Source organism: Pyrgilauda ruficollis, unplaced genomic scaffold (genome assembly GCF_017590135.1).
Source record: "Pyrgilauda ruficollis isolate IOZ18807 unplaced genomic scaffold, ASM1759013v1 scaffold24, whole genome shotgun sequence".
NCBI lineage: Eukaryota > Metazoa > Chordata > Aves > Passeriformes > Passeridae > Pyrgilauda > Pyrgilauda ruficollis.
The window spans coordinates 4,056,282-4,200,460 of NW_024523648.1; the positions used below are offsets into that span (position 1 = coordinate 4,056,282).

Sequence of the window (144,179 nt, forward strand, 5' to 3'; positions counted from 1 at the left end):
AAAATTTGAGCTTGCATGAAGTGCTGTGAGATTTATTACTGTACACTGCTAATACTTATACATGCATGTAAAATTTGAAGTTTCTCTTTTCAGTCATTTCAATGTCAAACTCTGTGGGAAGCATCAGGACTGGCAGATTAATCTGAGATTTGATTTTGGATTTTAGGGAGGTTCAAGTAGGAATTAAAATAAACCAAAAGTCTGAATTTGAAGACTCAGCTCCTCTCTGATTTCGATATATTCCTGACACAGTTCAAATTTGACCTCTGTGTGCCAAGTGAATGGACTGGATCCAATCTTCCTGAATTGGAGAAATCTTCACTGTTAATCAAAGTCCTTTTGATGCCTTGAGAGGCTATCTAAAAAAAGGCTAGACAGAGTCAAATGAATAAAGTAGGTATTTATTAAAAGGCCTTCAAAGGATACACCTTGGGCAGTAGAAGAGGCTGGCCAAGGCTATACCCGAGATGGATGACTGGTCACGAGTTTTCACACTTTTGTAAGTTTTGGTCCATTTACATATTGGAGTTAATTGTCCAATTACAGCTTCAGATTATGGGGTCCCATCCTCCCAGTTTGCTCTCTTCAATTTGCTGTTGTTTACACTTTTTGGGCCCGAAGCTGCAATGGTGTCCTTGATTCTCGCTGGAAAAGGATTTTGTCTAACTAAGCTGTGAAGAGAACTTGCTACCACTTTATATGAAGTTCAGAGTTATGTACTAATTCAGTACAGAATCTGAAAAATATGAAAGCTAAAACTTAAGGCATCACTTTATCTACAGCCTGTCTTTCTTCAAACCACAGGACAATGTAGGTAGGGGGAAAAAAAAAAAAAATAAATAAATAAATATATATATATTCACACTAGTCCTGTAAAGACAGATGCAAACTTATAATATTTGAACAAAATATCACGAGAAAGGATTAGGACTGCTTTAGCTGAAAGAAATGATAAATTACTTGGTTCAACTTCCTACCCTGAAATGTCACAACACTTCCTTTCATTGGGATTTTGGTTGGGATCCCAAGTCCAGCATAACACCCTTGATTGTTCCATTTTAGCTAAGACTGACTATAAGACTATGTACAGGCCCCACTCTTGTTTCCATACCATGCAAAAACAAGAAGGAGGCAAAAAAAAAATTGATCAGTGTATATATCCATGATGTGTACATACCTGTGTGTATAGAGACATAAAAGGAAAGCAGACATTTGGAATTAGTGAGCTCTGATTTCCTCAAATGTTTCTTGAATGATGACAGAGGTGATGGCCCCAGCATTACATGAGCCTCGGTCTCCCAGACATACCTAAATGTATACAACCTATGAGACAGCAGTCTAGGCCAAAATACATGAAGGCTGGCACTAAATGGCATTCTAGGAAAAACAGAATATCTGACACATAACTCATAGGAGGCTTTGCAAGCAGCATAATGCTACTTAAATCATCAGACCACTGTTATCTTCATTTCTGAATGTTGCAAATTACTTTCATCATCCACTCTCCACTCACTACAGGAGAAAGAAGTTGGAGCCAAGCTTAAAGAGACAGTTCACTTCTAAAAACCTTGGTGGGGTGACTGCAGATCACTTTGGCAAGAGATTTTTAAACAGTTTTAAATTTGTCTTGGCCCTTTGTACATCTAGTTCAGCTTTTGGCCAACTTCCAATAGTAAATGAGGAATTCTTCACTTTCTGTCCCAACTGCCGTGAAATTTTGCTGTAAAATGAACCAAAATTGCAGAAATCCATCCAAAAGGTGGTTGAAAGGAATACAGACTCCTGCACAGAAAAGGAAAAAGCTTTTTCCATACTACAGAAGAAAAAAGGACACATGAAGCTATTCAGCCCCAAACTGGCTTATGCAGTGCCTGCTGCAGAAAGATAACTAAAGCCATCTTTCTGTTTTCTCTCATCTGGTCTGTAGAAACATCATGTGCTTTGCAGCTCTGGAGGGCTGTGGAAGAGAAGCTGGAAAGTGAAAAGAACCCTCCATAGAACTATTTTTACCAGGCCTATTTCTCTTCTAAGGTGGTCGAATGGTCCCCTTCTGATGGAAAGAGAGGGAAGGAAGGAGTAAAACTGCAGAGGAGAAATGGAAGATCTTTGCATGGAAAACACTGTTAATCTTAAACTGACAAAGTCTCATCCATGTACAGGGAGACCAGTACAGCCATTTTTCTGTGCCTAAGCTTGAGAATTGTTCTTATTTTCTCTATTTTCAGTTCCTTTGTTTCTTTTTTTCCCCTGCAGTACAAGAGGCAAAATCATGATCAGAGCTGTAAGGTAGGCTTATAATATTTTGAAGGAAAAGAGGACATGCATAAGCACATTTCTTTCATTAAAAGATTTGATTGCATTTGCTTACATGAAATTGGGCTTTCAGAAACTGCTGGATTCCATTAAGTCACACGCTATTTTTATGTAAAGATTTCAGTACCACTCTTTGGGAGGATTCTCTTTACATACAATATTAGACATCATTTTTCTGTATGTACTATGTATCTGACTGTGGTGCTCATATATGCAGTAAAGTGTCTTACAGCAAAAAACAGCTTCCCTGGACACTGTGGGACTTTCTGGAAGAAAAGTTCCTAAGATGTGCGTGCGTGTGCAAGTGTTTGTGTGTGTGTGTACACAAAGATGTAAGAGTGTATGAGCCAGTTTGTGAACGGGCTTGTTCAACTTGCATCTCACCGTCTTACCTCCTTTGGTAGCCAGCTACTCTCTGAGTAGATATTTTGGCTTCAGAAGAACTTCTATGAAACTTACCAGCAACAGCATGGGTAGGTCAAGTGTCTTCAGCTGAATTTGGAAAAAAAAAATCCCAAACTCCCAAAACAATCAGAATAATTTCGTGGAAACTAGAAAGATTCTGCAAAGAAACAAGCACACCATATGTACATACATATCTGGCTGTGGTGTTCTTCCAACAACATCTTAAGCAGCTCTACATCACATATGGTACCAGAACAGCTGACCTGCTGCAGATATCTTGTGATACAGAAGAAAAATTCAGTATGATTTTCTGTGTCACCATGCCAGCTGGCAGTGTCATGTTTGCAGAGTTCACATATGACTGCAATTTTCTTTAATGACAGTCCTTTCCTACCATGAATATGATTTAGAAATTATTCTAGCTGCAGCAAACGCATTTAGGGAATTTTGAGGGGCACTGGCAGAAGTGCAGGCACATCTGCCACAGCCAATGGCCTCCCTCCATGTGGAGGGGCAATCAAAATCAGATTCCTCAGCATTACACTCCCTGCGATACATTAGCAGGTTAGTAGAAGTCTATGCATTCACTGAGATCTAATATTAAAGAACTCCTGGCTTTAATGAGTTGACTAGTCAAGAGATTTTAACTCACCCAATAATATCAGCCAGCAAAGCTTGCTTACTTGTGTGACATACCTTAGACATACCTGTGCAGGGCCTGCTCTCTTCCCACTGTTCATTTTGGAATTGCATCTACTCCACAGTAAAGGGAAAAATTATCTCATGTGATAGACCACTATATTTTGGGCTCACACATTAGATAATCTGATTTTAAGATATAACATGTATGGACTCCCCTACAGTGTCATTTTTCAGTGAATCTTGGCCATACATACACACAAACATGCACCATTAGGAGGAAACAAATTCCAGACCCTTTAACAGAAACATTGCTGACAGGAGGTACTAGAGAAAAGGCATTAACAACACATTCACTTTGATCATGTTGATGGTTCAGTCTCTCGTATCCATGGAAATTCTAGTACAATTCTTTCTAGAGCAACACAGTTAGCAAGGCACCCTTAGGTATGAGCTGCCATGGCCACGCAGCAACTGGAACAACTGGACACATCAGAAACACGTCTCTACTGATACAAGAACTTTGCCAACAGAAGAGGTCTGAGGGAGAGGGGTAGAACCAAAGTGCAAAAGCAGATGAATAGTCATTTCAAAAAGCAAAAGCTCAAATTCTGTATAATGTATGCCATTAACAGTGAAGAAAGTGCATTTTCAGTGATGCAAAACAATAGATCAAGATCTAATGTATTCGTGAATGGCAATAGCAATATCAGCACGTTTTAGAACAGCCTGTCCAAAAAACATATTTTTGCTGCAGTACAGATAGAAAGGCCTATGGTATGGCACATACATACAGACCAACAGCACTAAACCACATAGAAGTACACACTGCGAATCAAAGAGAGGTGGGAAGGCCAGAAGCAACAAGGGGCTTTGATTTAGTGCATTTACAGCACCTTCCAGTGTAAAGACATGTACACAACTAAAGACACCATTACAAATGAGAATACCATTACTGAGAATATCAGCATGAAATGGCTAGACTTGTACATTACAGATCTTAAAGCCGAAGAAATTCTTTGCGTAGCAGCATGGTGAGAATTGTGTAAGTTCTTGGGCCTGCCTTCTGGATTACTGTAGATCTTTGCTAAAATGCTGTTGAAGACATTTGGATACAAAATCCCTATTTAAAACCCCAATTTTTTAAATAGACAACTGGAGAAATAAATTGGTGTTCTGAATGCTCTGGAAAATTCTATTACACTGATTGCCAATCCTTTCCTACATATAACAGCCTTACAGTGTGTGTAATAGTGAGGGACAATTGTGTTGTTGCTAGAAAATAAAGTTCGTTCCTTCAGCAACATTTTATTTTAAAGTATTTTAAAGATACATGAGTCTGTCACTTTTACATAGTAAAGAAAAATCACCTAATGGAAGGGTACTCTTTGGAGTTTGAGGAACAGTGGAGTTTGAGGAATGATAGCGGTTTTGAAGGGAATTATTGTCCTCTACTCCTTCTGCCTCCGGCAGAGGGTCCGAATCAGGCCAATTTTCTAGCTTCCAGGTGGCCTGCTCTGTTACATATGCAAGTAAGATCTGAGTGATTCTTCTCTGTATGCTTCTACCCTGCCATGCTCCTCCATAAAAAGGTCTGGTAAGATTATGGCTGTATGTCCTGGCATGAGGGAGAATGATGCTTTTTGCCAACTATATGCCAGACATCTGATTCCTAGTGACATCCCCATTTCAATGGGCAGCTGACTCTCTGTCTGCAGGGAGTTACTAAGACATGCAATAAGGAGAGACTAATTCAGAGTGCAAGTAAGAATAACATATATCTGCATTAAGACTTCAGACAGGGTATGGAGGAGTAAAATTATTGAAACCTATTTCAGAAACAGGCTTACAAAGCTCACCACTTCCACTGGTGACACTAAGATTAATAGGAAGATCAAGTTATGCTTAGATCTTTTGTGTTTCTTGCACAAGCATGTGTATATGTGTAGATTTCCTTGTCAGAAACAACAGAGGGGAACTTGAAAGTCCAAAGAAGCTTTTCCCCCTACAGCAAATAAGTGAATAAAGCCTTTACTGTGGTTCAATAACCACTGTTATGGGAACTAGAAAAATCACCACAGTCAACTGGCCCTGTTAAAAGTGCAGTTGAAAAGGATATTTAAACAGTGACAGTGGCAATTTTCTAAAGTTAGGCCTTCCAACTAGCTGTCTGCAGACCAAAATCACCAGTTTTGGTACTTTTAGGCATCAGAACCCATGTCTAAAATTAGACAGACACAGAAAATCTTGACAAAATGGACTCATCCTTGACCTGTTAGTTTATTTCAAAAACCTTCTGTTCATTTAACTTACATACATCAGGGAATGTTGTTGGTATTTGATCCTTTCTCTGTGATTCAACAATGTGGTCTATGTCAAAGGCAACCAAAGAAACTGAAGGGAACTAAAGAAACACCTTCACTGACTAATCAAGGGAAATGCTTTTGGAGTTACATACTTCAAACAAAACTGCATCACAATTTCTCAGAACAAAAGTGCTTAACTTCACCATGAAAGTAATTTAAAGAAGTGTTTTTGCAGTCAACAGTGACTGAAGTTAAGAACCACATTTTTTTACAATTCTCTCGCATTACTCTTTCCTCAGCATTAGGCATGCAAAGCTGGTCAGCTACTTAGGCGTTTAAAAGGTCAATTTGCAAGGTATTTTGGTTTGTTAATTTCCACAGTTAGATAGAATATTAAACCATGTTCCAAATTTAGCATGAATCATGTCTAATTTTTCTAATGCTGAGGAAGCTAATGGAGTGCAATTTCTAAATTAGGGCAAACAGTCAAATTTATAGAACGCTTGATTTTTCACTTGAGCAGACAGATTTTTTTGTCTCTATCTAAACTGTATGAATTTTCTTCAAGATTTTCTGTCCTTGTATCTATTCCAGCAATAACTTTGCAATAATGTCTGAGTAAGTTTTGATGAATTGTTGATTTGCTTGAAGTCTTCATGTGTTGTGGGATAGACCTAGAAAGGACCAGAAGTTTAGATAGAGCAAATTATTCTGAGTGTATTTTTGGCCAAGCAGACAGCCACAATGGCATGATAAATTGGGATTTATGGCTCTAATGCCTGCTCACTGCAGTATTTGCAAGCCTGAACTGTTACCAATACTACCACACAGGCTATTGCTCAGAACACAGGGCCTCCTGTTTTCTCTCTCTTCAAAATCAAAATTGTGCAGAGGAAAGAAGAATAAGGTCCTTAAAGGAAGAAAAAAAGTGTGAATTCTCAACATGACTGGAATAGAACAACAGATCACTACCAAATTAAGCACATTAAATTTTCCCTATACTGCCACATATACAATTCACTAGGACAAAAGCCTATACTCTCTCTGAAATCCTTTTTACATTCACATAAGAAGATGTGCACATTAATGGATCCTGGGATGATTTTTGAAATTCCTTTGAACACACTATGTTTCTCCAGAAGAAGAAAAGTTGCCAGACAAGATCAGGCTGATGTTGAAGAAGTACCTTTTTACTCCTTCTGACCTAGACATGTTGTTTAAAGGTAACATTTGTCATCATTACTGCACTGTGTATCCAGCAACAGCCTAACGAAAGGTACAAAAATTCCAGGATGAAGGACACTGTCTTTCTGAAAGTTCAGAGCCTGGGCAGCATCCATACTTCTTTCACTCTGTGAGAAGGAACAAGCCAGGCTCTGTGCATGTCATTCAGACGGCAAACAATACCAAGTCAAGTGATAGCAACAGCAGAGTCGCAATGCCATGTGTCAGGATTTCGGGCACCATTGTGATCATATCTCGATGCAGTATTTCCCTACTAGATGCAGCTTGTTGTCAGAGTGCAAGTAAACTTCATAACTGACTGCCACGAGTCAGTCCAGGAGCAGGGAATTAGCAAGTGGCTCAGGCACTCTAGTCTAGGAGAAGAGTAAAAAAGGAGTGTGGCTGCAGCACTGGGAGCAACGATGCTTGTTCTCCTGCCTTGAGTGAAAGTAAACAAGTCCATTGTTATCTGACTTTGCCAAACCTCAAAGTATAATGCTAGAAGGAAAAATAAGCTTTACAGAATTGAGCATATACAACTCTTTTCTTCCCTTCATAAATTGTATGTTAGAGTAGCTGAATCTACCAAAGTGTTTACAGTATGCTATACATATAATGGCACATTTAAGCTTTGTAAAGGGTTTGGAACATTTCAGAAATGTCTCTGGTGCTGAAAAAGGCTAATGTATTACAAATCATATAATATTTTAATTCGGAAAAAATATGTTTGGGAATTTTGACCTAGCATTAGGGTTAGGAAATTGAACAAGGATGCCAAGAAGCATGACTGACAAATCAGTCAAGCTAGTCTGCTTCAGATACATATTGTGCAAGGCATTATCACTGCGATCAGTCACAAAAAATGCATATTTAGTTTTTTTACATTAAATACTACACCTGTGAACCTATGTAAAAGATATACAAAATATAAATGTCATCGGGACTGTATATTTCAAACTTTTTAAAATAAACACAAAGTATATATATATATATATATATGTAGGCATATAGGTTGTAATTTCAATGTCAACACTAGCACAGTTTGTCTCTTCTAAATACAGGCCAGTATACTTCCTAGTCCAACACATGCACCTACAAACACATGATCATGCATACAGCTTTACATTCTGCTGTTTGCAGAAAAGTCAGAATATACAGCACTATACATTGTTTCAACTCAAAATTGATCAAAAAATTGAGAAAGATGCCATTCAAAAGAAATTCCTTGTGAACTATTTAAAAACAAACCCAAAAAACAGAGAAAACCAGGGATATCTCTATTTCGTCTCAATAAAAACACTGAAGACCATGGTGATGATGACCTAAGATTCAGAATGCTTTGTCCGGCATGTGGTGGGGGTCACTCTTGGACAAAACACAACAGTGTGGAACTGGTTGCTACGACACATACCAAACACAGTTATAGTGAGGCATAGAGCTTTCACAACACCATCCAACCCAGCTCTGGGTTCAGACTACTGAGGCCGAAAGGAGACAGAGTTGTACACTGCTCTTCTCACAGCAGGCGGTGCTGAAGGGGATCTGGATGCCCATCTGGAAGGTAGGCGTCGATTTGCTGGCCGAGCGGGACGGGAGAAGCCCTTCTCACTTGAACATTTCACTGGCACGCATATCTAGAACACAAAGGCAAGTCCTTGCTTTAACAAGTTACAGCTTTTGTGGAATGCAGTGGGAATGCAGGAAGACATTTGCGGTGACCTCAGAACAGGTGGCTGGAAGCTATTAAAAGGAGCGCAGCAATGCACAGAATGCAAAAGAACAGCTATTTCTATGTACAGGGATTCTCACATCAGTTGTGGTTTAAAATACATGAAGACAAGTGTCAGACACAAGGAAACGTATAAAATGATAGCGCAAGGCAAAATTGACATTTCCTCTTATCTTTTAGTTTCTGTAAGTTTTTTTGTCAATGAATGCTGTAAAATATTCCAAGTGTAGTACTCAGAATACCATCTGATATTGCTGGAGTAGGATCTACATACTTCTCAGGTATTTTTTGATAGATCCTATTTCAGGAAACTCTGTTTCCATTAGTTCAGTGTGAAGCTGTTTAACTTGGTAACTAATTCAGAATGGTTATGTGTTAATACAATGTCATGTCTACCAGCCGAGCCATAGAGATGCAGAGGAAACTCAACAGATTTTGATCATAGCTACATTGATGTAAATTTGAAATAATGAAAATAAACCTGGTGCCTCAAGCCACATGTAGTTCTTTACATCTCTGAGACATTAATTCTGCTGGACATAAAATGGTAACTCCTGGTCAGGCAGTATTCTACACTTAGTTTCTACAGACAGAAATGGCAATATAAAATGTGAGCCTGTGAAAAAATAATTATTCCTTTCCTCCATTTCAATTGATGAAAATTTGTTTGCCTCTCAAAAGTTTATTGGATGAAAAAGAAATCAGAAGCTTCATGGCTTTTTTATTTCTGTGCTGAAGGAAAGATGTGCCTGCTAAGCAAGACATTGCATCACAGCAAGGCTGTCAGAAAGACATGCAGAAGAAAATCTGCATGGTCAGATTCTCAGCTGCTTAAATCTATATAGCTCCACTGAAGTCTGTGAATTTGTGCCAGTTTAAGGCATACCAGCTGACAGCCTGAACCCATTTAAGTTTCCCAGCTCAAAACACACCTGCCTTATCTTTATTGAGATTCCAAGAGGCATATCTCTTTGTGTTCTTTGTGGACTTTTACAGAACCTGCAACTTACAGAGTGTTTTCCAAACCATCTGCTTGTCTTTTCATTAAGAAAGAATGTTGGCAAAGGCAGTATTTCTAAACTTCTGAAAATAAACTTCAGCCAAATATAAATTAATTATTCACGCCATGCTCTTCTGTTTCTGTGAGCCTATGCTTGAATATATAGGAGAAGCTGGAACTGAGACATGAGTAAGAGAAGGTTACTTTATCACTGGAAACTTTATGGAGTCACAATACTCTTTGTCATAGGCAGTTCCAAGGTAATCCTGATCCAAGCAGCACCCTGGATACTGAAAAATGTTATCTAAGACCTCTAGGGTTTGGGGCATGGCCAAGTCTTCTTAAGCCCCACGGGAAGTCATGACATAACACATCAGCTAAAGGAAGGAGAGAGGGTGTTAAAACCTGGTTGAAGCTCTCACTAGCTCAATCTTAGTATAACTGCACTGTAGTAAAAAAAATAGTTTTGCAGAACACCAGCAGGGATAAGAATCTGGCAAGTCTTCACTGCTCATTCGTACTTACATGCTCCTGCCCTCCCACAACTCTTAATCTGCAGAGGAAATGCTCTTGATTCATCCAGATCCTGGCCTAAAGTATCTATTTTTACATAATTAGTTACAATATAATGTTAGTCTGCCCCATTTTAAAGTCTGAGGATTGTTATGAAATGGAATTGTTTTGCTTTTGTCATTCTTATGAACTTTACCTCTGGTAACTTCTGTCTCTCTTTTCCTTGCTTGAGTTGCTGCCCAATATGCCTGGCTGAATTCCTTGGAAATTCTTGTTTTTCTTGCTCAATCTGGAGCATTTCTAAATACTGACTCAGTGTCTCGCAACCCCCATTGGTGAATTCAGAATTTGCCTGTGTCCTCTTATCTTTGCAGCATTTTGCATTACACGGAGAAGTCGCAGTTGATTTTTCATAGGTTTTCAAAAGCTTTTCAACAACACCATAGTTGGACCTTGAGTCAGCTGAACGCGGGCGGCCGGATAAATTACTTGGTCTCCAGTCATGCTCGTGAAGCATGTGCCTGTAACCACTAGTATTTGGAAGTCCATTCATGTGTTTTTGTTGCCCTGCTGTCCTGACAGCTTTGCTGGGGTTGTTAGTTTCTTGCTCCTTTGTTGCAGACAGCTTGGGATTTGAAGCACAAGATGTATTCACAGTTTCTGCCCTGCTAGTAGCAGAGTCACACAGAGTCACACAGGGCTTGTGATCTTCTGATGCTGTTGGAGGCACCTGATTTTCCTGCAGAGCATTGTTACGTTTATCTGTGTGAAATACAGTCCGATTAAACTCATCAATCTTTGCTGCTAGCGTTTCATTCCTTTGGGTCTTTCCCAAAGGATGCCTGGTGTCTTCCAAAAGATCATTGTGCGAGGTAGCAGGGGCATAAAAGTCATTACTGTAAAAAGGGCTGCTGTGAGACTTGGTGTTTTGTTTCTGATGCATCTTGTTGCTTTGGGCCATATTTCCATCTGAACAACTCTTTTGGGCTGACAGTGGGGAAGGCTCATTTTTGTTGTCTTTTCCAAGCTTGCCCATATCATATGCCCATGTGTTGTGGCAGAAATTTGTTGGAACATTGCACTCATTTTTGGTTACAGGTATTGCAGCAGTTACCATTACAGGGACTTTCACAGCCTGCCCTTCATTTGCAGAGGCTACTGCAGATTTATTTTTGTTTACAGGTGAAGGATTCCTCAGTTTCCCCCCATTCCAACAACCCTGAGCCTTGCAATTGCTTTTGATGTCCGGATCTCTTATGGGTGCTTCTGAAAGCTGTATGACTGCAGAAAGTGAGTTAGTTAGGTGCCGAGAAGTGCTCCGTGGAGGAACTGGTGGAGCTTCTTTCTTTTGCCAGGGACTGAAATCTGTTCCTATGCCACCAGTAAGACTACCATAAGAAATGTCCTTCAAAGCCTTGGTGGAGCTCATCAGATTCTTCCTATTATTATGTTCCTCTGTTTCAAAAGCAACTGAAGTTTGTGATTCATTGCTGGACACATGGTTCATCTCAGGCAGAATAACTGTGTTTTGGGTTTCCTCAAATTCCCCCAGGAAAGGAAGTGACTTCATTCTGGAAATAACAGAAGAGGTGTTTTAGGGATGAGCAATAAGGAACATTACAGAGGATCTCAGCATGGATTAATTCTCCCCAGGAGCAGGTGTTTTAACACTGGCTACTTAAAAAGGTTTGGGAGCAGTTTTGCTGCAGCTGATGTACCCACAACAACGGAAACACACACAAAAATTTTGAGGAAAGGTCAACAAAAGAAATTTGCATTCCTTTCCTTTGCCACTAAAATTCTTCTTCTGAGTTTTTTAGATGATGACTCTTCTTATCTCTGCTACAGTAAGTACAGTAGGATCTTGTTTTAATGACTTGTACGAGTCTACCTGACTATGAACTAAATGAAGAAAGCTGTAGGACACAGTGTATCCCTCATTTAGGTTCATAACCTTACACATGAGATCTGCCTTTTGATATATGATAAAAAAGCATCTATAAAAGTTATGCATCAGCTATGAATCCCTTTGCTCTAAAGATACAAAGAGTAGCCCAGCTAAAATAATGAATTAGTGACAGACTTTTAACTGATCACATGGTGGAGTCTGAGAAATCCTCTGACCTTTGGGAGCATCTGAGAAGGTTCAGTTTTACCTGAGCATTTCTGCAAACTCAAGAGGCAGTCTGGTGTGTAGCTTGCTAGAGAAGACAATGAACATTGAATTTTTAACAGATGATGGAATGTTCATTTGCCATACTTTCAGGGTCTGACTTGCCATCTTTCCATTAGTACAAAGGTATGGTGGTTCTTCCCTCTCTTGCTTTCTTTCTGGTCTTGGATCATCAGCTCCTGACACAACCCCCATGTGTCCCTTAAGACTAGATGTGGGCTTTAAGTAAGAAATTCCCAGCCTGACAAACCCATATAGTAATGTATAAAACTACATGGCAATGGGGCCAGAGTAGACAGAAATATCTGTTTACTTTCCCAATCCTCTGTACAGCCATCAAAAACAAATACAATTTTATCTCATATAAACACTAATCTGAATTTGTATGTTCTGTATATAAAATCCATTTTGCTGGTAAAACCTGCCTTTGTATCATATTTCAACCTATTTCATTTGAATATTTTATGCAGAACACTGAAACGCTAGGAGGGCAGGAACTGCCCAACTAATAAACCCAACAGCAAACCTGCCTTCAAAGCGAAAAGCATAAGGAGAATTATTCATTTCCTTCCTCTAACATAAGAAGTCCAAAGATGTTTTTACCTTCTGTGATTTGACTTCTTTCGAATTTCCTCTTGGTAGCTGCATAATTCTTCACTGACTCTGGCAAGTTCTTTAAGAGCCTTTATAAATACAAAAATAGGCCTTTAATATATACATTTAAAATTATATCTCCAAAATTAATTTGAAACTTGTGGTCATTTGCCTTTAAGATTCACAGCAGAGGGAGGTAGTACGAGAAAAGATACAAAAATGCCCCCATCTTATGAAGACAGGTAAAGAGCATGCTGTTAACACATTCAAACAGTGAGAAGACACTCATTGATAGCAAACCTAGGAGCAAGTAGAGACAGTGACTTGTGGAAAGCTAAAATCAGGGAGATCAGTTCTTTAGCTTAACCTGGCAGGCCAAAGTCCTCAGTGTTTTCCTCCCCCTTGCAACTGAAACATGCTCATACTTTACTTACTACATTGAGATCACCTATATAATTCTTGGTATTCTGCTCCGAAGTTTTAATGGTGAGGCTGTCTTCAGGTTTTTTGTGGTTCTCAAAGGCCAGATTGTCCACTAACAGAATATTGTTTCTGCTGGTGTCTCTGGGCTCCTTCCATTCGTGTCCTGTTATACCAAGCAGACTCCCTTTCTCCATTCTGTCGTTTGCCACATTGTGTTGATGGTGCAGCTTCGCTGTGTCAGTCTCTTGCAAGGTAGGGGAATGCATGGACAGCTGCAGCTTGCTCTGAATGGCCTTGCTATCATGGACAGTCATATTGCTCTCCCTTCTAAGTTTTACCTCCTGGTAAAGCTGAAAAGACAATAGAACCTTCTATTAAATCATGGTATTGTAATGAGCTTTATGGCAAAGCCCACATATTTATCTTCTGTTTTGAATGATGCATGACTCAGCAGCACTGATTAGAAAGATTCTAGATGTGTTAGTAGGAAAGAGCTGAGTCACCTAGTGTGACAACTCAAACACCAGGATTGCCACAGGATAAGGCTGATACCATTCTCAAACTCTCTGCCACAATTTTAATGTATGGCTCCCACCCATGGTTGGGATTGGAAGAGAGCTCACGAGATAACTGGCCCTGCCTTGGGCCAAAAGATGCATGGTAGTTTTCCAAGTAATATCAGCACACTCTGTGGTGGACATAACTGTTATGTGATGGATAGGGAATGTAGGGGAATGTGACAGAGAGAGAGTGTTCTGGCTATGTTACAGCCTATTAAAACATATTATTTGAAGGAGAGGAAGTGAATTCTCATAAAATACAGTGCCATCTGCACTAGAGCACACTCTTTCAGTTCTCAGACAAGTGGAATTCTTCCCTATGACTGGAGTGATAAATCAGTATTGAAGAATGGTATTATTTGGCAATGTGCTGTTACCTTCTTCTTTCATGCTATCTGCTGAGTTCCAGTGGCTTCATTAGTAAATGGTGTTAATTCTTGTCACCCAGCAAATTCAAACTAGGAACTGCGGTAAATTATAAATTAGAAAAAATGGCAACATCATAAATATCTGTTCTGCTTACAGTATAATTTCCAGTGCCAAGAATCCAACAGCTCTGTATAAACATTCATTCTTAACTTGCTCTCGCGAAGAAAGCACACAGGCACCTCTGAACAGCCATCTGCCTGCCCTCTCACAGTGCACAAGGCCATCACAACAGCTTTTGGAAGGACAGTGGAAAAGAATAACAACATGCAGAACATGTGGCCATTTCATGGGTAGTGCTGTGGATTAGAAGTATTCTCACGTTCAGAGACTTAACACTTGACCTCATCCTGGGTTTTCAGATTTCACTCCCAAAGCCCAGCTGCTCATGGAAACTGAGAGCTGAACTTTGCCATTTCCAAGAAATAAGAGCCTCATATGGATTCAGTATACCTGTAAGAAGGAAAGCTACCACCCCATAATATCTCCTAAACCCCACAAGTCTTTCTGGAGGAATTAAGTTAGGTTTGGTGGGCTAGAGAAAACTGTCAGATTAAAATACAAGCTGATAAGTAAGCACAAGTTTTATTGAGAAATCCTTCTACAGATAATGGCATTTAAAAGGTATCTATCTCCCCTTTTCTCCAGACATGTGGCTTGTGGAGAAGACATGTCAGGCATCTGAAATCAGCAGCAGCTATAGTCACAGCTTAAGAGGGGACCTTAGGATTCCAATAACCTTGAGGTATAATCTGTAGTTTTGTTTGGTCCTGCAGTAGCCAGCAAATTGCTTCATTCTCTTCCCCTTAGCCCCATTCCATTCTTTATCTCTTTTTCTGTCTCTGTCATGCTTTCCTAATCTCTGTGCTAATAAAGCACATGATGAAAACAGTCCTTGCTGACATTGTCAGGTCTGCTAATAGCCAGAATACCTTTTTATTCCAAATCAGCTCTTATACCTAAGAAAATTAAATTTAACTACATATACAGATCACATTACTAACTTTTGAAGCATTCTCAGCTTGGCAGTGAAATTAGGGAAGACTGCACAGAAAAGTCCTAATACAAAAGACAAAATGTGGCAAAGACTATCATACCAAAGTCTGCAAGAATTGTGGGTAAAATATAAGAGAGTTGACATTATGGAGGTCTGCTGCAGGCTGGTTTAATGGGCAGTGTATGGCTGCCATTCCTTTGGCCCTGACCATTTTCCTTCTCAGTTTCATGTGAGAAGTCTCTGCCATACATTCCTGGGCTGCTCAGCCACACGACAGTGCTGGCAGAGAGCAAGTGAAACTACTCCATATGTATATTAGATGAAAAATGTGGAAAGCTCACTAGTGAAAAAACTTGCCTCTACAGGCTGCCAAGCAGACTCAGTTAATGCATTAGAGAGTGTCAGAGGGTTTGGCTGCAGGGACAATTTGAGGATAAAAGAATAATAAATAATTGCTGTGACTATTTCTGGAAGGAGATGCACTGCAAATAGCAGGGTCTGTTTGCTAGTATGTGTAAACACAAGTGGTTTCAGAACTTTCATGCTATTTACTGTACCTGTTTTCTCTCCCAAGAGTCATCCATAAAAGGAACAAGTTCTAGCCTGAATAATTCTGTGTCATGCAGCATTTCTCATATATATTACTTTTAATATTACCATTTGCCCTGGCAGACCTGTGCCATCTAAGCCTCTTTGCTAGAGAATTATGATACCTAATTTTTTTGTTACAAAATATGCACTTTCTAAACCCCATATTGTTCAGTATTTACTTGAAAAAAGCATGTGTAATATAGGCAACATGGCTCATGCCCATGACTGAATTGTCAGCAGTACATACAGCCAATAATCTCAGAGCTCACAAAGCCACATTCACCTCCTACCTTGTATTCATGACTATTAAATGTGCAATTGCAAATACTGCTTAATCCCAGGATTTTCATCCTTCCATCAGCTGTTAGAAACTTCCAGTGACACATAAGAATTAGGATAAAACATAGAAAAAAATTTGAAGTGACTCAATGTCACTTCACTCCAGTGAAAATGGTAGTTTTCAGATTTTTGTTTAAAAGTACCTCTTCTATTTTCTTCTGCATGACCTTCCATTGACATTCCCATTCTTTCCTTTCGTTGTCAAATCTCTCCAGCAATTCCATTTTTTCTTTATTCCAGCTCCTCTCCGTATTCTCCAGTTGTCCACGCAGGTCCATGGCTAAAGTCTGCACAACAGCAAAGACAGCTCTCCTTTTTTTCTTTCTTCCGTGAATGTTTCCTGGAAGTTTAAGAGAATAAGTCTTACTTATATTTTATTTTAGCTTTCAGGGAACAAAGATAATCAAGAAAATTCCCAAAATTAATAACTGAAATGAGCTTGCAGGAGACAGTATTATTCATATTTGTCTAGAGTGTGACTCAAATATGGATGAACTAAGCATTATAGAACATAAACCCAAAGGTAGAGATGCCCAGTCTGGAGAGGGCAGGTGGAACACATTCAGCATCACAGCATTCAGTAACATCTGCCACAGCAGGCTTTGTACCATGATCACTTTGTATCTTTGCTGTTCCTCTTCACTATAAATGTGTTTTCAATGAACTTGGGTCTGTACAATATTGAATGGCACTTCAGGACCTTGGGATCCTGCACTATCTGCCCTTGGGGGTGAAAGCTATTTTTATATTTGTTCAAAAGACAACTGTAAAAGTATCATGTTTGCTCACGCACTCCCTGCATGCATGCAAGGAGCACGACAAGGACTGGTACATTCTTTTGGCAATTGAGGACTGCAAACTTGATACACTCAGGGAATTCCCGTGGCTACATGAATGCTCTGGAATTCATGAAGAAAGACAGGACAGGAAAGTTAATAACAGGTACAAACACATAAACAGTAGAAATTGTTTATATAGAAGGGACAGAAGGTCACCAAAAAGGGTTCAAGAATTTTGGATTTACAGATCTAGGTCTATAAATGTTAGTTTCAGGATCAGCATAGGGAAAACGAGAAAATATTTTTCAACAGCACTAACTCCAGTCTAGTTCAAAACCTTTCTTAGAATATGTGACTAATTAGTGCTTCACTTTCTTCTTCCCCTTTAGAAGTCTTTAGCATCTTAGTGTTTGCAAATGAAAAAATATTAATTGAACCACTAAACTGGCAAGTTTTAAGGGAAATATTTTAGATCTGCTTATGTGACTGGAGCAAAGCAGTTACAAATCTTATGGGCCTGGTGATCCTCTTGCTTCTTCTTGCTTTCTTAGGCTTTACACTAGAAACCCCATTACCATCAGCACATTTACTAAGCCAGCAAGTCTGAAATAACACTCATTCATTCCACTATGATGGCTCCTGTGATATAATGCCTGGTACAGAGGCATTGGTGCTTGAGTTTGTTAACTTCAGCTCTCAAAGCCAGTTGTTGTGCTACATAGGTGGTCATGGAATCTAGTTCTAGTAATAAAATGCCTTTGCATTGCTTTCTGCTCCTGGCAGAAATCAAATAGGTAGGCAATTGAATTATCAGAGAGTCACCTAGGAGTAAGCCCAGTTTATGTTTCTGCAATTTGTTCATTTGCCTGACTGATGATCAATGATTGTCAACTCATAGGAACTGATGATTTTACTGTCCACATTTTCTATGATATAGTAAAAATTCATTCCTGAGCAAAGTTCTTCCCCAACCCTTATGTTACCAGCACGTCTTGTTGATTTAGCTGTGGTTACCATGTAATCACCATTTACTGTGTCTGCTTTATTTCAGCTGACTGGGAAGACAATGTCAAACTTAAGAGTCAGCTTCTTTCATGTACAAGTAAGCAGAAGAGCTCAGATGAAACCCAACAGGTTACTTAGGTCTTTGGGTCATAGAAGTCCTCCCACAGGATCTCCCAAGCCACCACAGACCCAGCCCTAACTCAGGGCTTGCAGTACAGTTTACCCCAAGTGCCTGCCTTGGAGCTCTGAAATGACAATCTGTCCCTCAACTACCTACAAACAGATTTCAAACCCTTCTTCTTTCCCCTGCCTAAAAACAGACAGAGCAACTCCATAAAACCATAAAACACCTTGAAACTAGGAGCTGCTGAAAGACAGCACAGAATTCTCATCAAAAAAGAAGCCAAGTACTGGTTTGCTCACGGCCTCTTAGGGAATGCAGCCAGGCTGCAGAGACTGCACCTCTCCAGGCCAGTGTTTCAGCTTTGTGCCAGACTCCAGTAAGCACTGACCAAAAACAACTTGCAAAAAAATTCTGTAACACTTAAGATCCATTGCAATCTAAACATCTATTGCTAATGAACTTTAGGAATATTGCAGTACTTTCTCACCTTGCCAATTCAAAGGTTGCAGTTTTTAGCACTGCCATTGATTTTTTTTTTTGTACATTTATGTCTTTATAACCTTTCAGAATACCTCTGAGAAATAAACAGAAGTCAACTCTCTGCTCCACTATAATCCTTATACAAATACACATCAGAAAAAAAAATTAAAAACCCCCATGTGTAAATGTAGTACAGTCATGAACAAGACAGGCAGACATAATCTGTCAACAACTTGCACAAATGGTGATTTTGCTAGTGCACTATTAGTAATAATGACCATGCTTTACTCAGCCACATATTACTAGAAAGGTCAATACTGCATAGCCTATTTGTTTTTACACACGTAAGAACAGATATAATATGTACTCCTTTCAAGCATGAATATAGCATTGAAAAGGCCTCTGGTGTTCCCTTAGTGCTGGAAACTACTATTGCCGTGTTGGCATTCATCTTAACAATTTTCAAATTGTTTCATATGGAACTCTGATTATAAAAAAGACTCAAGACAGTCAGAAAGAAATCAAGTCTCGAAAGAGGATAATTACAGAAGTTACAGATGGTCACTTGTAGCTCTAAGTTTCACAAAAGGCTTGTATTGTTTCTTAGGCTTCTCTGATTTCCTCTTGACATAAATTCTGAGAAGAAAACTCATGTTTATTGATGTTAGCAGCTGGATGACTATACAGCTTTGCTGCTATTGTACAGTGGATCAGTTCCTCAGAGACTTTGACTCCCATTTCTACTTCTCTTTGCCCCCACTTTTTCTTGGTGTTTTCTTTGAGTTTGTTTGGGGTTATTTTGGTGGAGTACAATGTGCAGTCCTGGTAATAAACCCTCTGTGTGTATAGTGCATTGAGATTTCCCCATGGTATTTCACATGGCTAAAGCAACCCAAGGCATGCAAAATGTCACATTATCATTTGCTCTGCGGATCAGAACAATATCTGTGCTCTTGCAGTATTGGCAATTTCTCCATGTCCTAGACAAGGTCAGAAGCTCATTATAGCAATCAAATTAAGCAAATAATCAATTTTGTCTGCATCAGCTGCATTATGCTTTAACTTTTCCTTTAACCCTTCCTCTTCTCAAGCAAAAAAATGTTTTAAGCCACTATTTGATGTTAGTCATTATTCCCCCATATCTTACCCTTTCTAGCCAGATATTAAAAATGCAAGACACTTTGCAAACAACCTCTAGCAACTTCTGAAAATAATCAGCTTGACATCAGCTGAGAAATTATTTCTCACCAGAGTTTAATCAGATTGGATGTGCATAATCATTCAGATACACAAATCTACCCTTTTTTTTTACAGAAGAAAATGCAATCAAATTATATTTCCAAATAAGTGCTGTATTTTGGATGACTAAGAAAATTGTAAACATATGTATTTGCTCAATTATAAATGTGTGCCATGTGTCACAATAACATGCACTTTATACATTAAAAGAAAGTACAGCTGAGTGAGAGAAGGGAAAGAAAACAGGAAGAAATGAGAAAGTGAAAAAAAAGAGAAAGAAAAAAGAAAAGGGAAAAAGAAAAGGGAAAAAGAAAAAAGCAAGGAAAGAGAAAGAAAGAAAGAAAGAAAGAAAGAAAGAAAGAAAGAAAGAAAGAAAGAAAGAAAGAAAGAAAGGATTCAAGTGCATATGCTGTCATCTCTGTTCTGTTAATATATCTCTGCCTGCACTGAAAAAACTAACTGAACTTTAAGAATAAAGACCATATATAACACATATGAACTTCACATTACATATAGATAACATTAAAAAGGATATTTAAATAACTGTTTGCCACATCAGAAATTTGCCTTCTTTTTTAATCTTAACTGTTCAAAAACATTGATTTAAAATAAACTGCAACCATACCTTTCATGGAATAAGAAATCCTTTAGGAGTTTTTCAGTCCATTTCCAGGCAGCAGAGAAAGCAATGAAACACACAGCTAGCAGGGATCCTGTTCTGTGAATCTTGATCTTTAAAAGAAGTAAGAAAGCTAAGCAAGACACAACCTTTCAACTGGGGCAGCATTTGCAAGTCTCTTTGAATAAATGCTCAACTTTTGCAAACTGGAAAACAGTTCCGTTCAGCATCATCCCCGCAGCTGGCTTCCACGTGACGTCAGTGCACGGAGGATGGTTTTAAAGCCATCTCTTCCAACCCCCAGCTTTGTAACTTTATATCTCCTCATATTTTGTGTAAACAACTCCAAGTCCGGGACATTTTTAGGTTTTATAGTTCAGTCCAGTCTTTAAAGCTTGCCGAAGCAGCTAGTGTTAATATCAAAGCTGTGACAATAGGCAATTTTAGGTTTCTTTTATTGTTGTCTATGCTGTAAAGGAAGATTTTTTTGCTGTCTTCAGACCCAGTTTTCAGGGTTATATTTTTTAGTATGATCATTTTGAGCTTTGCAACTTGATCCTGCTTAACTGCTTTGTAAAAGGAGTTTTGTTTAAAGCAGTGATTTTGTTGGTTAACAGCTATCTTAAAGAGCTAAAAGCAGACCACTCCTCCCTAAAATCCCCTTCTGTACTCTAAATATGCTCTCAGTTATGAAATGCAGAATTATTGGGCACTGTGTAATCCTACTGTCTTGACTGTCTTGCATTCTGGGAATGGCAGTAACGGTTTCTTTGGGATATACCCAAATATTCCTGATACTTTATAATGTTTCTGGATCAGATTCCACAGTCTGTTAATTCACTTTGTATCTCAGCAAAGCAAAACACTTGAAATTGGACGAAGAATCTCCCTTGAACAGGGAAAATCATCTCTGGCACAAGGCTGGTAAAGAAGGTCCAAAAACACCTTGGGCTGGATATAAATCCCTAGGAGTGTCCACAGCAAGTGTTGGCATGGGATGAGGGAAGGGAGCGTGACAAAAGCAATCCAGCAAGCGAAAGTCCACAGGAGACCCTGAAGCCAGAGCAGCAAAAGTCAGCTGCTCCCCCTGCTGAGCCGCAGGCAGGAGGAGCCCAGCTCGCTCCTCAGGTCTCTGACCACCACAGTAACTCTCCTGCTGCACCGAGAGTTAAACTGCTCCCATTTTTTGGCAGCCCGAGAGAGACCCTGGGGGAAAGCTTCGCACACACTGTCCTGCTGGTACTCGTGCTTGGGTGTGTCTGCAGACAGCAGCTGAGACAGGTGGCAAATTTACCTTTCAGGGAACATTTTGCCCCATGTGTGCCTGGAGAAGGGCCACAAAATACTTCACTGAGGCAGCATAAAACTGGACAAATCCTGCTGTCAGATGGATGACTTGGAATGCCCTAAGCAGGAACATATTTCTATGGGCAGTGCAGCTGATGACAAGAGGATCAGTGAGAAAAAGAGCACGATATGAGGATTCACACAGCCTTTGCTTAGTCAGCACCCTCCTCATTAGAACAGTAAGTTTTTACCTGACAAAATCCATTATACAATCCAGTATAAAGATTTGAACTCTGGGTGCATTTTATAGTAAATACCAAACCCGGTTACAGGGAAAACACATTTTTTCTCCTTATATGGTCTAGCTGTAAGTCTCAGCAAATACATTAATTGGGTGCTTATTCTGCTCCCATGTAACTTAAATAATGGGACTTGGGCTATTTGTGAAAATTGTAAAGATTATCTAAAAATTGAACAAATGTGCCCCAAGTACACAACTGAACGTTCCTGAAGAAAATCCCCAGACTCTAAACTCTGAGTATTTAAATCTAAAGAAACAGTATGACTTTCTTTTGTGAGGTTAGGTCTCAAGGGCCAGCTGACATGGCTGGGAGAGAAGCCGGAGTGCTTGGGGGCAGAACTGAGCCCACAGCTGGAGGCCAGGCATCAGCGCACTGCCTCCTCCCTGAAGCCAGCACAGCTGCACTACTGCACATGTAGGCAGACTCTTCAGACATGTTTTTTTACTCTTATCCATCAACAGGGGCTATCATTCTTGTGTCTTTAATATTGCTAACTCGATGCCTCTTGTCTTGCTACGTGGACTCTTTGAAGTAAAACTAGTAAAAATAAATAAAACAATGGGCTAAATCCCAGGCTTGAGTTCTCAGTCAGGAAAACGCCTACATTTCTGTCAGTGTGAGGAATTAGAAATGTGTGAGACTCAGGGGCTCACTGGGAGATAAGCACTGGACACACCCCATAGGTCAAAGGAACACATTAAATTCATCCTTATATGGAAAAGGTGAGATAAAGAAAACATGAAGTGAGTTGTAAAAACATGGTGTCATTGTTCTATATACCCTTAAGTGTAGCAGTAGAGAATTCTGCTTTTGAGGATAAGAAATTATTCAATAGAGACTGCCCCTCCTCCAGCATCAGTAGACAAAGCAGCAAATGTAGCTTCTTGGTATCTGGCACAGATGAAATACACAGGAAGACTACTGTAGGCTTATTACATCCAACATATTGCTTCCACAGGAAAAATATATTTTGTCCATGTCTGGTACCAGCACTGCTTGGGTCAAAAGTCAGAACCTCAAGAAAAAAAAAAAAGGTGCAAAGGCATTTTAAGCAAGACCGCTAAATTTCTCTTCATCATGCAAGACTGGAGACAAAGCAGCATGAGTTTTAGCATGAGTTATAATCTGATCATATACTCAAGGCAGTGGCTAATAAAATCTACTGAAGACTACTTCAGGGCATCTTTGGCTGCAACAGCTTGGTTATAGCACACCCATTCTGCCACGGCCACAAAAGCTATTGACAAGAAGGAAGAAGAGGACTGACACCACTGCAATCCACCCAACCTCACCATTAAGATTCCTGAATGATGTACACCTTGATAATCCTGGTATATATACCTTGGGAGTGGCTATATACAACAGGAAACAGGCAGAAGGGAATACAAACTCTGTCTCCTCTTACTGGTGTGTGCTTCTGCAATAGGATATACCTCAGAGGAGAAACAGAGCCAGCTAAGTGTTATGTCATGTCACTGCTCCAAGGTTACATTGGAAATCGGTGGCAGATACTTTAGATGTTTACTTTAAATAGAGCCACCGTAATTTTCCCCATAGGCAACTGCATGTGTAATGGCAAAAGCTGGATTTGAATATCACTTCCCCTGGCATTAAATCAGAGACAGAAATGTAAGCCAATGGCAACTACGTCCCTGATACTGATGCCTTTAGAAGTCTCCTACTCACCTATCAGATTCTGAGGTGACTAAGGAGAAGGGCATGTAGTACCCTGCAGCTCTGCTTGTTTTTGTAAACAAGTCCTGAAGTTCATGTGCAGTTCATCTCTTTTTATAACACATATCTAGACAGCCATGTTTTTGGCAATTTTCTATTTTCCGACTGCCAGGCATAGCTCTGCACTATAGCACCTGCTCTCTTCTAGTTTTGATTCTGTTGCACTGGTGACATGTGTCAGCAGACACTTATTCTATCTCTCAACTGGAGCTTCAGGCATGGATATTTTTGGTTGAAAGAAGTATTTCTGAGCCTGGAGAAAATGGTCATTCTAATGGAATGGGAATTTTTCAGTAGCAGTAAAAGAGAATATCTGTAGAGGGATTTTGTCAGGGCATTCAGAGCCAGCTCTAAACAGGAAACAAATTTAATTGAATTTTTCTGGTACCATTAAAGGAAAAAATGCACCTATTCCCTAAATTACATAAAAATTCACTGGAGATATTGCCAATTTCTACAAGTGAAAAAATATCATAATTAGATCTACAGAAGGAAGATCTTTTCCTTTTGAAAGAATACAGAATAAATCCCCTGGGAACATAGGAAACAGAAATTTAATATTTCAGGGAAGTGCTAAATGAAGGCAATTTCACGGTTCAAATTCAATAGCTTTTTTCCCCTGGAACATTAATACTTCACCAGAATATTCCAAAATGGGAACGGTGAATCTGCTAAATGAGATTTCAACTGATAGGTAACCTGGCGTATCCAGCTCCTTGCCACATGCAAACAAAATCTGTATTCTTCTTACTGTTTGTCTTCAGAACTCTGAGCTGTGCAGCAGGCAGAATCAGTGAATCAGCAGTGTTCTGGCTGTCTCTGCCCTGCCTGACTCCAATGCACTCCTGCTCAAGGATGCTGATGTATTGAGCTGCATTTGCTCACTCACCTGTGAGATGGTCTTCACCCACCAGGCCAGTTACTGAGTGGGGAGAATCTGCTTTCTTTCTTGGCAAGTATAATTACTGCATTTCGTAATATCAAGTTATTTCAATTTAGCAAGACATAGAACACTTATTTTTTTGGCTAGATCTTATCATCTGGCTATGGATAAATGGCCATACTCATTCTATTAGCTTTCTCAGCATCTTTTAAAGTTGTGCAATATCTGGCATGAAACAGATCAGCAGCTCAAATCACTCCCTTCAACCTCAATGCAAAAGGACAAGAAATACACATCTCATTTCTCATTAAGATTTCCCTGTGAGGCTCCTCACCATTCTCCTTGCTCATGAGAGATTCAAAGACTGTGTGGAGCTTCTAAAATAATTTTGTATGCTTTAGTGTGCTTTAATTTCAGACTGCTGCTTGTGCAATAGCTTCCTAAATGTCCCAAAAGGTCTCAGCTTTGATTTTGCTTTGTTGATGCCTGATGGAGAGCTCCAGCTTTTATGCAAGAAAAAACACAGTGAGAAATCAATTGGATTGTAATTGCCTGTGCTGTGCAGAGATTATCTCCACCTTTCATCTCAGTAATTCATTCTTTTCTGATTTCTGAGAAAGAAACAAATATTTCCCAATTAATTTCCAAGATTTATTCAATGTATGAATTCAGTGTATTACTATGTTAAGAATGTTACTGATACACTCTGTAAATCAAGCCCTCTGTACTCATTTTTATTGCATACAACACCAAGAAAGGTATTAGCAAGTGTAGGTTAAAAACTAGAAGCCCAGAACTTCAGATCTTAGATTAAGTATGACTTTTTCTCTCTAATGGAAATTGAGTCAGTAACATTTAAGAAAACACAAACGATTGGTTTTTCCTCCACAGGAGATACTAAAGCAGAAAGAAACTGAAAAAGTCAGTTTTGTGCTAAGATTTGGTATACCAAGTTTAAGCCTCAAATTGTATTTTTAATGTCCAAATTGCAAATCCATTGGGAAAAAAAACCCTCCTAGTGTTTGCAGCAGCTGCTGAAAAACAAAAGGCCTTTTCCAGTTACAGAAATTCACTGTGAATTGATCATATCTTGCCATAATAGTTTTTAATATGTGGAACTTAATTTTAGGTAACTGCATAAATTAGAGCATCTTAGAAATTTCTCAGAATTACTTTGGGCCTGGCTTTATCCTTAACTGGGAAACCAGTCAAAGCTATCAATTAATCTCCCATATATTGATTATAATTTCCTTCAGACATCTCACTAACTATAAAATGGATAATGATGAAAACACCCCCTGGTAGAAGTAAGTATTTGGATTAAATCAAGGAGTTGAATGATTTAGCTGATCAAGGTCACTGCACCTGCAGAGTGTGTCGAGGGAAAGCTAGACAAAGAGAAAAATACTGTATTTTTAAATAATGAATATTTTTACTATTTTTTCATTCTCATAACAAAAATTTTATTGCACCATCTCTTGCCGCTCTCTGAGGATTTTCCCTCAAAATGGTGTCTCAGCTATTTCAGGTAGCAGAGCAAAACCTAGGCATGGAGATGAACTGTTCTCACTGGGGAATGAATTAAGTGAACAGAGAGCTAACAGGATAAATCAAAGAGAATCCTTACCACTAGCTAGAAAAACAGCTGCTTTATTTATTACCACTCTTTACTACTACATTATTCAACATGGAAACTGCAGAAAAAGAAGTGTCATTAATACACATACTTGTTCACCCTTCGAGAATTCATATTTGTGGGACTCAGTGGTTTCAGAATGGGTCAAGTAAAACAGAAAAGTGAGCTCCATCAGGCATTTCAGATGAGGTTTTCATAGTGGGAGATTTACTGCTTGTAGGAACTGCTATGTAAGTATGAAAGAAAGAAAGAAGTCACCTGTACTCTTACTTCAGCCTCTCCCAGGCAAGAAAGGAATATTCAGTGACTGTTGATGCACACGCTTGTACAGAAGCTTTCCTCACTACGGTCACTGGCTACCAATGGCACGGTTAGACAGGGGTCACTCAGCAAACCAAGAGTTACTATGTCCATTCAAAACTCCTGCTCAAATCTGGGGAGAGAACGTAGACCTGTGGTGACCACAGACTGGGAAATGTTACCTGACAAACTTGACACCAGCCAAGGTGACTTACACCACTCCCAATCATCATCAGTTCAATCAATCATCAGTTCTACATCAATCAGTTCAAGTCAGACAGTAGCACGGCCATTTTTCTAGAGCACACAGAGAATGCATCCAGCCTATATCTCTCAGAAGACTCCTCAGCTACTCTGATACCTTCTCCTCATGCTTCTCATTCTCAGAGGCTCCAGCTCCTGGCCACCCTTCCAGATATAGTGCTCTATATAACAACTATTTTGACTGGGGCCTAATGCACATAATACAGTGCTGAAAAACATTATCATCACAGTTATGCAAAATATACATACAAGCTCTGATATAAAACTGCAGAATACACACAGAATGTGGCTTTACTATTCATGTGGCTAAAACACAAATTATTTTTCTAGGAGTGGGGAGAGGAAAGTAACAGAATCCTCACACCCACTCTGCATTTTTCTGTTTTGTTTCTGCTTTGGTGCAAATTAAGGAATATTAAATTGGTTCCAGTCCTCAGGAAATTTTTATTCAAAAATTACAACACCAGACAAAGTGAAAAACTCAATTTTCTGTTTGCTTACCTGGAATACCACAGTGAGCAGGTTTCCTATTCAACTGGGTGACTTTTTGGTATGTTTTTTTGCAGTTCTTTTGGTTTGGATTTGGTTTTGGCAAACAAGTAGTCTTCAGTGTTTTTACAGCAGTGGCTATTACAGAAACTATGTCTCTTGCACTTCTTATCTTGGAGGGTGGACAAAATAAACAAACTGAAAATAACACTACAATGAACAGTAAATGATGAATGACTTACAGTACAAAAAACAGTGTAAAAAGGAAGACAAGTTTAAATATTGTTGTGTATGAAAGGGATGAAAATAATACAAGGATGAGAATAAGTAAAATGATAGGCTGGAACATCTGGGAAAGTAAATACAAAGACAAAGAGAACAGTCAATTAATGGAATAGCAAGTCCAAAGTTTCAACAAAATAAATAGTGAATCAGAATATGCTTGTGGAGGGACCAAGTGCCCATCTCCCATTTACTTCAGTAGGAGTTCTGCATGGTCAAGCACCGAAATGTCCAATTGTTAAATATTCAATTGTTGTTATTTTTTTAGAGAAAATACTAATTAGCTTGTTTGGAATTTGTGTAGGTCCATGCAGTGCTCTGCCTTTAAGCTAATGGGAGCTCTACAAGCTCAGAACTACTGCTAGATCAGAAAGTGAGCATGCTAAATGCCGTCTCTGTTTGATTTCATGCAATACATGTATAGTAATTGATTAGCTTTAAACTCACTGCGTCTGTGACTTTCTGATACAAGGAAACAAAAGACTAATTAGTCAGCATAGGAATAAGAATAGCTTTCAGCTTCACCTGGCAACTACTTCGACTGTAAACTAGCAAGACAGCACAAAGTAAATTAACACAGCAAGAGACTTACAAAACATTGGATAACTTCATTAGCAATAACAAGATATGCCAACTATAGGATTGCATGATAAGATAAGGGTAGGTAATTTTCATTTTTCATGGCAAAAGATCTTGAGTCAGCAAGGAGTTTCCTCCCCAAAATCTCTCTGAAACAATTCTGCACAAAAACAAACCACAACAAAGATGCTTATTACTGCTGCATGCAAGCAGTGATCAACAGGCCTTCCACAAGATGCAATCTACTACAACAATTACAATATCCACATTACTGAGTGGCTTTGTGACTCCATAAAGTAGATTTGCATGGTTTCTTTTAATCTATGGTTTGCCATATTCTCTACAGTTTTTGAAATTTAGTATTTCCTCCTGTTTAAAATTTATAAAATTTTCCTTTTAATCATTTAATAGGAACCTATCCACTAAGAAAACAATAATGACCATTTATGAATCATGTTCATATGTACCAAAAATACTGTTTGCACTGCCTTTAGTGGCAATGAAGGCCCAACTCCATCAAATGCAATTGCAAAGCCAAAAAGGAGTAAAACGTTCTATCTCCTAGAACATAACTTTAATTTTCAGGAGACCAGATTTATTCACTGTTCACAAACAACCCTATTGGCAGAGTATGTTTTCATATGGCCAAATAAGAATTTCAAGTAATATAAGAAACAGTGATTTTTGTCCACTGCCTAGAATTAAGAATTTTCTTTTTGTGCCATAGATCGAATTTGAGGATTAATTTGCTTGGCAGAGCCTTTTTACCTGTAGGCCGTAATAAGTAAAAGTCTACCTGACTCACTGACAAAGGTTCATCGGCACTTCGATCGTCTGAAGACTTTGGAACTTCGAGCCTGTCGATGAAAGCCTGGAGCTCTTTCCTGAAGGCCTTCATCTGCGCATTGATCCGGTACAGGAGCTCGTGCTCACGTATTCTGCTGCCATCATCTTCCTCGTCCATCAGTCCAAAGAGGTCCCCGTTAGCCACATAAATTCTTGCCTCTGTGATGATGGTGCTCGTGTCGGAAATTAGGCGATCTATTGTCTTGCCGAGCCGCTCGGCTTCAGAGCGAATGTCCTTCATCTGCTGCCTGTCAGTGAAGCTTTTCTGCCACCCTGATGGTGTTGGATAAAAAGACCTCGTGGGTGTCAGGCACCGAATGTTGCGCACCTCTTCGGAGTCACTTTCCCCACCGATGGGACCTTCCCTTTTGCGGTGAGGGGGGCGGGAATCATCATCACTCTCCTTTTTTCCCGCATCACTTTCCGCATCACTGTCTCTCGGGCTGCCACGGATTCCCAGATGAGAGGCCAAGTCGTAGCGCTGCATGTTGGACATTAGGACTCTGTTCTCATACTGGAGCTGCATGACTTTGCCACTCAGCTCATTGATCTGCATTCGTGCAGCTTTTAGCTCCTCCTGTAATGCTTCTGTCTTGGCATTGTCATGGTGCCTAGAGCTCTCATGGGCCCCAGACTTGTACTTGTATTTGTTCAGCTCAGCTGTTATGCGTTTGTTTTGTTCTTCTAAATCAGCTACATTTCTCCTCAGCAATTCTGTTTCATCTTCTACTAGCTGCAAATGCTGTCGTAATTCTGACAGGGATTCATTCTGCTCTCCCAGGAGTGGGTTAGTGGTCCCTGAGAAATCATCTCCTCTTAAATCATCAAGCTCGGCTTTCAGTCCTCTATTTTCTACTTCTAGTTCCACTATTTTCCTCCCAAGGATGTTAGCTTCCTCCTCCACAAGCCTCAATCGAAGCTTTAGTTCAGCTTCTCTTGTGGTAGGTGGCCCACCTGCTTCACCTTTTGGCAAGGGACTGTCCAAATCCCCATAAAATGATCTGTATTTTTGCAGCTCATGTTCAAATCTGTCTTTCTCTTTATCAATTTTAGCCATTTTCTTCCTCATCAAGGCTGCTTCTTCTTTGACAAACTGTAGCTGGCATTTCAGGTCTTCATTGTCATCCTTGGGAAAAAAAAAGCAGTATCTGAAGAAACTTGAAATCAAACAGGAGACCTCCAGTGGGATTGTCTTAATTTACAAGATTATCACAGGTACATGGCTTTAGATACTAAGATATTTTCCTGCAATACTTTTTCACTGGTTAATAAATTAGAAAGAGGGGGAAATACTTTTTTACTTGTGACTAAAATTTGCACAGTCTCCAGAAGTACCTTGGGGGGTGGGAAAAGGGGGGCTTGTAAAAAACCTTATATTTTCTATGCTTGCAACATTATCATACTTCACAGTGTTCAAAAATCATGAAGCCAGCACAAATAGAGCCTAGAAATCTTGTTTCACTGCTGCTGCCATTTACTTTGCCTAAAATACAGAGCAGGGGAAAGCTGGTGGGTTCTGTTGCAGCACCAAGTTTGTTTAGGTGGTCCTTGAGATTAGTGGTGTCTGACTGCAGATCTGGGGTAAGAGCTCTTCCATTTCACAGCATACAGGAAAACAAAGGGCAAAGCAAAAAGCAAGGCAAGAGCAAATATGTAAACCATGTACCCCATTTCCATAGTTCCCTGAAGTCTCCACATAGGAATCAAGGCTACAGTTACTTGCAACATACCTCTGTTGGTGTCTGCTGTGACTTTTTTTCTAATTTTGGTGGGTCTTTGCTTCCTCTCCTTTTCAGTGATTGCTGCAATTATAACAAAAGGACATGCACTGAATTTTTTCTAAAGGTAAACTAAAGATGTATATAATTTGTATATCATTAATTTTAAAATAGAGCAAATCCAATGCCACTATAAAGGAATTAATTTCTTGTAATTTTTGAGATACCAAGTACAGAGGAAAGATGCCATAGTCCAGAAATGAAACACCGATGGCGCACAAATAAGGTTTTAGTTTAATCAGTCTGTTACCTTTTTTATTCAACACATTTTGAGACCAGTGCATTATGAATGTTTAACACATGACAAGAGTGGTAAGAAAACAGTCATCCCAAGTGGTAACTTACAGATAGGAAAGCTGAGACAAGCAGTGAAACCCAGCTCCCCATTTGATATTAACCCTGGTGGGGCCAGGGCACTTCAAAAAAGCCTTAGTCTTAGACTTCATGGCAGGACAGCTACACTAAACAGTGTCACTGAGATCTGTGGGCACCTACAAGCACACCTTTCTCTGTGTCCCACCCTCAGGCTTCAAGCTGGCAGTGTACTGCAGTCACACCTCCCTAAGTGCACACTAGGGACAAACTCACACATAGCTCTGGTCACTAGGTTTGTTCTGTTTTCAGATCATATTGAAGGAAATGCCATTTAAAACTGCTTGGACTACAAAATTCTAAAGAGAAACAAATCATACCAGCTCAAGAACAGAAACACACAAAACACACAAACACAGGTCTCCACCACCATATGCGTGAGATTCCTTGGTGCCCTGTCATCTGCTATGTAGCCCAAGAGAGTAGAAAAGGAACTCCTGCTTTCAGAGCAGGATGCACTGGGATTGAAGCCAGCTAGTGTATCCAGCAAAAATCTTGTAGCTGCTAACAGCAGAAACTTCATTATGGAAAAGCCGCAGCAGTGGAAAACAACTGCCACCATCCCACTGGCAACACTCAATACTGATCATCAAGGGAACAGCAGGAGAGAGGCGAGCAAATGAGAGAATATGTTAACACACAACACCCCACTTGCAGCTGTTCCCAGTTTTTGTGCTCCCCAGGTAAACTGTAGGCCCCAAGGCAGACAGTGATAACCAACACCCTCTCCTTCTGAGACTGTGCTCTGGTAGAAACATCCTGTAAGAAACATACTCTTCCCTGCACCAGCCAGGGAAGAATCCATCTCCATGTAAAAGTTGTCCAGTTCCACAGACTGGGAGTTAAAATATGTTCATAATTCTCAAGAAACAGAGTACAGTGGGTATGCTGCAAATAACAATCCTGTGCACTATTTGCCTGCTTGTACTAATCATCCTCTTCCTTCTGCAGATCAACTCTATTAAAAATTCCTACACTCATGGAATGCTCACTAAAAAGGAAAAGTTAATGGCATAGAAAGACTCACACGTAAATCAAATTTTTATGTCTCTTGCGGAAACATTGAATGCTCTGAAAACAAATCAGATCATAGATCTGATAGATCATAGCTAGATAGCTAGATAGCTGTAAAACACAGGCTTCTAATGGAATCCAGAAAAGACATGAAAATAGTTCAATTAACTAATTTATCCCTTTAAGTATAAACCCAGCAACTTTGGAATTCAGTCTACAAATAAAATGTCTCTTTTCCAGAGTCGCCCACGAGTTATCCTGTTATAGAAATGGTACATGGATTTTTGAAAGGGTTGTTTTGTTGTTTTCTTTTAGAATTGGCAAGTTTATAAAGCCCTAAACTTTCAAAGGAGTAGGTTCCTCTTCTGTGTTACCATTACTTATACCACTATGTATCACCACTTTGAAAAAATCCTTTTCAAATCAGTTTACACTAAAAACTTTTCCTTGCCCTGTATTTATGCCAATACCACCCACTGACAATAATAGTATTAAACAAATTAATAAATAAATAAGCTATAGCTAAACTATATTTCTGCTTTATTACCTAAGTGCCTTTTGCTCACCTCGTTGAGCTCAGCATCTCTCCAGAAATAATGAAGTTCTGGAATGCTGGACAGAAACTTCTTTTGTATCCTATGACTTTGCAGAAGATAAGAGATATAACAAAAAGTACTTTTCTAGGTTTGATGTGAAACAAAACCCCCCTGTTTTTCTCCTTTCTTGCTCTACTTTTTTGCTGTTCCTTTTAGTAGTCAGGATAGCAACATTCAAATTACAACAGTAGTTGTGCTATGTAATGATTAGGCACTACTTTCTATTCTGCTCTACTTGAACTACAACCAACTCTCCAGAGCTTGTATTGTTCACCCACAAAATCTCAGCATTTATCAAAAATTTTATAGCAGAAAGCAATGAAGAACATGCACAATTCAATTAGCAGGATGATGTGGGCAAGCAGATTAGGTCCAGCTGGAACTGGTATGATCTCTTTTCATATGAAAAACACCATGAGACAATTTCTGATCACTGGAGGTTAAGATCTCACACATCTCAGCTGACAGAAAATATCCTCACAATCAATATTCTACAACACCACGTCAGGGTACTGAGGCAATGGCAACATCATACTAAAAAAAGAATGCCACATATCAAGAAGTATATTCTGCTATAAATATTAAAATTTTGCCCTAAATACTAAATTTTTGAGCGTTTCTTCCAGATGTGCATTTCACAATTTACAGTGGCTACTCCTTCTATCAATTCTCTCAAGCCTGCAGTACTACTGCAGTCTTCCAGTTCCATTTTCAACATGAAATAAATTATTGCTGCTAATGAAATAAGCAATGGTATTCATCACAGCAAAATGGAAAAAAAGAAAAAAATGTTCAAACTAACATATGGTAGAATGAAAAAATAGCAACTCAGACTCCTGCTCACAAATCTTCATACTAAACTGAGACTGGACATTACTAAAATTGTCTGCACATTGCTTGTCACTAAAAGCCACCTCTGCTGCTTTCTCAGTTGTAGCAAAAAATCTGCCCTTCATATGCTAAAATTGGTTTTGAGTTTGTTGTGAAGGAGAGTTTGTGGGCTCAGATAATTTTTTTTCCATATAATTAAAAAAATCCTATTCAGAAGTGTCCACAGCCAGGATAAGACTGCAGATGAGGTTTGTATTAGATGCAAACCAGATCACATGCAAAGCGCAATTCTGCTGCGGTGCTCAGCAGCATCAATTCTCCAGTGGCCTTCACTGGAATTTATCCAGTGTCTTGCTGGAGATGCTAAGCACTTCTCAAGATGGCATAATCCTTCTCTTGCCAGCCCTAAATTGCAAGCCAAATGTGCAGCCCTCATGTCACCTGTCATGCTCAGTGCTTCTCAGGTAGAAAGAGACCTGAAATCCATTCTGAGAATAACACAATACAGAGATAATTTCATCACACTCTACTGAGTAGTAAAGCTGTAAAATGAACTCAAATTCTTCCTGCCTTTTTCTAAGCTAAAATAAATTTCTCAGCAATTCTCTAGTGAAGTAGTAAACATTGTTTTCATTTTGTACTGCTCCTCAGCAGTGTTTTTGAAATAAGCCAGTTAAAATATAAAGAGAGTGTTGGTACAGCTAATAGGGATATGCTTATTGTTTGCTTTGTGGACAGGTAGGCTGTGCTTTTTTGCATCTCAGTTATCCTCTGCTTTTTCATTTGTGGTTTAATTTTGCAAGCAAGTAGAACACAGAAATATTCAAGACTTCTGCTATTGAATGGTGGTAGAAGGAGTAAAGTATTGTATCACTCTGTGTACTTGTGCTAATGTCAGACAAAACCAGGATCCTGAGCTGGCAAATTGCACTAAGACTTGCAGAATAAGGAAGACATTTTAAAAACAAAGATTTTTGTTGTTGTTGTTGTTGGCAAATATAACATCTCAATTTGCCAACATAGATAGTGTCAATTTAGTTTTTACTACTTTAGACCCAGTGGCAGAAAACTAAAAAATCTGTCTTGTGTCTGATTTGATCCAGCTCTATGAGTTACACAGCCATATTGATCAAAGGGAAAATGCAGAGAGAGGCTTAGTGCAAATTTGCATTTCCCTGGTCATAGTCTGCCACAAAGAGGCAAGTTTGTGCAGCCCAAAAACTGTTCAATATTCATTGACTTTTCAAGACTGTAAAGTGTTGGGTTTATTCTGATTTTTAAAAGCAGTGCAGATGTGTTAGAGCAGTTGGGAGTCAGCTAAACAGAGCCAAATACAGCACAGTTTTGTGCAAATGAGAAGGTTTGTGGTAGCTGTGGAGATTCAAGGAGCTGCACACCCTTTGCCCTGTTCTGTGAGGAGGGATAAAGACTGTTATGGGGCCTCTGTGCATGCATAAATCCCTTGATGTGTCAGGAATTCCTCCCATGGTTACCTACCATGACTTTTAGATAATGCACCCCTAGATCAAGGCTTGAACCTAAGCATCTTGAAAAATCTTGTTAGGTTTTTCTTAAGGATTCTTTATTAATTGCTGAGATATTTATTGTAGCTTAGAATAAGGCAGGAAGAATTTGAGTTCATTTTACAGCTTTACTACTCAGTAGAGTGTGATGAAATAATCTCCGCATTGTGTTATTCTCAGAGCAGATTTCAGGTCTCTTTCCACCTGAGAAGCACTGAGCATGACAGGTGACATGAGGGCTGCACATTTGGCTTGCAATTTAAAATAAAAATTGAAAAAAATAAACCATGGAGAGTAAGAGCTGAAATAGAAGGAAGGTATTTTATAAGTTTAGACAGCCCCACACCTACTTTTCTCACTCTGGTACCAGTCTGATTTGATATAATCTAAACCCGCATCTAATACTTTTGTTGGTATTTCAACAATGGATGGAGATGAGGGGAAGGAGGACATTGCAGTGCTGGCTAGAGCAGGGTGTCCAGCTGCTTCACAAACTTCTAGAAGCTCATAAGACCCGTCACTTGATCCCCATGTCCTGTCCTCCAAAATAATGACTCTTCCCCCTAACTGAAACTTGCACAGGTTCTTATGAGAAATGCTTATTCCCAGCAAGGGAATGGGCTGTGACTCTTAGGCTAACATAAAACCTTAATGTTTATGTTAGCCTAAAACTATTATTTAAATGTTCCCTTTGCTAGAAATGTGAAAATCTCATTCTGAAAAGAAGCTTGACAGTCTTCCACTCATTATAAATATTTGATCACTGGAATGTATTTCTAATTAGCTATCATGAACAAATATTTGAGTCTTCAGCATTTATCATAAATGTCACTGAACCAGCAAATCACCTGCAAATTAATACCACAGCAGCCTTAATGGGGTAATGCAAGAATCAATTCTAGGTCCTACTCAAATTAACATTTTTTCTTACTAACTGGAAGGAAAACCCATAAAATAACATTGGATAAAGGCTGCAGGGTAGAGGTTGGAGAAACACTAAATATTGAAAAGGAAGGTCACAGATACAAATCTTTGTGCAATCAAATAAAAATCAGTTTCAGTATAACTAAATATGAAGATACAGATGTAAGAACAAGGAATAAAAGCTATGCTAAGACAACAGGAGAACTGCCTAGAGAAGACAGTAAATCTGTGAATTTAAAATAATTTAGACCAGCCTGTAATTTAAAAGACTGCTGGTAATCAGGGCAGTTGGATGTCATCATCAGTCGTGGTTTGCAGGGAGATAAGAGTCCTCTCATTACGGACAACACTGATGGAAACAGATGCATGGCAAAGACCTTCTAAGTGCAAGTACTCATCTGTGATCTAAGCAAAGGGCTTTGCTGTTATCCTAACCTGGATTCATTGGTAAGCCAGCCAAAGTCAATTAAAACAATCATGCAACCAGGATCAAGCAAAGCAAAACAGACTTGACACCTGCAGGTTTTATTCTACACATCTTGATATATTCACATCTTGTTAATACTAGCAATGAGGGGGAAAGGGGGGAAATCACATCATATGTCAAAAAAATCTAAGCAGAAACAAACGCTTCAAAAAACTATACCTGCACATCTAAGAGGTTAATCCAGTCCCTTTTACTTCAAAATAAGAAAGCAATACTTGGAACTCTCAGCCATGGAACATTATCAAAATCTGAATTTTTCTAATGCCAGGAGGTTTCATTTCTTGATACTATGAACAGTGAAGTAAGTGGAAAAAAAACCCAAAAAACAAACAGACCCAAAACATCAAAAGCCTGGTGCTCTTGTTCCTGGTTAGCATTAATTCCACATGATTCAGAAGAGATGCTGAGCTGATGCCAGAACCCAGCACACCTATAGCTGGGTGTTCCCCTGTCAAGTGACACATATTACAGCATACAGCTACAAATGTGTGCAAATGAGAGGGTCTGAAAGATGACAGTGTCTAAAAGAAGGGGGTCAGAACACGCCATTCTGCTCCCTGAAGTGCCATATTCTTCAGGGCAGTTCAGAGGTAAAGCACAACCAGCACACCGCCAGCTTCTGAAGAATCAGCTGGCTGCCTTGAACAATGGCACACAGAAGCCATTTGCTGGGCAGCGTTCCCCACCCCTGCATGTGTACAATGCTTCCCTTGTCACACTTTGCTCTGCCTCGCTCGCTCCCGCACTGCACGTGAGCTGTGTGCCCGAGGGAGACTTCAGTGCTTTGCACACAGACACACACATGCACAGCTGTATGACACAGAACACAAGCAGAGGCACAGACAATGTGCAATATCACTGTCACAGGGAAAATGCCCTTCTTGGTAGCATGTAGCTGCTTCAGATCTCCTGTTCATTTGCTGTGTTTTGCCTTGGGAAAAATGTCAGCTTGGACAGACCTTGAGCTCTCCTGTTTGGCAGAAGTAACCTGGAAACTATTTCCTTTCTCTCTATCCAGAAATGACCTTTTCTACCCCTCGTATGCTCCACTGCAAAATGGGAAAATAGATTTCACTTGTTATTAACAAGAACAGATCAGAACAGTTGGGGCTGAAAGAGACCTCTGTTATGACCAGCCCCCTCAGCAAAGCACCCAGGCACCTCCACAAATGGACAAATGTTTTGAGTCATTAATCATTTAATAGTCCAGTCTCCCACAACATCTGAAGAGCTAGTCCAGTATCCCCTGCTCAGAGTACAGACAGCTGAAGCAGGCTTCTCAGAGCCATGTCCTGTGCAGTCTTGACTTTCTCCAGAGGTGGAATCTCCTTCCCCTATAGGCAATGAGTTCAGCGTTTGAACACTTTCACACAAAAGTTTGTTCTTGTCCTGTCACTGAACACCACTGAAAAGAGACTGCCTCCTTCCTCTTTCCATCCTATCAGATATTTCATGGACACAGACCTGGGACCTCCCCAGACACCCTTCCCCCAGGCCCAGGAGCCCCATTTCAGCTCAGCCCACGCTTCAGGTCCTGCTTGAGCTGTGTGAGGTGCAGTGAGTGCATTAGCTCACCACAGTTGCTCCTGTCACAGTCATACACCTGTGACAGGAGCACACAGGTGTAGTTATTGATACACCTGTGAGCTGGTTTTCCAGCTAAACCTTAGACCTGATTCATCACCTTGAGCCTGACTGATAATCTGGACTTCATAACCTTTCATTTCTAAGTGGACTGCAGGCAAACACAAGTGGCATTATAAAGCACTGGCAATAAAACATTACCTTGGGCTGATTTTTGGGGGGATTGAGTGGGGGCGAGGGCAGGGAGAAAGACATGGGAAGGTAGTTTTAAAGGAGAAGAACCAAGCCCCATCAAAAGGCGGAGTATCATACTACATCTTCTGCATCCCACTATGTGCCATTAGGATACTAGTTAACAAACAGTATCACTTCTCCTTCAGGAACGACATACTAGTCAGAGCAGCACACAATGAAGCCATGCTTGCTTCACTCAGCTTTTCTGATTCTGGAAGTACTGGGTAATTTATGCCAGACACCTAAATTTTCAGAACCATTGCTCTGAAAAAAGTGATGTACAATTACTACTGAATAGTAAATTTAGAAATACTTGTGCTAGCTTTATTGCACATGTCTCTCCTGTCCATGTTCCATTTGAGGTCGTGCCAATTTGTTTCACCTGTTTTTACACTGGAAACTGCACTGAGGTCACACCCTGAGGGCCCATGACATGTTCCAGAACAGCCATCTGTACTGTGACAGGACAAGGTTCCCTTCCTTACACTGAGTTCAGCCAAAATGCAGAGCAGCACGTACCTCCATGGTGCTACTTCCTATTTACTCTCCCAAAGCCAGGACAAACTACCTACAGCTGTGAGGCTTTGCCAAACTCCTTTCAGGAGCACCTGAAGGATGCATTGGGAAATTCCATGTGCAGAATAACTGAAAAATCTGTCAGGCTACAGAGCTCTCTGGAGGTTTTTGAAACTGTAGATTTGCTAGAACATTCAGGGAATGCAAAGACAGAAAACTCTTTTCATGTGGGATTTCTGAAAAGCTCAGTTTAATACTATGAGAAAGACAGCCCTGAAACCAGCAATGACCACGTACACTAAATAACAGAGCTATGGCAACTTTTCTTTCAGTCTAAAACATGCTCATATTTGACCTGTATCAGCACATTGCAAATACTCTGTTATTTCAGCTGTTTCTTTGAAGGGACAGGTGCACTTAAGCAGGACTAAATACAGTGGTACAAGAGACAGAAAGCATATGTATAACTATTACTCATCAAAGCCTTGGTGGGACTTCCAGTAATACAATGACATCTGGTGTACATTGATTCCCTACAAAAACATGTATCTAGACCTCTGGTTCAGCACCTAGAAAATGTCTCTGTTCTGCCTCTATAAAGCCTTCCAAGTAATAGAGAGCAATTTTGCAAAGTCATATGGATTTCCTTAAATCCAGAGAATCCTAGCCTACATCTATTTTCCCGTTCATGTTTTTGTACTAGTACAAAGATACTGAATTTGTCCTCTCTACTGTGCAATCTCTTTCTTTAAGATCTAAAGTAAACATACATAGTGTCTTACAACAAAAAATAAATTTTCCACCTGCCAAAAATGAAAAAAATGAGCAAAAATGAAATGTGAGCTGGAATTTGAAAAGTACAATATATTATTAAAAAAACCCAAACAAAACCAACTTAGGCAAAACAACAACAAAAGAACCAGGGTGGATTATATGTTGTCTCTGATACTGTGAAAAGTAACATAACAGAGCTATTTAAGAATAACCTAAAAAAGTGAGCTCATTTATACACTTTTAAGTGACCTGGCAACTTTTTGTTTCAATTGTGAAGTCAAGTTGTTACCCTTATGTCTAAATTGCATATAGGGGCACTTGAATGTCCGTTTGAGTAAAGCGATACTGAAATTGGGAACTACAAAAATAAAAACTTTTTTCTGTGACTGAAGACCATTAAGGAGCCTTCTAATATTGTATTTCCCAGATTTTCCTCCATTTGTTAATGTGGTATCATATTTTGGCAGCCTTAGTGAAGCCAGTAGTGAGGCTGCCTACTCAGCAAAGAGATAAAAAAAGGTTTTCTTTCTCCTTTATATCTTGAGGAAGTCCTACCCTTAAGTCTGTATTAAGAGAAATACATCTTTTACCACCTGCGCCATGGAGAGTTCATGCTCACAAACCATTTTCTGTGATAACCAGTTACCATCTACCACCTGATCCACAGTTCCCATCCTGTCCATTACTTCCATGGACAACTGGGCATGCCAAGTGATTGCCCCTTGCCAAGTAATTCCCAGCAGTAGGAAACCACATGGCAACAACAGACTGGATTTGCTGTTCTGCATCTCATTTGCCATCTCATCTGGCTCCATACCAAGTCACAGAACCTTTGCCTGGTTTTTACACTAGTAAATGGAATGGTCAGAGACTGTTCTCAGGACCCAATGCCAACTGGCTCTTCACAATTCAGTCTCCTTTCAACTGTGATGACAATACAGCTGAACTTCCCTACAGCTTCCTTTCAAACAAACAGGAACACATCCAAATTGTCAGTCAGTAACAAGCTCTGACCCAGGCTAGACCCCACATCATGCCCAAGCATTGAAGCAGTGGTAGCTGACCCAGGTCAAAACCATCTAAGGGACACGTTAGCAACTGCTTGTTTAGTGTGTAGGCCCTTCCTTAGCCTGATTTACTTTACATATATAGTTTTTGACTGCTGGAAGTGCTTCTGTAGCAAAAAACATCTTTTAAAAGAATGACCCAAGCAAAAACAAAAAAGGGTTTCAGGTGCTTGAGATCAAAATGTTGTGACTGATGTCCTTTCTGTAAAATATAGTTTCTATATGTTTGGAAGCTCAGGTTTTATTCTATACTTCTGTTTCAGTTAGGTTTTTTGTGGGTTTTTTTAAGATGGTCATTACTTTTTTTTTTTTCCTTTAAAATACAGCTTACTGCAAAGACACTCTAATTTTACCTGGAGAGTGTATATAACATCAGTAACTCCTTTGACAAGAGAGCTTGCAAATCTAAGGCTGCTGCTATCTACCACAGAGATGAAGGAAAATAAAATAAGATTCTGACACAAGGAAAGAATTCTCCTGTCCCCATGAAATCAGAGTAGCTGCATTATGTTTACAGATTCAAAAGAACTGATCAGTCTTTATTTTGTGATGGCTAAATCAGTTTCTGTTTTAAACCTATCCCAGATATACTCTTTTTTACTACAGCTGCCACTCCTTCATTATTACTTCCTAATCAGCCATCAATCCTGCCACTTCTTTTACACACCTTTGTCCATTTTCAGACCATACAGCAGAAATTCACAAAGCAGCACACCAACTTCAATGACTGAAAAATATCCCTTCCAGGCATCTTTATTCACATAATCTCTTCACAATAAGATATTTATGGAGCTTTATTCCTTTGAAATAATTCCATACTTATTATCTATGTTTTGGAATACATTATTATTGACCATCAGGCTGTTTATATTCAATTTTGAGTAACTCTCTTGAAGCAAACGGCTCATGTGAATTGCTGATGGCTGATAGATAATTAAAATCCAATTTTACAAAGTTTAAGCATCAGCTGCTTCTCAAATGCACTTCTTTTTTCCTACTTATGGCATGACATTTTCAGAGAATTACTACAGCAGATTCTGTCACACAGACTAATTTCTTTCTCCATTATGATGCTTTTCTCATATTCAAAGAACCAAACCAAAGCAAACTCTGCTTATTCCAGTCCCTGTGAAATTGCAGTGTGCTCTGAGCCAGTATGTCAGAATCACACCCTCACAGGTTATGAATAGCATCCCTGCTGAGTACTGTTTTTAAAGGAATAAAATATTTGGGCAAGACACCAAAGGTAACAGAATACCACACATGCAAGTCTGACTGGGGGTTATGCATCTGCTGGGATGTGGTGCTTAGAAATCACTGAGCTGTGCTTGGAGATAGAGGAGTTTTTTTCCTGTACAAACCCAGGCAGACCTTTGTTTCTCATCTCTTTTTGAAAAGTCATCTAATTATCCTGTTGTTCTCTTCATCAAAACAAGTTGCCTTTTTTTGAGACAACAAACCGAAATTCCAGATCACAGAAACCCTCTGCTTAAAGGTACTGTTGGTAAAAGTGTTGCTGATAGACTTAGTATTGGATACTCCAAAAGACACAGGAAGGAGCTGGTCTTGTGAGAGCCCAATTAAATCCTCCCCTGCTGCCATCTGGTGCCAGGAGCAAGTAAATTACTGTAACTCTCCAAAGAGTTCCACTTACTGCACTGAGCCTGTGAGGATGAGCAGCTAGAGCAGCCTCTCATCTCACTCTGCTTAACCTTGCTCCCTCCATTACCAGCTGTTTGAAATGAGGCTCTAACTCTGAGGAAAAATGAAAATACGAGGTGCAATTATGATGTGCTTGGGTGACAGCATGATGGAGGAGACTTTCTCTTTCAAACCAGAACAACCAAATATCAATTTCCAGTGATTCACATGCATGCAGCATGGGCAACAAACAAACAGAAGCTAGAAATCCATGAACATTCACATAGTTTTGACCTCACTGGAATCACAGAGATGTGTCAGGATAGCCCACATGCCTGGAGTGCAGCAATGGATTGATGAAAACTCTAAAGGTGAGGAAGAAGGGTTTGGCTCTACACAAAAGAGCAGCTCAATTGCATTTGGTGTTGTCCTGTGAAAGGTGATGGACCAGCTGTGAGCTATGGGCAACAATCAGAGGACAGAGGAGCACTGAAGTGTCTCCTCCTGATCATCTGATGCACAAGGGGAAATACATGAAGCATTTTCCGACAACTAGCAGTCACATTATTTCTGCATTGGATTGAAGACAATTTTTGCCACAGGTGATTAATAAGCCAGCTGTAGCAATTACTTTGATGGACCTCTTGCAAACAAGGAATCAGTGGTCAGAGGTTGAATGGTCAGTGGTACCATTGGCAGCACTGGCTGTGAGATGGTGAAGTTTAAGGTCCTGAGAGAAGGGATCAAGATGAGTACCAGGCGAGCAAATTCTGAAAGCATCCAAATATGTAATGTTAATGTTGGATATGGCTGCCTTGCCTGTTGGAAATGCTGCAAACCACCGCTCTCTATGAGACTTGTTTCCAGTTTCTTACAGCCTCATTACATTTTAAGTGTTGCAGATTTTCCACACCAAGCGTCTGTCCTGGGATAAGTTACCAGCACTCTTAATATTTTGCGAAATTTAAGCAAATTATTCAGCTCTTTTTAAGATGAAAATACTCTTGTTTGCTCATAGTAAATTATTCTAGCAACTGTTCTCTTGAGACATCCCAATATGTCTGTGTTCCAGACCATTTTTATGTTTATATACAATGTATACCTCATACTTTCCTAACTCATCAAAAGGATGACATAACCTTTTAGAAATTTTCCATTCCTATATATTACCAGGTAATTATTCATTGGAGCTTACCAGTTTGAATTGCTGAAAATTCAGTATTTATAAATTACCTCACTCTCTCCCACTGCCAGCTATCAATCTGCACGTTTTCTCCAGCTGACAGATTATGTTCCAACTCCAGGGCCAGAAGGCAAAGCCAACTAGTCCTGCAATTGCTGTTCCATGAGGGTCTGGATAAAGCTAAAGCCAGACATTAGAACCAGAAACCTTCCTTCAGGTACTCACAGTGATAAGTTCCTGTTTCCTAGCACAGAGAGTGATCCTCCACTGCTCTCAGTCCAGATGCAAAAATGACAAGCTAAGGCTTGGAAACAAGGAAAGGAACAGAACAAACCAAGGAAGCTGACAGATTTGCATGAGGGGGTGGAGGAACCAGGGGAAAAGTAAAAATTTCACAGCAGATAGAAGTTGTAGCTAAGAAATGGGGATAATATATTTGAAGCAGAATAAGAGCAAAATGAACTGGAAAATTCTTGAAATCCAGAGAGGAGAATGGACACTCACGAAGAGTTGGAAGGATGCAGGGAAGGAAAGAATGGTGGGAGAGAAGGACAAGACTGGGACTTAGAAATCAGAAGACAGCAAAACAACTACTACTGTCAGACATAAAAGAAAAAGAAAAAAAGAAAGAAAAGAGAAAGAGAAAAAAGAAAAAGAAAAAATAGAAAAGAGAAAGAAAAAAGAGAAAGAGAAAAGAGACAGGATCAAGACTGAGTGAAAGAATCTGGAGAATGTGAAACTTTGTGAGTTATAGAAGAAAGACTTGAAATAAGTGGTTGTGGCAGGAGAATGGGCTTAAAGAAAGCAAGGGTTAAAAGAAAGAAGAGATACTGGATTTTCCTCCTAGAAAAGTGAGGCAAGCTGGTATTGGTGATCAAGGGGACTGGGACAGCATCTTACCAGATCTTTTGCAGTGTGGGTCTGTTGGTTTGAGGCGTTCTTTGAGGGTTTTTTGTTGGCTTTTTTTTTTTTTTTTTCCAGGGGTGGGGGGTCGAATTTGGAGTTGTTTGGGGTTTTTTTATAGCAGCATTTTTAGTGATATTTCCAGCTATCCTTCTGATGTCTATGCAGCCAGAACAATCAGAGATGTATAAAGAGCTAATCTGTGCTTAAACAGGGCAGGCAAAGGTTGCAAGAGTAAGCAGAAAAATGTAATTACATTCCTGCGGTCCCACAGCAGGTTAGTGTCAAAATAAGGAACAGAATTCAGATTCTTCCTCCCAGCTGCAGTGCCCAGTTCCCCAGATCCTGCTGCCTTCTTCCATTTGCATGCAGTGTATGAGCCAGACTGACAAGACAGGCACCACTACAGCAAAACACAGACCCATGTAGGGAGGCATAGACTCCTCTGCCTGCAGTCTGAACTGGAGGGACAAAAGACATCTCTGGTTCAGTGCCATGGTTATCACAGGTTCTGTATCTGAACTAAAAGTCTATGTTTAGAAGAAGAAAATGGTGGCTTGACAATGCCACCCCAAAGCAGCTGTAAGAACTGAGGCGCCCTGCATCTGCCCAGCTTGGAGCAGTAGCAGAGCAATCTATACCCATCCAGAGAGACACATGTCCCTGAAAAACACTGTGCTTCGTGCCATTGCATGTCTGCATTGCAACGAGGATTTGTAAAGCCCAGGGTCCAGTACATCTATCATATTTTCCTCTTATTTCATTTGTCTCACAACAAACCAGTAAACCTCAGCTAACTGGGTGTTCGCTACATAGCTACAGCAAACAAATTAATTTTTTGTTCATGATAACAGAAAGGTCTACAAGCATTAGTTAGGCTTTACTTGTTAACAACAAATTAATGAAAGTTAATTAATCAATGAACAACATGTTCATTATCATTAATATGTTAATTTTTTTAATATCTGAAAAATTACATCTAGCTACTGTTGGTTTCTCTTTCCTGCTAGGAAACAATTCCTCTACTTTGTTTTCGGCTTCCCAAAAAGGATTACAGTTGATAGCAAGCAATATTAAAGAAGAAATCAGCAGCAGTTGCTACAAATAAAACCAACACAGATTAAAAATCTCGTGTGTCTGTGTGGATATATGCAGGAATAACTTTCCATCAAATAGCTGCAGCTTGGGGGACTGAAAGCAAAAATAACTGACAGAAAATGTATGCATTGTTGGAACACCTTCCAAATCCTGGATGCTTGCAAGCTTCTGTTGCCATCAACAACAATTTCTAACTTGCTGTGGAATTTATCATAATTTGTTTTTTCCAAAAGCTCCAAATCAAGAAGGCAAACTGCAATTACATCCTTATATAAATGGACAAATACATTCACATGTCTATATTAATCCAAATGTTAACTGGAGAACTCCAGATTTGACTTGAAACCAACACATCTGCTAGCTTTTATATTTTCTACCTGTTTTCAGTCAAGTCTCCATGCTTTTTTGAAACAACAGAGAATCCACAAAGAAAGAACTTTGGCTTTGGTCCTGCCCTAGAGATTACCTACCAAAAGATTATGCTTTCTTTCTTATATTTTCTCTTAAGTCATATTTTAATTCTCTGATATCTCACACTGTTCATTATTAAAGAACAAGAAATTTCACATGGCAGTTGTACATAAATAGATTTTAAGAAAGGAAAGGTTTGGGTTTCTGCAGTACATCTGATGGCAAAAGTAGAGAAATAAATAATTACATCTCCAAGCATTTTTACTATGCTGTGAAACAAAAATGTTTCTTTGTCTTTAGAGAGATACTTTCCCATTAGTTCTATGCACAATAAAGCAAAGATCACTACCCAGACAAAAGGTCTTCCCTGTATTTCAATTTAAGCTCAGTAGACCTCCCTTAAGCAGGAGATTCCATTGGTTATAATGGCTGTATTGAAATGAGAAAGGGTTGTGAATCCATGAAATTAGAGGAAATAACTCATAAACAAACCGAAAATTAACATTATGACTACCTGACAATGACATTTAAAATGCATGAAACCTTCAATTGCCAGAGAAAAAGAAAAATTATTTGTCACAGAAAAACTCTAATGCAGACTGCTTTTGGTTGTTTTCATGTTTTTTTGCATTAACATTTGAATAGCTTCTTCACAGATTCTAAATTTCAATTCTGTAAGATTTACTATACTTTACAAGCATGTTTCCATGGGTCCCCCAAGTCATGGTATATTTGCAAAGTGCATAATAATTTGGCTTTGCTTCAAACTTGTTTTTCCTCTGACTTGCACCTCCCCCTCACCTATCCTCCAACTTCCCCATGCTGTGCTGAAAGTCCTGGCCTGAAAATCAGCATTCACCTGCTGAAAGCAACTCAGCAGCCTATTTGAAATACATAAATCCTGCTGATTATGATGACACACATAATGACTGTGCAAGGCAGCTCTCCCTACTTCAGTATAAGGATGTATTTCTGACTCTCTGTCCACTCCACCCCTACTATGGTGTCAAGCCTTACTTCACGTTTTCATTCTGGCTCAGTGCCCCCATTCTGTGCCACTGGGAAACATCCATCTGCTGCAGCTTCATGAAAACCATTATTGTGTAACAAGAGACCCTAAACATGACACCATCTCTTCTGGAGTCTCCAGCACCCTTTCATTGATACCAACAGCAAAAACAGAAAGGGCTAAACACTTAAGCCAAAGAAGGTAGTGGAGAGCAGTGTGGGAGCAACAGTAGTTCCACATAGCGGGCTAGAGGCAAGAACCACGATAAGGAGAAAGTGACTAGTGATGACAGGGATGAAGAAGTCCATTAACTGGCTTAATATCAAAGAACACAAACTATTAAATTGCCACCAAACATCACTGTAATCTGAAGATGCTTCAAAAAAGCAAGGCAAACAAATGTTACATCAGTATAATCTACTAGAGAGAAGGAGAAACCAGAGATGAGAACCTAAAAGAAAGTAGAGTCTGAATGGACAAGAATAACAAAAACTTTGGAGTAAAGCCAATCTTAAAGACAAGTTATAAGGATAATTACAGAAAGATCATGCTCTTATCAAGAGGCTCGTCCAGGAAACCAAGCTCTATTTAATGGCAGTAACCAGAGTGAAAACAGAAGGCAAAAGTTTCAGGGAGATGAAGGGAAAACAGACTAAGGCTCAGATTTTTTTCATGCCCTTTAAAATCAGCAGTTATCTGGGAAAGCAGCAGAAGGTGGAACAAGCCACCTGTTTGACCTCTACTAACATGCTTGAAATTCAGCTCCTGTAAAGAAAACATTTTAATATTTTTAATACTACATCACGTAAAGGACTCATTTGCAGTTCCTAAACATGCCCTATCATCATACAACTGAAAATTTCCTGCCTTTTTGACAATACATCTCTTCTGCTTCATATAAGATCAAAGACACTGGTGTTCCTACTAGGGTATATTGCTAAAAGTGAAAATCAGGGGTATTCATTGAATTTTAAATCTTGAAGAGGAAACAGGAGAGCTGTTTTTAAAATCTCTTCTGAGAAGTCATCCTTAGTCAACAGTTTCTCCTTTTACTGCTGCTTTGTTATCTCTGTCAGCCTGGCTAATACTGCTGTAATGCAATTTTCTGCTTACTTAATGGCAGAGTATCTTGCATCTATATAATGGCAGCTGGAGTAATTTTGAAGATTAATTAGATACAATGAAAAATTATGCTTAGATTGAAAAGTCAGGTAGAGTCTCTCACTTCCCAGTACTCCAAAGAGCATGACTGAACAAGATGGGGAGTTGGCTAGATCCCCAGTCTCCATGTGCCTGCTAGTCCCTAGTAGTAATTACCAAGGGAAGAACTACTGGTCTTTGTAAAGACCTGTGGAAAACATCATCTGTAAAGTTAGATGCCTCTGGCACACTTGAGCACACTTCCTATATGAATATTTATGTAGGTACAATGTATCAAAGCCTCTGTACTCTTGTTACCACTAATTTCGCATTTCCCTTCTAGTAGAGAGAGAAAAAAAAAAGGCACCACTTGGTTCCTGTTTTGCCTAGAAAACACCAAATATTTCAGTTTATTCTCAGCTTCACAATCATCAAGTTGTACTTTAGCACTCCTTACAATTTTCAACTTTTGACTGCCATATTGTTTGCCCCCAAACCAAGCTGTAGAAGAAAAACAGTTCATCAGTAAGAATCTAAGAGCTTCAAATAATTGGTGTAGAAATAAATAGCAATACTAACCTCTTTCATTTTTTCCAGTTCATTCTGTAGTGCTTGTTTGGCAATTTCAACTTCTATAAGCTGCTGTCTTAATTTTTCATTTTCATCTTCTGTTATAGTACGTTTTTCTTCCACATTTTCTAACTCATGATGAAGTCTCACTGATACATCTTTTGCAACCTAAATGAAATGGTATATCAAAAGAAGGGTTAAAAAAAAATTTACTGCTGCAGGCCTTAGTGCCTAAGCAACCATTTAGAAGTTAATTCTGGGTGTTTTGATGGAAGAGGTATGTAAGGAAACAGGTAGACAAGGACATCCACAGACAGAATTCTAAATAATTCCAAATTAAGCCAACTCCTTCCGAAAAATGGTACATTATCCCTATGGACTTCACTGGAAACCACATCAGACATTAAACCCCAACTCCTTCTTAGGTTCTGTCACATCAACAGTTAGACAGGACCTCCACTACTTCTGGAGACAGTGCATCATCTATCTTCTCTCAACCACAGCTAGCTTACTCTTTTCAATGCACTAAAACACACGCCCTTCAAATACTTGACATGCAACAACATCTAAAAGCAGGGCCCATCTTCTCCAGGCCTTCCCTACCTGTGTCTACCTGTGACCACAAATGGATACATGTTTATTTTGACTCTGCTAGTTTCTCTCTCCTTGGCGGAAAATCAATGAAAATATTTACTGCTATTGACTCATTTTAAGATTAAAATACAAAGAAACAACATTTTTACTGACATCGTGTTCACACAAATTAAAATGAACACTAAGGTTTTTGGTTGTTTGGGGGGTTTTTATGCATTTTCACAGGAATAGAGTTAAAAGGCATATGACAAGATCTAATTCCTCCTCTTCAGGAAAAGTAATGAGAATCTTGCCCTGCAAGCCACTTGCACTATATTTTGTGAAACCACCAGAAATTATAAAACATCAAAAATATTTAAATATACACTAATCACTGTGTTGATGGTGATTTAGACACACAGACACATAGTTTGAAAAGCTTCATTTCTTGCTTTTTTAGAACACTGGAAAGCGTAATTAATCCAACTTAGCATTAGGGGAGTTCAGCGAGCTGTCCTTTATGGTTTTCACTCAAACCATCTTTATGTTAGTATGTCCGAAGTTTTTTGACATACTAAAACCCTAGAGAAAAAATAATAATAAGTAAGCATCTAGAAAGATCCAATGTATCAGAAATCAGCAGCAGCTAGTGACTCAGCCTCCCTTGACAAGAAACCCAGTGTGTGTGAATTACAGATACAACACTGCAGTGTAGCACAAGATCATTCAATAACCTCCCCCACTGCACACGCACTCAAGACACATAATGCCCAACAGAAAGAGTGAGTGGAGGGGAATTTCAATTATAACCATAGTCCAAAGAGACTGCAGAATGAGCTGAGAAACACACCACAGGGCTTTAGCTTGATGTCTTTTCCTACACTTAGTATTAAACTGCTCATCTGACTGTGCAACCAAAGTAAATGGAAAATCATGGGGAACATTTAAAACAGCACCCTAATGGAACCTATGGTCTGTAGATACAGTCTGGAAAAAACAGATAAAATAGATACAGTCAGTAAACAAAACCAAATTGTAATATAATTACTGGTAACTAATTTTTTTGACGTAAAAATTGGTGGAATAGCTATTAATGCAGGAAAAAATACAGAGCATTCTAGATCACATGGGAAATGGGACTCACTCATGCAAGATACATTTTAATCCAGGCATATGCAAGATATATTTTAAGATACATAATCTATCTGCAAGATACATACAACTATCTGCAAGACTGTATCTCTGAAGGATCAAGTTCCCTAGTATATTGCAAAATGAACAATGCCAATTTGGACAGTCTTTCTTCAGGAGAGGACTTGAAAATACTACCGAAAACCATACGAGTTATAATTATGGTTAGCCAGCACCCAGAACTCTATTAGGCAGAAATTTGGCATTAGACATTCATCCCTACTCCAAAGCAGAACACATTCATGAACAGTGAGAACACTCTGCAAGAACACTGCTCCTTTCCAATGAGTCAGTCACACTGGAAAACACATGGGAGAAATACTAATTAAAGCAAGCTCTTTGTCCAGCTAAACCCAAGGCCTTAGCTACTATCTCCTATATTGGCAGACAAGCACCACAGCAGAGGTGCCCTCAACAATTCCCTCCCCAGTTTGATGTGTATGACTTGCTAATAAGAGTAACACTGAGCCAACAAAGAAGCCAACTCTATAAACTGGAATCACAATTCACTTGGGATATGAAGACCCACCTTCAAATTCTGCCTGCAAATGTGTGTGTCTCAACTGATCACCTAAGCATCATTCTGAGCATGCAAAACATCCCTTGTTTCAAACAGAAATCCCCATGAGAAGAGGGTGATTTTGCTTCTGATCAGGAGACTCTATTTTGCCAAGAGCCACATGGGCAGCTGTATTAATAGAACTGTCACAGCCACAATAGGAAATGTGGGTTTTGAATGCGCACAGAAAAGGAATATCAAATAGAAATGTTAATAATAGTGATGACAAGCTTGAAAACTTTCAGAAAAGATGATCCAAACCAGGTCTGAGAACAACATACTCTCAATCCATCATATTTATCAGAAAGAAGTTAAAAAATAACCTTGTTCGTAATCATGTATTAAATTCACATTTTAAACTGCAGCCCACAGAGCCCATGTGCCATAGGTAACTAGAGTCCTAGGCAGAAGTGTGGCCAACAAGCTCACATTTGCTGTACAGAGGTCTGCACTTCCATGAGAAAAGGTCAGTTGACTGGGAGACCAGTCAACTGAAAAATGTTTAGGTGTCCTGATTCAGCAGGAGTACTTCAATATCTAGTGAATGGAAGCAAAAATTAAACTTCCAACTGTGCCAAGAAAGGTTTTTTTCTCTGTAATTGGACCAGTCAAGAATGGAGATGATGGGTATTTTACCAATGACAATCTTTAAACAAGGACTGAAACATTTCCTTAGCAAGAGGCTGTGGTTCATTCAGATCTTACGGATGAAATGCAGGTGATGACACACTGAAATTTGATGGGTTTTGTCTACAGTTTCAGGTGGATGTGAAAAACCCTGGATTCATTGAATATGACAGCAGTTTTTTTACTGACAGAAACAAAGTAAGGATTTAGTGTTGTGACTTCAAGTATTCAATCTGCTTACTCCCTAAAATCTTTCAGTAAAGAGTAACAAAATCCCCTCAAAGTCAGTGGGGCTGTTTGGTGAGGTTGGTTTAATTCTGCAGTGGAAGGGTATGCTTTGCACTCATTATAAAGAGCCCAAAACCTTTAGCTTCTAATTTGCTTTTGAGTAACTCCTTGCACATTACAAAAATGATAGTAAGAGCTACATACAGCAAGGGCTCCTATTACCAAGAAGAGCTTGGCCATTGCTATTCCACAAGCTGCGCTGGGTGCACAGCGGAATGCATGGAAACACCTGAGTCATGAGGACCAAGAGCATGGTTGTGCCTCCATCTGAGACGCTGCCTTCCCCTGGACACCTGCTCATGTCTGTACCTTGAGGTCCTGCTCCATGCTGCGTATGAGCTCGTTGTCGATCTCGCCAGTCTGGGCGTAGCGGAGCCTCTTGCGCTCAGCTTTGCGCAGCCGGTACTGAAGGATCCGGCAGTTCTTGTTGGCTCGCTCCAGTTCATGGCGCATTTCTTGAAGCTGACAAGCATCCTCCTCAAAGAAACTGTCCCTCATCTCGTCCATCTCTGTCCTCAGCTCATCTATTTCGTTCTGGCACGGGGGCAAGAAGGGGACAGGGATGCAACAGGTGGGTCAAAAGCACAAATGTCAGCACATATAGGGGAAGGCAGCCAAAATGGAGCTCCGCCCCGCAGGGAGGGCAGGTAAATACAATCCAGCTCATTATAAGCACCGCAACGAAGCAGGGAAGCGGCACTGCCCGCACACCCCACAACAGAGCCATCTTAACGCAGCTTCCAGTGCTCCTGCCGCAAGAGAAGGAGGCCGGGAAGGTCCTCCCACCGGCAGGCAGCCCGGTCCCCGCCCGGCCCTGGTTCTCCCCCACCCCGCCGCCGCCCCGGCCCCTCACCTTGAGGCTCTCGTTCTCCTCCCGCAGTTTCTCCATCTCTTCCTGCATCTCCTCCTGCAGGTGGGGGCTCAGGGCGACTTCGGGGCCGCAGCTCCTGCCGTCGCCTTCCGCCTCACCCTGCCGCAGCCCCTCCGCCCCGGCCGCCGCCATGGCAGCGGGCGAGGAGGCGGAGGCGGCCGGGGGAGGCTCGGCCGGGGCGGCGGCCGCGGAGGCGGCGGAGGCAGCGCTGCCGCTGCTGCTGCTGTGGTTGCTGCCCTTGGTTTGCATCTGGGCGGCCGCCGCCAGCCCTTTCCTGAGATGGAACTGGATGAGCTCACTTTGCAGGCATCCCTCCTTCCAGTACCCGCCGCCGCCCGCCGCCGCACCGCGGCCCTTCCCCGCGCCCGAGGAAGATGGAGGCGCCGGGGCCGCCTCCCCCGCGCCCTTCAGCGGGGACCGCCCCGCTTTCCCCCGCCACTGCTTGGGCGGCGGCGCCGCCGCCCCCTCCCGCTCGCCCCCGCCGCCCCCTGCAGGGGGCGCCTCCTCGGCGGCGCCCGGCGGCGGCAGCGNGCTTTGGCGGCGTTGGGCGGCGGGCGCGGGGCGGCGTCGCGGGCCCGGGCCGGCGAGGATGCCCGCGGCTGCTTCCTGCCGCTGCTGCCCTCGGGATGCAGGCGCGGCTCGGCGGCGGCGCCCCCTGCAGGCGGCTGGCTCATGGCGGCGGCTATCTGGGGGACGCGTCCATCACCGGCGGTGTCCTCCGCCTCCTCCGCCGCCGCCGCCCCGAGAGCTGGGGGAGGAGAACCGGAGAAGCGGTCGGGGTGGGGACGAGGAGGACGGGGAGAAGGGCTTTCCGGCCACGGCGGCGGCTAGCCTGCCCGCTCCCCGCCGTCGCTGCGCCCCGCCGGACCCCAGCCCTGCCCCGCGCCCACCTGCGGGCGGAGCGGTCCCCCGGAGCGGCCCAGGCCGCAGCCCAGAGCCAACCGGAGTGGCTCATGGAAGGGCTCGGCTGAGGCTGAGACCTGTTCCCACTCCGCCTGCACCTAGGGGCGTGTCCCCTGCCCCGATGCCGAACCTTCCCCCAGCGGACTGCCACACCAGGGATGAATTTCCTCCCACACACAAACTTCCCTCTCCCTTGTCCTCACCACCAAGCCTGGGTTACTAATGCACCTGTCTGCCTGCTGAAAGGCCTCATCCCAGTGTCTATCACAGCCGAGTGGGGGAAAGCTACTGTACAAAGGGCTGCACACGTGGAAGCAACTACAGATTTCCCTTCAGCTTTGACAGTGACTCTTCCGGGGCAAGGTGACTCGGGAATCTAGGGTCATAAAGGAAAGGGGTTTTGCACTCAGCTTCTAAACACACATTTGCCCCAGCACACAGAGGTGCTGTCAGGACTTAAGACCGATTCATTTCTGTTACCAGTTATGCATATTGATAGGTTATATAGGACTCAGAAATAATCATTCCAGCAGATTTTCAAAACAGAGAAAGCAAGGAATACACCCTCACCCAGAACAAAATATTATGTGGCATTCTCTGAAGGATGCTCACTTGGCAATTTGCCCCTATAATGACACAACCAGAGTTTTCATGACAACAAACGATTATTAAAAAGGGCTGTTAAAAGCCATATCATGCTGCTAATGTCCCCAATATATTTTGAAAATAATGGCTATGATCCACAAACTGTTTTCACCCTGCCTTTATTCAACTCTCCTTAGGGAGAAAACATGGGCAACAGCAGAAATGACAGCATTCCTAACATGGCCTGCCCATTCCATCCTAGAACATGGCTTAACCATTCCCTGCTAGAACAGGGAATAAAGAAAGAAGCACGACTGGGCAAAATCAATGTAGAGACTATACCGTGCTCTGACAATTGGTTTACTCCCTCGAACATACTAGACAATGAGGCTGTGTTTGCTCTGCTGTCACTGGCAGGAGGACATCATTTCCTCTCTAATGTGCTGTCATTAATAACCTGATTTAAACCAATATTCTGGAAATTAATGCTCAGAATGACACAATTTGGCAGACACTTCCCAAGCATTAATTAGTAAAAAAAAAAAAAAAAAAAAAAAAAAGCATATAGAGCTATAAAACTTGTATGACAACACTTTATAAAAGATTTCCTTGCATTTCTATTAGCCATCACAAACAGGATTCCCACCTTACCGTTGTTTGGAGCTATATAGGTATGAAATACAAGAAATGTAATTAATCATCGGGAACCCTATGTTGTACTTGAATCTTTTAGGGAACTTTTACTGCAACTAAGACATTGAACTCAACCACGACCTGCCAGAACACAACCCCTTACCCTGCATACCCCAAAATCCAAGATCCACTACCGCCTGGGGTTAAGTTGGCTGATTATATATATATATATACATATATACATATATATATATATGTAATTTTATACGTTTTTAACTGGCACAATGAAAGCCCCGTTTGAGACCAAGTCTGAAATCTCTGTCCTCACAAAACTCCACTGCTCGACCTTCTCCCCAGAGACAAACCCACGTGGCGCCGGGACGCGGCGTCTCCGCAGGTTTTCCTGTCGGGAACAGCTGTCCAGGCGGAATAAGGGGTAAATAAATGGAAGCAACAAAAGGGAGCAGTCCAGTAGCTCCACGGGCCAGCGCGGGACTCTCCCGTGCCCCGAACTTCGGGCGGGGCATCCCCCTGGCCCTGGCTCTTTCGTCCTACCGGGAGTGCTTCTGCCTTTTGTCCTGGTTTAAAGGTGCGGAGGCGATTTTTGAAGGTGCTTCCCCCCCATACCTGGCGGGTTTTTTACATCTGCATTAGGAATAATATTTCCTTTTTGGGGAGAAGAAAAAAAAAGTAGAAGGAAAAAAAAAAAAAAAAAAAGGCTTGGATCTAAAGCATCTGCATTACTCACCACCACTGTGTCCGCTGCCCGGCTGGCGAAATGCATGCACGGAGAGCCGGGCACCGCGCACGAAGTACCCGCCGCTGCCAGAGCCTCTCAGGAAAATGAAGCAATATTCATGAGCTGACCTCACCGGGCCTGGGAGACGGAAGGGGAGGGGGGGGGAAGGGAAGAAAGCGGCGAAGGGAAGAGAAAGGAAAAGATTAAACGGCGAGAACCCCGCCCAGGCTTGAAGGCTGAATTACGTCCCTCCATCTATCTGCACATGGTGGAATAGGATTACAGCGCAAATGGGGGAAGGAGCAGGCTGCAAGCAAGGGATGCGCCCGCTTTCGCTTCCCAATGCAAGCAGGCGATCGATTATGATCCATTATTTAGCGTCCCCTTCAGGGGAGCCTGCTCGGGCCGGGCAGGGGTGCCCGGCACCTTCTGTACGGGCAGGGCTGCGGTGACAGAGCTTTCTTCCCTTTGTTCACCGCCCTCGCCTGCGCCCCTTCGGCAAGAGCCCGCTGCCGCCGGAGGGCCAGAGACAAAGGCAGTCCCGTCTCTGGGCTGCTGGAGAACATTCCCTGAGGTTATTTACGCACCTCAACACGGGGACCATCGGGTCACTGACCCTTTATTTACTCGTGTCGCGGGCAAATCTGTTTTACCTCTCTGTTCTATCGTGAGGTGAATTTACCTTTGTTCTGAAGCACCTCAGGAGGCGCTTAAGACTTTGCGCTTGAAGTCTTTCCCAATTACAAACAAAGAAAAACGGGGAAAGGTTTGCTTTCGCTCCCCTCCCTCCTAGGAGGGACCCTCGCCATGCGATGGCTTTGTGTGGGAATGTCCCGGACCCACCTGTGCCTGTGCGAACACCCAGCAAGAACAGCCTCAGGGGGAGCAGCGCTCCTCCTGCAGCACCCGACAGGTTCGGGGGAGATCCTGGGCTCTGCCTGAACCCCGGCAGCGCCTTCACGGCAGGAGGGGCGGCGGACACTTCCCTCCAGCCGTGGGGAGACTGGGTTTCCGGGCTGGAAACTCCTCCCGAAGGATAATTAAGCGATGATTTCGTGCCCATGGGTATACCAGCATATACATGCGTGCATGCATCTATATATAAACTGTATGTACACATATCCACTGGGCTTACATTTGTACACAAATGTGTGTGCATACACACGTGCTAGCACGCCTACAAAATACACATGCATGGGTTTGTACATTGCATGTAGATATATACTTATCTCTGAGGTTCTTGTGCAGTCCTTGGGTGACGGCAAGCTCAGGGGAGACAGGCTGCCCCCTTTCCAGCTCCCCCTCTCCTGACAGTCCTCTCCACCTCTCCTGGTATGCCAAGCAGGACTCAACAGATCTAAACCAGCATGTCTAGCGTGCAAAAAGGTACTCCCCCCGTGCAGGTGCATGTCCTCCAGACTCGAGCCCTGGGACTGCATGAACAGGATATATATAGATGTGATGAGTTGAGGGCAATCAGAAAATAGGAAATGGAACATTGATGCTGAATAAGAAAATCACTGGGGCGATGAAAAGATACTTTTAAAATTATTAATATTTAATGATTTTTAGGCCTTTGAAACTCATAAAAAACAACTGCACTCATACTAAGTAAAGAGAATAATTGGATGAAAACATGAGGAATGAAAATAAAAAATATTTCTGGAGTAGGAGTTGAGAAAATTTCCTATGAAAGAAGCACTAGATAGATTTTGCTAGAACATCTATGTCCTGATCTCAGTGAATATACAGAATAGAAGCATTAAGAGCAACATCACACAACATAACATTTAATTTACACAATATCATTCAGAAGGACAAGCACAGCTGTCCCTACTTTTAAGCACTGGACATTATTTACCATCCTTTCTGCTCCCTTGGTGGGTGAGTTGCCTAGATGAACTTTCTACAGAAAACAATTATGCAATGTGATGGCATCTCATACCACCTACAACAAGTTTGATCATACTTTTGGAAAGGTACAGATTCTTATTTTCTCATAGTAGTGTCCAAATGAAAACCAGGTCATCAGATTATCTTCACCTACATTGTCAGGCCATATGTCTGACAGAAAAGATCAATCTTATGGTGGTAAAAATTGCCAGTTTCTCAGTGTGGTTTGCTACGGTTGACTTAATTCTCAAAATTGCCATTCTGTCTAAACATCAGTGCTGACAGAGTTATAAAAATTGACATGGGCACAAAAATATTCTACTCATATCATTTACTTTTCTTGGGGAAATGGATAAAATCAATACAAGTTAAAGTACTCTTTTTCTAATATAAGAAGTATTTTCCACTAGGATTTTTTTTGCCAGATCTCTGTGGGCATTTTCTATTACTAACAGATGATGATTTAAAAGATACAATAATTATGTCTACCCTTCAGTAAGTGCAGTATGAAGAGACCCATATATACAAATTAATACAGTAAAAATTCCATTTATGAGCAGATCTTATTGCAGAGTCTCTAAAAACCTGTGGATTGAAATAGTACACAGAAGGAAAGGTTTTAACTTCACACAGAAAACAAGGGGATCTCAGCTGACTACTGTCATTCAGAAATGAAACAATTGACATGGTGCAGAACAGTTGTACAAATACACTGGCTCAAATGTCAGGGAAAACAACAGAAATTGAATACTAGAAATTATTTTGTAGGAAGTAAGAGAACAAAGCAGAAAATATAATTACTGGTCTCGTATAATTCCATGGTGCGGAGCGATTTTGATTACCGAGAGCAGTTCTGGTTCACCATCTCAAATCAGGCATGGCAGAAAGGAGTAAGGTTCAGAGGAGGGTGGCCAGGGCCTGAAGTGTCTCTGCTCAAGGAATGATGAGGTATGGTAGGAGTCTTTAGACTGGAGACAGGGTGACTGAGGGCAAATGTGATTTCAAGTCCCTACAAACTTTAGTAAGGAAGGTAAACAAGTGTAAAAGGTTCACTGTCACTCACAGTATCTTCCCACACAAATGGTGCAGAGATGCAAACATGAAGGAAGGAAACAAGCAGGTGATATATTTCAAAAACCTAGAAAACAGTCCTTGTGGTTAAGCTATTCAACTCCCTGACACACAGAATGTTGTGAATATAAGAGTCTAGATGAGTTTAAAAGTGATTGAAGAAAGTAACGGAAGAAAAATTAGTTGGAGACAAAAGAGGGTGAACATGCTCAAAATCCACCTCTCCTCTGACTATTTTTTTGATCTGAGAGATGGTCTGGGAGAGAGGTATGTGTTTTTGCATTCTCTTCCAACATCTACTATTGACCACAGCTAGACACCTATCAGTAAGATAAAAAAATCTTTGATCTGGCTCTGTATGACAATTCTTATCCTGTTAGTATCATGCTAGCTTCACCCCCTTTCTCTTTTCCACCTTATTTTGTTTTCTTCATTTCTATTTCATTCTTCCTCCTTAGATTTATTTTTGTGCAGAGCACTGGCAACCTGCTGCACCCTGGTAGAGCATACCTATGACTTTTTCATTACTTTTTTGCTTTCAATAGCTAGAATTGTTTTTACTCAAATTAGATCTGTGAATACCTTATTTTCTAGTCCCCATTATTGCTTGCTCATGTAGAGACATATTTTTGTGTTCAGCCTACAACTGAATTAAGTTGTATGCAGTTAAGCAAGAGATGAAAGTAGAGGAAGAGAAAGGAGAGGAAGAATTTCTCCTCCAAGCAGAGTATAGTTTAAGTCATATAAGTTTGTTTTCCTAAGTTAAGAGGATAATCCCTTTACATAACACCCTAAAAGTGTGACCGAAGCATGACCTCTTAGCTTTCAGTAGGGAATACTTTAATAACATTTCAGAAGCAGGTTGGAGAGGATGCTTTTCCAGGAAAATGCCTGGGTTGCTCACAATTGCTGTACTTTCTGCACTTGCTTACTCACCTCCTCTGCCCTCTTGGGAATATGCTGGGTTATGCTTGTTCAGAAAGAGAAGCTTCTGGAGCATGCTGTGCTAATTCATGGTACTGGCACTGCCCCAGCTGGCAGAGGCTGCAGTTTATCTCCCTGCCCAGGAGGATGTGCTGGACACCCCAGGCCAAGGCCCGTTTTCTCTGTCCATACAAAAAAATAGAAAAAGTTTGAGACTTTAATTCTTTAATTTACCTATTTCTAATATGTTGACTAAGCAACTCAAGTGGAAATTTGAGATTAAACAATGAATACATTACAACTTTTCTGTTTTCTTATATACTTGTAAATGGAAGAGCTTTCGAGAGGTACTGCATAGCAGAATAGTACAGCACCAAATCATCACACTTCAAAAAGAAGAAACCTTGATGTCAGATAAGACTAATACTTGGCTGAAAAAACAAAGTTAAACCCCAAGTATTTTAAGTTCATACAACTCAGTAGAATGGAAATAACAGCACCAAATAATTTGTTAAAAGACACATAGTTTGGCATACCTGTTCAGCCAGATCGTTATATAAAGTCGTGGTGGTCTGATTGCCATTTCTCCCTTCCTTTTTCCTCCTCCTTAACAGCTGCTTCTCAGCCAGAGACAGCTATAGCATGGCACACTGAGGCTGCACCTTCTGTTCTTCAGCAGACCCTACCTACCAAGGGGACAGGATGCCCCACCAAAGGTACAGCAGTGCCATCTGCACCCTCCCTGGCAAGTCATTCCCATGGGAGAAGTAGGTCATGTTGCCTTTTACTGCTATGTAAAGAAAGCAGCTTCAGCTACCATACCTGTAAGGGATCACCTGCATCCCAGTTCAGGAAGTCTGGATCTCATGCACTCTGTCAGACCTCTCTTGCTTTAACCCTTGCATTCAAACACCTCACTGTATTCTCAGACTCACAAGATTGTGAGGAGGCACAAAAAAATTTAAATTGTAATGAAAATTAGAGGCATATCTTGTTCCAACAATGAGGAATTAAACTAGATGAAATTAGGTCTCTTGCTTTTACAAACTAAATTATTTTAAAATAAAGGCTTTGTTCTAATTTTGCTGTCACACATTTAATTCAGCCTTTCCAAAGGCTTCAGGAAGTTTCATAATTCTGGGGTTTTTTTCTACAGTAATCAATTGTACTTATTGTTCAGAGATAATAACAGAATTGAACATGCCCTGAAACAGGCCAGTTCTGCTCAACCATTTCTAATGATAAAAAAATTTCTATCAGTCTCTCTCTGTCTCTTCTGAAATTGCTATACTTTATTTTACTAGAGTGATTTAAAAAAATAGTATCAATTCTGAATTTAAGACACTGAAAAAGGTCTCTGTATTGCCGTGTTTGCTGCCATTCTACTTTCTCATACTCTTTTCAGAGGATAAGATTACAGCAGACTTGCATAAATACAATCATGTATGCACATATCTGAATAGTCTATATATTGCATTAGTATCTAAACCTCATTGATTATTTAATGAGGCTAATGGTAGAGGAACAGTAGAGAAAATTTTATAGCAAAGACTCTGGGAATGAAAGGCAAAATATGGAATTCCTCTGGATTAACCAGTCTTGTACCCTGTCTCATTGCATTTTGTATAGCATGCTCACTGGCTGCTGAAGGTAAACAATATTTCTTTGGACACTAACACAGTACCAGTATGTTCAAACAGCTTTTCTAGGAAGATATTTCAAATACAAAGTATTTTTGATGCAGATAATCAATTGCGGGTGATCTCAGTCTTAAAATGACTGGTCTTAAAAGAAATTAGTCATGAGCAGGCTGTATTCTGGGATCTGCCTGCTTCCTCCTGAAAGGGAGGCTGTGCCACAACCTGGGCATCACGCTGAGAGGTGGCCCACAAACAGTATGAAGGTCTTATTGTCTATCTTAATCTTTAAAGTCTTCATTGTGACTTTCCTGAGCAGACTGCAGAGCTTCTTACCCCATGGTGTTCCACCCCAGCTTAAAGCAAGTGAAAACAGTGGTTCTAGCATGCCAGGGGGTTGCAGACTCCTTCCTCTGTGCCTAAAGAGAGTTTGGGAGAAGCAGGGCCATCCTAGTCTCACACATCTGGTGACCAACAGAACACAGTACTTTTCAGGGGTCTCCACAGTAGGTGATTTTTCTTCATTTATTTGTAGGCACTAGAATGCCCAATTCCCTTTGAATGCTAGGGGACTTAGGTCCCTAGCTTGGAAAGGCAGGGAAGATGTGAGGAAACAGGTGAATAAACAGTCTGCATTTTGTTAGCTGAGAGGTTTGAGAGTGTTTTATGTTTTTATTTATTCCTCACTTAATGTTAATTAAATTTTTATTTCCTCCCTGTTAATTTGTTATGCTTGTTTTGATAACTTATGGAAGTGTATAATTGTTTAGGCTGGGACTGTATCTTCTTACTCTGGCTTCCAGGTGGCATCGCATTACCATATACATAAGCTTCCAGATGAAAATTCCACCTAGATTTTCCAAGACCTGATGTTAGATAATTAGTTTCTTATCCACGTGTGATACCTCCTCAATTATTCTCTGCCTTTTTGTCCTCTTCTTATGGATAATCGCTCTTTACTTTGCCTTTGGTTTTTCTGCTACTTTTTCACTACAACCTGCATTTTAGGATCAGTGGATTTTTGTACATACCATTTCTAAGCTTAATGCAGTTTTCAGAGGTAACTATTGGACTAGAAACATTTGAAAATACTGTCAAATTTATCTCTGCTCCTTTTTTGTCCTAAACACCTGTGAGACCTCAACATAAGTAATCCTGAAAATAAGGTTTTTTTGTTTCTATGTCTTACTGGATTTTGTGTATGATGACTGGACATTTTAGTTGCTAATTCACACTTACAAATCCTATAAAAAATCGCTGTATTTAGGCAAGCTGCTGATTAATAAATCAACAGTGAATGAGATCCTTTGTTCAACAATTTGCTGGGCTTTTTATCAGGCCTGTTATGCTGTTATCTACATCCTGGATCATATCCAAGCTTCTTACATAATGCCCTAGCACTTTTAGAGAAATTAGAGGACTCTGGCACTCATCAAAACAATAAAATCAGGATATCAGGTTTTCCAGCTGGTGCACGTGCACAGAAAAAGCTCTGTAGGTGTATTGAGAAGTACGCATGGCAGATCTGTTGCAAGGCTTTTGACTCAGGGGCCGAATTTTGATTCTGATTTAAAGAGCAAGTGAGAAAATGATTTTCTCCAAATCTGATATTGCTGATATTGCTTTAGATGGTTTTAAGCGGCAGACAGTGGATCGGCGTGGCTGCACCTAGAACAGCTCCCGTGCTCTGGGGAGCCGCTCGCTGTGCGAATGAGGCCAAGTCCCCGTTTCTATGGCGACTTCACCTGCCGTCACCCCATCAAGCAGCCCCTCTTCCATTCCGTGGAGCTGAGGAGGGAGAGGAGGGGGAGGCAAGGATGGAGTGTTTCCAAGGAGGAGCCTGAGAAACCAGTGTTGGTGTATTGTAGTGTCAGAGTGTCAGGGGATGGACAGAGGCAGTCCCTGCAGGGCAAGTTCCAGGGACATGCTGGGCTCCTCCACCCTAACCCTGCACTCCTTGCATCTCACAGAAAGCACGGCAGAGACATGACAGCGATGGCCTGACCTTGTTTGGAGTCTCTGTAGAGAAATGTTTTTCAGCACAACACATGTACCCTGGTGTAATTCTATTACGGCCAAAACAACAATCAAGCTTTGTGGAGTAAGGACAGCCCCAGCGACACTGCAGTCCTGCAAAAAGGCTCTGGGTGACATTGCCATAGCAATATGTAAACCCTGGACAGCTGATGCTGCTGCCCACAGAGAATCAGGATGTTGCAGGACAGATCTGAGATAATCCTTTATTGATCTGAGGTTCAAGAGACCATAATTGAAGCACAATTGCCCCTTAAGCTTAAGGTAATGCCTTTGTGTTGAAAAGGGTGCTGCAGAATGAGTCTTTCTGCTCCCCCTGTTCTGAGTCTGAATGTGAGGTTAACTTGGTATTTATCCCAACAAAGTCAGCAATAAATCCAAGTGTTTTTGTTTGGCCAAGCTAATCAATTATTAATGAGATATATATACAGGAGAGGATGCCCTCCAGGTTTCATTCATTATTGAGGAAGGAAGTCCAAAGAAGGCACATAAACTCACCCTGCCATGTAGTCATAGTTGCTCAAAAGAGCTGTGATCCACTCTTTTCAAACCCACCTGCTTTTCCCACAATCCAAGTTGTCTTGTAATTGTAGAAGAAGCATGTGTAAAGAGCAACAAATCTTCGTTCTACAGAGATATGCCTTTAAATCTTCTGGGGCTAAATCTTGGCTCCGTTAAGGTCAATAGCTAACGTCACACTCTTGTCAAAATGACCATCCCTAATGTTAGGATTTCTTGGACATTTTGGTCATTGTCTCCTCTAAGCTGGCACAGGATTCTTCATCCTGATTTGAGTACTGACAGATTTAATTTAGAAGATTTACTAAGCCAACTGCTATAAAGTAAACATCTATTTTCAAATCACTGATTGTTTCTGCCATGACTAGAAAAAAAAATGTTCTGTTCACTTGAAATACTTATATAACCTGAGAACTTCTGTGAATAATAATAATAATGAATTGTAGTAATTGATTTTATTAAAACATCAATTGTCTTTGCATTTACAAAAATTTTTATTACTTAAAAAGTATAAGAAAAATAAAAATAATTTAATGAAACAAAGTAAATGTTCCTAGTTTTATAATGAAGTTTTTCCTTCAAAAGGAAATCTGTAGTTACTGGAAAGGAAGGCTCTCTCTTCTGAGCTGGAGCTGCTAATGCTCAGGCACAGAGCCAGGCAGTGCATCCCATCTCCTCTTTGATGCTGGCCATGTGCCTTATGACTTCCTGTTACAGTCCCCCAAAGTCATGATAATATTTGCTGCCATGTCTTCTTTGCCTACCCTTCAGATCTAGTTCTGGAATGAGACATGAGTAACAGACTAACTCAGGAAAGTTAAGTCCTTTTTCTCAAAGATGACTGGGTTAATTTCTTTTAAGGAAAAAAATCCTAAAAGGCTTTTACCCACTTTTCATTTGCACATATTTTCCATTAATCCATCATAATTTTAAAGGTGCTTAACTGAGTTGATGCAAAAATTCAGCTTTCATTTTGTTTGCCATACTTTTAATAACTTGAATACCAGAAACTCTAGTTTTGTAGGTTTCACTACCATTAAAGCCCACAAAAAGACACATGAGAAAACTCACCTTGAGCCCTCTTTAAAGAATAAATATCTTCTTCAGTGACTGTTGTGGTGTCACTCTCTCATTGCAGGATGTTCTGTGAGCCATTGGGAGTCTGTGTGCATCTTGTAATTAATATCAAAGCTTTGGCAAAGGGTCAAGCTATTTCTTCAAGCAGTTTTAAAGTGTAACTCAAACCCATGTGCTCTGATCAACTATCCTTTCAAATGGCCTGATTCAAGCCCTTGAGGTAATGGTGACCTGCACCACTGATGTGGAATGAGCACGACACAGAGTTATTTCCCTGGCTGCCTGGCGAGCACATTAGTGCATGGGCACTGCCCCTGACCAAGGAGCTCTGGAAATAGCATAGATCAAAACCTCTCTGGGGCAAGAGCAGCTGCTAGTCCACTTTCCAGACAGTAACATTTGAGATTCTCCCATTCAATATTTCTACAAATTATGCGAGACTCAACATATCTGGACAGGGACCTGTTTGTGTCTGTAACTATATCCACCCTGAGACATGGATTCACCGCTTGGTTAGTGTTTGAACTGTGTCATAAGGACATCATACACACGAGGGTCATAGGGATCAGAGGAGCTGTTTCTTGCTGGAAAGACAGAAGCCACAATGGCTTCAAAGCCTTTCCTCTGAGCCAAAGCCCTTTTCTGTACACTACCACGTTACCTGGTAGCGCAAGTTTCATCTGGACCAAAACCAAGCTAACTTAGTCCAAGTACAGCATGTGATGTTTATGCCAGTTTAAGGAATTATCCTGACTGCAGCAAAAGAGTTGATACCTGGTTCAGTATTAAAACTGCTGGCCAAAGTGGTTTTCTTGCCAAAGCATTTGGAAAGCATTGTTGCTATTAAGCATTTGTGTAAAATCCTTCTGTAGCACATTGCCACAATGTCTGGCACAAGTAGCCCTAAAAGTAGATGTACCCTCTCTTTGCACCAGTCCTTTGAGATGGAGACAGCTGACTGGGAGAGAAATATAGATTTTTTTACTTCAGTGTTACAATTTGGCATATGTGTATACTTGCCAGCATATTAAAAACATGTTCTAGTCCAGTCTTCTGATTCTATATAATTTTTATTTCAGTTACATGTGAAAGTGATGGGAGATTGAAAAGTTATATAGCATCATCTAGTGTTCATATACAAATTTACAGGAGCCTGCAGTTCCATCACCCTCAATTATTCAGATTAACTGGCACCAGTGTTGACTCCAAAGGAAAATGTGAGATAAATTCCTTATTTCCAGCTGTTGGCCTGTGGACTCTAAGGAAGGAAAAAAAAAAAGAAAAATAAAAAGAGCTGTGCTATACCCATACTGTTAGCATTCACAGGAGTGGGGCAAGAATATTAAGTATTTTCTTGCAAGGTTTTTAACAGATAAGGCTAAGCCAAAGAATTTTGGTGTGTGATTTTAATATAAGGATGGTAGAAACCCAGGATTAGAATGCTTTATTTTTTAAGCACTAGTTCAAACAAAGAGAATCAGAACAGGAATCCAAATATTGCCTCCAAGGCTAAGAATTTTAAATTAAATTACTTTGAAGGAAACACAATAGAAATCCAGGAGGACATCACAGAGTTCAGAAACCTGCCTTCTATAAAACATGTCTGCTTATGTTCACTTTTCTGGAGGGAGAAAAAAAATCTTAAAAGCTTAAGATTTCAAAATTTTAATATTGGTTTTCCTTAACTGTGTACTGTTGTTTTATGTGTAGAATAGCTAGTAGAGAGGTCTGTGCTAATGCAAAAAAGAGAGAAAATAAAGAAGGAAAAAAAGTACTGGTGTCTCAGGTTTTAGCTCATATTTTTCAGATTATGTGCTGCTTTATTGTGTAGTTCTGAGCTTCATATTAGGGGATAGTAAGCTCTCTTCGCAGGGTTGATAGACAAAACAATTCCTTCTCTAGCTGGGGTATGGGACAAATGATCCAAATTTCAGGTCCAAGAGCATAAACAACAGCAGAATGAAGAGAGAAAAACAAGAAGGATGGGACTTCATGGGCTAAAGCTACAACTGGACAATTAGCTCCAATACGCTAATGGACCAGAACTTATAAAAGTGTGAGACCCCATGACTGGTTGTCCATTTTGTGACCATTTTGGGTTCATCTTGGGTGTAGCTCTGGCTGGGCTCTTGTGCTGCCCGAGGTGTATCTATGGAGGCCTTCTAATAAATATCTGCTTTATTCTTTAGCTCCATCTAGCCTCTGTTCTAGGTCAGCCTTCACAAGGCGTCAGCACTGCTGGCCTTTCATTTAAATCTAGGCTGCAGTGTAAGACTTTCTGGTGTCCGTGTCAATGACACTCTTAAGCATCTCCAGCAGGTCTCATCACTCTGGAAAAGGCAACCTCTGTTTGCAGGGAGCACAGCAGCTCCATTCACCACCCAAACAGCAGAAAATATGCAGGTCACATCTCCCCAGGCTCTTCTGCAGGATGGTTTCCCATGGTAAGCCATCCCTGTAAGTAAGCATCATATTGTGGCCCCCTGCAAAGACCACAGAGCATGGCCAAGTGCTGGTGCAGGCAGGGAGGAGACAAAGACAGGTTATACTGGAAAATAATGTAGGAACAGGACAGCCAGCTGAGGCTGAGGGAGGCAATCCTTACCACCAAAAAAACTATTCTCTTCTTCTTGATGAGAATTAAATGGGACAATTAAGTATGACTCAATATGAGTAAGGTCATGTAACACACTCATTTGAGGAAATGGCACTTCAGAACAGGCCAGGAATATTTGGGAAGCTGGACAATTTTCTAGTGAAATCAGGGAGTCCTCAGAAGTTCTTGTTTGATAGGAACACGTGGGGGATAAATTAATTCCTTTCAAACATATTTAAAACTAAGCACGTGTTTCACTTGCACCCTTTTAATAATCCAAGGCCTAATATTTTGATGACTTGAGACAAGGGACTAGAAATTCCTGTCCTGCAATAGCTGCCCAGCTGTGTGCCTTGGGAATTTTTTTATGGTCCCAAACTTGGCGGCCTTTGTGGATCTTAGTCATATTTATGTTTGCTGTACATCAGCAGGTGGCTGTCAGATAATGGAAATGAATTTCACATGAGTCTTTATGCATTGGCCACTTCCATTATGGAATAAGTATTGATATGTATGAAATCACGCCATGTGTGAAATCTCAGAAGCAGAGTTCTCAAGGCACCCAAATACTGGAGTTTGGGGTGTGCTCTAAAAAGAAATAAAAGTTAAGGGAAAGAAAAGCATGAAAAACTGGGCAAAGGAAATATTTATCAGGTTTTCCAGAATAAAGTATTCTGTTTGAAAAAATGTTTGTTTTCTGTCATCTCTCAGCTTGGTGATGTGACATCTCTCCATATGTTATCATTAGGTCTCATTTCAATGTTCGCTTTGTTGTGCAAGCATCTGTGAAAACACAGTCATTTCTGTCTTTTAACACTTATCCATGCACATGTTTGCTCCTTACACACCTTTTCTGGGTTTATAGTACCTTAATTATTCTTCAAAAATGACTGACTTGGTTTAGGAATTATATGTTGAATATAATATAAATATAAATTTTAGTTTAATCAAACAGGTTTGGAATTTGTTTTTCGTGAGTTATTCAGACTTCTCTAAATGAGACTGAAATCTGTTTTTCTTGAAAATCACCCTTATTTCCTCTCTCATTGCAAATGAACAGCAGAACCAAAATACTGTGTTGTATACCAACACAGAATACCAATTAGAAACAACAAGAGTGTTATTCTTGCCCATGACAGAAGCAAAATTAGGCAATAAATGTGAGGCTAGTTTATACCTCATGTTTTATTTTACAACATTTCTTTCCAGTTGTCTTGTACTAAAATTTATTTTTCCTGCTTACACAGTGAAGATTAATCTATTTCTTTGAGAAATTTTTTCGTTAGCTCTCCTTTCCTTTCTTGCAAGAAATCTTCTCCCCTCCCCCTGCCCTTTTATTTTTCACTCTAAGGAAAATGGCTGCATCTGGAAGAAGATGGTTGACAGTCTCCTTAAAATTTTCTCTGCAGTCTCTGAGTTTCAAGAGCTGATTTTAATTCCTGAAATAATTGTTTACTCCTTCCAAATGGCAAAAAAAAAGCTGTTTTGGTCCAAGTTTCTAATTGATGCAGTCATTTTGCATATTTGACATCAGTAAATCTGGGCACTAGCATCTAGCCACAGATTTACTGCTTTGGATACTTGTGTCTTTCTTTTAATGAATCTTTTCCATTATGCTGATTTTTTTTTTTCTGATTAGTTATTCTCATTTTCACCTAACTAAAATGTTATGCTAAAATTATAAGTGAAGATTCAGTTTATTTGTCTTATAAATTAATGCATAATTAATGACAGATTGAAAAATAAATCCCACTCACAATGTGATTCTAGTAATTTTTGCTGCAGTTTACTCTTTTCCCTGGTGGTTTATTTATACAAATAAACAGCCAAAAGATTTTCTTGGCTTCATAAGCAGTCTTAGGGCTGTATTTCACAACAATTTCTAAGAAAAAATAGACATATTATATTAAAAATTTACTATCATCTTCCTCCATTAAACAGGTGTTTACAACTCAGATGCTGTCAGGAATATATCTATTTTGGTTATATCAACTTTTAAGTATATGTTTCAGTGAGTGGATCTTTGGTGTAGTCTGACTCAATGGAATGAATTCCATCACACTGTGAAAATAAGGCTGAAGTATTTTATGGTAGGTGTTGAAGAGGTGATACTGAAGACCACGCTGTAGGTGCTAAATTCTACAGATAGCTGACTCCATGATCAGCTTCACCTTCAAGCTAAAGATTGAAAAGCAGTGAAGATTATGGTACAATCTGAACTAACCTCTAAGCTAAATATACCTCCATAATACCATCACAAAAATGAAAATTATAGGTTAATTACACTTTTCATGGTTTGGGTCTGATAAATATTTTTTTATTGGCTGGTTTCTTTCATATGTATCTATATAAAAATATATATAAATGCACATCTTAATGTTGGTCCTGCAAGCAAGTCTATTCAGGAAATTTGAGCATGGTTTTGACTCCTCTGGAGCACGGTGATCTGGGAAGTACACCTAGGACACCACCAGGTACTCATTAAACATCTTGTGTGTAGCTTGCTTCTCAATCCACATTTTTACCTTGGTATTTTTTTTTATACCAAATAGCTCAAAAATTGATATAAGGGGAGCATAATGCCATCAATTTATCTCAATTCTGTACTATAAGTCTTTTGAGAAAGTGTGGTTTTGCATTTACACTAGTGATTAATATTTTCATGCCTGCCCAGGTTAGTGTTAGTAGGGTTTTCCTTTCTAGAAGGCAGAGCAGGAGAACAGTTTTCCATGCACAGTAAAGTCCCACACAAACTTGGAACTAGTAGTTCACTACCAGGTGATATGCCATGAGGTTGTATGTATATGGTATCTCTACAAAAAAAAAAGTGAAGGTGTTTATTCACCTCTCTTTATCTCACGTACCTTAAGCAAAACCACTCATGTAATACAAATGTCTGGTGTCTTTCACTAGAAAAATTCAAACTCTCACCTTTGACTAAAGAGAAACAGAAGGAGTTTAGCTTCCCAATTTGGACACTTTTTTCAGTGATGGTAAAAAAAAAAAAAAAAAAAAAAAGCCAACCACTCTTACTCACTCCTTCATGTTCCTAAATAAAATTTTTGCCTTAGTGCAATTATAAGCTTTGTGCCTTTTATTTCATAGGTTGCCTCCATATATCTTGTGCCTTAGCTGATGCCTTTCATCATCCTTCCTTTTTAGGTGAGCCTTACTACCCATTGCCTCAGTTAGAGTCTAGTGTGTATATATATATATATATATATATATATGTATATAAAATCAGCACAGTTCTTGGCATTTATCCTCAGGACTATTTAATAGAATGCCTTATTTCAAGGAAAAAAAAAGAAGTACCTTTCAAAACATTTCTGAAATTATTATTTCACAATGTAAATCAGAAATTATTTCAGAAAAGTAGTAGAAAGAATATTGATTTTATTTAAACTAAAAATATTTTTTCTGTGTCTAAAGGTAAACTTGTAATTTCTACTCCCTTTACAGTCAGTCAGGAACAATACATGTCTCAGTGATGTGTTTTAAATGAGTTACATTCTGGATATGCCTCATTCTCTGATTTGGATATCAAGTGAATCTACATAGCTAGGCTAATGTTAAAATGGCCACATTTGGGTTAGATAAATGCCATCCATAGAAGTTAATAAAAGAACAACTTGATTTTTCGTAACTTCTTCAAGACAGCATGATCAGATCTGTGTTAATCTCTGTATTTCAAAATCATTTGTGTTTCTCTCTCAGTCACCCAGGGACAAGCAGACAAAAGAAAAAGTGATCATTGAAAAATTCTGCTATTTACTAGAAAGTCTTCCTAATAAATAGAGTAAATTGAAAAATTTTGAATTTTGAAAGTGATACATTTCTTTTGAATTTACTATCAGAAGTTTGCAGCCAGTTTTGACTTGCTCCCACCCATGGTTAAAGGTACTTTAGGCACACAAAGCCCAACCGAAACTCACAGAATTACTTCAAAGAAAAGCAGCATTTGCAATTTTTCTCATTCAAATAAAAGAATAGAGAGATAACAAACCACATGTTTGTTTGCTGAGTGTTCTTTTGCAACATTGCTTATCTGAAAAAAACATTGCTTATCTTCAGCTGAGAAAAAGCAGCTGAAGATTATAAAGTCCTAGAATTCCTGGCAGTAGGTGAGAAGAAGGCAGCTGCACAGTTTCACTTTTGTTGAAGTATAACTTAGACACCAATTTTATCACTGGAGGCATGGGCTTTGTGTTCCCTTTGGAGTCTGCTGGATCATGGGGTATCAATACCTTAGAACTTTAAAATGATGACCATTTCTACACAAGACAAACCAGTACTAAAATTACAGCTAGCCAGGTGCTACGTGGCCTGAAGGCTGGTCTGGCTACTTCCAACCCTCTTATGACCTGAAGGCTGCAGGCAGTTGTCCCAAGGCCAAAAGACAAAGCTGACAATGGCAGTGTGTCAGTGATGCTCTTTTATCAGTGCCTGGAGTCCTCCCCAGAATGCCTCACCCATAGCCTGTGCGTGTCTTGAGGTGAGATTTCTGCCACTGCTGTCCCTCCTCTACCCAAAGGAATTAGGCTGGGAAAGGCAAGCTGACAGCTTGTAAGAAACACGGACACTGAAAGTTTTATAGTGCAACTGTACTATCAGTATTGTAGCACCTCAGCCTTTTGGAAGTGTGTACATATGTCATGGACAGCACGGATTTGGACATTTTCTGATTAGATTGATTCCTCTTAAACACCTGCTGGTACTCCCTAGATCCCACAGAGAGGACAGAGCACTGCTCACAGTTGCTAGTCTGGCAACTCCACTTCAGGGTCATGGCTGGGAAAGGGAAGAGAGACAAAGGCTTGTGTGTCTGAGTCAGCCTTTTTGTCCAGCCCTCACCTTTACCGATAAAAGCCCTGCAGCCACAATCCCCTGGGTCACAAGCCTTCACAATGTGGCCCTGCTTTGGCTTACATGCTCTTCTTGTAGTGGCTGTTACCCTGAGTCCTGCGACTGTTGTGGCACAGAGTGAAAACGATGTCCCTGGAGGTGTCTATCCCCCTCTGTGGGACCTGGCCCCCGAAAGCCTGCTGGATTTCCCAGTAAAGGACAACAAAATTGTCATCAGTGCTTGGAACTATCAAGGTCGACTGGGAGTGTATAAGAGTTTGCTGAGTGCTTCAGCCAAATATTTTGATGCCTTTGGACCCCAAAACAGTGGCAATATTCTCTGGGGATTACCACTGCAGCATGGGTGGCAATTTCGTACAGGTATGAATTATTTTCTTAAGATACTGGCTTAGCAAAGTGTTTACCAGATCTGCTTAGAGGCTTCCTTACCAAGGTTTCTCCCTCACAAGGCCAGTATGGCCTCAGACAGTGTAACCTTTGACAGAGCTGCCAATTTGAAAAAGAAATGCTGAGTGAACACCTTTACCTTGCTGAGAAATAGCTATTAAAATTCTTTATAGGAAGAGGTCAGAATCCAGATTTATGGTACAGATGGGCAATATTTCAGCTAACTAAAAATCTTTGGAAAGGCATTCCCAGTTGCTTCAGTTTATGTAGACAGATTTCAGGGCATACATTCTACAATGATATCCTTAAATTGTTAACTAATAGGCTTTTATTTTTGTTAATGCTACAAGCTTCTAGAGGTGGTTTGAGTTTTATTTCTAAGACATATTTGAAAGTTCACATCTCCCTCTGAGAACCCATTTACATTTATTCTTCATGATCAGTTTAGAAATAGCCTCCTTATTTTCTAAATATGTTTTTTACAAAAATTAAAGCTTTTTCTGTTTGTTGGTTTGGGTTGGGTGGTTTTTTTTGTTTTTTTTTTTGTTTTTTTTTTCCCCGGTTGCTTGTTTGTGGGGTTTGTTTGGTTATTTTGTTTTGTTTTGTTCTAAATTATGTCCAGATTCTAAAGGTTTATCCCCTAAAAGCTGGTTGTTGTATAGGGCAGTCATTCTGGTTTTCCTGTTGTCCCCGCCAGGGGAGCAGACACAGAAATACGTGTCAAAGGTTCCTTAAGGCTAAGGCTGCAATATCTTATCGGGGATAAACAAACATATCTGACTGCCTGTTGTTTTCTTTATTGGATGCAACCTGTAGTTACACGTGGTGGTGGTTTGGGTGACACTGTAGTTTTGAGAGAAGACAGAGGTCCTGCACCTGGTGGTGAAGGAAGGCTGCCAGCATTTAGTCACACCTAATGGAAAATTTACTCCTAAGTCAAAATGAGGAAAACAAGATAGTAAGCAAAATCCAGGCAGGAAACTAACTGGCAAACAGATAGCAACAAAAAGAATTTGGTTGGAGTTTAGGCAAGCTTTTTCCTCTTTTCCTTCTTTATGTATACAAAAAGAAGAGCCGATGAAACAGATGGCTGGTACAGCAGGAGAATTGACCCAATGTGTGGTAGAGGCAATGATGACTGGATGCAGCAGCTACAGCTGAGTGGTGACCTGCTGAAAAGGAGGAGGTGTAGAGTATGGCTTCATCCAGAAAGTGAGGATTTGCCCTGTTGCAGTGACAAGGGACATAGTTTGTGAGGGGAAGATTTGCCCCTGGTTGCATAGACAGGTAAAGATGTATTGTCACCTGCTAAAGAGTCATAGGGCTGACACTTAGATAAATTTTTTTAATTTACATGACCAGAAGGTTAAAAAAATACTAAAAGGAATCTATCACTTAGCTGGAAGTAGTTTTGCATTAAAAAAAAAAAAAAAAAAAAAAAAAAAAAAAAAAAAAAAAAAAAGTGAGCCTTTGAAGGATAAATGGATAAGGGACAAAGAATAACATAATTGTGGCGCATACAGTAGTGAGGTTAGCAAGGGCTAAACCTAATCCAGGTAGGCAGTGGGATAGATTAGTGATGAATGACTGAAGCATTTGTATATCAACATAATAAGCTTGGGCAAACAAAAACAGGATTTGAGTTCATGATGCAAGACAACAGAACTTTGAAAACATTACAAAATTTTTTGAATTAAGAGTTCTGTCTTGTCATGAAACTTATGTTACTGAGAGAATATTTTTATGGAGATGGCTCTGTATAAACCATGAAGAACAAGTGAAGCTGTTACTTAATAAGAGTGGTACAAAGGTTTGCGATAATCCACTCAGGGACATAAAAGGAAATCAGTATTTTGCCTAAATTTACAGCAGAGACAATGATCTTGAGACAGCATAGCTATTAGAAATGAGATTGTGGAAGCAGAAATTGTCACATGGGAGGTAAAGCTAAACTGAGAGTTCTACCTACAGAAACTGAGGAAACCAGATAGACTCTATCCCCACTTCACATACAGAAGTACAAATCCAGGATCAGGAACTTTAAGAAAGATTCACATGGTATTGTATGTCTCAAGAGCAGAAAAGATTGTGCCTGTACTTAAGAAGAAAAAAGAGATAAGAGCACATATAATTATTTGTCTTATATCAGCAGTAAACAAGATATTAGAATAAGTATGGAGGAAAGAATATTTAATGACATGGAACCAGATAGAAAAAGGGATAAAGCACAGGATATGTGAATTGAAAGTAGATTGTGTCAAGCTAATTTGATATCTTCTTTCATAATACAAATGTTGGGTTTTTTCCAAAGTTCAGAACTACATTTACTCCCTTTGTAAAAGCAAAGCTTAGAATGAAATTTTTTCAATTATACTTTACAAGACAAAGGAACTTCAATCTGGTAAAGGAACACCTGAAGGAGAATTTCGTGATAACTGTTGCTAAAAGAAATCTGAAGCTAAGTGGAGGATGTGCTAGGATCTCTTCATCAGCAAGATGAGAATAACTACATTTAGCACTTTCAGTAACAACATTTCCACAAAAAAAAAGTGGACAAATCTTGCTGATGAGGTTTCACATAGTTGTCAATAACACAGCTGGAAGGCACTATCAATACAGATTAGCTTGGGTAGACCTGAAAACTGAAAAAAACAATTGTGTTAAGCACAAGGAATAGGAGAAAGCAGAGACAACAAAAATGGTGTAGAGACCTGTAAGTGCAGTTAATGCTTCCAGCTCCAATTTCTACATGTCTTATAATTATCACTGATACTGCCTGGGAAACCTTAATTTTCCTGAAACACCAAGGCTAACAATATTTGGTAAACCTCATGTACAATTCTTTTGCAACATATTGTCTTTTTCTTCTCATCCTTTATCCTTCCGATTCATCCCCTGTTTAGGGTCACACACCAACAATGTTCCCATTTGGAATTGGTAGATATTTCCAGTTTTGTCAAGTATCTTATCTGCACACCAGTGATCTATTGTTGCCTGTTTTTTGACAGTCTGTTGAGGTAAAATCTTGAAAAATTGAATCTTTCTGTAAATATTAAAAAATATAATCTTCATTTTAAAAAATGGGTTGAATTACAACCCTCATTGTTGCAAGTTCATATTTTCAGTGCTTGGCTACTGAATGATACAGGTTTGAGTAGCTAGCATGCCCCAAGGAACAAGCTCTGCCCAGTCAGCTAGAGAGAATAATTAGGATAATTTGTATGCACATTCTTGAGTGTAAGTATCAGAAAATTTGGTTTGGTAATGAGGTTTAGTTCTAATCTGACAGAAATGACACTGCCATTATTCAGCTGACTATTGGAGAGCAAGTGCTTTGCAGGGCAGTTTGGGAGCTTCTGTAATAGCTCAAGTTGTTGCACAAGGCCATGGTAGTTGCATGTCATGCACCTAAAGCAGACTTCCTGACACCCTGCATGACAACACTTAATGTACACGTATGGCATGCTTTTAGGACTTAGGCTATTTCTTCATGCTGCATGCTTAAAGTAAAATATTCTGTCATGAGTAATTGTGAAATGTCTTGCACGTTTTCTACAGCACAGATGCTTGCAAACTTTGCTAATTAGTTACAACAATGTTTGCATGCTCAGCTTCACAGTAAGGCCACGTTTGTCTGTGTGATTAAGATGGAAGTGATTCTGTATCACACAACCCAATTAGGTGAGGCAATTACTAGCACATTTAGTTTGTGCTATTTTGCTTGTTTAGCAGCTCTACTGAGCTAGCAGCCCTACATCTATTAGAAATGATGCTTCAGCTATGCACATGTTCATGTCTGTATATGAATGTATATTTATATGTCACTAAAAATACTGTGATGTCCTGATTTCAAACAGTTCAGTAAATTCCCAGAATACATTTACAGTGAGGAATAGCTCAAAATTTAAACACAATCAAATTACTATGCAATGAGAAACTCAACTACTCTAGGACATTAGCTTATGAAGCAAAGCAGCAGTAATTGTTTTGCTTCTCTAAACAAAAGTCTGCTTGCTTTATTCCTCTATATCTTTTTCATCTCAGTGGGATTTCTTGTATGAAAAGTTTGAGAAGTATTTGTTGTGTTATTTCATTTGATTCATTCAGGTAGGTTAGCAGATCCTTCTGGTGTGACTTCCTGTGGATATGAAAATGGAGAGATCCTGTGCCAATCTGTAAGAAGCTGGTGGTCCTGTAAGTATACGCTGTCACACTGTTCTTCTCCAAAATAAATTAGTGTCCTAGAAAGCCATCTGAAAATATTTCTTCCCCTTAGACTTCTCCATTACATTATCATTTCAGTGCTATGTAATTCTCCATCACAAACTTGCAACAAGACACCTGAGTGTGATTGGGTAAATGAAAGTTAATTGATTTTGACAATTTACTTGAGGAAGGAGGAAAAAAGTTTGCAGCCTTAAAAATACTTATACTGCAAATATTCACGTGAAAATGTGTGGGAAACACTATGACAGGTATATATATTTGTACAATTAGTCCAGAGCAGATTTCTTCAGTTTAGATGCTTGCACTTCAAATTAAAACTTTATGAGAAAATGTCAAGCAGGAATCTTTGTGATTCTTATATCAATATCTTGGTTCTTTTTCCCTTAGCATATTTTCCCTCCATCACTCTTGTCCTTTGCTCCCTCAGCTTCCTTGACGTTCTGTTGTAAGTTCCCCTTTTCCCCAGACCTGTCAGTAGGTTTGAGCAAGCAGCTCTGTCCCTTCCCTGGCACAGGAATGTTTTTCCTTCAGTGGCCATTTGAATTAAGCTTTTGGCTGCGAATCAGCAGTTAAATGTATATGTCTTCAAGTGAACCAAGACATAAGCATAGATAAAATTAAAAATGTAAACATAGGATAACACTGACTGTGGTACTCACTTCAGCTTTGGTTTTCCCTCTCTGTGTTTGGATAGCACTAGTGCTCTGTGGGATGGTGTCCCACACAGTGTCAGGTAACAAGAGTCGCTGCATAGCCCTTTGCAAGCAGGGGACCTTCCTGGAATAGAATCTACCACTTTTACTTCCTCAGTGCTTGAATTCCTCCTCTTCATTTCTTCTAAATATTGCATGTTTGCTTGATATCTATTTTGTTGCCTCCAGAAAATGTATAAACTCAGCTTTGATTTACCCTATTGAAGCAAGAACATGCATAGTGTCTTTGAGACTTCATGGAAACGTGTCTCAGTGTTCTGAGGATATGAAAACCTTCAGCTGGCCTTCAGAGCAGCCCACTCTGGCAGAAGCAGTCACATGAAACCAGGAATGAGTTCAAACCAGAAACTCACATTGAATATACCTCGGGTGTATGGGATACTACCTGCTTAAGAACATCAATCTCTTTGCCTAGAATAATATTTAGTATAGTCCTGTCCTGCATTGTTTTATGCCCTCTAAGTCACCCAAGCAGGTGCAAATATATAATATAGGCAAGAACAATTAAAAGAATATAAGCACTTTGTGATGTGAGATCAAGGTTTCCATACTTCTTATGAAAACAGTGAACAAGAAGCAAGAGCCAGTTCAGTTATGAGTCTCAGTGAAACACTGTCTTCTCATCACTTGAGAGTTTTCCTTTACTCTTCTGACTAGCCTTACATTTGCTCCTGAATTTCCAACCAGGTCCACATTTAGGAGCTGTGTCACATGAGACAAGGGGTTTCTCTTTATATATGACCCTTTATATTTGTTCAGTCAGCACCCCCAGAGAAGTTGAAACCCTTGTGCCTGACCAGCCTTTCAGTGCCCCATTATGGGGATCCCATCAAACAGTTCACTCTATTGGAGCATGGTTTGACCAACCTGTTTAGGGTCACAAACCAACAATGTTCCCATGTGGAATTGGTAGATATTACCAGTTTTGTCAAGTATCTTATCTGCTTCTGGCCACTCCTCCCTTAGTGCTCTTGAAGGACTCCCACTAAACAGTGTACTGAATAACACGCTTTATTAACAAAGACACTGATAGTTGAACGCTGTGACAGGTTAAGGTTCAGAGATTACTGCTGATAGTAACTGATTGCAAAAATGAATTTGAAGGAATATACTGACCAATTCTAATCTCCAGTTAAAGCTAGCTAGAGATAATAATTTAGCTTGAACAGAATGAGGTTCTTGCCCAATAGGCATCCCTTTGGGGGAAGAAGACAAGTTCAACCTGTTGACTGATCCCAGAAGTTATGACCTCCTTCCCCAGTTTAGCTAGATTTATATTGCTTCCTTTGAGAGAAAAGAGAAGGTTAAGTTACAGTTGGTAACATTTCATGTTGATGTGGTGCTTCAGTCACTAGTATATGTAGAGTGTGAAAAGCAAGATGTATTTTCAAGATAATGAAGTGAAGGCCAGCTTCTGCTTACTGTCTGGTTCATTCCTTGAGCTTAGCTCCTCCTAGCTGCATGTTTTGAGTGGAGCATAACCACCACACTGCTCTGTTTCTCCATCCTTTGTTTCGTATCTGCATTGATTTCAGCAGACCATGACCACAGCACCTCCATGCTGCTCCATCCTTTTTTTTTCATCTTTTGCTTAGAGCAATGCATCCAGTTCCCTCAGTATCCCTGCTCCTAAGGTGTACAGGCCAGTCCCTGCTGAACTACAGCCAACACACACACTCCTTCTTCGTGAACTTTGTTTTGTCATCTTCTCTCATAAGGTGGAGCAATGGCTTCCCATTAGGAGGACATGGATACATGGTGGGTGTTCAGGTCTTGATGATTTTGGTTCTCACTGCTGGGATTTTGTACAAAATGTCAGTGCAGTCCGTGTCCCTGAGACCATGCATGAGCAAATGGCTTCTCAGCATAACAGCTCAGAGGCACCCACCCGAGAGGGAGAACAACAGATCCCCAGGGTTTTCTTCACTCAAAACCATTAAACTTCATTTCTACAAAGGGGACATAACTAAGAGGAGAACTTCAGATTCTCCTTTCACGAGAGGAATATCAAATAGTCCTGTAGGCACTCTCACTGGGGACAAGATTTGGTACCAGTGAGAACTGAGCCTGAGTTTCCTATATTTTGAGTCTGACTGCTCCAACTTATGGATGAGACCAAAGAAAGCCGTCATCATAAAATAAATCTAAACAGATAAACTGAGGTAACATCCAAACAATTTTTAGTGAGTAAAATATTTTTTAGAAGTAAAATTATTATTTTCCAGTAAAATATCACATTTTCCTTTCTCATAGGTCATGGGTACATAGAAGGGGGATTTTTAATAGCAACAATACTTGTGGAAAACCCCTTAGTCTTTCTATACTTAGTTTGCAATTAATATTTGAGAGACTTTTCTTGTCCTGTCCGTGACAGCCTACAAAGGTCTAACTTTTTCCCATTAGTTTTTTTCCTTTCCTACAAAGTAAAGCACAGTGGAAACTCATACAAGGCTCTTAAATGATGATGCATAAATGAACACTACAAATAATATCTAAATCAATACAAGTGTCATCTTTACTACATTTCAATACATCTATTCCACTGCTGAACAGAGTGGCATTCGTGGCAATTTGAGACAGTTGTGTTTAGTGTGGGAGAGAGTTCATTTTCTTATGTGGGAATTTTTCATTCACTTGTGATTAACACCTGCTGCTTTTTAATTATTGTTACAGGTATGAATTACTATCTGTCCATTATACCCTTTCTGGGGGCAGTGGAGGCTGGTCTCTTTGGGCAGTTGCCATATGAGATAGAAATATTGCCACCAGAAGAGCAAAAAGATGATTTCTGTTACAGCGTTAAAGACTGCCGGTCTCGCATGCCCAAGCTCATGGATGACTGGAAGGCCTTTTTTGAAGTAAATAATTTTTTAAAAAAATGTTCATAAATTATACCAATATATTAGCTTTAAAAACTATTATTACTGTCATTTTTTAAGATTTAGAGAGCTTAGGTTGTTTTCAATAGCAGCTTCATATAAAAACAACAAGCAGGAAAAATGGAAAGCATAACATACAGTGAGTCAGAGAGAAGTAGGACAGGATTTTTAAAAGTTATAGAATTTTTCTCTTCCTTTAAGACAGTTCTGTATTTTGGCCTCTGTTCCAAGACACTGTTTTGTGTTCAATTATATTTGTATTCTTCCAATACTGCTTATGTTAGCAATGCAAAATAAGCCTGTGAGGTGGAACACTGCCCTTAAAAAGTGGCCTTTGGTTGGTTTTATAAGGTTTGTTTATTTCTTTCAACATCTAAAAACTTGAAAATGCTGAAACATCATTCAGAAGTACACCTATTTATGCAAGTAGTTATTCTCTTTCCTGCTCACTCAGCTGTTCTCTAATCCCAAAAATAACAATATTTCTTACTTCATAGATTTAATAGCTATTTTTATAGCTAGACTACTGCAGTCAATATTTTTTATTGATAGTCAAAAAATTGATAATGAGCAGAACTGTTAAACTGTAAGTTCCCCTTGTGTGTGAAAGTAGACGGTTTAAGAATAAGACTGGATTTGTCTTCATAAGACCATTTTTCCCATGCATCATGTTTCAGAAGTTATTGTAAAATATCTACTACTCAAACAACCATAATGACAACAAGGAAAATTTTCTTACTTTTCTGAAAACTTTCAGAAAGTTGGGGTCAAAAGAACATAGATAAGTGTTTTAAGATAATAAGGAGTCCCCTGTTTCAGTACTGAATACTCCATGGCACTTAGCTGCAAAAGTCCATTGAATTTTTGTAACCAAATACTGAAATTATGTGACTAAAACCTTTGCAATGTTGAAGTTGAAGAACAGCAACTATCACTAACTATTCAAACGCAATTTCCTTTAGCTTATTATTTGTGAGGTATGTTCTTATATAAAAAAATAAGAATTGGGTTTAAACCTCCTCTCCCATTCTCTGCCCTTTTTGCTCCCTGCTGCTGCAGTATCTGTTATCTACAGAACACAAAGCTCTGAGCTCTGCCAGCCTCTCCTCCTTCAAACTGGACGATGCCCTTGGCCTCATGTGGAAGGCACACACCTCCTCCATTGCTTACGCTCTCCCCAAATTCCAGGACAGGTAAGGGGAATAGAGCAGTGTCCATGGAGGATCTTTCCACCTCCAGGCCTCTTTGGAAGGATGGTATCCTAACAAAGTCTGCATGAGCCCCTGTACCTTAGGCATCTACTCTTTTGGCTCTTCTCTTCCTTCCTCTCTCAGAGTGTGGGATGACCAGTGAGAGATGGCTGCCCAAACTGCAGTGTCCAGTCAGGCTCTGGGCTTAAAATGAGATGCTGGTTCCCCTCTGGGAGCCAGGGCCTGATTCAGGAGCTGTTTTTAATCTGGGAAGAGGCAGGGTTGCCAGGAGAAATTGGGTATAAAGTACTTAAGGAGGCTTCAAGTGACTGGCGCTGAGGCTGCTCAGGATTTTATACTGAGCAAAACCCTTTGGGATAAATGATCAACTAGTGTGTTCTACAGGAGAGTTCAGTTATCTGCCGCAATTTTTATTTTCTTCTCTTTCAGCTTAAAATATCTCTCTGATCCAGAAGCACATTTTGGTGAAGACTGGGCTAATGCTGTAGATTTCATTGCCGCCACACACTTCAGTACAGACTTAGTGACCACAAACGAGTTCCAGGCTTTCCTGCCCCAGAGGATGCTTGTTGAAGGGGATGTTCTCCCACCCATTAGTGACTTCAGTCCAGGGCAAAATAAGGTCCTGGTGTCACTGAGAGCTCTTCACAAAGTAAATAAAATGACAGGTATGAGCCTGACCTACAGATGTCTGTTGTCCATAGATATTTAATATCTTGTTCTCTCTACATACCTCTCTCCTTATGAATACAGTGAATATTTGATATAAAGTAGCATAAACACATCTTAGAGACTAACAGTAAAACAATTAAAAATAAAACCATAAGCAAACCACACACCAGACAGCAAATGCTGGTGGGACAACACTGGCAATATGAGGGATTTCAGTGAGAAAAAAAGTATTTTGGGAGCAGATGTTCTTACTCTTTCTTTTCCCAATTTTCACAGGAACTTTAAAAACAGACTTTTTTTTTTGTCAGTTGAATCTGAAACCATTAAGACTGTAAATTATTAGACCAGTTGAACAAAAACAAACAAACAAAAAGTAAATTATCATGAGCAACAGTTTTTGTGCTCACAAGTGTTCTGGTTTCAGTTTTTGGTTTTCTCTCCGTCTTTGATTTAACAGAGATCTGTCCCAGCAAAACTGTATCCTTAGTCAATGCTGACTTCATCGTATTCACCAAAATAAGTCGTACATCACCATCCAGTGGTGCAACACAGAATTACACTCTCCTGAGGATTCAGTTCTTTCATAGATACTTCTGGGTTGGCTATTTTTGTTTGACCTTTATGAAGCAAAGTTATTTTGAATCTTTAAATTAAAAGAATGAAAAATTGGCATGCTTAGCTATGGCACTTGTGATCCTCTTCTATCTGTACATTTCACGGAAAATTCTCTCTCCAGTTGGATTTAAAGCTGAAAAAGATGTGAAATAAAGCTATTCAGTGCTACAAAAAGAGCATCTTCCCATGGCAGAGTGCTTCCCTCACATTTTTCACATAGCATTTTTTTTTTTGGAATCTGAATAAGGGTCTGAACAGATCTATCACCTGCTTGGCAGCCTATGACACAGTTCAGGGTTTCTTGACACACCTCCAGGAAGGGAGAGGAGCAGGGCAAGGAAAAGCATGACCAGAAGGACAGGAAGGAGGGATGAGAGCACTAGGGTAGCACATCAGGTAAGGACAGCACTGCAGGGAGAGAGGGAAAGATGCATGGATGTTGAACATAAATGGAAGAAGAGAGAGATAAGTTTCATGCAGGTGCAGCCATAATGAATCCTATAGCTGAAATCCCTTATTTTGCAGGTAGAGATTTCCCTGACTTCGCTCTAAGGGATGAGCTTTGAATTCAGCTGAGAATTAAATGCCAGCTAATTCAGCCTGGTAACTGATTTGCAGATCAGAAAAAGGAGCCTTAAAATAAATTTGACTGCATCTAAATCCACAGCCTCATCAGGGACCTGAAAGACCCTACCTTAGTGCTACAAAACACAGGTGACAAAATATACTGGTTTTGTAGATGCTTTTAAATACATCCTGTGACAGGGTTATCTACTGGTACTGCAAACTTCAACAGCAGCTAGAGGGTCCTATTACCTCCTAGGACGGGACCCTGTCCAACCCAGAGTGAGACTTGATTTCTTGATTCAGAGCTTGATTACTCTTTATTTTTGTTCACTTGCCCCTGCTAGTCCAGCAGGAACTGTATTGAGAGTGTTGTGCTGCTTCTAAAGCTTTTCTATTCATGGACTGTCAGATCAACTTTTTACCCAAAGGCAGAACAGGAGGAGAATAAATTCTTCTTACACTAGACATTTTTACCCTCAGATTTCCCCTCTATCCACTCTAAAGATGAACACTGAGTGGGGTGAGGAGTAAGCAGTGACTATCCTGCAAACTGGTGCTAATGCTAGGCTGGGTTGGCCAAGCCAAATGTCCTAGAGCGCCACTGTTTATTGCCTGGAAAAAAGTATTAGGATAATTTGCTTCTTTAGCTTGAGGTCTTAGCTGGCAGAAAGTGAACACTTTTTGTTTTAGAGTGAAAACGAAAACAGGCCTGATTTTAACTCCCAGGCTACTGCTCCATAAACCACGGAGCTACGTGCCAGAGCAGACAAAGACCTTCCCATAAGTCTTCAATCATTTCGACCTGCAACACTGGTGACAAGGGAACAAGCCCCGTTGTCTGTCAATACAAAGGATCCTGAACTGAATGAATGGTCTGTGTCTCTCTGCACACTTGTAGGCAATTATCACCCGACCGCAAGCTCCAGCTTTGTCCACATTTCTGCGTCCCCAGGAGAGTGTCGAGTGCTTGTTGCCAGACGCGCACTTGGTCCCTGGTACGCCGCGAGCTGCGTGCGCTCCATGCTAAATTGACTATGTCATCTTGTGTTTTTTTCCAAGGAGGACTGCTGCTGAAGCTGTGGCAAAAGGCTATGTCCACAGAAGCAGGGAGAAAAAAGGGCCGAGAACTGATTGAAAGCTTGCCTTGGAGCCAGAAGTTCGAACTCCTTGACCTAATAGGATTTTAGGATTATTTGGAAGGAGATGATTTGAAAGTTCCCAGTTCCTCGAGAAGGAGCGGTTCCAAGGTGGATTGATTTATTCTTTTAGCAGATGTGTCTGGTAATCTGGCTTTGGTAATTTCTTACAGCAGGATTTCCTGAGTAGCCATGCGTTTCTCTCCCTCATATGGAATCAATATTTTTAACCTTAATTTTCCTAATTATCTCATTTGTTTAACTCAATTCCTTATAAATAAAAAACCTCACAAAAAAATCTTGCTTTACTACTTTTTGTGGCTTTATAAATAATGTATCCTAATTGGAGACAAAATTAAAAGCAAAATATATTCTGTTTCAGACTGTTTTTTTTTTTTCCCCCTCTAGGCAGGGATTCCACTAGATATTTAATTACTTGATGGTCTGACAGATGATCATGAGAAAGCTTTTTTTTGAAGTTCTGGTCTAAAAGTAATGCCTTGACTGTTTCCCAGCAAAGCTGTTATTTCACAGAGCAGCTGCAATCAAACTGGAAGCTTTCAGGCTTTTCAGATTAGATACTTGAGTACAGATAGATTCCCTTGCTATGCTGTTTTGCAACAAGTACATGCCTCACGTGGTAAAGCAGAGCCAGTCCCAAGCAGTCCTGAATCAAATTAATTTATTCCATACCAGCTTTTACATGACAACAGAGATTTCTTGTACTTCATTCATTTCACTTTCTTCAAGAAAACTTCGATCTATATGTGAATTTATGTGATTATACGATTTATGTGTCCTGTATAACCACAGGTTGCTTTTCCATTGCCCCATGTCTAAACCACTTGTTGCAGTGTGTCATATATTGGATTTGGTTACTGAGGGAAAAGCTGTATTTGCAATGTTTGCACTCCCAGTACCTGGAACAATCAAACCCAAGTGTTGATCTCAGTCTTCGGGGTAATAATACATATTTGGAATCAGTTATAACTTGAAAACAGAGGTTGCGGGGAGCTGAGCCAGGGGTCCTGCACGCAGACAGGGCTTGAAGTTTCTTGTGAAAGTAGGAAATGAATGATGTCTTTGCCCACAGCAGTGGGCTTGGAACCAAATGAACTTTCAGATCACTTCCAATCCAAATCCTTCTGCAATTCTATGAAAAGAAATAATTTATTTCCATTCCATTTTCCCGGTTTGATTCGTCCTTTCTCCCCAAACTTGCATGATATTTGCACTGTAAATTAAGAAACAATTATCATCACATTGAGCAGTTAAACACCATTCTGTCCTTTAATGTCCCAGGACAAAGGTGTTAATTATTCATTGTCATGTAATGGATAAACTCTTAATGTACCATCATTAGCTAACAATTTTCAAAGGAAATACATTAATGAGGTATAAGAAAATGTGGGAGTTTTTACCTTAATTACCTGGTTCATAGATCACAGTAATTAGATTCCAGCAGACTTTAGATATAATCCAAAAGTAATCACCACAGCTGCCAGCTGCTAAATATTAGGTTATTTGAGCTCCAGAAAAGTTAGAAAATTTTTTTTTACCTTTTCTGTGGTTAATTTAGATTGAACTTAAGGTACGCTTTGAGAAAACAAAAAGAGTCATTAATACAAACTTTTAAACTGCAAACTGCTGCACTTGAGGGAGTATTTATAAAACACATTTTTAAAAAGCAAATTACTCCTTACCTGAATTTATGAAACATTAGGAAATAGTTCTGAATTTTGAAAAAGTCTTCTTTCTTAATACAGCATCAAGCATTTATGTATTTCATACACTTTGTCCTAATCCAACAAGACAACCAGTCAGGCAAAGACTTTAGAAATTGATTGCTCAGTGATTGCTCTGTGGAAGCTGAGGAATGTATAAAAGTTTATACAACGTCTGAGATGGGGGTTCCTTACAAGCAGAGTAGAGCCAGGTATCTTGAAATAGAATAGATGTATACTCACAGGAAAACTTTAGAGTATCAGAAACTAAACAGAGAAAAAAGCATCAAGAGAAAGCTGTAGAGGTGTGGTAGGATGGCTTTGGAGAGGAATAGGAGAGCACTGAAAGAGCCTGCTTGCTAATAAGAGCTAACAAAAGTTGATGACACCCTAAGCTGGGGCTTGCCCAGCGAGAAGGGCTCCCAAAGCATAAAGGTTTTTCCTGCTCAGCATTGGTCTGGGGTTTGCTGCTCTCTTCTCATGCCTTTTACACTTGTCTCTCTACTGAGGAATGGCTGGCATTAAGTAGGGATACTTCCTATTTGACAGAGGTGGTGTTTAAAAAAAGCAAAGCCACAGCTGGCTTCAGAAAGACAGGGGGTTAAACTTCTGTACACACTTGCAAATAGCAAGCCTAAGGGGATTGGAACAAACAACGCTTGGGAGTGAAGAAGGGAAATTTAGAAATTACATGTGGTACATGATAAAGGAAGAATTTGGGAAAACAAAAACACACCAGAGAAGAGCCTGTCCATCCTCAAAACTTGGGCAGTAGTGCTGAATACTGTGCAGCCCCATCTCCACAGCTCATATTAGTCAGGTCAGCTCCTTATTTCTGAGTGCTCTGCAGTTTTCAGTGCCTTTGCTACTGAGCGATCAGTTTCTGAGGAATGGTCAGAAGTGAGATTCCTATCCATATATTTGCAACACAGCTGCTGTGCCTTACCAAATACTAAACTTACATCACAGAAATACATAAGGGCTAACGTCTCCACCTATTCTTCCATAAGGGGAATAGCAACCTTGTCCTTCTCTAGGAAAGGTGCCTGTGCCTTCACAGAACAGCAGACAGGTGTCAGCAGGCACTTCTTTAACTTTCTTTGGCATCAAGACATGGAGCTTACAGGGCAAACACCCAAGACAGTCATTAGCAAAGATGTGAAAAACCTCTTTTTAATTTCAAGTAGGAATTGACTTCTAGGTTTTCCCTTCCCTATGATCCTAATCTGTGGAGAATTGGGCGTTCCCTTCCAGCCTACTCTCTCTAATGAATAATAAAGTGCACTTTTTTTCTGATGGGAAAAATCACACCTGGTAAGTGTGGAGGGAAGAGCATTCTTGCCCAGGGCAGCCTCTAATGTGGCAGATAGGAGGCTTTGCAGGGAAGCAGAAGATGTAGATTTGGATTCTGACAGCTAGAAACAAAACTAATCTCATCTAAGTATTCTAACTGTTGTGCACAGCATTAAAAACCCTCTGCATTTCTCAAACCCAAATTGTTCAGTTACTTTCTCTGACCATTTTATCTGCCCCTCTCAGCAGGGTTTGGAGGCTGTGCACCTTCAGTTCCTGCTACCAAAGGCAGTGAGATTCAAGATGATGGGGACCTCTTACAACATTTCCGTCACCTTAACCTCAGTGACCTCAGGAGGAGCACGTTTCCTCTCTGGTTTTGATATAATTTAAAAACATGAATATGTTTGTAGATCTGAGTCTAAGCTTACTATGGATTTAGTTTTCTTTTTTACAATGAGACACAATGGCCATGAGGTGTTTTAAGAACAATGTGCATGGCACAAACTGCTGCAGGCAGGGGCTGTCAAGGATCCCTAGGAAGGTGTAGAGGAGCCTGGGGCTGCAAACCTGCCTAACTGCACCAGCTGGAAAGGGCTGCTCGGTTGGGAATCATTGGCAAAGGTTCAAAATGGGGTTCAGAAGATGAGGAATGGAGGCAGAATCATGTAAAGATTTGTTAGAAGACATTTATACCTACTTAAAACATGGGTAGAAAAAACATGATAATGTAAAAATTATTTTTAACTGATTAATGCCTAATCAAATTCTCCAGGACAGAAAGAGCAATAAAACAAAATCCTTAATGTCTCCCACTTCCTTCTGCAAATTGTTTGTAGCTGTGGGAAAATTTGCATGAACTGTTTTTGTGTGTGTTTGCAGGAAGGGCTGCAGCAGGTAAGGTGGACAGATAGTGGCAGTATAAACCAGGCTTCTGGACAAGTAAAGTAATTTCAGAATGAAAGGCTCTTTTTACCTCTCCTTTTGTGTGTCATTAGGTCCCAACATACTAACAGATGTGATCACTGAACCTAAGAGAGCAGGCAACTGAAATAAGAGGGAAAAAGGAAAAGAGTCTTTTTGCTGACAAGGTAGCTGCAGTGCCCCATGTGGGGCAATCCTGAGCCCCACTCAGATCCTTTCTCTGCACCATGAGAACCAGAGGAATTACAGAAGGGTGGTGTATTTAGAAAAAAGGAAGATCATAACATCTGAGGCTGCCTTGGGAAGAGGTACTGCTTTCTGTGGCTGGCCTGAGCCTCTGGTTGCCAGCACTGCTGCATCTGGAGTCTCAGGGACAGTGTCACAGAGACATGGGGATAAGGCACGTGGATGTACCGGCATTTCTTAGATCCTGGTGGAATCAACCCCTTGACACAACATGAAAATGTTCCCACATACGCCTCAACGTTAACAAGTATGAGGGATTTAAAGTTGCATGAGAAAATTAAAAGGGTCAGACTGTGCTATCCATCCTGGTACCCCCACTCTGGACGGAGCTGGCAGCAGTGGACTGGGGCAAGAGCAGCAAACGCAAGGCAAAGGCAGGGTAATCTCTCCTCTCAGCCTGCCAGCAGCTGGCAGTCTGCACTTACATCAAACCCACACGGTTTATCAGTCCCAGCGAAAAAGAGTTGTGAAAGGTTGTCTTAGAAAATACAAAAACCCAAGAAAACATACAGAGTAAGTTTATCAAAGAGATGTATTATTGCAAAGCACAAGAACACTCCCAGCACACAGATACATTAAGAAAACAAAGGAGGAAAACTAAAAATCAAACAAACAGCAAAACCTGACAATAATACATGAAGTAGAAGCAAGAGAACATTCTCTTCAGAGACTATCAGGTTTAACATTGTGTCAGGATGTTGAAAGTTTACATGGCAAAAGTGCACCAAAGACTAAAAATGTAAGGAAAACACCTGGACAGTCTTAGAAGGGGTAGGAAAGGTATCATATATGTTAAGTGAATAAACAGTGACTTCTTATTGGGAGCATTGTGGTAGATAAGTGTTCCTGTGACAGATGTCATTTAAACAAAAGAGTTTTGGAGTTTAAAGAATGTAGGGGGAAGATTCTTCTTATCTTCCCAGGCACAAAGGCTGTATATATAAAAAAATGTGCGTGTTGATCATCCAAACAGAAAATTCTGTCTCACTAAGGGCTTATGCACACATGGAGTGCTGCGGAAACAGCTGCTTCTGATCAGGTCCTCAGTGAGAACTCACTGGAAATACTTCTTAGCATTAAAAGAGATAAGCCTTTAAGCTAACAAGTCTGTGCAAAAAGCTTATGCCAATCTTTTGCAAAGCAAATATCTTATTATTTAAATACACTTGTATTCTCTTCAGGCATAGCAATTGTGGTCTGTGTTCAACTAAAAATGGCTTTCCATTCCTGAATGCAGTCTTCTTGAGCATTAATGTCTGAGAGTGATAACCATGTCCCTCAAGGATTGCCATGACATTATAGCTTTGTCAAACATGTATTAGCAAACAGTATGAAATCACAGTGGCCATCTGTACGCCGTAAGGGAAACACAATACTTATTAAGTCTTTAATATTGAACACAAGCCTTTTATTAGGATCTTTCTTCATGTCTCCTTCCTCCCCTCTGTTTTCCCCAGCAAGATGGGATGTCCTTTCTTCACAGCACAAGACAGCACCATGTTCTCTCTTTCATCCAGAACTGAATGCAAATGGCATTGTCCCACTGTCATGTAAACTGACCAGCCAGGATAGCTCCCATTTCTGTCATAGGACATGGTGTTGGCTCACATGCCTGAGGAAAAGATGTGGGAGACATCGCTGCTACTTATATGCTTACAGAGTTCATTAAACTGCCACCTTTACTCAGAAAAATGAAACTAATTTGATTCTGTGCAGCTGAATATACAAGTGAGAATTTCCATCACGTGACAAGGGTGACAGAACCAGGCTCCTTATGTGAGAGGATCTATGCAAAGAAGAGAAATTGCTTCTTTGAAAGCATTTTGAAGGGAAGAATTTACAGAAAGGGTTGGTAAGCCTTTGGGTTTTTTCACTAGATCCCAAATGCTGATGTAGGTATCTGAAAGAATCTTAGGTTTGTTGGGAAAGTAATGGCATTCCACTTTGTTCACACCCATCCTAACACTTACAGCAATTAGGGGACACTTTGTTGTTTCTAGGCTATCTCAGCCTCTCCTTGTATGTCAGACTCTCCATGTCCTCAACCATCCTCATGGGCTTTTGCATGACTCACTGCAGTATATCTGCATGTTTCTTGCACCAGGGACCCCAGAGCTGACACACTAGTCCAGATGTGGCTTCACCAGTGCTGAGCAGAGAGAAGAATGACCTCCCTCTACCTGCTGGCACATCCTGCCACCACAGCCCAGAAGGCTCTTGGCTTTCCTCTCCTCCTTTCTTCTGTAGAAACCTGGTACTTTACTGAAGGAAATCATGGTAGTAACATATCATATCTTTCAGAAATCCAGCAGATGACAACATCTCATTCAGCAGTAAAATAAAAAAAGGTCAGTAGAATACAAAAAAATTATTTTATTCAAATACCAGGCTGCCGAAACAAATGGGACGGTTTTGAGCTGCCAAAATAGACATATAGATTTTAAAATGCTTAATATGTACTTAAAATACCCACAAGTGATGTGACAGCCACTTTTGTACACACCTGCAAGCCATATTAACCAGTGATATGCAAAACATTGTATGCTACATATGCATGGAGTAAAAGTACTCTAAGCGATATTCTTAATACTTAAATTGTAACTGATTTTAATGAGGATGAACATTTATATTGAATAAATTAACGCGAGATAATATTAAGAAATCCTAAATTAATTTGCATCGGTGAAAATTAATCATTCAGTAGAATTTTAATAGACAAGTCTGAAGACACTTTACTGTCTGCTTGAAAAGACTTTTGCTTTAAAGTATACTAAGGCATTTTTGGAGTTTTTGCTTTTTAACTCCTCAATAGAACCAAAAATAAGATATGTCCAGGGTTTCTAAACACATGCCCTTTCTCCACCCTGCTGATTTCTGGATATGCCACTCTGCTCAATCTGCTGTTGACTTGGGAAACCCCTGGCACATCAACTGTGTATTTATATATCAGTTCTTGATAGTTTTCCCTGAAATTCAAATCACTGCCAGAGGGTTATGGACCTATCCTAGGTGCATAGGGATGGCATGGACATTAATTCTTCAGCTCCAGCTTCTGTCTACCATTTGTGGCTGTATTTTCAGGAAATTGCTGAATATAATGGCTTTAGTGTGATTCTGGATACTAGTGGTACAAGGGGATATGAAGATGGCAATGCTACATAATTTCGGTACTCCCAGACTTTGTGAGAGGACTGGCTTTTCTTTCCAGGGCAGATTACATGTTGTGCAATGGTACTAACTGTGCTTTGTTCATCATGTGAAAAAGTGGCAGAATCTGGTCATTTCCAGTTTTGAGCCTTAACCTGAAGCACGTAAAACTGGCTAAAGAAATGAATGTTCACCTTTGATAACCCTTTACTACCGTTTCCTTCTCAAAAAAAAAAAACCCCTAAACCAAAACCCAAAGGAAGCAACCATGCAGCTGTTTCAGTAAGGGATGTTTCTTTTGCATATGCCCTACAGAGGTTCAGGAAATAACCGGAATTTCAGGCGCAATAAGAATGAAGGATTGGGCTTGGCATAATTCTCTGAATTCACTAATAAATATGTACAGAAGAGCTTTGTCCCTTCAAAGGGTCATGAGACATTAGCTGGTTTGACTTCTTATTTAGGACAAGTAAGCAGTTTAGTTTCGCAGGGGATTATTATAGCTAAATTACAGCCTTGTATGCTCTCCTTGAGTCAAGAAGGACACTTTCATGAGCAGCTTTTTCTTACAGCTGTGGTCAATCTTGATGTGCGAAGGACACAGCTTCCTACTTGTTTCCAGTTAATTTCAGAATTATTTTCCTTCAGATGTCTCTGAAAACAAACAAAACATAATGACAGGGTGAAACAGGAAATTTTATATTTGGATTTAAAAATTGCACAGGGAGCACAGGTGAATGAGCTCTTGAGACAAATTAATGGCTGTGAGCTGGGGCTTATCTGTACCATGAAATGGTTTGTCAGTACAATTACACAGCAATCCAAAGACTACAACAAAAATAAAGCTAATATATGGCTCCAACACAGCTATGCCAGCAACTTTGCTTAAGTATGTGAAAATCTTACCAGTAAATTTTTCTTTTACTGGTATAGCTGGTGCAGTTTAGGGAAATATTTAACCTTCACAGGATGAAAGAGCTCATTTAGTCAGTATCCATAAAAAAGCTTTCCTAGTGTATCTCCACTGTGATTACGTGGTGTCCCCTGTGTCATATTCTGGTCTGGCAGACATAGTAGAAGAGATACCTTCCTCTTGGGGACAGGCGTTCCTAAGGATGTGCCCTGTGACTGATGCAACAGAGCTGCAGGCCTGGAGGGAAGTTAATTAATAATTTAATTAATATTTAACGGCAGTATGCCAGTGTGCCAGATTTCACCAGTAGGCTGTGTTCCCAGCTCTGCCAACTATAAAAACATGCTTGAATATGCCCTGTGGGGGGAATGGTAGGGCTTGTTTGAGAAGGAAGAACGTCTAGAACATCTAGATAATCATGGTAGTCTTCCCTGCCCTAAGGCTCTCTGAACCTTCAGCTGCTTTGAGACAGATCCTTTGAAGTCCTGCCTGAGTCAAAGCTAAGACTTGCAGCTCTTAGAGCAACACACTACTTATTTGCCCCCTCTTGACTCTTTCTTCTCTCTGTAATCGCTATTGATTGCAACCTGGAAAAAAGCTTCACTGCTCATATTAGAGAAAAATGAAAACAGCAGGCAGCTGAAAATTTATCTTGCCATGAAAATTAGCAAGGTAGATGATGCCCACAAATCTGCATTGAAAGTTACTTAGGAAGGGGACTTTCGAAACTGCCGAGAACACACAACTACAGTCATGGATTTGGGTTCCTCACTCCAGTATATCCAAGGTTACGAAACCTGCAAAGTCTGCCTCAACCACAGAAAAACCCAGAGGCTTTTCTATGAAAGAAACAGCTCGCTCAGAGGGTCAGTGGTATGACAGCTCCAGAGAAATGTCCTAGAACAACAGTAAAAAAGGATTAATCAAGATGCACTGGGGTCAGAAAGGGTGATTTTCATTTGTAGCACTGTCTTTAGATTTCAAATATGAGGTAACCTGCATCTCAGCACAACTGAGGTAAAAAATAAAGAAAAAAATTGCACCTTAATCTGTTTCATACAATTAGTTTTAAAAAATTGGTACAAATTGAAAATAAAGAAAACTATTTTTTCAAACAAAACTGTTGAGTTCATGAGAACAGGAAAACTGTTGAGTTCATGAGAACAGGAAAACACAGCTATGTAGCTTTTTCATTCCTTACTGCATTTCCCTTTCTTTTCTACTTTTCCTTTTTTTTTTGTGCCCTATTTAATAAGCACAGGAGCTTAGTTAACTGAGACCATTCCTTTTCTGGAACTTGTGTGCAGTTCAAGTCCAGAAAGCAACCTCCTGAAACAGCCTGGCACCAGCACTCATTTTCAGCTCTCCAGGTGTCTGGACCACAAGGTTTCTGCCCTTTTCCAGCCTTGCAGCTAGCAGCACTGGAGACAGACTCTGCCTTTTGCTGGTTTTGCTGCTGAATTTTTTTGTGGTTGTTGCTGTTCCTGTTCCTGCATGCCTCCATCCCATTTTTGGTGTCAGGGACATAGGAGGAGACATTACAGCAGCACCAGAGTTATTCCAATTCAATGGCTGCAATGGACTTTCAATCTTCCCATTTTCTCACACCAGAAAAGCCACAGTTGATATTTGTAAAACCGTCCAAAAGATTGTCAAACTGAGCGCTTTCCTCCTTAAAAAAGAAGAAACAACTCATGGCATTAAGAAGAGAAACTTGTCATGCTGAAAAGAAAGCCACACATTTTAAATGCTTCAGAGTGGTGTGGTTTTTGTTTTTTTTTTTTTTTTTTTTTTTTTTTTTTTTTTTTTTACTTTCTTTTGAATATTTTATGAAAGGTTAAAATATGTTAATGATGGTTGTTGCTATAGCAAACTCAGGCATCTGTAGTGAAGTCTCTTTCTTAATTGTTTGTTGTTCTGGAGTGATGAGGTCATGTTAACATCATTGACCCTCTGGGCACATTTGTTCTATCAAAATTAACATAGCAATGACCTGAGACAACTCTCTGTTCTTTTTCTCTCCTGCTTAGGATGAGGACTAACATTTTACCAGGGCATGCTTCAGCCCTGATCATGGAAAGATTTTGAGAGGGTCAGTGGTGAAACACTGCAAATACTATATACTGATTTTTTTTAATGTAGACCTAACTGCTGAGTCTTACTTCTGTATTTCATCAAAACTATTTTTCCTCCCAACAATTCTATTTAAAATTATTTTAGATCAAATTACTTAATTTTGATAAATCATATATACCAAATAACTAAAAGTAGATATTAATAAATGGCATACATGTCCTGAGGAAAGGAGGTACCATAGGTAGGAAATGGTTAACTGATGAATTCTTCAAGAACTATTATGATTAGATATTAGGTATTTGACACTTTTTATAGAAAGAGACAACATATTTTGGTGCATTATTATCCTGTATGTAAGCCTAAATCAGCCAGTTTGGTTATTTTATCTGTCTACATATTTTTTAAGAATTTTGCTTGTATTAAAGATTAATTACATATGCCCTCGTCAAATCCTTATTTCCCAAAATGCTCACAAGTGCAAGTGTGGAATCTTGATAGAAACTTATTATGCTAGAAAAAAACCATAGCACAGATTTCTAATGGCTGGGGGAGAGCAGCAGGCTGGAGAAGCCACATGCTCCTTGGCTGCCTAATGATTTCAGAGAGAGGTTATATCTGTCAGCCATTAAGGACAAAATTTTTTTGGGATTGCTTTATAAACCAAAGATTATCGAAAGAGAGTGATCTCCCTCAAGGCAGCAAAGGTCCTTTTCTTTCATGTTTTGCTAGTAACCTCAAAGAGGACAATTAATAAAGGGAAACCTTGCTTTCATTAACAGGGAATTTAAAGGGCAGGTGGATAAAGACTTTGAAGAGCTGATGCCACAACAGTAAGTGGTATAAACAGATGTGAATCCTCTAGGCTGGTGCTGCTTCTTGAAAGTATGCTTTCCCCTTAATGCCTATGGTCAGAAGGGATATTTTAGTCAGAAGAGAACTTAATTCTCTTTTTCTCAACTTCTTTACATGATAGAACCTCAATAGCACACGGACTGAGGAAGAAATGTGTTATGTGAAACGTCCTACTAAGTTCCATTTTTAGTCTTTTCTGTACCTTTGGAGTCTCTCCGTCTGTGAGTAGAGGGAGACATGGCCACACACTGCCCTGGATATTCTGAGGGTGTTGAGCACTGCAGAAAAAACCCACCTTACTTCATATGCACTATGTTGCTTAATTTAAACACAGTATGAATGTTGCACATAATTTAAAAATAAATACACAGTACATTTTGAAATTAAATGCTTCATATTAAATCTCTGAAACACAATATTTCAAGTTTTTCCTGAGTTTTCAAGGGTTTCTTGCAAAAGAAGCAATTCAGCCAAACCAACTGAAATTCATAGAAGGTTCAACTATGAGTGAAAAGAACTGTGACCACAGTTTCACTCATATTTAGAAAAATTCTCATCTGTGTTTAGCTGGAAATGACACCTAGAGATTTTTAGAAATAAAGGCCCTCGTCACTGGCACTTAAACTCACTGCAGACTGCCAGAGCAGAACCTTGCAGATTTAATGAATCTCAGATAATGCCTGAAAGCTATTAAAGCATCAAAACAGTCATGGACAACAAGGCATCCACTTCCAGAAAGAGGGAAAGGGCTGCTTTCAGAGCACTATAATGTCAGAGCAAATTGGCACAAAACAAAGGTGACATGGCTGAGAGGTCACAGGTGACAGCTCAGAGGAGCCTTTTCTGCCTTACTCACAGGACATTGCAGCAACAGCAGAAGTTCCCAGGGGAAAACCTCTCTTGTTTTGGGAAGTGAAGGTTACCAGCCAGGTTACTGAAAAATCACTCTGCCTACACTTGTTTGCATCCACAAGTGGTCCCAGCTTACACTCACCTTCTTCCTTTGGAGAGTGTATGGTCATTCCTAATGCTGGTGCCATGAAATACTTTTCTTATGTTTTCAATTATGTCTTCATCAATATAGCTGTAGTCATGCTCTTCTTCCTCTTCCTCTTCTGCCTCATAGTTTCTTGCTAGGCCTGAAAAATCAGCAAAAAATAACTCTAAGGAAATGGAAGACTCTGCCCTTGGCCTGGAGAAGAAAAATTGTATAAATCAAAAAGACAACCATAAAAGCAAAGAAAACAATGTTCTCTTCATTTTCATATTTTTCAGAGATCCTAAATGATTTGCTCAACTTCATGAACAGTATCTGTAACAGAACAAGAATGAAAATGAGGTGAGCACTTTACAAGTGTCTTCACTCAAAAATTCCTATTTCAGTTTTTGCAGAAGCTTGTACCTCTAAGTTGACCATTCCCTGCTATCTATCCATAAATAACTTTAAAGTTTATTGAGAAGTTTAGCTGGTGTAATCACTAACAGCATAAAAACAGGCAGATAAAATTATCTCACCATTTTCTTCAAGAGAAGAGCAGTCTACCTGCCATGAGTTGCTTGTACCATCCTTACCACAGATGCGCTCCCATGCTTTTGTGTTTCATTGCCTGACAAGAAGAGCCCTGCAGCTAGGGAACCACAGTGATACCTTGGGGTTTCCTAGAGCCAGAACTCCCCTGTTGCTTCTTATTTAGAAGTTGATATAACAGAGACACGGAGTTGAGAATGGCATGAGTTTAAAATGACAGGTTTTGAAGTGCATTTCTGTATGTCCACCTAGACTGGCCTGAAAACCTTTCAGAAAACAGCAACGTTTTTCCACAAAAGCAGAGATCCTCTTAGTGGCTCCAGCACTGTGGCAGGCTCTACTCTGCATCTGGGTACTGTAACAACTTTACTTGACAGGTCACAGTTCTGGATGCTGCCAGGAAGCCCCAGGGTCTCATCCTGTGCTTGAGAGGTCCACCACTCCCCTGAGGCTAGAGGAGGCTCTTCAGGACATGTGGGACCACTGAACTCATAGAACTAAACTCCATAAGGATCAGTCCATGAGTGCCCCATTTCACCCCTCAGAGCCACCCCATCCCTTACACCAGCCTGTGGTGGCAACAGGACCAACTAGAGCTGAGATGATGCTGATATCATCACAGATCCCCTGCAAGACAAATCATCCTTAGAGTTTCTCAAGAAGTCTGATAGGGCATGGAGCTGAGAGGATACTGTATTCTTAAAGCCAAAATATTCACTTGAAGTCGCAAACCAGTGTGCAACACTGTTGTGGGTACAGCTGTTCCTGGCTGATTAATTTTCTAGGGCACAACCTGAAAGAACTTACCATAGTGTACTATCTGACCTCCCAGCAAGCCATGTTTGTCAAACAGGTTCTTCTTTATGAAACCAAACTTCTCAATTAAGAATCCTCCCAGTCTTACACTTGCAACGACTGTGTGTCCCTTCAACAGGAGAATAACTCTATAATTTGCCAGCAGTCTCCAAATCCCACTTGTGTTCCTCCTGAGACTCTCCATGACTGAGAGAGTCAGTCAGTCTGACTGAGACTGAAAACTGGGTAATAGTAGTTTCTTTCTGAAGGTGTGATCCTTTCCTTTATAGGTTTTCAAAGGCTGGAAATAAATACGAGGTTAATCAAGTATCTGTCTGGCTATACCTGTGCAGAGTTTATCACGGACCTATATAGCATGAGTCCCCCACTGCTGAACTAGCAAAGTATTTCCAGATCTGGGCATCAAAAGGAAAAAGAATCCCAAAGCAAAACCCCAAACATATGATTAGAAATGCATGGAATACCTCACATGTGGCCACTTGTTAATAAACATTTCCTGGTTTGTAGTTCATTTGCAATTTGGCTGTGCTTGATATCAGTAAAAGCAAACTAATGAATAAAACAGGCACTGAAATAATAAGTTAATCCCTCTGATTCAGCGAGGGAAATGTTGTTTGTGCACTTAGACTTGCTAATACGGATATAAGGTACAGATTGCTCATGGATGGCATAGCCAGGCTTTCTTCTTTCCCAAACACATGTGAACAAATTGATACACTCCTAAGCAAGAGAGCTCAAGGAAAAAGAACGTTGATGTCATCAGGCCAGACTAAATCACAGCTGCCCACAGTCCCAAACCTGTTCAGAGTTCCTTTTGAAATGTATATATTTACACTTCAATAAAGCATTAAGCAATTAATGAGACAAGCTGAACAGTCCAAGGGGGATTCTGAACACTGAAATCAATGCAATTTTCTTCCCTGTTTGAAAAATAAAAATTTATTAGCCTCAACACTGAATTACTGAATCAGATAGGCCATCTCAGTCTGCCGAGAAAACAAGGCTTATGTCATCGTGCTGTCCATCCATCCATCAATTTCCTCAGTACTTTTACAAGTTTATTTCTGCCAATTTCAGTCAGATTTGAAAAGGGGACAGAAGTCTCACAGTGGTTACTAAAGCTAGAGTTGAATTGGTTCCTCTATTAAAAGAGAAGCGTGCAGAACACAGCTGTTATCCACTGCATTTGGCAGCAGACAGCAGGATAAATCAGTCTGTGCATATTGGTTGGCCACTCAACACACACATAGCTCCAGACCTGCTCTTTTTCTTTTGATAGGAACACTGCAAGGAGAGTTTTGGTTATTGTCAGGAAAGACAGAGATGAGCAGTAGGGGACAACAGTCCTGAATACTTATTAAATAAAATTTCATTAATTCTGCTCTTCCTGGAACAATTTGTATAATTATATTTGCCTTTATAGTGGAAGGCTAGTGCTCTGCAGACTAAAAATTTCCATTAATTTCACTTGTATCTTTGAGTGAGGAGGATGTATTGTTTTTTTCTCGGAATATGCTTGCAGTTTTTCACAAATTTCAAGGTCAGAAATACTTGTCATAAGTCTCCATTTTGCCCTTCTTCAAAAAGTAGGCGACAGAAGTGACCCAACTCATCAAGACCCTTGGTTGAAAGAAACAAGAGTTAGAGACCCCAACTCATGTACTTGTACAACTCTGCACGCCTGAATGCCTCTAGCTGTGTGACCATAACATAGTTTTATAGCTCTGGTAAATATTTCAGATCAGTTTTAACTCTGCATAAATTAACACCCAATCACACAGTGTTTATTGTTTATTTATGCCTAACTTGAAAAAAAACAGTTGTGAAATATTCTACATAATAATGTTATGAACTCAACATGGTAGAACCACATCCTTATTTCTGAACATCACTTAAGTGAAACTGCACAGAACGAAAGGTATATGCATAAACCAAGCATTTTTATGAGCAGCAGCATTTTATTTGCTGTGAGCCTGGTTCTGATGCTCCTCAGTGCTAATGAGAACTAATTCCTTAGGGAGTGCTGCTGAAAACCGATCAGTGATAGAAGAATCAGAGCCCATAAAACTAATGGACTGTTCCTTGAGCTGATATCCATCAACCATTACTTCATGTGATGATGTAGCATATCTTTAAAAACTGTTATATGCCACAATCAAAATATTTCACATAAACTGTAGGGTTGCATTTAATGTATGGGTAATATTTATCTTCCTCTGGAATCTCCTAAACTAATGTTTGGAAAAGATTAGTCTGAATTTCTTTAAAAGACTCTTAAATTTCCTGAAATAGAAAACTGTTGACACTTTTCACTGTCCTTTTACTTTAAAATGTTTTTCTTTGTCAGTTTTTTTTCTGGTCTGTTTTGCTGGTTTTACTGAACTTTTTGAGATCTAGTTTCCACTGTTTCACTACTGCCTCATATAAAATAAATCCCCAGTGTAACAACAGCTCTTGCAGATGAGAAATGGTTGCCAGAAGTTTTAAACAGTCTCATATTTCTTGTCTCATCATAAGTTCCTGCAAGAGGATGCAGAGTGGGGCTCAGGGCACCATCGGAGATGTTCAAGTGCTGCTCTGCACAGGACTGGGGGAGCAGAGCCAGCAGCACTGCCAGAGAGTGACATGAAGATGAAGTACCCTTTGGTTTAACTACATATAACGCTGTCATACCTCCTCCTTGGAACCACCTAAACTCCTGCCTGAAATCTCTGAATATTATCACAATTAAATAAGTCATATCTAATAAACCAGTGAAATTAGAAGGATTCAGAGCCTGTGCTTTCTTCTTCCTGATGTAAAACAAGTTAGAGTTTGGTTGAGAGTAAAGCTGATTGAACATATTTAAATATCATTTACTAAAGTGTAGTCACATCCTATAAAATTGTATGATCTCCATATTTTCAGTAATTTTCTTGCCTTTTATTAAACTTACCTCAGAAGAAGTGTCAGCTAAGGATAAATTTTGTATTTACAGATGAAAATTACAAGACCATGGGAGCCAAAGAATCTAATATCAATTTTTCCCTATTCAAAGGCCAAGCTGAGTGGGGAAGCTGGAGGGAGTTGTCACACACACATACAGGAAAGAATTCCTAATTCATATTGCTTATTCCCTTGTACCTAGTTTAGAACACTAATACAAAATCCCTGTGATGTCATCAAAAAAAGAGCAGCTTTTATTTTTTTTTTTTTCAAAATAATTCAGAATTCTACATTTTGCTTTAAATTTTTGGGGTTTTTACTTTTAGTTCATTTTAATATTTGTTTTAGAGCACAGTGCCATAGTCAAATGCATTGTCTTAACTAAAGGGACAGCAAGTTACAGGAGCAGAAATTTCTTAAACCACCTTTGAAAATTTAGTAGACATGTGTGCATCCTAAAACACAAATGGAAGTCACAATCCTCTTTTTCTTTCCCCAGCCCACTAGCCTCCTAAATCAAGCACCTAAAGACAGAATATATAAATACTTTCTCTAAAATATCCTGACATCAATGAACAAAATCAACATAAACACTGTTTTGTTGCAGACTGCAACTATTCCAGAAACCTATGCCAGGAACAAGAAGATTATGTAATGTTATAGGAACTCCACTTGGAATAAATTTGAAACATAAAGAAAAACTAATACAGCAGATTTCTGATGAGAGTTATTATCCTGCAGATATTGCTACCATTTTTAATTAATTCAAACTCAGTCAAATATAAGAAAATAAGATAATATCTTTAGTGGCCTATTCAGGTTTAATTGCAACAGAGGAAGAAGGTTCTATTTCTTAGAATCAAGGATAATAAATCCTATCTTTATTCACATGAACTCTGTAAAGAAAGAGAGTAGAGGCTTTAAAATGGAGGAAAAACATGTTTTTCTTTTTGGAACTATCTGGCCTTTGGTAAGAAATAGAAGTTGTTTCTGTAACTAGGGGGGATTTTGAGAGTACAGATTCAACATCCTTATTAGGAATTTGAAACAGGTTGGTGTTTTGGAGGGTGGCTTAACATTCATCAGTAGAAGTTTAAAGATTAGTCAGTGAATGGTGCATTTCCTCCCACTCAAAACCTACAGGAGTGTGTCTGTGTTATTAGTCTTGACATATTTTCTAATCCATTATCTCTTGAATTAGCAGAGCAGAGTACACCCTCTGGAACAGACAAGCTTGCTGCACGCAGCATTGGACTCATGGGGATGCCTTGGCTGGTCAGGAAGAACTGTTCCATAATCTAACCCGCCCTCCTGTATAATTCTGCAATTATCTTTTAATCAAGCCAAATAATTTCGGACTATACTAACATAGAATTTTCAGAAAAAACTTTAGCTTTGATTTGGGTATGTCAGCATACAATCTGTCACTGTTCTTTGGACTGGGTTACATCTGCCTAGCTCAAACTCACACTATATTCTAATTTGGACAGGGTAGGTAAAGGCATAAAGGGATATACTCCAAGGAAATTAAATAAGAAGCAATTTCCTAGTCTTGCAAAAGAAGTATCGTTATGATACTACTTAACGATTTTCAGTGTGTGTACTAAGAGAGGTACTAGGAGTTTGCTTGAAATCCTCAGTAACAAAAGCTATCCTTTATCTGGTGTTCTGTGGACAGCCTAAGCCCAAAGAGTGAATAAGATGAACTTCAAATGAACTAATTGCAATTTTCATGGGAAATGAAGCAGAAGACCTGTGACTGATGGGCTTTTGAATCAGATACATGGCTAAGAACTCAGATGCATGGGAAGAGTTAGTGCTGTAAATGTTTGCAGTACCAGAGTCATGCAAACCTTCAGCAGTCCTAACACTTTTTTCTTTTAACTCTTGGTCATACACCCAAATCTACCTGCAAAGCTCAGGTCTCCAGCCATAAACTCGTGGAAATATATCAGAAAAAATAAGCTTGACTGACAGCTAAAGTTTAAAAAAATATGTCTGCTAGAAGCAGGAGGAGTTAAGTCATCAGTCTGCTATGACTACTGATATATGGGCCTCAACCAGAAGAAAAGTAAACTCTGCTTTCTCAGAAGGGATATCACAGCAAATATTAGGATCTTGATGGAATGAGGGCCAAGGGAAATAGATCAAGAACAATCAAGAAAAGATATTTTCAAACCTGAAAAAGGCCCTAGAAAAAGCATTCTTCTCAATTAGATTTTTCAGAATAAAAAGCAAATGAAGAATTGGCTAAGAAAAGCAGACCTGTGCTAGAAACTGAAAAATCACAATAAAAATCAAGTGCTTTTTGAGATAGTTAAAAAGAGTTATCAATGACATATAAATAAGGCTTAATGGGGTGGACAAAAGACTAATGCTATTATCTCTGGATGAATAAAGAGAGAGAAGGTGGACAGATTTCAAGCAGGGCAGATGGGACAGTCAGCAATATTGCATCATTTCACCATGGTACTGAAACATGTTCAGCAAAAGGTCCAAACCTGGAACTGTTGCAAAATGTCCAAGTCTGTTTACTGGTGTCCAGAACCATGAACTGCATGAGCTAACAAGTAGCATGAAGGAAAAAGAAGAAATCTTGCTGGTTCCATGGGTATCAGAGGCAGGTCTCTGCCTGAAGAGCCCCCTGAGAGTTTCTGGGTCAGGATTTAATGGAGAGACCAATATGAGTGATGCTATGGGTGCCTGCTACAGACACAGTGATTCATTAACAGAGCAGTCAATGGGAACGAGCTTTCCTCAGCAGGTTTGCAATGGGAGGAGCAGCTGAGATGGTTGTCCTGCCATCCAAAGGGACCTGAACAGGTTGGAGAACTGGGCAGAGAGGACTTTCATGAAGTTGAGTGAAGGAAAATGCAAGGCCTGGGGAGGAATGACTGGAAAACAGCTTTTCCAAGGAAAACATTGGAGTCCTCAAGATAAGCTGACCATGCACCAGCAATGTATCCTTGTGGCAAAGTGGTCCAACACCTTCTGGGCTGCATTAGGCAAAGTGGTGCCAGCAGAGATCCTTTTCCCCTTGATCAACACTGGTGAAAACATACCTAGAGTGTTGGGTCCAGATCTGGGCTCCCAATACAAGAGGGACATGGATGTTCTGGAGCAAGTCCAGCAGAGGGTCATGAAGGTGATCTAGTGCCTGAAGCACCTGAAATAGAAGGGGAGGCTGAGAGGGCTGAGGCTGTTCAGCCTGGTGAAGAGAAGGCTCAGGCATGATCTTATCATTGGGCATCAGTACCTGAATAGGAAGAAGATGGAGGCAGACACTTCTTAGTGGTGCCCAGTTACAAAAGAAACACAAGCAGAAACAAATATCTTCACAGTAGAAAAATGGAAAGACCGAGTGACCTCCCAGTCCTGTTATTGAGCTGAAGCTTTAGTAACAATGGCTCCATACTGCTTTTCTCAGCCAATGGAGCTCAGCTTAGAAACTGCTGTACAGTTCCTGTAACAGGCACAGGAACTGACTCTATGACTTCACTTTTGCACAAACTGAGAAGCTGCATTCAGAAAAATATTCGAAAACTTTTCACCATAAAAGCACTTTGAGACTTCAGCCTGTGTCACGTTTCTTGTCTGTGAGGAGTCTAGGCCAATAAAGTTAAGCAGCTACTCAAGCACTGACTTTTGTGCTTGTGAATAAGCCAGTCCTCAGCATAAGTTTTACATCTGTCTTCTTCCTCAAAGAGGCATTGGTCACATTTACTTCAGATGTATTCCCTCTGCTTCCCATGTCTGCCTCACCCCCCAGAGACTAACCCAGGCAAGTGATCCAATTAATCCCTGTAGCATGGACAATGGTTTTCAAAGTCAAGCCTCAGTGATTTACAGGAAGTGCCCTTAACAAAAAATGAGTACCAGGTTAACCTATGTTGGTATTCCTTCTTTTTTTTTTTTTTTTTTTTTTTTTTGGTGGGATTTAAACTGAGGATACTGTCCTTTGTACCTGCTGACATTTAAACTTCACCATTTACCACTATAAAATCTAATAAAATCATTAAACAGTGAAAAAACAGAGCCTGAAAAGAGATTTTTTCAAAGCCACAAAATAACAAATCTGGAATTTTATTTCAAAGCTGCCAGATACCAAGATATCACGCTGGTTTTGGCTGGGGCAGAATTAATTTTATTCACAATGACTAGTACAGGGTGGTTTTGTGCTGAACACAGGGTTGATAATATGGAGATTTTTTTTTTTTTTTTTTTATGTTGAAGGGCTTTTTTTATGAGCAGGGCTTGCACAGAGCCAAGGGCTTTTCTGCTTCTCATACTGCCACGGCTGGTGAGGGAAGTTGGAGTTTGGAACAGGTGACCCAAACTGACCAAAGGGATAGGAGGAGGAAGGGGGATGTTTGGAATGATCGAGTTTGTCTTCCCAAATCACTGTTACACAAGATGAGGCCCTGCTGTCCTGGAGATGGCTGAACACCTGCCTGCCCATGGGAACCATGAATTAATTCCTTCTTTTTCTTTTGTTTATGTGAGTGGTTTTTGCTTTCCCTGTCGTTATCTCAACCCACAGGTTTTCTGGCTTTTTCCCTTCTAGTTCTCCCCTCCATCTTGCTGGTGGGGGAGTGAACAAGCAGCTGTGTGAGGCTTGGTTGCTGACAGGGGTTAAACCACATCACTTTCAATAGTCAGTCCACAAATAATCAATTTCCACAGCAATAAGGATTAGTGAATATTCAACATGACACTGTAATTCTTCTCCAGAAAAGTGGTTTATGTAGCTTTTAGAAGTTTCAATACACATACTTTCAAATAGACAATTCTTTTAAAGAGTCTAACACAATGAATGACAAGAAAAAAAAGGAGAATTTTTATAAGAAGTTCTTCTATTGACATCAATTATCAGTTAACAAATGCTGTGAGGATGAATATTCGTGCTTTAGTCTTTGAAATGTTCCAGTGTTGTAATAAATGTGATTTTTTCATATTTCAAATATAACCTGTGACCAAGAGATTAATGAAATATTTTTTTAATATTAATTGCAAAGTTGAAATATGTAAAATAAATTTGGATTTGTCCTCTTATGGTCTAGCTTTTCAACTTCAGTATAGTTCATTTCTGAAAAAGGAAAAACTTGAAAATAGAAAAATTAGCCATCTATCAAAATTATGGGAAATACAAACAAATAGAGAAAAATGTTAAAATAATTATCGGTCAAGTAATTTGCTCAGTATTATTTTGTTCTTCAAAATACAAAAATATGAGTTGAAGGCATCTCCATATCTGTAATGTAAATGGCTTTCTCATCTTATAACATTTTGGGATAGGTATTTTTTAAATAACAGATTATGTGTAAGCGTCACTGTAAAGCAAAAGGACAGCACATGTTTTCCAATCGTCTGTTCCTAAAAGCCACTGAATATTCATGCTTCAGTGTCAGACAGAGTTTAATACTATGCTGCTGCTGAGAGCTTGGATGAATTTGCCTTATGGCATTTATGGAGGAAAAACAGAAAACTTCCCTTTTCCTCCCTCTTTGACTAAGCCACAGATTCCAAGTGAAATCACACAAGATACTCCTGTATGACAAATTTTCATTAGGGCTGGGGTTAAGCTTTGTTATATTAATAGCTCAAGCCATAAAGCTTAACTGACCTTTAGTCACAGTGGTTTCCACCAGTGCAGCTTTCCCAGTCATGTCCTTATTGTCACAATGCACCAAATCATTTTGACAGCTAACTTGCAATTCCAAAACAGCAGCATCTCGATCTGAGCATGATTTCTTGGTGGTGTCTACGTAGAAATTCTGAAATTAGATAGAATAGCACATTAACTTTCCATGTAAATTGTTCTTCCAAACTGATGTGACAAGCAAGAGCAATATTCTTTGGGTTATTTCTGTGAGTTTTAACTACAGATTTTTCTGTTTGTCAAAGTCATCAATGACATTTACCACAGAGCTTGTCTTTCAGGCATGTACATCACAAAACAACATGACCAGGAGGCACTCTAGGTGAAGACATTACCTCTAAAACACATCTGCAGTCTTTCTTTTCTTTTTTATTTTTGTCTATATGGTGTCACACAAGAAAAAGGAGAATTATGTACCCCTTTTGGTTGATTCAGATTACTTTCTGATTAACTATTTTTATTGTATCTATTGTAATTTAATGTGTTCTGTTACATATTACATCACAAACTCATATAAAGTCTGACATTTCAATTACATTTACCCAGTAGCCTTCACAGCATAGTATAGTTAGATGATGGGAACATACAATTGCGTTATTAATTATAGTTTTATTACATTGAGAAAAGTAAGTTAGATGGCTGCAATATCTGCATCCCTTGAAATTCAAGCTTCATACACACCTTTCCATAATTATGTTGTTTTATTTTTAATTTTGAGGTATTTATGTCATAAATGCTTTCAGTCAAATACATATTTTTAGCTATGTAAGTAACAGTCAATTAAAAGTGTCAAAAATATATCTTTGGTGAAGCTCTACAGTAGCTGCAGTGTAGGTACAGACCAATTGCAATCATTATACCAGAGTCTATATTTTAGGAAATAATCAGTATGGATTTTCCATTCAAAATCAAATGCAGATTTTTTCCTTAGCAATGACAAAGCCCATCCTATTCAGAGAGATAAGGTCAAGTTGGTAAATCTGACAGTAGCTACACAGTAAGAGGATCTGATCTTTTCAGAATCAACCCACAATTTGCAAAGGCGCAACACAAGCCCACATTTTACAAAAATTTGCCCTTTTTGGAAAAAGATATCAGCTAGCAATGAAAGAAGTCACTGGTAATCAAAATAGAAAATTTGGAAGAGTATATTAAGCAAAACAGGTGAGGATGAAATCTATAAAACATAGGCATGATTTTGCCCAGTGGGTGGGTCACAACACTGCAGAAGTGGAAGACTCCTATTTTTCAAATAGAGGAATCTCTGTTACTTTTCTCCTTTTCTTAAACAAAACTCCACAGGATCTATCTACAGGAGTCAGCTGAGTTACAATATTCAATGCATGTTTGTGCTCTACAGGTTGTACAAGGTTGAGGAGCACTCGCCTTGGTTGCAAAAGAATCTCTGAGGCCCAGCAAAGCTGTAAGCAGTGATGTAATTCACAAAATACTCAGGGCTTTGTGAAAGAGAAATTCAGCTAAGAAATACTTTGCCAAGAGGACAGAAATGTCAGAAGAAATTCTTCACAGCTGAGAGCTTAACTTTCTTTCACCAGGAGGGCATGGCCTTTCTTTCATCTCCTTTTCTTGACCTTCAGCACCTAAACAGGCCTGTATACCCCACCTGTTTGTTGCCAGACTGTCCCAATTATATGAACACTCATTTTATAAGCAGTTATTGAGAAATGTCCACCTTCTGCTTGGGGAAAATAAATGCATAAATAACCATGTTTCAGAGCCGCCACTGAACGAGTCCCATCCTTAGTATCAGTTGTTGGGGTACCATTTGTTGGTTTCTCTGGGTCTGGATTGAAGGCACTCGAGACGACAGTTCATGTTGAGACTGTGAGCTCGGCAGCTTTTCATTAGAAGGCGCAAAATGGCTAACTATCTCTTGTCTTTTAAGACTAAACTATTAAATTAAGAACTGAAACCTAGATTATTTTCCCTTTTACCATGAATGACGGCCAAAGTCAGTGCTCCCCTGGTCGTCAGGACACCTCAGAGCAGGCAGAGAAATATTCCCAGTGCTCTGGGTTTCCACAAGTCATACCTCTTTATCACAAATTAAAGGTCTTGGGAAGGGTAGGGTAACTTATTCATAGGCAGATTATTCCTGTGTTCCAGTTGTTTGGCATGCTTAGCACACAGAAAGTTTTCATTTAATGGTCAGCTTTCAGGGAAGGATGGAGCCTTAATTTAAACTGTAGACATAAAAAAAAAAAAAAAAAAAAGCTGTTTTTTTTTTTTAAAAAAGTGTGAATTCTCTTATTTTCTAGTCAGCTCCTTATTTACCCTATTAATACTAGCAATAAATGTGATGTATGAGTATGTTGAGTTTATTTATTTTGCATTGCCTTAACTAATTAAAAACAGGCCTTGGTATCAAAATAGAAAGATACCCTCATTAAGAAAAATGTACCTGGAATTTGTGCTAATCTTATAATTCATCAGCAAAACCACATGCTGTGAAAAATTGTTACCTGGGGCACCTTGTAAACAAATTAAAATATGCAAAACTCAAACATTTAAAAACAAATAGGATTACAGAAAATGAACTGTCACATCACTTTATGCTGAAATCTGATAGCATTTTAGCATCCTTAATAGCACTATAAAAAGTAATTATACTAGAGACCAACAAAGATAAGTTTCTTTTTTATAACTGTGTAACAGAGAAGTCTTACAGTTGTCTTTCAAATACTTGGCAAACTTAACAGCACAGAATTTCTACCTAGGCAGAGTCATTGTTCCACTAATTTAAAGAAGTCAGGATATCAGCCATGATTTTCAATAGCTACTGCCAGAAAAAAACATTAATTCAATTAAAAACTCATAATCTGAGCTGCAGTCATTTGTTATAAAAGACTACTCATGAGGAAACCCCAAATCTCAGCATTTGGAAAATAAAACCAGCATCTACAGGTGCATAAACTAAAAATTTTACAGAAATGACTAAGAATTTCCCATTACATCCTCAGGTTTTCTTGTGGTCCAGGAACAAAGGAGTCAAAGCACAAATCTGTAAAGGTAAATGAGTCTAAATATGAACAGTCCTTCTCTGGAAACACGAGGTGTTACATTGAAAAGGATAAACACAAAAAAACTGTGAGAGCTAAGGTGAGAACTAAAAGACTGGAGATGCATCACTTTAGTAAGAACAGAAGTGTCAGAATTCAGTAGAAGCTGTAAATGAGTGCAGTGTTTGTCAAAGGTGCACAAGCTGAAAACACTGCAGAGACAAACTGTGTTTCAGAGCGAGGTGTTTGAATCAATTTCCCTTTTTCCCTCCATCACCTGATGAGTTCTGTGTGTGTGTGTGTGTGTGTGTGTGTGTGTGTGTGTGTACATGAACTCTCTTCTGCAAGCAAGGCTTCCCTCTGCTTTTCTGCTCCAAAAGCTGTGAAATCTGACAATAGTTCTTATCAGTGGCACTGGTCAAATAGTAATGTTTTCCCTATCTACAGCCACAGTTGCACAAAACCTGTCCCCAAAATGCTGATATCCCTTACAATATAAGTGTCTGCTCTTATCCTCCTCTCACAGCTCCAAGATGTGTTCTCCCCTGACTTAAAAAATTTGGGCTACCAACAATTGTATCCATATGAATATGTTTTCATTACTGTGTCAAATGGTTTTTTAAACTCATTTACATTTCTGTTATCAGTATGATGTGGCAATGAGTTCCAGAGTTTATTTCTGCTCTGAAATTAACTTTGAGTTGCAAGGTTTCTTTTTACTTCCCTAACTCTTAATTTCATTACTTTTCTCCCATCATTCAGATTTTTACTCTTTTTCTTGAGTCACCTTCTTTAGGTAGCAAAGTTTCTGGTCTTTAATCTTTCCCCTTCCAGGAGTCCAGTTATAACTCAGGATGCACAGACTTTGGAAATTCCTGCTCCTTTGCAAGATACAACCCAAAAATACTGAAGGCAATCCCTATCCCATACATGCTTCAGACAGCAGTATTTGGCCACAAATACTCAATCAGCCCATAAAATAGCACAGAAGTTCTTACAAAAAAACACCCCAAAACCCCAACCAACCAACCAACCAAAAAAACCTACCAAAAATCCCCCGAAAACCGCAATAAGAAAACCACAAAACAAACAAACAAACAAACAACAACTCCCATCCTCCTCCATCTCTGGGGGTGTCCACCAAAATTATTGTAACCACTGAGATAAAACAGAAAAAGGAAAAGCTCTTAGAGCAAGTAAGAAAAAAGTCTTTTAAATCTAGTTGTAAAAAACCAAAATAATTCTTGTTCATAATGCACATTATTGTTTGGTTGCTTTTTTTTTTTTTTTTTTTTTTTTTTAAGGAAAGAACACCTCAACATCATCTAGAACATTCAGAGTAAAGAAGGAAACATTTGTTTAAAGTACAGAAAAATTTGGAAGCAACTATGAAACCAACAGCTGTCATAACCTCTGAAAATGTGGTGAGAGATATAGTGCCATAATACAATCTGACAAAACTGTGCTTTTCCAGGCTGAAAGTCAAGCTGTTACATGATTACAAATGACTCTAGTGAAGAGGAGTACTCATTGCTGGAGCAATCAGTGCAGGACATGGCACTACACCTTTGGAGTACATTATTATAAGTCACCCATGCTGGTAGATACAGAACATAAACCTTTTACTGCAATCTTTAAAAACAACTTGGAGTGGCAGTATTTACAGCCATCAGAAACCCAAGCCAAATCTCCAGATACATATTTATTGCTTTGGCATAAACTGCATGGGTATATTTATCTCTAAAATGCTTAATTGCTGCATGCACCTTTCCACCAGAAGAAAAATATGTATACATAGAATGAAAATGTGATGAATGATTTCACTGTCCAAACACAGACAAAAAGGAAAATTTATCCCCACAAGCTGCAAATGACATTTCTGTAAGAGGGTCACACAGCACTGTATTCACCAGGAAGCCCAAACCAGGCTGGATGAAGTTTTAGTTTTAAATATTTTGCAGAGTATTTCAAGGAAATTGTGAGAGAGGGTGGTAGAGAGAGACATATCAGTATTCATAGTTGCTGATTTATAAAGAAGATTTCATAAGCTTCAGAACCTACAGAATTACAACCTACCTATATAATTTTGCTCCCACAGTCATTTTATCTGCATGACTTTCTGCAGAGACAGTTTGGAGCTACAGTGGGTTAGAAAATAACCACAGATTGTGTTTCCCATGAAGTATCAGCCAGAGTAAATGCCATCACATTCAGAGCCTTAGACCATCCTGAGTCACAGATCTGAATTACTTTAGGGTTGGAAGTGCATATGTTGGAGTACATTCTGGAGTAACTACATTGGTCAGATTTACACCATGCTCATCATCAGGTGATCCCCCCTCTATTCCACTCTGATGGAACCCCACCCAGAGTACTGCACCTAACTCTGGGGCACCCAACATAAGAAGAACATTGGTCTGCTGGAGAGGGTCCAGAGGAGGGCCACAAACATGATCTGGAGCACATTTGCTATGAAAATAGGCTGAGAGAACCGGGGTTGTTCAGCCTGAAGAAGAGAAGGCTCTGGGGACACCTTCTGGCAGTTTTCCAGTACCTAAAGGGAACTTACAGTAAAGAAGAGGTGCTCTTTATCAGGTAGCATAGTGATAGGACAAGGGGAGTCGTTTTAAGCTGAAAATCAGTAGGTTTAGATTAGATTTTAGGAAGAAATTATTTTCTGTGAGGGTGTGAGGTACTGGCACAGGTTGCCCAGGGAAATTGTGGGTACTCCATCCCTGGAAGTGTTCAAGGCTAGGTTGGGGTTTTGAGCAATCTGATCCAAGATAAGGTGTCCCAGCCCATGGCAGGGTGTTGGAACTAAGTGATCTTCAAGGCCCCTTCCAACCTAAACCATTCTATGATTTTATGAAAATATATTTCACGTGCTGTCTGACTAAAAATCTGAATGGATGCTCTTACCTAACAGATGGGAAACACAAATTTGAATAATAGGAACACACACAGGAACTGCTGACATGTCTCAAAATCTCTATTATTATGGCAGACAATTAAGATTGATTTATTCCACTTGAAAAGAAACAATTACCTTTGGATTATTATTCACTTGTATCCCAAGGTAGCCTTCTTGTGTGATCTATTGGCAAGCCAACTTACTTTGCACATCGAGGTAATTTTTGCAAGGGCACGGTGTACCCATAGCAAAGGGTACTGACAAGGGTCTATGATTTTGTAGCAAAGAATTTTAACAGTCTTTCCCATTGCACTGATTCCAGTACATGGTATCAAGTCTTCATTTTCCACAGTCCACTGGAGTGTGGAAAAGGAGAAGAGCTAGTTAGAAGATACTTCAGAAAGGCCATGGGTAATAAAGAGGGTCCTCATTTAGTCTTATTAATATACAGGATGAGAGCACTTTGGAGAATTATTATTTGCCTGCAGGACTCATAAGGTACTATAAAATGCAGATTAACAATTTTGACAAAGAAGAGGTCAAGGTTATATAATTTCAAAGACAGAAACAAAATTATGTTCATTTATGAGTTATTGTCTGCCTAAAAGAGGGAAAAAAACCACATGAACAAATTAAGTTTTGTGATCCACATTAAGGTGCTTAATAAATTTCTTCCTCACAAGGTACTTTCTCTACATACCTACAATATCACAGTTAATTTGACTTTCATTGTCAGTAGTCTGGGTTTCATCATAGAATCATAGAATGATTTGGGCTGGAAAAGACCTTAAAGACCATCTAGTTCCACCCACAGTGCCACAGGCAGGAACACCTTCCACTGGACCAGGTTGCTCCTGGTTCTTTCCCAAAGGTTAAAAAGGAGAAAAATATAAATAAAATCATTCCTGATTGTAGGCTAATGTTACTGTAGGCACATTCTAAGGGTTCGAACACTGTATTTAAACTCTTACATTTTCCTAATAGTAGGGACAGGATTAGTCAATCCCTGTTCAGAGTTTCAATAAGAATATTTGGATTTAAAACCAAAACAAACCAGAGCAGAAAGCCGTGTTCCAGCCAGATCCATTCCGACAAAAATAAAATAAAATAATATGCCAAGCCGATTGGTCTTGGAGAAACCAGCGGCACCGTGCTGTGCCCGACACGCAATTTGTCTGTGAGCTGGGACAACCGATGACATAGAAGGAATGACACAAAAACCCTCGACAAAAGGAATAAGCGGGGAAGCAGGCTGCGGGCACCGCTAGAGGGCTCCGCATCCCGGCTCATCCCGGCTCATCCCGGCGCATCCCGGAGCTCGGCCGAGCGCTCCCCGCGGAGCGCGCTGCCGGGAGCGCGGCTCAGCCGTGAAACTGGAAAGCCTGGCATCCCACTTCTCCTCCGACAGACTTCTTCTGGTCCACCCCTCTCCCTCCGTTTGAAACGACACACTATAAATTCCTGGGACTACAGAGGGAGGAAACAAGGCTTGATCAGATTTGATGATTTTTTGGGGTGCAATGTAGTGAAACGTTAAGATCTAATAACAGGCTGGGGTTTAATAATTATGGTGGGGGAGGCAGAGAATAACAAACAGAGGGGAAAAAGGGATCCAGCTGATAGGATGGCCCTTAAAAAGGGCTGTTGTACCTGAACAGTCCATGCTTTCTTAGGAAATTTTGTGAGGGCTTTAAGGAGGTAAGAAAATGCTGCCACTCTTCACTGACTGTCCCCACAGTTCAGGTAAATTTTCTTCAGTGAAAGGAAACAAAAAAAGTTCCATGATGTAATCAATAAAAAACCACACTAGAGTGTATTTCTATTGCATTCTACAGAAATTCTTTGCTTGCTCTGAAAATTCAGAGCCCCAAGATTTTAGTTGTTAATCCAATGACTTTCATGTACTCATTCACTGCTCACAGTGTTTGTTTAATCATTTGTTGAATGATATCTTTTTCTCCTCCCCAGATTTTCCCAGAATAGTACCGATTGTGTGTCAAGAGACTTTAGAATTAAGTTTTGCTACCAGAGATCTTTTATATCTCTGGGTAACTAAAACTGTCAGCCCCTTTTTCCCAGATATTTTTCCTTCTCTGTGTGTGTACAAGCAAGAGAAGAGAAAATTATGTTGGGCACCCTTGAGTGGCTTGGGATGAACCAATGCTGTATTAGCCTGCACAAAATCACCAGGCTTACACCTTGCGCTTAGTGTTAGAAATCAAAAAGGTTATTTAAAAATCTTTTAGCAATAGTTCAAATGCAAAATACAGAGCTGCATAATGCTCTCCCAGCTCCATCTCTTCCCTTTTCTCTCCCTGCTAAATACATAAAGGGGAGAGTGCTTGATCCCCAGTGCCTCAGAGCAGAGAATAGTTTTTTTGTCTTTACTATAATGTGGATGATAATATTACATTTATTTTTGCAGTGGTGTCTTTATGTTAAGGTTTGGCCTTTTTTCTGAGTACTTAGTCTTAAACAGCACTTTGCCTCTTCAACACACCATGCAGTGAAAGAAAAGTATTGTTTTCTGTATTTCACGTGCTGGCAAATCAAAAGGCATTCTTTTCCACATTGCTTCAAAAAAGTGGGTAGGAACTGGTGAGATGCCACCAGCTGTCAACTTTCTACACACCCTGAGCTCTTCACCAGCCTGCCTTCCCTGCCATTGGGCACAGAAATTGCAGCCACACTTGTGAGCTCTCAGCTAAAAAATTAGGCATGGGCTGTTTCAGATTGGGCTGAAACTCAGTTAGTATCAGCCTGTAGAAATCCTACTTTCCATGACACTCACGAGAGTCCTGAAAGGAAGTAAGAAAAGGATCCCATAGTTTCACAGTAAGTCTGATGCTTTACACCAAGGCTGGCTTTGCTTTTCTCCTGGGTTAGCCACCCACTAAACAGTGAAGTTCTTGGGAGGAAAAAAGTATACACCTGAAGACCTAAATTAATGAGGTCTACTTCTGTATTACAAATGCACCTCACCTTGGCAAATGGAACTGCTTGTTTGTTCAAAGACTATGAAATGTTGTATTTTGTGCTATCACCACTTAAGCAGAAGATGCGGATTCTTTTTATTTGTCTTCAATGGAACACTAACTGAAATTATAATTACAAGGGACAGATAATTACCTGCAGGTTTGCCAAACTGGAGATGGAATATACTCAACAGATTGAAATCTGAAGGCTGAAAATGATGTGAATGTAAGTGCAGTTTAGTGTGTGGAAAATTTGAATTGAAACTAAATGAAAAGAAAAATGAAATTTCCTGTAAGTTCTGACAGAGGACTCCAAAGGAGGTAGCCCACACTGCACTGTTGTTCCATCTATCTCTCCCTCAGTCCTCAGATCTTCTCTGCCCCTGAATATTTAAATAACATCCACACTGGTTCAGGTCAAAATGCATCTCACAGAGTATTTTTGCTTCACCATCACCTTACGCAGACACCAAGGAAGAGTAAGAACAGAGCAAGTCAGGATCTGTTACACCCAAATACACTCTCAGCCTCTTACTATTTTCAGCTCAGGGAATTTCCTGAGTTTGATGTGGCTTGTGTCTTAGTAACACTCAAAGGGTGTCTCTTCCAAGTATTTGTCCAGTCTCCCCTTGAACTCCTGATCTGCTTCCAGCCTTGTTCTGACTCCCCTTAGTCTGAATGTATCCTGCCCCATTTCCTCTAATTGTGGTCCTGCAGAGACTGGGGGTGAGGTGGGGTGTGTGTGTGTGCGGGGAGAGTGGGGGAGTGAGATTTTTTAAATAAATTCCTTTCAAGTTCTTACTGTTGTGCTGGCCTTCCTAGCATGTGTCTGCAAGTCCAGCTGCAGAACTCACCCTCTACCTCCACTTCCTGCTTGACAGAAAATGCTGTGTGCAGCAGACAACAGCCTGGGGAAGGCAGCAGGACACTGAAATTACTAGATCCATCAGACTGGATTCGGTCCTCAGACCCTGGATGCAAATCTGCACTCATTCCCTGTAATTTGAAAGCGTTATTCTGGATTTGCTCAGTCATGGCTGAATTCATCATCAGGCTTCTTGTTTTTCAAAATCATCTGGTTTCCAGGCCACAGCAGGGAATGTAACAGCAGGAGTGAAAGGAAAATAGGTTATTTTATTAGCAAAATCCATTGCTATTCTAACAGGTATTTCTGCAACGTTTCAATTCCTTCAAGAATTTTGCCTTCACACACACATACACACATATAAATGTACACAGAGATATGAGTATATAAATATTTCAACTTGCCCACTAGAAGCCAGCCTGTTTTGTCAGAAAGAAACTATTCTGCCCCATTTTTCCTTTCCTTTTTTTATTGTTTATTCTCTGACATAATTTCAAATTCCTGACAATTAATTCCCTTGCAGCTGTGCTGAACTGCACACCAGTGGTGAGCAAACCCAGCCAAGTCACAGGGGTCTTTGGTTTGCTGGCAACAGTGAATCACATCCTGTAAAGGATCTGGATTTTTTCTCATCAGAAAGGATGTTCACATCCTGATGCTTTTGGCAAATTGGGAAGTACCTACCCACCAGAAAAAAAATTCACTTCTGATTACAAATACTTACTAAAAGTATTAAAAGAAGACATTTTGGTCTGTTTCTGGCTGTTGACATTTTAGATTTTGAATTTCCTCAATTCATTACAGGGAGCAAGCATTAAGGGAAAGAAAGGCTTTCAAAACCATTTACTCCCGGGTATCAAAATGAAACTGTGTGATACCATGTGCCAACTTCTGCCTCCAGCTCCAAACCCTGCCTTGAACCACCCTCCCTTCTAAGCACTGACTCCACTGGAGGTCTGAGTTCTCTCCCAGAGAGAGGCTGTAGCCCAGTCAGCCCCAACACCAAGCTGTGAGAATGAGAATTGAATATCCCTCTCTGCTCATAACTGTTTTCCATTGCTTTTGTTGCATCCACTCCCTTTCCAGGTTCTCTCCTGAGAGCTGGCTTTGTAGGAAGGCCTGGCACTCCAACAGTGTTCAGAGCATTTAGAAGGCCTTTTAAGCATATTCAGAAATAGTCTGCTGAAAAGAGAGGATCTCAACCCATTGCTTCCTAGCTTACCAAAAAAAAAAAAAAAAAAAAAAAAAAAAAAAAAAAAAAAAAAAAAAAAAAAAAAGAGAATCAACACAGAGTTCCAGAATTAAAAAAAAAAAAAAAAAAAAAAAAAAAAAAAAAAAAAAAGCAACTGGAAAGTCAATCTAAGAAGCAGCATGGAAAACACTGATGGTGGTACTTTGCTCATATGCTAGGAAATGTCAAATAGCAGAAGAAGGTTAATATTCAGTAATTTTTCTTCATACCTAAGATATACCTGGTTGTTAGTTCCAACCATTCTGTAGATGACACTAAGGATTGCACAACCTTGAAAGTGGAGATTGCTCTCCCCCAGTTCATGTTCATTCACGTTCAGCATATATCCAGCTTCATGAAATAGTGTCTGAACTTGGCGGGTAGTTTAATGTACCAAACCTGTCCTTTTGAACCCCCTGTTCAAAACTTTGCAGAAAGATTCTATGTGCAGAAGACATTCTAAATTGTAAGTATCTACATTTCCTAACCAAAATAATGAAGTAAATAATTCCTGGCATTTACACTTTTACAGAACCCAAGAAGACATCCAGGTTGGTGGGGCTTTAAGCACTGTTGCAGCTGACTAAAGCATTAAACAGCTGGTGGCATGGAGAGTTCTGCTGTGAAATTCTGCCCTGTTGGGGCATCCACAAACATTTTCACAGGGCTTTTTCACAATGACCACATATATACACTAGACAGAAGATTCTTTGAGCAAATAAGTACTTGCTTGGTGGACAGCTCTTTAAACTACTGACACAAGGCAAAGAGCTGTGTAACTCCCATGATTTTCATCCATAAGACTGTTTTGGTTTCATCAGCCCACATAATTACCTTGGGGATTTAGAAAAGATTTTATTTCTGCAGCCTAAAATTTCCTCTCAGTTAGTCTTTGAGCCAAACTTAACTGTTCACTTGCTTTTCAGTTCAGCAGCCAGTCTTTAAAAACATAATGCTGTCTTCTCCTGATGTTTTGTGCTCAACATTCAGATGGTCAGCTGGGTCTTTTTTTCAGATGTGAATATTTTCTTCTCAGGACTTGGAATTGAGATGACTCTACATGAGTTCACATGAGGTTTTAAAAGTGATTATTATTACATCAATCTTATGCCAGTTTTGAAAGGTAATATTGGCAGTTCTATTAATTGCACAGGAAAGAAAATTTGCTCACTCTTCCTAACAGTAAATAGCCCAAACATGCAGGCTAGGCCTCCCCTCAACAACACGCATTACGTGTCAGATTATGAAGAGATGATTATGATCCATATTGCAGAAAAGTTTGCAAGCAACGTTGCAGGCTGCTCTCCCAGATCTACCAACTTGGCTCTCGTGCTTTGGCTCCGGAGAAAAAAGGTGAACGTGTCCAATCCAACTGGCAGCTTTGTCAACAGCAGGACTTTGTTCCTCAGCTGAAATGATTGCTGACCTCCAACCTTCTATAATTCCCTTCATCTGGTTTGCAAAATGAGGGCAGGTAGGAGAGGAAGAGGCTGGGTCTTTGGTTGCAGTGGCAGGAGTTGGTCGTTGCCTCAGGAAACTGCCAGGCACTGCCAACCAGAAACAAAGGGCTTGGGGAAGAAAGAAGCCGGATGTGAGAAGACATTTCTCTCTTCAGAACTGTTCTTTTCTGTGATTTTACCAAAACCACAGCTTGCTGAAGTAGAGTGCTGCACAGGGGCTCAGCATTGAGCAGATGCAAAATGTTTCAGCTCTGGGAAAACAAGGCTGCCTCCCAGCTGTGCCTCCAGCTAGCCACGAGCATATCAGGAGTGCTGTGGAACATGCAAGCAAAGACGCATGTGGCAGAAGTGAGGTTGTCCCAGCTGAAACAAAATGGAAAATCTGTAATGAGCCTGGCCAAGCTGCAGAAAGATGAAGTGGCTGGTACTTGTTTCAAGCTGGTTGAAAAATGGCTTGTTGAGAGTTTAGTGAAGGCAGCACAAATTCTCAAATTCATTTGGCTGGTTTTGGCTGTTGTGTCTTCTTGACCCAGTGAGAAACAGATTAATGCAATAACCAGCTGAAGAAATCAGTCTATTGAAATCAGTGTGCATCTTTGGGTGAGTACAGCTATGCACAGGTTTCATTGTTTACAGGATCAGAGCCTCAGAGACCCACACATTCACACATTCTGAAGTTTACTATGGTGAATAATCCCCTTTGGTAAGTGGAAAATCTCACCATGGTCTTTTACAAACCTAACAGCTGGCAAAGTCAGGACCTTGGAAAGAATATTTTCTACAGCAGTGTGTGTTTTCTGGCACAAAGGAAGAATAATCTGTCAGATATATAAATCTTATACATCTTAAACCAAAAGGTATTCCGGGAACAAACTGTATATTTCCATAGATGAGGACAATGCTTAACATATTGTGAGTGCTACCAAAATTCAAATAAAAACCAGAGCAAATAAATTGACATAATTTATTTATTTGCTTCTTTGTGAATATATAAGAAGACTGACAAGAATAAAAGAATATACAGTTTGTTGTCATTAAATCTCTGGGTTAATAGTCTTTTATTTACTTAGGTGTAGAAAACGTCAGAACTAACAAATCCATCTATGTTTTCCGGGTGCCTGTGACATTTGAAATCTTATAAAAGTAATGCAGGTCTCAGGTTAGTCTCACCATCCAACATTTACTTCAGCTTCCTAGATAACTAATAAGATCAACAGCAGGTGACACTGCATGTGACAATGGCTCTAGGGAGAAAATTCTCAAAACTACCTGGAGCTGGACTGAAATCTCTCATTAATTTCACATGGATCATCAAAGAGCATCTGTGAGGCAGCAACATTTGTGGATGGCACAGTCTTGTTTGCCAGCAGAAGCCTTCCCTTCAGCACTATTAATTTCCAAAGACATAAACTCCCAAATTATTGAATCCTACTGTGAATTAAAAAGCTGTGTCATAGGCAACCTGAGGGCACCCCCGATGCATCATTTTAAGACAATTTATTGGGTCAGCAACTTTTGACTCCTCCTAGCCCATTTGGCCACCTCTATAGCCAGCGTATTAGCAACAGGGAAACACATCTCATGTGACAGTAACTTTTGAGGCCCCATTTTGCACTGCAAAACTAAAAAGAAGCTTTAATGCAAGTGAGAGCTAGACCCAGGGAGGAGTAGGAAGCCATACTTACAGTGCAGAGCTTTTTGAAGTCAGTGAGTTTTACTGTGTTCTGGTTTTAGCAAACCTTTGCAGGAGGTGGTCTGTGTGGTTTTGTGACCCAAAAGTTTCATTTTAAGTTTAGGGGGTTGGGTGAAAGAAGACATTTGAGAAGAAATGTGGGTAAAAGATTCACACATATCTCTGAAAGCTTCACAAAGTTTTCACTGAACTGCATGGTTTCTAGTCTAAAGTAGGATTTCATTAGAATTTTCCAGTAAAATTTCTAAGAGCTTGAATTTTGATCCATCAGAAATAAAAGATCTTGTATTTTGAGTCACTTTATTTTGTTTTTTTTAATACTCTAACTTTTGCAGCTTTGTAGCATAAACATTTTCTCATATCTTAGAACTTAATATAAGTAAGACTGCAGTTACAAAGTTTCATACTTCCCCCCCCCCTAAAAAAAAAAATTGCAACATTCATATAGTGAAAGGAAAAAAGAAGAGACTATTAAATATTCTTCTGATAAAAGCAGTATTACTGATAGAAATTTCTAGGTTTGAATAGTCCTCATCACATTTCTCTTACAAACTTAAAAATATTCTTTATAGCAATTCCATAATGTAGCTATCTAAAACTTCTATATTAAGCCCTGGATTCAAGCAGGTATTCTTTTTTTTTGTGACTTTACAGGTACAATTGGTACATTGCTCCTGGCAGACTGGCAAGATAGCACACAGGAATTATCTCATTTAACTGTAGATCAATGCCATGACTGAAACGATAAAATTGTAGGAAAATTGTACAGTAACTACAAGGTTATTATCAATCACTTTTAGCTCTGCAGTGGCACAGGAGAGAGGACAGATACTGTAATAGGCTCTCTGCTGAGTACTTTTCATTAATATACTCTGTTTTCTTACAGTCTTGCACATCTCTTACTCCCAATGGTTACTTTTGTCTTGCTTGTGATAAAAGTAGGGAAGTCAGACCAGGTTCAAGTAATTATATCAGGGTGTATGTTGCTTTTCTTCTTATGGACCAAAAGGCTTATTTAGTTATTTATTATTTGCTAGAGATATATCACAGGGACATTAAATAAAATCAAGATGTATCTTTCTTTTGCTTGGTAATTATTAGGTCACAGCCCTAAGTGGAAGATAAAGCTAAACTGAAGGTCTGTAGTAGATTTCTGAAGTAGGCAGGTGTTCCTTTACTGAACATGGTATCTTTACAGAGGCATAAAATGAAGAGGCCAAATGAAATCCCAGTCTTAAACAGTTGATCAGATTTTAGCAGTTAATGAATGGATAGAGGCAAGAATGGAACCACACACTTTTTCACTACTGTGAAAGATGCTTTATCAATGAAAATCAATTTATCAATGGTTGCAAAGTAATTTAAAGGTTCAGAGCAGTAGTACAGAAGAGTAAGCTTTATTTTTGTTAAAACAGCTTCTTTTGCTCATCTCAAATTTCTTCCTTTCAAAATTACCTCTTTAAAAGTATTTATTTCACACCTGACCAAAATTCTTCACTTCAGGCAGTCCTCTTACTTCAGCTATTTCATGGTCATGGCAGAATTCAATGTTTTGGGCCAGGCAAACAGTAACACATTTTGGCACAAAAGAGTGTCAAGGATTTTGTTCCAGAGGAGAGCTAAGTACAGCAGTCAAGTGCCATAGCATTTCTTCTTGCCTCCATAAATTTTATTTTTCCACTATAAAGGGAGGAAGAGGAGGGAATTCCTGGAGAGTGAGGTGGCAAATTTATTCTGGTTGTCAGTACAAAAGTGGGTGTCATTCAAGAAAGAGCTGCCTGGTGATGATCTCCAACTGCTTCAGAATTATTTTTCAAAACTCATACCTAACATTATTTCACAAGGTTGTTTTATCACAGAACTTCTTCCTAAGACTTGATGGAGATGTGTAGGGACACATTACAAACTCATGACAACCATGCCCTTAAAAAATACAGTGGTTGCTGTGAATTCATTTTGTAGGCTGACTGTTTGACAAACTTTGTATCTCGATCTCATTCTATTTTTTTTCTTGTTAAAAACTACAGAGAAAAAGTTCTGCCCAGAGATTTAGTTCGGGACAAAACAGGTCTGCTAGCCAAGAAGCCTCACCACTAACCTGCTGAGTGACTGCAGGCAAGTTGTCTGCTGTCTATTCCCTCTGACATGCGTTCTCCACCTATTTAGAACATAAGGATATCTGCTGGGATTGCCACTCACTGTGTGTTTCCGCGGGGCTCAGAGACCTCAAGACCCTCATTCCATATGGCCCTGTAGGTGATACGATGACTATAAATATCTGTGAAATGGATTTCTACCATCACACCATTTCCTAGTGGAATTTTATCTCATCCAAATATCCTTCTCTTATTTTCAGTGATCAGCTAAGGCAAGTCCCCACGTGTGAGGAGCTCTCCAGCTGCCTAGAAAATGAAGCTACGGAGAGCTGCAAGTATTAAATACCTCCCCAGGATTCTTATAGCTAGCAGCAGCCTTTTGTTCCCATCTCTTTTCATATTACCCTTATATAGTTCTCTGGTACAGCCAATAGCAACATGAAAATGTGGAAAAAACTCCAGCTTGCCTTAGTCTTGACAAAACAGGCCCACGCAACATCACAAATATTGATATATTTATAAAATATATTTTGAACAGAACGATGGAACCATTCTAAGTGAAGCAGATGTCTGAGGTCAGAGAACTTCCCCGAAGTTATGATTAAGGGTGCAAAGTTCAATTGATTTGCATATACTCAGCTAATAAAGAAAATAATCTCTGACTTGTTTATCAAAAAAATGGCATCCTTACATAAATGTGCTCATCAGAACCCCAATATCGTAAACCCACTGAAAAAAATGTAAACCTGATTCCTCAAAACGAAGGGCTGCATTTAGTGAAGGTTCACCCTGTATTTGGGTCACCACGACAACAATTACCGAGCCACTCAGAGTGTTATCTGAGGCACTAAGGGGGCCTGCCTTGCACAAAATAGGAAGCAGAATGAAGTACAGTGCATTCCACAGGGCCATACGGCAGGTTAGCATCGATGAATATTGAGATTAAATGACAGGCACAGAAGCAAATGCGAGTAAGCAATGGGATCAGTTCATAGCTTGCCTCACTACCCATAGTGTCTTTTCAGGCCTCATAAGTTTTCTGTTTCAGTTACATCAACTGTAACACCAGCCTTAACCTTGATACACGCTATTTTGGCAGGTTTATTTTTTCCTCCCCAGATGGCAAGATCTTTGAGCAAGGCTCCTCTCTTCTTTCCTGTTTGCAAACAAGACAGCCCTCTCATGTTTAGAAACATTTACATATGTTCATGGCTGTCCTGCTGACTTCAAAATAATTTTGTCACAAGGAAAGGCCAATGTGTGACATCAGAGCTGGAGGAGAGCTACATGGAAGCATGCCTCAGGTACCACTAGGGCAAATACTACAGCAATTAATGCAGAGAAAACTGACTGCTGAATACACAAGACAGCCTTTATGAAAGTACTGACAGGAGGCTTGGAAAGTAGAAGCACATGACCAGTCTTAATCTCATGGTTCCTCTGAAATTAAGTGCCCCATTATTGGTTACATGTCCAGTGTGCAAGTGAGACTGTTATTAAATCCATCACTATTCAGTGAAAACCCCAGGGTGAAATTCTGTGCGGTAAAAAAAAAAAAAAAAAAAGAAAAGAAAATTACAGCTAGGAAGAAGAAGCTTTGATGGCTTAAAACATCCAACTTTCAGCTGTCCTAGGAGATATAGCTGGCATCGAACTGTTTTATGCCCTATCACCCCACTTTTTACCAAGGCCTCTCAGAACAGAGGAAACATTGCGATGAAGTACAGGAGCTACTGTCCAAGGATGTATTCATTTCAGTCAGATGTAGTGAACAAGGTATGCTCAGTAATGGAGAGATGGGAGATAGAACAAAATTAGGGAACTGAAGAGCAGCTGTTCAAATTAACTCATTGCATCTGTCTAAACTCATACAAAAAGATATAATTTCACCCAAGAGCAAACCTTCCAAATGGCAATTTATTTTCTAGAAATAATTTAATGACATGCAACTACTTGAGTGCTGGTGCTTTACATACAAATAAAAATGGCAAGTCTTTGCACTTCAGTGTTGTCATCTAAATTAGGCTTTTGAGACCAAGTCCTCTGTGGGTATAAATTAGCATAGCTCCACTAATGCTAGAGGAATTATTTATGCACTAGAAGGGGAAATAGTATAGGGAAAAGACATTTTTTGACTATAAAACACTACCTCAGTCCTGATTGTTTTTATTCAAATTATTAATCCTCTGGGCATCTCCAGTGAATAGATTTTACGACTTTTGTAGATCTGGAGAATGCATATATAGATACATGAATTGATAAGACAAGCCTTTAAGCTCTCAAAAAGATGAAGCACAGGGGTGAACCATGTAGGACAGGGGAAATCTACAACCAAGGTTTCTAGGCAGCTTATGCAAAACTCCTGCAATTTTGGCTTTAAAGGACACATTTGCCAACAGGGAAAAGGGTTGTAAAAAATAGATATTTTCACATTTAGAGAAAAAAATCCCTTTACTATAAATTACTGTCGGAGCCGGTGTATTCTCTGAACTTTCAGTTCCCATGGTGGAGAACTTAAATCTTTCTAAAGAGAAGGGGCAAGCAGAGGAGCAAGCTCCTCATGTCCCTTGTATGCGCCATTGGTATCCACATATGGGATATAATCCTCTGCAAGAATGTATATGAGTCACAAAACAGTAGCAAAAATCCAACTTTTTTTTTTAATAAGAAGATTTAAACCCCTTTCCAAAAAAAAAAAAAAAGAAGGTGCAAGTTACAGGTAGAAGGAATCGTGCCTCTGAACTCTCAGAGAAGAGAACCCGAGATCTGTGGACTCAGTCACATGGCTGTGTTCAGCATTGCCTGGGAGCCAAAGCATTTGTACTTTACTGCAACTGGCTGAGATCCCTTCAAACAGAGGGACTACCACTGGGCTATTCATCCTTCTGTGGTACATTGATGGCACTTCAAAGGTGACACAATATTGTTTTGTAGGTTTAGGGGTTTTTTTCCTTTTCTTTTTCCTCTCAGGAGACATTAGGTAATGGTACTTTTACCTGCTGGATTGCACCAAGACTGTTGTGAAACGTTCCCTGGGACATTGTTGGAAAGCCAGCAACTGCGCTCCTATTTTCACACCTCTAATTCCATTTATTTTAAAGTAGTGCTGATGCGTATGCTCTTCTCAAAGACTGTATCCAAATGGACCCCCAAAAAGCAAATAAACAAGATAAAGGTAGTGTTAAAAATATGCATTAAACTATTTAAGAAGAAAAAAGATTTGTCATAGTAGGAGGCTAGGCTCTGAACAGAGGCAAAGCAAGGACTTTGCTCTGAACTGCTACTGAATATGCTTTACTAGAACATTTTACTCATTAGTTATGTTCTGCTGGTAGAATGACAGCAATGTTTATCAAGAATGTTGAATTTATTAAATAGGGATTTTATATCACCCCTTTTATTATAAAGTGTAGAACGTAACCTAAGTGGTTCAAAAAAATTACAGATGAATAAGATGAATATGGCATTTATTATTAGACTAAGCAGTAGTAAACAAAATTCTAATGTGAAAAGCTGTGCTTTTTATGGGTTTCGTTTCTCTCCTTGAAAGAGTAGAGTTGGCATCTTTCCTCAACTGAACAAGCTTTTAAATGTAATGAAAATAGATGCACAAAAATGCTCTTAGTGGTTGTGTATCAGTAGTTTAGTTAGATTTCAAACAAATTTTTCTTGTCCAAGATTATCTGTCTTTAAACTATGATTATATCAGGTAAATTATTGGAAGAAAAACATTTGTTATGTTTTGGGAAAGGGCTCCCAATATTGGTATAGTGTATTTTAAAACATAATTCTCTATAAATTCAATCTATTCACATATATCTGCCAGATGAAAGAGAAATGTTAGTGAACTAAAAATCAAAAAGTAAAATGAAAGAGAAATAAATTTACTTTATTGCACCTATTAATGAAAATATGAACCCTGTGAGATTAGTAGGTGGGGACACATTTATTAAATACAGATGAAATAAAAAGAATTTTAGAACAAAATTATTCTGTGGATGATTTCATTTATCTGCCATTGAAAATTATCTAGGACAGAAGTTTAATACAGTGAGATGCTTGTGTAATAAGCGTGAATAAAATGGATTCATAAAATTCAAAAAGAGGAGGAAAGCTAAAAAATTGTGTGCTTCTGTCATGCTACATTATCAATATACAGTGTGGAGGGAGAGGAAGATGGAGAGGGAGAAGGAGATGATCTATTTGATGAAGCAACCTTGTATGTGTGGGGTAGGATTAGCACATTTTTACAGGTTATGTACCAGTAAGGAAGGGAAAGCCACAACACATGTATCTGTTTTCTTACCTGGAATGGAAGCTGAACAGACACATTAAAGTGTGCAGTGTTTCAGTATACAGGAATCAAAATTTATGGCAGAACTACAAATCATATGCTTTTCTGCCAATGTATATGGATTTTCCACATGCAGATGTAACTAAAGTTTTCTTTTTCACAACAAAGGCATTAAAAACTCACTGAAATTATTTTTTTAAAAAATTCAATACTTTACATCTTCATCAGCAGTAAAGATGAAGACTTCAGAAATCCCAATTTTTAATCTTGTTCTAAGAAAGGCAAGGGACGTGCTCTGGGATTAGACTGTCAGAATAAACAGTTTTCATCTTTGTTACTTATTGTGTGTGTGCGTGTTTGCAGAGGGCAAAGGACAGTCTTCCACAATTTCAAGACATCAAACAAAGAATCAACCTCTAACCAAGCACAACCTGTTTTAAATAAAGGTTCGAAGAAAAAACTGTGACTGTTGCTTTTGACAGGTCAATGTTTCTTATGTCACTGAAATACGTATGGATCTTGTCACCTGTGCCTTTGGTTTCTGTTACAAAAAATGCTACAAAAGCAAAGTGGTGGATGAAAACATTTGTAAAGTATTTTTTAAATCAACAAATTAGTGTCTCAGGGCCAGTGCGCCCTTCAATTACTGGCACTGCAAGAGCTGTGGAAACAGGGGGACTAGCTTGCACTTGAATTTTTACTTTGTCTTTTTGTCCAGAAAGAATTTGCATGGCAAGATTTAGTTTTACTGAGAAAAACAAATTGCAAAAAACCAAACTTTGCCCAGCCATACTAAGTAATTCCATTAAATGTTTATTTATACATTTTTTCCTGAACATATTTCGACTTCAGTAGGAATGAAATGTGCACAACAGAAAAGCATGTGTCCCCACCCAGACCATTATCTTGAGGATTGATTTGTAAATTAAATTGTGTTTATGCCCGTTTCTATGAAGGGATGAACTTCATCTTTGATATGCATATGGCCAAATTTCTAGACCCCATGAGATTCCTGAGCAAGGCTAAGAGATTGGCACATGCTACATACCTCGGGAACCCAAAAAGGCAAACACTAGAGCAGCTTGTAGGCTAGGGGTGAAAACAGTTGTATGACAATGCTGATTTTCCTCTAGGCTGTAGGTTTCTGGCTGACACCTAAGCTTCAGCCTTCCTTGCCAAAGCATTTCCTTCTGAACCAGGCTGTACCTCATCCCTCAGACCTTGTACCTGCACAATTTTGCAGAGTCCAAGTGAACATATCTGTGGCCCCAGGTGGCTGATGGGTGTTGTGTGTACTGGCAGCCATCACGTGGTGATCCTTTCCCTACACAATGCACTAAGCACAGCCTTATTGTGAAAAACAGGTCTATCATTCATTTTGGGTTAGCACCTATGCCACCGGTGGAGTTCAGCTCCAGATCAAGGCACAAAAATATACATAACTACATGTATCCATCTGCATGTTTCACATGTCCTTGCTCTGATTACAGTCAGAAAACCTCCACAATGCAGTTAAGAACTGCATTCAGCTAACAACAAAGTGTCTACTTGGCTCTCTAGGCACCACTGAGAGTAGAGACCAGAGTGGAAACGTACTCATAGAGGTGTAGCTCACATCTCTAACATGTGACTACCTAAGCAAAGGCACCCCTCTCTGTGGCTCTGCTGTACCAGGCCATCCATCACTGCAGAATGCTGGCCCAGCTTTGAAGAGAAACTCATGCCATTTTGCTCTTCGTAAACAAATATTCCAAATTCACCCTTCTTGGAAAGAGTTTCAATTCCATTAAGGCAAATGGAGCTGTATTTCCTTAAACCATGCCCACACATATCCCACGAGGTCCATCTATCCCAGTCCAGACATTTTAAGACAGGACACAGACATTAAAATGTATACACAGCAGAGGAGCTGGGCAAACAGCACAGCAGTCAAAAGTGTGCTCATAGCATAAGTTTCAGAAAGGAAACTGCTTAGCACTGCCTAAGGACTGAAGTCAGCTAGAAAAACCAAATGCTCTCTCAGGAGTCTTCATACCAGAGAGGAGGTTTTGTGGTTACATCTGAATGACACGACATGTGGAGAGAAAACCAAGCATGGCATTTTGGTTAGGGGTGCATGCAACGTATATGCACATAAAACATTTGTAAAGTATTTTTTAAATCAACAAATTAGTGTCTCAGACTGTCATGTTATTACAATTGTGCTGTACCTGCAGACAGGGTGAGATGATGCATTTACATTTGAAAATTGCAAATACAAATTGCGTTTGTACATCTGAAAATATATTTACATTTGATAAAGTTATGAAAAATATGATGGCAGCACTTGGCAATGTGTCTTTTGAAATAAGCTGGAAGAGCCCATTAATTTGAAGTTGTTAGCATAATGGTTTATGCCATTAGGTATCAGAACTCCTTTTGTAATTACAGAAGAGACCACAATCAACAAATAATGAAATTGTGTTTAGGTGCTCTGGAAAAACAAATTAGTTTAATCTACAGTCCACAGACATTTGAGAGCCATATGTTACTGTTGCCTTTGTTATTTTTGAAAGCTGCTATGATTTATTACTCTGAACATATAGCAACAAATTGAAAACATGGATTAAATTGTCTCCTACTTGACCTTTTCAGAACTATTCCGTGCATATAAATATTTATTTTATGGATTCAACAGCTACTGATCAAGTTATATATTTTGAAAAGTATTCTTTGAATTATTATTCCACCATTCAAATTACATAGTTCCATGATAAATTTTGCAGGCATTTTATGCTAACAGGCACTTTGTAAACCATTGCATAACCCTCATGAACTCACACTGCATGAGTGGTTGTAGAGGCATATGATTGTCTGTAACGTGGTGATCTTTGCACTGTAACAATACAAGAAATCTCCTTTGGCATCAACTCTTCACCTGAAACAAATCTTAACTTCTTCTATTTAATTCAGAGATGAGAAATCAGTCAGCTATTGTGAATAAAATAGGAAGGCATAACAACAAAACCAAAACAAGCAGTTTCCACTTTCCCTTGGATTTTTATTCCCATTCACATTTGTAACACTTTCATTCTTGGCCTTGCCCTTACTTCTCTCAAGCACTGCAATCTCAGTGAGGACCTGCGTTGTCTTCACTTGGCACAAAGCAAAATAAAAGATGATGCTAAGCTGCCATGATTGAAGACAAATAATAGAAGAAGTATATTTTCCCAATGCAGCTACTAAATTCTGGTGTGGATTATAGCCTATTCTCCCATCTGTGCCTCTTCTGGTTGAGTCAGAAGGGAGAAATGGAGGGAGAAAATATTACTTAATTTCTTTTCAGTGTTCATGTCTGCTGTAGGATCAAGCACACAAGCACTTAGCTGTTATACTTATGCAAAGAATTCCTGAGGTTATCAGATTTTTTACTCCTTGTCCTGCAAGGCAGTGAAAACAGTCTGGTGTCTCTATGCTGGTTAGTATTATATTACTCATTAGAAAATGATTCTAAATTCCAATTTATTGTAATTACACCAGTTTACCAATGAACAAGAACATGAACACCTTGTGGGAGTTCTTGTTTCAGATGCCCTAGAAAAGAGATTTCTAGAAAACCTTTCTTTTTTAAATTTGAGTCTAAGTTTTACTTGTGTTTTCTGTGTCCTCAATGAGTTGTGACCTGCACAGATTGCCCTACCTTCCTCTGTTACACCCACAAAATTAGGGCATCCAATATGCAATTTACAGATTTAGCCCACAGAGTGTCTTCCAAATGACATTTATCTGAAAGGCTTTTCCTAGTGTTTTCAGCCTCACCCTGAATATTCCTCTGCTTTGATAACCACCTTGGATGCTTTTGCTTGTTCTGTCTCTGGCCTTGTTTATAAAGATATTGTGCAGTAAGTTAGGGAATGAATTTACAGCTCCTTGCCACTAACCCTCTCTGTAAACACCCCTACAACACACTATATTGCCTCAGTTTGAAGCAACTTAATCTCCTCTCAATGCCACGTGAAATATCTAATACTTTCTGCAAACTGAGTAACCACAAAAGAGGGCAAGCAGGAAACCAAATTAGCTGTGAAATCCCAGCTGATCACACTACTTTCTGTAGAAAAGCCATCTATTTCAGTTATTTCTTTGCAATTAGGTCGTGGTGATGATACACCAGCATCCCTGAGAAGAAGTTTCATTTGCTCTTCCTGCTTTCACTTTCACTGTCATGACTGTAGAGCTGGTGTCTAGTCAGTGAGAGAATCTTATTATAGTAACATCCAAATGTGACACGCAGCAAGGATTAAACTGTTATCCAACTTGTAAATGCATAAGCAGGCTCCCTGGAAACAGAATTCAGGCTGATATTTTCATTTTCAAACCTGTATTTTTCTCCATCTGAGCAGTCAATGGAGCATCTTCCTTCCTAAGTAAGATCCAATTATAATGAGAGCCTGGATTGACAGGAAACATTATTATAACTGAATGAGCTGTCAAATCCATGATTAATAAGGGTTTTCATTTAGGTTCAACAATAGCAGCATTAGACTACTTCCATATTATTATTCAATAACTCATAGCATTCATAAGAAGGTTTATTTTCTGTTTCAGAGCGTAGACCGAGATGTTTCACATGCAGCTATTCGTATGGGCAGAAATGGTTTCAATATTTCATGAGATGATTTTATCTCTATTTTTTTCCTGAAGATGCAAACTAATGAAAAACCTTTTACAAAATCTAAGCCTGCTGTTTGAGGATTTAGTTTCTGTTTTCCTTCTAGCTCCCATGTTTTTGCATCCATATTCCTATTGCTTGAACCATGAGAAAGAGTAGGAGTATGAATAGTGTAGGAGGTTGATACCCTGGGTGTTTGCAGCATCAAATGTTGGTGATACAGAGTAGAAGTATGAGGCAAACCAAGACCTCTCTGGTCTGTGTGCTCAGTGAGGTACAAAGAACAGACAGAGAGCAGATATTTCACGTTAGCCACCATGTATGTATGCATTCAGCTGTCTCAAACAGAGGAGATTTTTTTACATAACACTGTTTTTCACTTTTGTATGAGAGACAATGAGGGCAGGATTGATATGAATTAAGATATTCACAAGGGGAAAAGAACATTTTTAGAAAGAGAAGTGCTCACCCTCAGCCTTCTTGTAACAAAAATGCAATTCCCTCCATCCTACATAAATTCTGCTTTCCCATCCCATTTCACAGTTTGATAGAATGTAACTGCATGTTCTGTTTTTCTGTTTCACTAGTTCTCAATTTCACCTTCCTAGCTTAGCTCCTTAATCTGCTCTTCCACCCAAATGGAGGTGCTGCTCCATCATTGCTAGTATAAATGGTGTGTCAGGTTGACTTCAAAAAATAACCTTTTAGCCCAGCATTTATTTATACATCATCAGTTATGTCTGATTACTTTTTATACCCATATGATTATCAATATAAGATACAGATGTACAGATATATAGAGTTAGGGAGCTAGATAGATAGATAGATGTAACCTGTACTGTAGCTATCTTTTTCCTCATTTTCTTCCCTTACTGACACCTTTTGTACTTGCACAAACTAACCTTTAACATGAAACTCTTAGTTTAATGTTATCGTCTGCCAAAGTCCTACAAGCTGGAGAAATTTATGGAGGCATTATAAGAAACATCTGACTTTCCATCCATAACTCTCCTTGTCTTGAAACTAACTGCTACCTTCTGTAAGCCAGCTGGTGAAGAAAAGGCTAAAGACGCCAGACAGACCACAGCAGATGAAGAAGACAAGCACAAAGACCTGTGTCTAGTAGAATAAACTATGAAGTGGTCAACAAAAGACTGATCCCTCAAAGGTGTTAGTGAGCCTCAGGGTTAACACCTTGCTATGGTATAAGTTCATAAATAAGTTATTCTTTCTTGTTTCTTCCTCTTTCAAATACACACACTTCAGAATCCATCTGTCCTAAACAACTGTCACTTGTTTTTTTCACCTCTTTTGTAGATTAACTTCCAGCTAAAAACTTTAAATAAGGCTAAAATGTACTAATCTCCAGTAATTCCATTGTTGATATTATTTTTATGATAATACTGCTGTTGCTATTGCAGTAGCCAATGTACAACATTCTGCATACATAGAAAAATCATTCTTGTCTACACTAATAACCAAGATGTGAAAATGAAGCATCGTGTCCCATTTCACAGGCAGAGGAGACAGCTACATGGACAAGTTGCCACCTAGTAAATGAGCATGGATTTACAGCTCATTTAATACTCCATGGCAACTGTCTGTGTGGTTACTGCTCCAGAGTAAATGCGAGGTAGCTCTGACCCTTACTGAAAGTGAGGCAATGTATCTTGCATTTACCTGAGCTTTAAGCATCCATATAAAGTAACTAATGAGCTGTAAATCCACAATCCCTCTTCACACCTGGCAGTTTCTTCATGTATCTGGAGGTAATGATATTTTTGTGATTTGCCTGTGGTCACTGAAGCAGCATTTACAGAAGTGGCGATGTAAACCAGACCTACTGAACTCCTGTGAACCCCTCTCCTCACACGGCCAGAATTTTCTTGTAGAGCTACTGTTCAATTGCTTGGCACATTTCCCTTCAAATGACAGTAATTCACAAGGAAACTGAACGACTTTTTCCTCATTAATACTGCAGAACATGCATTTACCACTTATGCAAAACAGATGGATCCCTTAAAGTAGCTTCCAGATATGGTTTCTTCATTTCACACATAAAATATTATTTACTTTTTCAAAGACTCTTAAATTTAAGGTTTAAAAGTGATGCTTTGGGAATAGCTTTATCCTGGTTTATTAATCAAGTTCCAACTCTTGGTAATTTAGAGGCCAAAATAAAGCAGGGTCTAAGCAGAGTTTACCACCAGTGTTTTCCATCAGGGTGGCCCATGACATGACACAAACTAGCAAAGAACTTTCTTTATTTTCCTTTTTTTTTTTTTTTCTTTTTTTTTTCCCCAGTGGCTCTCTATTAAGTGACCCTCTACTTACACTCCATCACACTATTTCAGGTAGACCATTGATACAAGCCACTGCCTACACTCACTGCAAGCCTGGGATCACTGCTCTGGTTTTACAGTGGCACTACAGGAATCACAACAGACTTGAACACTCTGTGCATTTTTACTCCTCTTGTTATTCTGTATTTAAAAAAAAAAAGAAAAAAAGAAAAGAAAATCTGAACCACAATGTCACAACATACTGCCCTGACATCTATTTACTAGTAAAATTGTTTCATGTTCTGAGGCAAAACAAGACCAAAATATTGTTAAATACCTTGAAAAAGTTCAGTGTAAATGATATACTTCCATACATAGGGGGAAAATTTTTTTTCTGGTAGAGACAATAAATACATTATTTTTTTAGCCTTTAAAAGCTCCATCATCATATTTTTTATGCCGTATCTATGGACTAACACATTCAAGAAGCAAAGAAGGAAAGCCCAGGGCTTAGACAGCCATTACAAATTTTAATGGATATGATGAGTCCCTCCACAGCACTCTGTTTCTTGATAATTGCTCAATTCCTCACTGTAAGGACTCGCTGAAAAATGTGAACCATGGCTACAGGTGTTTTAGGATGTGACCCTGCTGTCACACTGACAGCATCTTTCTCATTTCTTGTCATGGGGCATATATTTCAAAGCATGATCCCAACCTTCTGGAATGCTTTCATTACCAGAATGCTCAGCTGACAGTACTGCCAAATCCTGAATTTCATGAAAGAATGCATAATGTGAATGGGCAATGTCAGTGCTGTCCCTTACACTGACCACATAGAACACTTCAGTGACTTTAGTGAAGTTCCATCTCTTTTTTTTTTTTTTTCCCATAGTTTTTTAGCAGTGGCTCTATCAACACTAGCTGATTACACAGTGCCTGGAAAACATCTCTGTACTTCATTTCAACCTGTGCCAACTATCTCTTTCCACACAGTTCCCAGGCCTAATCTGGTGGTTAAAGCACCCCAAGGTCCATTCCACAAATAAGGAGTCCAAAGGGTTACTAGCAGGGACACCAGCCACCCCAGGCCAGCTGGCCTTCAGAGCCCAGAGAAGTTCCTGAAGCTGTTTGAGCAGGGATGAAGTCAGAGAGCCTGGGAGCTGCCCAGAGCCCTGGCAGCTGGTCTGTGGCAGTCTTGGGATCTGCCTGGCTGGTCACTGCCACTGCTGCAGACGAGCATTGCAGGAGTACGGGGACTGTGCTTCCTGCTGGAAATTTGCTGGGCTTTAGATTATCTCTGGCCATTTTAAACTGGAAAACTCTTTAGTGATTCCAAACAGAAGTCTAAAACACAGTCCATAACAGCTAGTGCATCAACAGCTAGCTATTCACAAACGTAATTTTCCAATTTTCTTGCTGTGAGGAGAAGGACAAACAGTAAAATGCAGCCTGCAGATCAGCTTTGTGTGAAGTCAGGCTTCTTGGAAACCAAGTTGAAAAAAAAGACATTTCTGTGCCCCCACTCCCCAAATTCTATTTTTGGAGAGTTATTCTGCTGCAGTGGTTCCTTGAATTTTAGATTTATTCTTCTACTTTTTTTTGTCCTGCTTCAGAATTATACATAATTATATGATTTTGTTATGCTGTGTATTTTATTATGTGCTTTCTGTGAGACAGAAAAAAAATGTGCCAGCCAGTTCTTTCCTTACTGACATCAATGGCTTTTGGCTCACACACTCTGTTCAGGATTTTCCTTCTTATCAAGGGTTCCATATTTTCATGTGGTTCAATTTTTTATTTCTTCTGGGTATCCTCTTTATTTTTATATTTTTTTCTCTTTGTTCTCCAAGTAATTCATTTTTAGCTCTAAATTAAGCAATTTGCTTTTAACCAGTTGGCATTTTCATCAGTCAGCATATCCAAATGTTCATCTGTACCTTCCTTAATTCCATGTACTATATCAGCATTTCCTGTATCACTAATGTCTTTCTGCAATGAGACTTACACCTCAGATTGCCCTGCTGTTTCTTCAGGCAATTATGTACTGTCTGTCCTTCTGGCAGGCACACTGATATCTTCTCTACTGTATTTCGGATTTGAGACTGACATCAAACCACAGTAAGTTCCTACTGCAGACTTGACGATTCTCTGTGGAAATTTTAAGCTTTCAGTATTTTTTAAAAGGAAAAGAGAGTACTGAGAATACCAGGAAAACTCCAGTACTTCATTAGCTTGGGCTTTAAGGTTTCCAGTTCCTCTAACCCCTTCCAGTTGGTTCATTCAGAGTCCATAGGGTACCCAGCAGTCCTGGTCTCCAGTATTGCTTGGTTTCTTCTGGAGAAAACCCCAGGAGGTGAAGTGGGATGGCACACGTGTAGACTTCAGCCCAGCATCGTATAAGGATGTGGACAGGCTTTCCAGCAGATCCAAACACAGCAACAAGGATCTCTACATCAATATAAAATCCTTCAGCTTGGACTGTCCAGCCAACAAGAAAATCAAAGTGCTTGACACTTGTCAGCCCCTAGACGCTGCTTTCCCCCTAAGATCCTAGCAGGAGACCGATCCTGTGCTGAGGTTTGGCACACGTGCTGCTGGGGAAGGCAACAAAAGCCTGTGTGTAACTTGAGATGTCCCTGCAGCTCCAACTCCTTTGTGCCTGTGACCTCGGCCTCAGCTCACTGCATGAGAGAAGAGCAAGAAGGGGAGATGTTTTGGGAAAAAGCAAGGAACAGGAAAAGGCAAGCCTGTTGAAAGCAGTACAGGGGACTGGGGAACCAATATCATATAGGTTATGGGTGGGGTGAAGGGCACATGAAAAGTGTAGCATGGGGGGCACCCAAACATTTGGGTCTGGGGGAAATCAGGCATGTCTGTCACCAGATGGGTTTTAGGAGGGAAAGGAACCCACAGCACAGTGCGGACATTGTTCTTGGAGTGGTAAAAAGCTGCAGTACCTCTTGGAGAGGTAAAAAGCTGCAGCACCTCTTGGAGAGGTAAAAAGCTGATTTGGAGGGAATTGGGGCCTGATTCACCAGGTGAGGCTGTGGTGGGGATAGGATTTTGAGACACTTCAGGAAATTGGCCACAGTGACAGTATGGGGTGGTCCTCAATTTGTAGATCTGTACTTCCAGCCTTCACATGTTATTTACAAAGCAACTGGAAAATGACAGGGAGAAAGAATAGATAGGATGTGGGAAAGGAGGGGGAAAGAGAGGGTGGAAGGTGAGATTCCAGGGAGCGGGAAACATCCTCTTCTGTGGGGACAGGAAAAAAGAGAGGAAGAGGAAGCACAGGTGCAGCATCAGCAACCGCAATTCCGCACCTGTCAGAGAGAAACCCTCTCCTTATGTTTGCATATGCACATTTCTGCATCCACTAATGAACCTCCTTTTTCTTCCTCATTTCTAGAGCCAAAAGATTGTTAATTCCTGAAGTCTGCTCTTGCCTACTCTTTCCTGGCTGTCCAGTGTGCATTTTCTAGAATGCTTTTGTTTAGGAAGGTTAGTTTCTTGCTACACAGCAGAAATATTTGTGTTAAATGTACTCTGTAAAGGAGCCAAAAATGTGAAAAATGCTCTGGAAGCAGAAAAGAAATACTTATGAGGAAGGAAAGGAGACGCTGCAGGAAAACTCATTTGCTGAGAAATGCAGCTTATGTCTTATCTTAATTCCAGATAAGTCTTCATTCTGCTGTGAAGACAGATGTGATAAATATGTTAATGGCAGATTTCGATAGCTCAGTTTGTAGAACTGCAAGGCCAGATGGAAGTGATAATTTTTCTTTCATTTTAATTTTGAAATAAAAAGCAAGAAAGCAAGAAAGTTCTCGGTATCTTAGCACTGTAATGACTTTTGAAAGGATAATGGACCTTAGCACAAAATGACGATTAACTATCATGCCCTGATGCTCCTATTTTATTAAATTCCCGTTTCCTTGGCTGGAATTCTCTCAGCTTTCTTGCCAGAGATGAGCAGATTACTGCTTGTGACTGACTTTTCCAGTTCCACATTCATAAAGTTATTTAGCAGCAATCCAGCTGGTGGATATTTTATTGATTCTACTGTGGCTCAGGTTAGATACTTGACAAAACAGACCATTGGTAATAGCATTGGATGGAGCTAACTCCTCTTACTCCTTATCAGGAGTGTAATACTGCCTGTTTTGTCCTTTAAGCAGTGCCCTTCTAGGTTTAGGAACACAAGGCTAAATTGTAGCTTTCCATGCATTGATCAAGATTGCATTTAGCAATATTTGCTGTGGGCACTTTGTTTCAATTTAATACAAAAGCACTAGAGGGACATAGATTAACATCTTCTTAAATGTGTAGGATATTTACTGCTTGAACTGATAGTCAAAAAGAAAACTAGAAAACTTTTGCTGCTTGAACCCTCTTGAAGGGGAGGAAAGAGTAGGTTCCCAAACAGGTGAAAAAGGAAATTTTAGAAAATTATTTTCAAGGAAGTTATTAAGTGAAAACTTGGTTTGTCATATTTGCAGTGATGTTTCTAATGTGTGGAAAAACCAGACACATCTGGGTTGTTCCCTTTATATGAATTTTCATTTCTAGAAAGTGAGTACTGAGTGAGTACTGAGTGAGTACACTGAATACTGACTGAGTACTCCCACAGGAACTTCAGGAACCACTTGGCAAAAGGGTGAGATGCTCTATTGTTGAATCAGTAGCATTAACTTCTAGGGTTTTATTGGGTCATTCTCACTTTCTAGATAGGCTCACAAACCAGGAGCTGAATGACCATTTAATTCTACATGTCAGTTAAAACCCTCTCTGAAATTCATTCCAATGATTCTAGCAAAGAGAATGTAGATTTCTGCTGAATTTTATAATACATTTTGCCGTAAGACACAGGATACAAGTTGTTATGTCATTCCTGTCCTCAGCTGGGGGGTGCTTGTGTGTGGAGGTATTGGCTATTGGACAAATACCTGCTGTAGGCTAGTAATATCAGGTGTATGAAGTATATATTATTTTCATCATTCAATACAAGCTATTTTTTTCATTTGTTTAGTTTACATGCATTTTCTTGGGGTTTGTCTTTTTAAATTCAATTAGCAAGTAAACACAAGTAACACAAAATTGCAAACATATGTGGTCTAGATGTTTCTTACACAAATAAAAGGTTGATATGAGAGGGGGAAGGGAAAGTCTATGCAGTTCTGTAGAGGGGAGAGGAGAGATCTCAGGTTCTGGAAGTGCAAACTGCATCAGCAGGAGCTGAGCTAACTTAATTAACCCTGTGAAGGGATTGGGCAGCGTGCTTAGTTAATGCAGCTGTATCATGTTTGAGAATTCATCTGCTGTCTCTGGACTTTGCTGAACTGTGCAGACATGCATGAAAAGTTGACATTGCACCTTGCACACAAGCAGAGGCAGTTCTCACACTCGTCTGTGGTTCCAGTCTGCGCTGGATGTCAATCCAGTGACTCACATGACCAAAACTATGCAGTGAAGCATGCAGCCCTGCTCTTGGGCCCGGAGTTTCCTTACCAAGGTCAGAGAACAGCAGGAAGAGACAGCTGGAGCCTCTCTGTCCTCACAGCCTTGCTGCAAGCTGAGGCGATCAAAGCACAAGCTGTAGCTAAAGGTGACCCATGCTTGCAGATAATCCTCAGGTACTGGCAAAAACCAGACAGATCTTAGTCTTCTGTGGACCTATGCAGCAGCAGCATTTTATCCTGGAGCTCCAAACCAAGCAGAGCTTCCCAAATGATGTGCAAGGAAACCATTCACCACTCTCCAGCAAGCAGCCAGAGCTCCCCAAGCACCAGGCAGAGAGCTGCCTGCAGGAGGAGAGTGGCAACTCACGCAGCACTAAAGCTTATCCCAGGCTGCCACCTTGTCAGGCTTAAGTTCAGCTCATTAGGACGCTCATCTGTTATTTATGCAAATAAGCCTATGCATAGTCACAAAATATGCAAAATGGCTATTTATCAGTTTGGCACAGTTTCTGACTTCCTGAACCTTCAGACGTTCCTGATAGATTTAAAAAGAAAACACAACGTCCCCTAGCGCTGCAGAGGGGCCAAGGCAGAGCCTAGCTGCTACCATCCACCTCTTCTCAGAGGACTCATGGTGCTCAGGATAGAAAAGATAATGTATTCTATGTGACTTTAAACACAATATGTTACAGCTCAGGATGTTTAATCTAGTGAATAAAGGATCTCTACTTGTTTCACCTTCCCAGGGGAGGAGATTTACAATATGCATAACTCCAAGCATTCTGACTGCAGTTTATTATTTATTTATAACAGGCACCTGCCCCTCAAAAAATTAAAAAGAATCTTCTGAAATAGTGTTTAAATTATCTCCTTTGTCTGGACAGCTGCAGTCTAAGGTTGCTCTCACTCATGAATGTGCAAAAGAACCTCAGCTCATTCCTTCTCTACCCTTACCGCTCTCTTCTCACTTTAGGAAAATATTATCTTCTGCATGAGCCTGATGAGGAGTCAGCATCCACCTGCTTTTCTGCACACACAGCCATCAGCAGCTGCAGGAGGTTTGAATCCTCCTGACAAGGGTACAGACTGACCAGAAACAGAGCTTTAGGGAATTTTCCCCCAGTTCTTTATCCCTGGCCAGTACCAGGGTGATTGCTTTCCTGTGAGCTCCATGGACAAGTCTCTCATGTATCCTTCCTTGCACAACATGATGTCTTATTTAAGCTGCCCATTGTTCATTGTAAAAATTAGAAGAAAGACCTGTCTGTAGTAAAGACAGGAGAAAATGTCACATCTTTTTTTGGTAGTACCCTTACCTTAGGGAGCCACCTTATCCGTTCAATTCTCCTATAGACTGTTGGAACCAACTCCCAGGTTCTATGTGGAGCTTTGGACCTGCATGTGGTCTTGGAATTGAGGAAAGAGAGAAGGAACACCTCCAGCAGGCAAAGAGAGGTACTCACAAATGCTGCCCTTTCAGAGGCTACAATTGAACTTTAGTTGCATACCAACACACAAAAAAACAATTCCATCTGAATCTCCCAAAATATAATAACATGAGTTACATTGTATTTAAAGCATAGCAGTCAAAACACAGGGTGCTCAGTCCACCCTGATGTCAAGATGATCTCATCAGGAGAGAGAATAGTAAGAGCAAGAGTAGGAAAACATGTGGATTCAGATAAAGATGGCTTAATAAATGAAGGGAAGAGGGGGAAAAGAAAACCCCAAAACAGTGATGCGAAGGCAGTCCCTCACCACCTCCCACAAGCTGTCTGACCAGTCTATGAGTTATGGCTGCCTTCCTAGGCAAATCACTCTCAGTTTTTATTGCTGAACACAGTATTATGTGTCATGGAATATCCCTATGGTCAGCTGGGTGTCCTCTCCCAACCTCTTGCCCAGCCCCAGGGAACTTCCTAGGGGAAGCCTGGGAAATCAAGAAGGCCTTGACACTATGGGAGCATGGCTGTAAAACAGCCAAAAGATTTGTGTGTTATCAATCCAGATTAAATAAAAATACTTTACAGACTGGTGTGAAGAAAATCAACTCCACCTCAGCCTCACAAAGACTAATGAACAAATGCATTGTCTTAGTCAATTAAAATTGTCCTGGAAGGGGTTCTTCTTTGTTTTTGTTAACATCAACTTCTATTCTAAAAGAACTGTTGTTTTTGGGTTTTTTTGTTTGTTTTGTTTTGTTTTTGGTTTTCTGTTAATTTTATTTTAAGTTCCAAACCTATTTCCCACTTGAGTGAGTGTAAAACAATGAATTCAAAAATTTCAATACAACCTGTCTCTCTGTGAACTTAATTCCACAGTTTCCAGCTGAGCAAAATTATCTTTACATCGTGAAAACATATGCTTCCCCTTAATAAAGATTTAAATACAGGCACTTCAAATCCCTCCCTTCACTTTTACAATGGTGCAGTAAAGGATTATCCATGCAAAATTATACAGCCAAGATTTCTGCTGTGAGTCGGCATGGTTCCGTTGTTTTTCATGGATCAATTAACACACACTGGAGATTTTAGCCATTCCTGTCTGTAATTGCTAATTTGCCCATTACAGGGAGCTGAGAGCCATCTGTGTACCTGGCATAAGGATACAACAGTGAAATGAAGACTTTAAACCCACAGAACATGACCTGTGGTTGTAGGACATTCAAAGACAAGATTGGACACCCTACCTTTGGAGCTTGTAGTACATCAGACACATCTCGCTTAGGCACTGCAAGAGTAGGTGGTGGTGCTGTTGTTGGCTTTTTCGGAGGCCTGGGTGGTGGATGGAGGGTTAGGTTTTCATATCTTCTCAACATATAGTATTCCTCTTTGCTGACCTCTTCCACAGTTGCCCTAGTCACAGGCGGTGCAACTGTCTGGACATCTTTGCTGAGCAAATGGACCAGCATGTTTAAACGATACACAGGAATCTCCCAGCTCTCCGCTGGACTGCTGGCACTACTGACCAGCAAGTAAGAGTCTGTGATTTCTTCTTCAAACTGCAGACCAGGTGCAGCAGCCAAGACATCTTTCTCGATAGAAAGGTCCCTCACAGACACTTTGACGTTAAAAGGCAAATGGAATTCTTTGCAAATCTCAGAGAGGTGGTACTGTTTCTTGTCATGAATCACTTCCACAAAGCCACCTTCCATGTACATAGGGAGGAGCACTTTTTTATATGAATCACTTAGTATTTGCTCACAAGCTAAAACATCTATGAGTTTCTTTCCTCCCTCATACAGAACTTCACTAGTCTGGCATTGCTGAACTAGAAATTGATCTCCAACTGAAACAGAAAAAAACTCTTTATGAGGGGAGGTAAAGGCTTTAGTTGCTACAACATGAAGATGTTCTTTTTCATTTCTCACTATCTCTAAGTCATAGGCAGTTGGAAACTCCCGAGGTCTTCTCTTGAATTTTCCTTTGTAGCTCATAGGGATTAAATAATGTCTTTTGGAGGAATCACTTCTCATCTCAGAGGCTAGGACTCTTGCTGCCTGGTACTTTTTGTAAATGACAATCTCTTTCCCTGTAGACAATAAGTTATAAGGTTTTTGGTTTCCCGAAGGCCCTTCCATTATCTCAACAACCATAGGAAATTCTTTGCTTGTTCTCTCAAATATATCTTCCAAAGAAAGTGGCTGAAGGAAAGAGCTAATATCATAATGGTCTGTTACATCCTTGACCTCAACATCCAGATCTGAGAGGATATGAATGATGTCTTTTCGAACTGAAAAGAAAAATAAATATATTGAGTTTTGTTTTAAAACTGACACTGAAATAAAATACACATCCTGTTGGCCAGATACTAAAAGTACCTTCCCTGAGGTGTGCATGTCCATGTGTAAATGTGCACCACTAACTGGGCCAGCCAAAGTCTGATTGTGGTAATTTGAAAGATATGGTTATCAAATATGCACGAGACCACACAAATGAAGAGAGACAATAAGGTGTGCAAGTGAACACAAAATTTAAGAAAAAGAAAAGTCTAGTTCACCATTTCCCCCACAACGCCTCCAAGTTTAATCAGTTGTTTATCTTCTCAAACTCTTGGGTGCAAGATGTATTTTTATTCTTTTACTTCATAGCAGTTTAGGGTTTCTCTAAAGAAATGAGTGAAGAAACATTTTTAATAAATAAATAGCATTTGGATCCGTTAACAATATGTTGCTGCTATAGCCAGGCTGGGAGAAAAAAAGTATTTTGATATTTATAAGAATAATTAAAACATCTGTAATTACTAGGAAATAATATCACTTAACAAAATGGCAAAGCCTTTGTATAACTAAGAGTAAGTTATTTTTATGAATTAAGACATTTAAATATTATGTTCCTCTCTGGAACTGTTGCATCTTTTTCTGCATCACCTGGTTTTATTCACTATCAGAACTGAGCCAGTGAAT

General features: G+C 39.8%; 4 protein-coding genes across 4 annotated transcripts in view; 1 reads left to right on the forward strand and 3 right to left on the reverse strand.

Moving 5' to 3' along the window:
- Positions 1-1,211: 1,211 nt before the first annotated feature.
- KIAA0408 (KIAA0408 ortholog) lies at positions 1,212-20,721 on the reverse strand. Its single transcript, XM_041469820.1, has 6 exons — positions 20,485-20,721; positions 16,376-16,572; positions 13,331-13,669; positions 12,906-12,985; positions 10,326-11,700; positions 1,212-8,521 (listed from the first exon to the last, which is right to left on the reverse strand). Exons 1-6 carry the CDS (start codon positions 20,489-20,491, stop codon positions 8,363-8,365), a joined length of 2,157 nt encoding a protein of 718 aa, XP_041325754.1. The 5' UTR covers positions 20,492-20,721; the 3' UTR covers positions 1,212-8,362.
- A 6,890-nt stretch (positions 20,722-27,611) lies between these two features.
- Positions 27,612-52,877, reverse strand: SOGA3 (SOGA family member 3). The gene is made up of 6 exons (XM_041469821.1): positions 52,827-52,877; positions 52,283-52,507; positions 48,745-48,903; positions 30,811-30,882; positions 29,031-30,206; positions 27,612-27,722 (listed from the first exon to the last, which is right to left on the reverse strand). The coding sequence occupies exons 1-6, from the start codon at positions 52,872-52,874 to the stop codon at positions 27,612-27,614; spliced, it is 1,791 nt and encodes a 596-aa protein (XP_041325755.1). The 5' UTR covers positions 52,875-52,877.
- Positions 52,878-72,362: 19,485 nt separating this feature from the next.
- CUNH6orf58 (chromosome unknown C6orf58 homolog) lies at positions 72,363-84,779 on the forward strand. The gene is made up of 6 exons (XM_041470151.1): positions 72,363-72,681; positions 76,816-76,902; positions 80,322-80,506; positions 81,587-81,720; positions 82,168-82,406; positions 84,652-84,779. Exons 1-6 carry the CDS (start codon positions 72,363-72,365, stop codon positions 84,777-84,779), a joined length of 1,092 nt encoding a protein of 363 aa, XP_041326085.1.
- A 12,114-nt stretch (positions 84,780-96,893) lies between these two features.
- The window catches only part of THEMIS (thymocyte selection associated), a 71,369-nt gene continuing 24,083 nt past the window's right edge, over positions 96,894-144,179 (reverse strand). The window contains exons 4-6 of the mRNA XM_041470081.1: positions 142,464-143,506; positions 106,796-106,946; positions 96,894-97,042 (exon numbers count right to left, since the gene is read on the reverse strand). Coding sequence (XP_041326015.1) covers positions 96,894-97,042; positions 106,796-106,946; positions 142,464-143,506 — 1,343 coding nt within the window. The remainder of the gene's footprint in view (positions 97,043-106,795; positions 106,947-142,463; positions 143,507-144,179) is intronic.

Coding starts and splice junctions, on each gene's coding strand:
- KIAA0408 (XM_041469820.1), bottom strand. Junction 13,670..16,375: donor TGCAGAAGAAAATAGAAGAG/GTACTTTTAAAC, acceptor TTGTCTTTTCAG/CTTTACCAGGAGGTAAAACT. Junction 11,701..12,905: donor AAGAAGTCAAATCACAGAAG/GTAAAAACATCT, acceptor TGTTATTTCCAG/AATGAAGTCACTTCCTTTCC.
- CUNH6orf58 (XM_041470151.1), top strand. CDS start 72,363: ATGTGGCCCTGCTTTGGCTTACATGCTCTTCTTGTAGTGGCTGTTACC. Junction 76,903..80,321: donor TGTAAGAAGCTGGTGGTCCT/GTAAGTATACGC, acceptor TTATTGTTACAG/GTATGAATTACTATCTGTCC. Junction 81,721..82,167: donor CTCCCCAAATTCCAGGACAG/GTAAGGGGAATA, acceptor CTTCTCTTTCAG/CTTAAAATATCTCTCTGATC.
- SOGA3 (XM_041469821.1), bottom strand. CDS start 52,874: ATGCAGGAAGAGATGGAGAAACTGCGGGAGGAGAACGAGAGCCTCAAG. Junction 52,508..52,826: donor AGGAGAACGAGAGCCTCAAG/GTGAGGGGCCGG, acceptor CCCCCGTGCCAG/AACGAAATAGATGAGCTGAG. Junction 30,207..30,810: donor CACAGCAGACACCAACAGAG/GTATGTTGCAAG, acceptor TTTTTTCCCAAG/GATGACAATGAAGACCTGAA.